At 38.3% G+C, this 144,179-nt stretch overlaps 2 protein-coding genes and 1 pseudogene across 17 annotated transcripts; 2 read left to right on the forward strand and 1 right to left on the reverse strand.

Moving 5' to 3' along the window:
- Positions 1–1,363: 1,363 nt before the first annotated feature.
- Positions 1,364–51,477, reverse strand: BRD9 (bromodomain containing 9). 16 transcript variants are annotated; one of them, XM_072605332.1, is made up of 18 exons: positions 51,201–51,477; positions 47,211–47,431; positions 46,124–46,256; positions 41,874–41,934; positions 40,297–40,441; positions 38,399–38,509; positions 37,500–37,612; positions 35,059–35,196; positions 34,244–34,376; positions 33,479–33,554; positions 32,014–32,109; positions 29,089–29,221; positions 28,103–28,214; positions 19,783–19,821; positions 19,323–19,391; positions 10,860–10,962; positions 3,842–4,009; positions 1,364–2,308 (listed from the first exon to the last, which is right to left on the reverse strand). In XM_072605332.1, the coding sequence occupies exons 1-18, from the start codon at positions 51,250–51,252 to the stop codon at positions 2,208–2,210; spliced, it is 2,004 nt and encodes a 667-aa protein (XP_072461433.1). In that variant the 5' UTR covers positions 51,253–51,477; the 3' UTR covers positions 1,364–2,207. The 16 variants fall into 16 exon arrangements, 15 of the variants coding, with proteins under 15 accessions (XP_072461433.1, XP_072461432.1, XP_072461431.1 ...); XM_072605331.1 differs by having other exon boundaries at positions 37,500–37,615; XM_072605330.1 differs by having other exon boundaries at positions 37,500–37,675.
- An 84-nt stretch (positions 51,478–51,561) lies between these two features.
- On the forward strand, positions 51,562–84,630 carry TRIP13 (thyroid hormone receptor interactor 13). Its single transcript, XM_072605346.1, has 14 exons — positions 51,562–51,610; positions 51,762–51,861; positions 57,766–57,931; positions 58,594–58,723; positions 61,325–61,380; positions 62,141–62,231; positions 64,391–64,463; positions 67,038–67,101; positions 68,116–68,202; positions 68,398–68,504; positions 73,232–73,385; positions 75,860–75,972; positions 79,594–79,663; positions 83,603–84,630. Exons 2-14 carry the CDS (start codon positions 51,770–51,772, stop codon positions 83,699–83,701), a joined length of 1,302 nt encoding a protein of 433 aa, XP_072461447.1. The 5' UTR covers positions 51,562–51,610; positions 51,762–51,769; the 3' UTR covers positions 83,702–84,630.
- LOC140501556 (ribonuclease H1 pseudogene) lies at positions 77,695–78,594 on the forward strand (annotated as a pseudogene).
- Positions 84,631–144,179: the final 59,549 nt, after the last annotated feature.

Genomic DNA, 144,179 nt, shown 5'->3' on the forward strand with positions numbered 1-144,179 from the left:
TTGGTATATGTGATTAAAGTAGATTGTTGATCCCCTTTTAAGTTGCTTTCCTTAGAAAAGCAGATCTAAGAACCTATTCCAGCAGATCATCCTGGATGTATATCAGGGTGCTTCCTGTTACAGATACTGAGAACATGTGTGCCAACAGAAGCTAAAAAGCATTCTTTTGCCTAGCAATCCAAAATCCCCAGCCAAGTCCAAAATGCTGAAAAATCTGAGGAGAATGAGATGATTTTCATATGGTAGAGAGGCTGGTGATATCTTCATGGTGGCTCCTAAACTTCATTAGATACCATAAATTTTTTAAAAAATTATTTTAAACACTCATTTTTAAACATTTTGAGTTTCAAATTTTCTCCCTCCCACTCCACCCATTGAGATGTCAAACACTGTATCACTTGTACATGAGAAATCATGAAAACTGTGAGATTTTAACAAGCAGTGATTGAGTTGAGTAAAAGAATGAGTTCATTCAGGCTAATGGAGATAGCACTAACAAAAGCACAAAAATGGGACAGGGTGGGCTAAATGTTTTGCAAACCTTAGAGTATTAAATAAATGTTGAATATGACCATAGGGTAGTCAGAATGCACCAACAGACATTTTATAAATTTTCTGAAGGATAAATAACTAGAATAGGATAAAGAAGGGACAAAGGGAGATGAGTGGCTATACTACCTACTTTGTACCTGGCCCAAAACCATTGCTGGGGAAGGAAAGGGCAAAAAAACCAGAATGTGTGCAGAAGGGTAAGATTTCCTTTGACACTGCTACTCTTTCTGTTTACTTTCCCCCAAATACATCCTTCATCCTTCACTCTAGGGAAAGGGTGTTCCCTCCTCATGTCCAACCGTTAACAAAGGGCTTAGCTTATCTGGCCAAAACATTTCTTTTCAAAATCCAGGTAAAGACTCAAATAGACAAAAGCTGCTCCCCTACCCCTGCTCACCTTCATCTCCAGCCCCGGCACATGAGGCTCCTTAAGACTCTGCTCCTGTGCCACGAGATCTCTACTGATTCTCAGAATCACTCTTCCCTTCTGAAATTACACTGTATTTAGCTGTCTGTGTATGTGGTGTTTCTCCTCAGCAGAACGTAAGCTCCCTGAGGCAAAGGACAAGTACATAATTTCTGTCTGTGTGATACTTAATGAACATTCATTGAAATGAACCAAGTTACCTGAAACTGAGGAGTTGTACCAGACGATTTTTAAGGCTTCTTCCACTTGTTAAATTGTATGATTTGATGTCCAGGAAGAAATTCTTATATTGTTTAGGACAAAGATGTCAACAACAAAAAGCAAATGTCAAAAATACATGCTCGATATTCCTAAGACAAAACATCTGCTTCCAAACTCCAAGTATAATTTTTGGCATATCTTTTATTAATTGCTGTATTTACAATATTCTGTAAATATTAACAGTCATCCAGTAAACATATCAAGAATAAAAAAGTCTTGTCACATAAATGCTGAAACTTAACACTTCATTAAAAAATGCAGGAAAATGTACGCTCTTCCAGCATAGTGTCTGTCACTCCTTTCCTATGCATACAGGTTAATAAGACAATAGGATGTGAGTTCCCTTAACTTCAAGTATATCAGCATTTATTAGTAGAGGGGAAGCAACAATGCCACCCACCCACAAAACAGGTTTCAAGTTATTCCCTTTAGGTTTCCAAATCAAATGCCTTGTGAGGACAGGGGAAGGCGTGCATAGAAGGCTTAGAAACTTCATTTTTCAGATTCAAAATAACATATGCTGTTTTAAAATAGAGAATGTGGGAATAAAAATTCTGAAATTGTGTCATCCGTACCACTTCTTGAAGACCTTTGCTTCTCTTGAGGAAAGGAACAGAATGGTACAACACTACTGACTAGAGACAGCTTTTAGGACAGAAATCATGATGCTCAGAAACTGATCAAACATACCTTTATAAACCTGGCTGTAGAACACACCATTTAAATCTTCACTATCCAAGATTCATCTATTACACTATATACAAAAACTGCTGTATGTGGTGTGTTGACATGATATCATGGAGACAATTTCCCCATCCCCCATGGCAGTATAATACAGCTGCTTTCCTCATTCCAAAGAGGATAAAGTGGAAGTCTTTGTCCCTTGACAAAAACTTTATAAAAGCAGTACATGCAATTATTTAAAAAAAGCAAAACACGCACCCCTCAAAAATCCATATCCATCAGATTAATTATTAGTAGAGGTTGCAGGTTCTGGAGACTGAAGGAATTCATAAGGGTCGTGAACCATGTCTTGTTGTTCTCCAACACTAAGATGAGAAGGGCTTCCTGTAAACATGAGGAAAAAATGTGACTGAAGAGATCACAAATTTTCAAGGTTTGTCAACAATATTTTGGTGGCTATGTAGTAATCATGGAATTCCACTTGTAGATCTCCTACATAATATTATTATATTATTCTAAATTAATGACTGCAAAATTCACTGAAAATTAACTTGAGAAAACTATCATCACTCAGTTTGTAAAAGTCATTATTCCCAGCTTTTAAGTAGCAGACAAATATTAAAATAAATCACTCTCTCTAGTGGTAGACTATTCTAGAGTACCCTGAGAGTGTATGAACCAGGTGGAAGAAAAGTGATGAACCTCAGGTACAACAAAGCCTTAAAAAAATAATGCAAGAGAGAAAATGCAGATAGCCAAGCATATGTGAAGCCCTTTGGTCGTGCTCAGAGAGAGCCCAATCCTCAAACCTTTCTGTAGGCCTTGTTTGATAGGAGGCACAAAAGACATTTGTATCTATGACATTGAAGGACAAGAGTGTAGTGACAAATGCCATTACTGTGTATGGGATGCCACTGCATGCCACAAAGGCTGGAAAACAAAAATCCTGAAGCTGTGAATAGGGAAGACTTTGTTTTCTGCAGATTCCCCCTTATTGCAGACTTCAGCCATAGGTAAAATTAAAGATAATTCTCCAGGCAGGCAACAAGAAAGGCAACGTTTGTACATCAGAAGCATTGAGAGTGACAATATCCCTTCATTCACCCAACAAACACTCATCAGACCATACAATACATGATGCACTATGTTAGGCACTTAGGGAGACAGCAAAAACAATGTAAAAGATAAAAAAACACAAAAGCCTTTGATAATTGGACCCCAAACTGGCCAAGTTGTTCATTGACCTCATAAGGTTCTTCTCTGACCACTAGATGGAAATGAAATAAAAATAATAATAGCTGCAGATGCTTATAAGCCACTCATGCACCTATCTCTCTTGATTTTCTCAAGAAGTTTGTAAGGAAAGTATTAAAAATGTTATGACCCTCATCTTATACAAGAGGAATTCAAAATCTCTGAGAAGCCAGATTACTTGTCCATGGACACTTAGTAGTGAAAGGGGCAGAATTTAAATCCAGATCTGATCTGATGCCAAATCTACCACTTTCCACTATTTTCCTGATGTTTAAAAATGGCAATATACAAGTAATTATCACCCAATAAAACCTCTTGAATGTAGACTGCAAATGATTAAGAGACACACATATTGAACTGAGAGGCTCTGGAAGGGCACTTTACCATGGTATAACTCTCTAAGAGTAATCCTCCATAAAGTCTATTGTGTCCTACTCAAATTTTTTGTTGTCATTAACAGCTTTAAGCTGTTGGGTCAGTCAACAGAAAGTTTCTGGCTCTAATTAAATGGCACTACGGATAAGGCTGTCTTAATTCTGTTTCAGCAACAAAAGAATGACATGACTACTCAACCAAACCCAAAATAAGGATCTCCAGGTCCCTGACAGTGAAGGCTTCAGCTGATCAAAGGGTAGAGCAAAATGTTCTTTTGGACCAACTTACCTAGATGATGCTGATCTCTTTCTGAAGTGTTAGAAAGAGAGCTGAGGTTGGAAGATGGCCTGGAGCCCACCCGATCTGTCTGGGCTTCATGAAGATCTTGCAAGAGTTTAGTTGTTTCATCTAAGTTTAAATGGTTATCATCATGGTCAAGCTCCTTCTTCACTTTCCCTGAAAACCAAGCACCACATTGTTACAGCTCTCACAGTCTGGGACCCTATGGTGTTACTGGTACTTTCACCCATTCATTTAAAATGGCACCGTGATGAAGAACCAGGTAACAATGGTAGTGGAACAAAGGTGGGCAATGAGGTAACATATAAAGTAAAAGTTAAATACTTAACAGGAAGGAATAACTGCAAGTTGTCAGAAGTGTGTTTGCGGGGGAGAGACAGGGAGAAAGAAGGACTTTTAATCATTCCAAACATGCTTCAAGTCAAGCAAAATGCCTGAGAACAGAGATTACAATCATTTACTGAAAATATAGCCAAATGCTCTTAGAAGCGAAGAAAAATGTTACACATCTGCAAACTGTCTTGTTTTATGTATCATCATAATTACTAGGCATTATCACTGTCACTCAAAAGGAAGAGAAAAATCATAGCTATTTCCTGAAAGTTCATAAAAAGACCAGTCTTTCCTAGCCTTTTCAGTTTTGCCTTACCACATGGAAATTTGATGAAAGTTTGATATTTTATTTATTTTGTACCAACATCCTGCACTACTGGCCCATTTCAGTGAAAGTTTTTCAAGTCTTCTGACTTTGTAGTACAAATGTAATTACTTTGTTTTTATCTTCTTTCTCACCCTAATGCTTCTTCCTTCCACCAAAGTGGCAAGGGGAAAAGAATGTTGAAGATCTAAAATCCTGAGTAGTCTCTCCTTGCATGCTAGAAAAATTTTGGGCAGTAAAAATCTAGTCAGTATTAATCAAGTTCTTTCAACTCTTTCTCACTGTAATTTTCTTTTGCTGAAATAACTGGAGACACACTGAACATCAGAGGAGTGAGGAAGGGGGTGCCCTAATACAAAGAAAACTCAATCTCCATGTCCTTCAAGATTTCATTAACTCCTATGAGGAAACACCCACAAATTAATTAAAAACACTTAGGTCACCAATGGCTCAGTCTTAGCCTGGCTATAAAACACAAAGAAATCTTCCACTTTCTTCCTTCCAGTGGTAGAAATGTCCTTTAATTACCTCAATAATGAGGCATAATCAAGTGTGCCAACACTTTGTGTATCCCCCTTAATCAAAAGACTCAAAAAACAAGTTAAGTCTTCCTGATCAGTTTTACTAATAACTACTAGGTCTGGGTCAGGATAATAAAAGGAGATACGGATTTCTAAAAACAGGAGATTGAGGAGAGGGGGCAGAGTCAGGAAGGCAGAGTAAAGGCTGGGGCTTGCCTGAGATTTGCTAAATTCTCCTCCAAATGACATTAATATAACAAAAACAACAAGAGGATGGGGAGAAACAATTTTCAAGCCCAAGACAACTCAGAAGGCCCAAAAAAAGTATTCCTAGGAGAGCTCAAAACGAATTTTAATTAAATAAAAGGGGTAGAGGAAAAATTGGGAAAAGAAATGAGAGTGATGCAGGAAAATCATGAAAAAGAGTCAACTGCTTGCTAAAGGAGGCACAAAAAAAGGAGATGAATAGAATTTTAGAAAAGTTTAAAATAAATGTAGACAATATAAAATACTCAAGAGCATACCTGTCAAGACAGAACCAGGAACTATACTGAACTCAATTACAAAACACTTTTCACACAAATAAGGTCAGCTCTAAACAAACGGAAAAATATCAATTGTTCATGGGTAGGCTGAACCAATGTAATAAAAATGACAATTCTACCTATATTAATTTACTTATTTAGTACCATATCAAGCGAACTACAAAAAAATCATTTTGCAGAACTAGAAAAAAGTGCACCTGGAAGAACAAAATAGGGAATCAGTGAAAAAAAATGTGAAGAAAGAAAGATGGCCTTGAAGTATCAAATATCAGACTATTAACAAAGTGGTAAAACAATTTATTAACTGCCTAAGAAATAGTGTGGTGGATCAGTGGAACAGATTAGATTCAGAATATGCTGTAGTAAATGACCCTGGCAATCTTGTGTTTGATAAATCCAAAGACCCCAGCTTTTGGGACAAGAACTCACTATCTGGCAAAAACTTCTGGGAAAACTTGGTATAGACCAACATCTCACTCTTTATACCAAGAAAGGTCAAAATAGGCACATGATTTAGACATAAAAGATGATACCATAAGCAAATTGGTGGAGAATGGAGTAATTTGCCTGTCATATCTATGGATAAGGAAAGAATTTATGACCCAACAAGAGACAGAAAGCACTATGAGATATAAAATAAATAATTTTGATTACATTAAATTAAACCAAACAAAATCAATGCAGCCAAGATTAGAAGGAAACCAGGAAAAAAACCTTTATAGCAATTGTCTCTGATAAAGGCCTCATTCTCAAATATATAAAACTGCTTGCCTTCTCAATGAGGGATAAGAGAAGGAAAAAATATGGAACTAAAAATTAAAAAAGAAATGTCAAAAATTGTTCTTACATGTAATTGGGGAAAAAAAGTACTTAAAGATTCATCTACAGTTAGACTAGATTGCTGTTCTCTGTTTAAAATTAGTCAGCTGTGTTAATTTTATTATCAGCACTGCCCCACCGTATTCCATCTCTCTCCATGTCAAAAAGGTGACTAAGCCTAATGACTTTTTTTCTCATTCCCCTTTTAGAGAACTAATATGTTAAGTAGAATCTGCCTTACAATAAGCCCAAACTTGCCACTTCATAACTCCCGCCAATTTTTTTCTGATTCTTGAAGCCTCAGGTTCAAGTAGAGCAATGAATCAGATCTCTCTTCCACATGATAACCCTTCAAATACCCAGACATATCTTAAGCCTTTTTTTAGGCTAAATATGTTCAGTTTCTTCACTATGGCATAATCTCAAGGCCCTTCACACTCCTAGTCACTTTGGTGTGAACACCCAGAACCGAACCTAATATTCCAGCTGTAGTCCAGCTTATCTGCTGTTACCACTCACCAGGCAGTGAGGTATAGGGGGCAGAACATTATAGTTAAGATCAGGAAGATCAGGATTTGAAATCCACTTCTGACATTTAGCAGTTATCTTTCCCTGGGCAAGTCACATCTTTTAAAACCTTCGTCTCTATAAAGTTTCATCTTTAAAATGGACATAATATTAACACTTCACTCACAAGCTCAAAGGAGATAATGTACATGAAGTACTTTATAAAACTAAAGTACTTATATAGACAAACTATTATTATCATTACTCTTTCCAATAATATTATCAAAATCTCCAAAATCTTCGAGTCTTTCTCAGTGTTCCCACTCTCTGACCTCTCAGGAGCTTCAGACATGCTGATCTCTCCCCATGGAGCCTTTCTCTTTCTTTGACTTCCTGTCCAGCACCCTTTCTGGGGCTCTGTCTCGTCTCCTTTGACTCCTCCTCTTAGCCCTGCTCCCATGCATTGGCTGCAGGCATTTCCCAAGGATGTCTTCTCTCTATGCCAATGTGATCTTGCCAACTGCAGCACTAATATCTCCCCTGAACTCGTTTCCCATAAAAAACTGCCTCCTACACAGCATTGCTGGGATGTCTAAAGGTAGCTCAAGCTCAACATGACCAAGCCAACACTCATATTTTTTCCTAAACTTCCTCTCACCGAGTATGATAGGATCATTCTCTACCAGGGTCCCTACTACCAGAGGTTACATTCACACCTCCTCACCCCCTCCCTTTTTCCCTAGTAGACTGAATGGAAATTATCACCAAAACTTGATTGGCAACTTTCTGGTGGACCCAGATGAATGACTTCTTGGTTGCTTAAAAGCCTGACCTTGTGGAATCTGACTCTTCAGACTTAGGAAATTTTAAGGGTCAGTAAGTATTGCCCTGATGAGCAAACTAGTTTCCTCATGGAAATAAAGGAATCATTTACCTCAGTTAAGAGCTATATCCTTATTGAGTATCCTTTCTATGTTTTGGCTAAGAAATTCTCCTTTAACTACAGAATAATTGAGTATCTCATTTCGTTCCTTATCAGATATCAACTATCAGTCTGATATATGATATAGTCCAGAGACAGCAACATGGCTTACACTGGTTGAAATGTGATACCAAAGTGGAGGGCTGCTGGGATCTTCACTAACCCTCCCAAACTCAATCCAAGTCTTTTCTGTCTCACCCTTCCCTCTATGAACACAACCTCTACCTTGAGGCACTTAGGAGCACTTGACTAGACTATTGCAGCAGCCTCCTACCTAGACTCCATAAGGCCAGCTTCTCTTCTTTCCAATTCATTAATCACACAGCTACCCAACTGCTATTGCTAAAACAGATATGCATACTACTTCTGTACTCAAAAATATTTAATGATTTCTTATTGTCTCTGGGATAAAACTAAAAATGTTCTGCTTGGTATTTAAGATCCTTCATAATCTAGTTCTCACCTACATTTCCTGACATTTCATACATTCTCTATTGTGCTCTTTCCATTCCAATAAACTGGACCTACTAGCTGCTTCTTGAAAATGACATTCTAGTTCCCATTTCAATGTCTTTGTCTAAGCTGGGTCCTCCATATCTGGGATGCACTCCCTCCTTTTTTCTTCTTATCTTGTTTTTTTTCCAAAGGAGTTGAATTTCATTTCTACAAAGGCCTTTCTTGATCCCTTCAAGTATTAATGCTTTCAAGTTCTTAAAAAGTTCTTTATTCCACATTTACCTATCTCTTTTCATGTCTCAGCGGAATACAAGTTCCATGTAAAGGTTTTAGTTTTTTGTCTTGTATTCCTGGTACTCTGTACATTAGGTCCTAATATCTGTCGAATTTAATTGAATCAAGGTAAGAGAGAGACAGTTCTCTCTTCAATGTAATTAATAGCCACTTAATTGCTAAATCTACTGAAATTTTCTCAGTCTTCATCCTTTGAACTCTCCTTACCCATGCAGGGGAAGGTGTTGACCATCCTGCTGGATACTCACTCTTTTTCTTTGATAAAAAAAGCTCTCCAGGTTTTCCCCCCACTTCTATGACTATTCCTTCTTAATCTCTTTTGCTGGTTCCCCATTCACATCTTGCCTATAATTATGCTCTCTTGAGTTTCTGTCTCTTCCCTCTTCTTTTTCTACAATGTGCATCTAATCAACTCCCACGGATCTAACTATCACCTCTATTCAAATGACAGAAACCTACATACTAAGCTCCAGGGTTTTCCCTGAGCTATAGTCTTACACCACCAATTACCTATCGGATATTTCAAACCCACTATCCCAGAGACATCTCAAACTCAAAATGTCTACAACAAAATTTATTATTCTTTCCCACAAACCCATCCCACTTTCATTCTCCCAATTTTGTAACTTCACTGTTATCTTCAGCTCCTCAACTTTCCTCACCTCCTATTTCCAAACTAGTTATAAGATCATGCCATTTCTACATCCACATTTCTTGCACACAACTCCTCGTCTTTACACATACAATCACCACCTTAGACCAGACCCTCATCACCTCTCACCTAGACTACAGCAGCAGCCCTGTACCTGTCCTGTCCCTGCCCTGTCCCTGCCCTGTACCTCTTTTTCTTCTAGTCTATCTTCCACATGCTGTCAAAGTGATTTTTCTCAAGTACAGATTTTACTATATTATACTTCAGTAGCTCCCTATTGCTTCTAGGTGTAAAACAAAAACTCTTCTGTTTGGTCTTCAAAGCCCTTCACTACCTGGCTCCAACCTACCCCTCCCCTATCATTTAAACTTATTCTTTGTGTACCCTGTGATATAGCCAAAATGATACATTACACCCCAGCACCAATCCCATGCCTTTGTACTGGCTTTGCATTGTACTCTCATTACCTCTATCTCAAAGATTCTTTTATTTCCTTTAAGATAAATCTCAACTACCACTTTGGATAAGCGTTCCTTGATCGCCCATGGCCAACGTCCTCCCTCCTTATCTTGAATTGAATGGCTTTAAATTTATTTTGTAATTTTCTATTTATTCTGTATATACCGGTGAAAAAAAGCACAAGACATAATATATATCATGAGTTAAGCTGGCTCTAGAATATTCTCAATGACGTGATTTATGCAGGAGAAACAGTAGATGTCAAGACATTATGAGGTAAAATGTAAAAGACAAAACGAGATAAAAGACTGCCCAATAACTAAATACAAAGAACATGAAGAAGAACTTCATTTTGCTGGGTGGATTTTCTACAGAGCTTCAGAGAAAGGTATGGAGGAGCTGTGGTCTGTATCAATGAAAGGATCATAAAATCAGGATTTTTAGAGCTGGGAGGGAACTCAGAGATCATGTACTTTATCCCCCTCACTTTACAGATGCAGAAGCTGAGGCCCAGGAAAATAAAGTGGCTTGTTCAACATCAATACCTACACAAGATAAATCATAGGTATGTGGAAAATCTACATTCTAACCACCTCTAAAAAAACCTCTGAAAAAATGTAAAAGTTCCTTCATATTCTTACAGATTTTCTATTTTTCCAATTAATGAATTCAACGATCATTTCTACACTAATGATTCTCTGATCTATTTATCTAGCCCTAACCTCCAGACTCGTCTCTCCAGCTGCCTATTTGACATCTCAAATTGGTTATTCTATAGACTAGACATTTTAAACTCAATACTCCCCAAACTGAACTGATTATTTTTTCCCCCTATGCTCTCCTCTCTTCCTAACTCTTATTACTGCCACAATTCTGTCAATCACTCAGGCTTGCAATGTAGATGGGGTTAGAATGATGAGTAAATGTTATGAAGGCAACTTATTACTCTGCGGGGAGAAGGCCCATGGTCTAGCTAGCACCAATGGATTTTGGGGGTCCATGGAATGGAGCACAGAGCAGCACCAGCTCCACATACACTAGCCCCTGGATAAACTCTTGTAGACATGCAATACAGAAAATTTAAAAAGAATTCAGCTATTTTAAAAAACTTACCCAATGAACTGAGCATGGAAATATCAAGTGAAACATCAGAATATGACTTCATTGACATAAAGTCCAAAACAGAGCTGTTATTTTCTCCAACTGAATCACCAATCTGTTTGAAAACACAATAAGAAGAGTCATGAAGAACCATATGACACAAACATAAGAACAAAAAAATCGCACAGTATGCTATCCAATGGAGAAAAATGAAATGATGATATATGCTGCTCCAAAGAACTTCAGCCTGATAAATGACTGCTGATATTCAGATGCATGTCCTTGGAGGGCAAGATCTCATGGAATATATTTCAGAAGCAATCTTAGTACCAATGTTTATCTATTTTTGTTTACCACAATCCATTTCAAAGCAGCAACCAAAATTTAGAATTTCCTTATGAATATTTCCAAATTTTCATTGTCTAAGGGTTTTTAATAGGCACATATCAAAGATATCATTTTATGTTTATGCCAAGTTATACCATTTCTAAGCTAATAAATTAAATTTGTGCAGATTGCTTTTCTTATCCCTATGCCACACATTCTCCGCCCCAAGACTGAACATCAGCATAGGGCAATATGCAAGAGACTATGGAAATTTGGAGGAGCCTATAGCCTATGAAATTGATCTTCCTGTTTCAATTCTCTCTCAATCCATCCTTCACAAAGTTGCCAAAATACTTTTAAGGAACAATCCTGATGACCATTCCTTTACTCAAACACCTTTAATGGCTACCTATAGGATAAACTCTTCAGTCTGGCATTTAAGATCCTTCCACAAATTTGGTTCAACCTACCTTTCTAGCTTTCTTTGAACTAACTTCACCTCATATACTCTTAAGTTCTAATCAACTAAATCATCTCCCAAATTCAACATACCAACTCCAACATAAATCACAGCCCTCATGAATGGAATCTACTTCCTCTTCATCTGGGCTCTTAGAAAATGGATCTCCTTAAATTCTCAGCTCAGGAGCCTTCTTGTCTGTAAAGGCTTCCCTAATCTTTTTTTTTTAATTAAATTTATTTATTTTTAGTTTTTGACATTCACTGTTATACAAGATTTTGAGTTCTGAAATTTTCTCCTTTCCCTCCTGTCTCTGCTCCCTAAAATGGTATGTAATCTGATATAGGCTATACGTGTATAATCATATTAAACATATTTCCACATTAGTCATGTTGTGAAAGAAGAATGCAAACAAAAGGGGAAAACCAGGAGAAAGAAATAACAAAAAAGAGAGAACAGTATGCTTTGGTCTGCATTCGTCAGACTTCATAGTTCTTTCTCTGAATGTGGATAGCATTTTCCACCATGAATCTTCTGAGAAGAGTTAAGTCTATCAAAGTTGGTCATTACACAATGCTGCTGTTACCATGTACAATGTTTTCCTGGCTCTGCTCACTTCACTCAGCATCAGTTCATGTAAGTCTTCCCAGGTTTTTCTGAAATTAGCTTGCTCATCACTTCTTATGGAATATTCCATTACATTCAAATATCATAACTTGTTTAGCCATTCCCCAATTGATGGGCATTCATTCAATTTCCAATTCTTGGCCAACACAAAAAGAGCTGCTATAAATATTTTTGTACATGCAGGTCCTTTTCCCTTTGTTATGATCTCTTTGGGATACAGACCTAGTAGGGGTATTGCTGGAAGCAAAGTGTATGCACAATTTTATAGCCCTTTGGGCATAGTTCCAAACTGCTCTCCAGAATGGCTGGGCTGGATCAGTTTACAACTCCACCAACAATGCATTAGTGTTCCAATTTTACCACATCTCTAATATTTATCGTCTTTCTTTTTTGTCATATCAGCCAATCTGATAGGTGTCAGATGATACCACAAAGTTGTTTTAATTTGCATTTCTCTAACCAAGAGTAATTTAGAGCATTTTTTTCATATAACTATAGAAAGCTTTAATTTCTTCATTTTAAAACGGCCTGTTCATATCCTTTGATCATTTATCAATTGGAGATGACTTGTATTCTTTTTTTTTTTTTAACTGGAAATAACTTTTATCATAAATTACATTTTTAAGCACAACAGGCCTTCTTTACATTAAATTGCTCTCTAAGCTATAATTATGTACAAAACCAACATGAATGGGTTTCCTTGGCAGCATTACCAGTCCTTAAAGCTTCTGTCCTTGTTGCCATCCGCTGGAATTTGTTTGGTTGAAGGTTCCTTCCCCTTATAGTCTTAAAGCTCATTATTCCACAGTTTCGTCCTGGAGAAAAACGATGTCAAAGATCTCATTGTAATGCTTCATAAAGTGTACTTCCAGTCCTTCAGTGATGAAGCTTGCAAGGTGGTCAGAATAGTCCTTCTTGTTCTCTGCAGGGAGGATGACAGAGGTGACTTCTGCTGTTTTGGCTGCAGTCATTTTCTCCTTAATGCTTCCTACAGGAAGGATCTTGCCAGTGAGGGACACCTCCCCAGTCATGGCCACGTTCTGCCGAATGGGCTGGTTCATGACCAAGGAGAGTAGTGCAGTGACAATGGTGCAGTCTACACTGGGGCATGACTTGTATTCTTATAAATTTGACTCAGTTCTACCTATATTTTAGAAATATACCTTTATCAGAAACACTGTGTGGCTGTAAAAACTGTTTCCCAACTTTCTGCTTCCCTTTTAATCTTGGTTGCATTGGCTTTGTTTGTGCACAAACCTTTTATTTATTCATTATGCATTTCATAATGTTCTCTACCTCTTGTTTGGTCATAAAATTTTCCGTTCTCTATAGATCTGACAGGTAAACTAATCCTTGCTCTCCTAATCTGCTTATACTATCACCCTTTATGTCTAAATCATGTACAAAGTCTTCCCTAATCTTGTTAGTACTTGCCTTTCATAAATGAACCTATAGTATTTACTTAGCTGTAGACATGTTATAGAATATATGCTCTGAGGCCATTTTCCTATTGGATCCTCAGTACTCAAAACTGCACATAGTAGGCCCTTAATAAATGTTTGTGTAATTGAGCTGATTGCAGAAAGGACTCCATGGAATTTTATACTCTACATTTTTTTTTTTTACATTTATTTACACTACATCATTCAGGCTTACAATCTCAGATTTATCCTTGACAACTCATATTTCCTCCCCTCAGGTGCAAAGCCAGCCAACTGTAGCTCCACAAAATCTCTTGGTTATCTCCCCTTCTCTTCACTAACATGGCCTCAAATTCTAATTGAGGCCCTTATCACCGCTGGCCTTGGTTGTTACAATGAATTCCTAATTGTTCTTCCTATCTCCAGCTGCTCCCCAATGCTGTACCTAGATGCCAAAATGATATTCCTAAACTCCAGGTAAGAAACTCCATACTCATTATACTCTAGCAGCTACCTATTACCTTTCGGACATTTAAAGCCTTCACAGCCTAGCTTCAGCCTCCTCTTTCAGCCTTATTTTCCATTTATTCCTGTCACATAATTGAGTCAGGACAAACTGGCCTTTTTGTTGCCCTTCACAGCTGACAACCTATCTTGTGCCTCCCTGTAATCACACAGGCCTGAGCATGGAATGCTCTCTCTCCTTGCAGAAGCTTCTAAGAATGCTTAGTTTCCTTCCAAACTTAGCTCAAACACTACTGTCTATGCAAATCATTTCCATCAGGCATTAATTCCTCCTCCAAAATTCCTTGTATTTTCTATATAAATTTTTGTGGATCATTTTGTCCCCCCATTAGAACATAAGCTCTTTAATAAGAGGCACTTTTGTATTTCTGCTGTATCCCAGTGACTAGTATGATATCTAGTACAGAGTGAGTGTTTAATAAATGCTTGATGATGAAATGATTTTTAAAATAATGCTCTTAAAACCTTAAAAAACTATACCTGTCCGTATCAGCTAGCTTCATGACTACAAAGAAGTTACACATAGTTAAACAATTTGGGATCCAAGATATACTTATATTCCTAAGCAACACCTGCTTGCATCATCGTAGGGGAAACACCAGCTGGAGAATTAAGAAAGGTTTCACACAGAAGGTGGCACTTAAGTTGAGTCCTCAAGGAATTTAGGGATTCTCTGAGGAAGTGGTGAAAAAGAAGTACATTTTGGATATGAGGGATGGACAGTTGGTATAAAGGTCCCAAGTAAAGAAAAAACAAGAAAACCAGAATTGCTTCACCAAAGAGAACAGGAAGGGTACTTATGTGCAATAAGGCTAAGAAGGTTGTGGAGGGTTTTATAAACAAAGCTTATCTTTGGTCCGAGACATAACAGGGAGCCACCGGATTTTACTGAGTAGGGGAATAATACAGTCAGATTTTAGGAAAATCACTGTAACCAGTATTACATAGGATGGATTGGAATGAGTGAGGAGTAACTAGAAGCAGACAGAATTATTAGGAGGATACAACAATGGTCCAGTCAAGAGATAACAAGGGCCTGAGGTAAGATAGAGACTATGTGAACGGAGAGAAAGCACAGATGGGAAAGATGTTATGGGTGTAGAAACAACTGGATTTGGCAACTCACTAGTGAAAAGATAAGTCAAGATAAGGAGTGACACCAACATTACAAACATGAGTGAATGAAAGGATGGTGGCATCCTTGACAGAAATAGAAAATTAGTAAGAGGGAGATGTAGTGTTGCATTTGAGACGTAGTTTGAAATTTCCAACAGTTAACTACTGATGCTAAAGAGATAGATGAGGACCAGATATATAGATCTGGAAGTCATCAAAGAGATAATTAGACTGACAGGAGTGGATAAGGTAAACAAATGAAAGAAGGTTAAAAGAGAAGAGAGCAGGATCTAAGACAAAATCCTGGAATAACACTCCCAATGAGACAGTTATAATCAGCAAAGAAGACTGAGGAATGGTTGGCTAGTCCAGAAAAGAACCAAAAAAGAGAGGGCCATGAATAAACAGAATGTAGAGGACAATCAGCAATGTCAAAAACTACAGAGAAGTAAAAAAAAAAAATGAAAAGACCACTTGATTTGGCAATCAAGAAATCTTGATAACTCTGAAGAAAACAGTTTTAGCTAAGTAGTCATGCCAGAAGCCAAACTGCAAAAAAGATGAAAAGTAAAAGAAATGAGTATATACTGCTTTTTCTAGGAGTTTGGCTGAGAAAGGGAGGTGAGACATAGACTGAGAGATGTTAGCTCAAGATGATGGTAGAATATTGTGAAAGTTTTTCAGAATGAGGAAGTCAAAACAAGTTTTTAGTTAGGAAGAAAGGAACCAGTACACAGAGAAATACTGAAGATGGGGTGGGGGATGATGGTAAGGGCAATCTGCTGAGGAAGCTAAAAGGGCTGGAAATCAGGGGGTATGAGAATACAAAGAGGCTGGCCTAGATGAAAACCACTTCATCAGACTGTAGTATAGAAGAAGAGAATATGGAATGACATTAAGGGTTTTGAGACATACAGAAAGGAAGAAAAGATAGCTCATGGTAAATGATAATGACGTTCTTTGTAAAGTATAAGCTGAGGTCCTCAGTTGAGCTAATATGAGAAGCATGCACATTATGAGGCTTATTGGTGAATGGACTATGTATGCATTCTAGAGCTTTCAAAAATATCATCTAAATGAACTTACAGAAAGGAAGGCAATTTGTGGACAGACAAAGGTACTTTTGGGGTTTGGTTTCATAATTTTTCTAATTGCAACAATATAAGATTTTAGAAAACCAGGTTTACTTGAGTACAGAAAAAGCAATCAATCCTATTGCTAGACAAATCTAGAGATACACAAAAAAACATCAATATAAAAGTTGTTCTATAATGCACAATATAAATACTCCACGTCCACTTAGTAAAAGCAGCAACTAAGTGTAAGTTAACATTGACAAGGAAGTGGTAGTAACATGCTATGGTGTAGAAATAACAAGCAAATATTTTGACGACTGAAAAGTCAAAGAGCACAAGGGATATGAGTGAAGATCAAGCAATTTTAGTGAAACGGAATAAGTGATTTAAAAAATGGCTGTTTAAGTTTCTGATGCATAAATTAAGTTTGCAGAGTGACAGCCAAGTTACATAACATAGAAGCTAATATATCTGCTGCACTTTTACAAAAAAGAGACAAATGATAAACAAGATTGTTATGAGGACTTTATACAATTTATAGGGTATGTAATGAGCCAATAAGTCTTCAGTCAAACCCTGTATGTCTACAATTCTACATAATAACTGATATTATACACTTATAACAGAACTTAAAAAATTATAGTATTGCTGAATACCTTCTGAAAAATTGAATGTTGCTCAGAATAGTTTTGTGTAAAACAACTAATGGCTCTTAGGATTGTAGTTGTTGTCAGGCTCAAATTTATATATGTATATGGGGTATGTGTGTGTGTGTATGTGTGTCTGTATATTTTGTAAGCATTAAAGCAGTCTAAAAATATGAGCTTTTACTATTATTAACCAAAATGTAATACTGCTGCATACTTGGAAATGATGAAACAGAATGTTAACAGTCATCATGGAGTCAAAAAAAAATGGAGTTTTGAAGAATAAAAAGGTCAGTGTTAACACTGCCCGAGGTGTCTGGCAGCAAAATCATGGAAGTATCCAGTCACCTTGGGAAGGTGTGTGCCATTACTACAGAAGAGCATTTCCCCAGGCAATTCATTAGAAATTATTTCAAGTGATAAATATGCAATCTCTTTCTCAAATAGAAAAATGTAGAAAATGAAAGCACTATCAGTTCAGGGCACAAACTCATTTGTAAAACATTACAGAGAAGGATGTAAAATGAAACACAACAAAAGTAATGCTGGGAAATATGAAAATGGTGTGAAACACAGCTAAGTCAGATCATCCTGACAGTATTTATCAAAGAAAGTGGAAGGACAACAGATAGATAGGAAAAGGGACAAGTTCTGCCCAGTGTCTCCATGGAAATCTATTCTCATCAGCAAAGAGTGTAACTACCACATTTTAATCTTATCACTTCTGTGTTTGATGTAATGTGTGAAGTAATGATGTGACCCTAAGCAAATAATTTAACCTCTAAGCCTCAGTTTCCTCAACTGTAAAATGGGGATAATAACCACCTTCCAGAGTTTGGTAGAGAACTAAATGAGATGATATTTGTCAAAGGTGCTTAGCACAGTGCCTGGCACATATTCCCTTCCCCACTCCCCTCTCCTCCTAGAGAAGCTAGAGTTAGGAATCAAAGAACACGATTATCTTGTAAAGTTAAAGACTAAAGGTGCTCCAAGGACCATGGAAAGATACAAGATATGTCTAAGTATGACCAATGATTTTCACAAAAGTACTGTTATATAAATGGGGAAAAAAGGAGGGTAGATCATGTAATAAGGGTGAGGAATAAAAGATAGCTAGCTTGAATGCTTTACAGGACTCTGTATAATACTAACTTCCCCTTACAATGTGTAGCTCTTCTGTGAGAGATTTACCAGAGGGCTTTTAGAAAGAAAGTAATAAGAATTCTGCAGGACGAGGTGGGTTACAATCTGTGCAGTGATTAGATTCATCAATCCACTGAAGTTTTGTAATTTGATAAGATTACTTTAAAGTGAAATATTCCTTAAAGATTTCTAATATCTTTTGGAAGGCAGTATGACATATTGGAAAGAGTACTAAGCTTGCAGTTAAAAGACTCCAAAAGACCTCGTATTAACTTCTGGTTCTAGCAATTACTAGCGTGGTGACCATTAGCAATTCACTAAACTCAAGTTTCTGTTTCCTCATCTGTAACAAGAAAATAATACTAAAGTATAATCCTGGTCCTGTACTGGCCTTAGCATGTTAGTTAGAGCATCCTATGACAGTTCACCTATACAATGCACTTAGCCACCTATTCTTTTTAGTACAAATGAATTTTATTAAACGCTTATTCTTAAAAATTTATAATGGATAGAATAATCCAGTATCCAATCACAGTTTTCTGGTTGAACTGACTGTGAAGTTTTCAAGTTAGACTACATTTACAGTGTAAAGGATAGGAAACCAGGGTCTAGAAAATATGATCATTTTCAATTAACCATAATATTCAATTAAATCAGAACATGCCATTCCCCAAGCATTCTGGACAAAAAGAACTTCATTTTAATAGCAGAAAGAGGGAGAAAAATGATGGATTTTACTTGAAGAAATGCAATAAAACCAGGTACAGAGATGCCTTAGCTACATTTAAAGTCCAAAGCAGAAATTTTAAAAATTCAAACTCTAGTATAACTTGGAGAGTATAATATCTTCACTCAAAGATACGTATATGTATATGCATCAATATATGTGTTGCGTGCATGCATGTGTGTGTAAACAGAGACGCATCAACACCAGGGAAGTGACTAATAAAAACACTGTATGATACATGCATGGATGATCGAAGTGGTTTAAAAGCTACAGTGACCAAATGGCATTAGGAAATGAAGATGGTCATGAAATAATATTTTGTCTGTAGTGGATGGAGTATGCAACCACCAGACACTCTCTTGCTGGCTTTAAAAAACCACAAGAACGAAAGAACACGCGTTCTTACCATCATTTGTTTGGAGGAATCTGGACAGGTAGGGCGCAATTTGTGCTCATCCTTTATAACAGGTAGGACCTATAGTATCAAAGTCGATACTAGCTGTTAGCATTCTATCCCAAGCCCTCTACCCCCATCTTGTACCGATTATTGGACTCTCCTTGTATCACTCTTCTCTAAGCATGTAGCAACATATCTGGCTTCTGCTACAGTTAATCAAGGACTTTGTTAATGGAAATTCTGGATTTCAAAAGCTAGCATTTGCATTTTACATGCTTCTCCACTGAGGGATAGGGCAAAACAACATTTTGGCAGATCATCTAATTTGACCTGTCAAAATTTTAATTCATTTCTAGGCAAAATAATCCATATTAAGATGTTTAAAAATAGATCTGATCCCAAAGTTGATGTTAACTCTTCCAACTACAACCTGATGGAGGAGCCATTCATTTCCTTCATTATATCATACCTTAATTTCATCTGGTGGCTTCATTGGAATATTCCTCCTCTGGAAGACAAAAACAGCAATAAATTTAGCAACATAGTTGTTCCATGAAAATGACTGAACATTTTGCTCAAGAAAGAGAGTTTACCACTTTTTTTTTTTAAAGCTTTCCAAAAAAAAGGATAGCTTTAGGGGGTACTGAATTGACTGGTGGATGATCACTTCTCTGAGATGTTCTAAGTCAGGACTTCTTAAAATTTTTCCACTTGTGACCCCTTCAGTGCTTCTTAAATTGTGGGGCTATAAGTCTAAATCAGGTGCTTTCCAAAGTTTAAGTATTATGATTCTTCAACCTGACTTTGTTTATATCCTATCATTATTTGTTAATTACCTATTAACATATAGCACTTTAAATTTTGCAAAGTTCTTTACATACATTATCTCATTTGATCCACAATCAGTACTAGAATTTCACTCACATTTTATAGATGTGGGAACTGAGGCTAAGAGGTTAAGTGATTTGACTGTGCTCACTCAATTAAGAGTCAGAGGCTTGACAGAAACAACAGTGTCCTGACTCCAAATCCAGATTCCAATTCATGTCCAGTCCTCATTCTACTGTACTGCAAAACTGTTGCATTAAATCTTAAAATGAATTTCTTTCTATTATTTCTACTAGCAATTACACAAAGGTCAAAGTAGAGAAAAAAGGATACAATTATTATGCCTCTGTCCTCAAGTCATGATGCATGACCCTTAAATCCCATTTACAAGGGTGAAGATGGATATAGTACAAGAAAAAGGAAGGGGAGTACCTAATGTCATTTTTGTAACTTGAAGTGGTAAAAATTAATTAGGATATGGGCCTGACATTGTGGTTCCCAAGCCATGTTCTTAGTGGAGTCTGGAACTCCAGATCAGGAATCCAAAAGAATCTTAAACCATTACAAGATCAGAAATAGTTGAAAGAGGCTCCAAGAATATGACTGTAGGAAAAACTCCCATCAAGTTGTTACTACTAATAATTGTTTATGAAGGTCATGAAAATTTAAGCACTACTTACATGAAAGAGTTAGGTACTGAACAGAGGTTATCTAGCATTGTCAGCTATACATTTGCATCCTCTTAGAAACACATTTTATCTGTCATTTTCTTTAAGATATATTATGAATTTCTTATGATGTTTAACACTGCTGCACATGATTTAAAGCTGTCTACTTAAGGAATGCATTTTAATTTTCTAATTTCTTTAATATGTTTTCTATCCAAGGATTAACCTCACTAAGTGCAGAATAGGCTTGTTCATTAAAAGCCTGACAAATAGATGATTTTTTTTAGCCTTCAAGTACAGCCTAGTGCTGTACTTTCATAATTCCAAGACCTTTTACAAAATTAATATAAATATTCATATTCAACATGTGATCTTTGTCCAGTGACTAAATGACACAATGTTGGAGAAACTGACCACATTGGCATTCGGTGGGGAGAGGTTATAAATGAACCAGAAAACGTGGCTCTTAAAGAGCAATTAAGGGATCTGAACAAGGTATCATTCAATGTCAAAAGGCATTAACAACCACCATTTCATAGTATACTTAATCATCTTACTTTGCAGTGATTATGAGAGCAAGTTGCTTGACTACCACAAAGATAACTGCAACTTATGAATTATTATCTGCTGCAGACGAGATAAAGCAGAAATTATATGAGGCCTTGACAAGATCCTTAAAATTAAGTTATTCTGTACCTTGATGTAAACAAGAAAAGATGACGAAAATGGCTACCAAGTACAATTTAGGATTAACGAATAGGAGACCAAAAGGAGCCTAAAAGGCTCTTGGACAACTCAGAAACCTACAGATAGGCCTTCAACAATTGAACCTTCTACTTTCTCTCCTCTTATTCTTATCTCCTTACAATTCAGCTTCTCACATTGTCATTCTACTAAACGGCTCTCTAATGACCTCTCAGTTGCCAAATCCAACAGTCTTTTCTTAATCCTCATTTTCCGTGACCTCTCTGCTGTCTTTCACACTTTGACACTCTCTCCTCCTTGATCCTCTCTCTCTAGGTTTTCAGGACACTACTCTCTCCTGGCTTTCCTCCTTCCTATCTGATGGCTTCTTCTCTCTCTCCTTTGCTGGATCACGCCCTGTAACTGTCGGTGCCCCTCAGGGTTCTGTCCTCGGTCCACTTCTCCCTCTTGTTATTACTTCATTGGTAATCTCATTAGCTCTCATGGATTTAATTACCACCTCTATGTTGACAATTTTCAATTATTTATCCTGCCCAAAATTCTCTGCTGACTTCCAATTTCTCATCTCCAACTGCCTTTCAGACATTTCAAACTGGATGTCCATCAGACCCCTTAAATTAAACAGGACCACAACAGAATTCACTGTCTTGCTCCCTATTACTCAAACTCACAACCTAGGAATAATCCTAGATTTCTTACTCTCTCTCTCACACTGCCCCCTCCCACCAATATCCAATACGTTGCAAAGGCCTGTCAATTTTACCTTTTCAAAATCTCCCAAATACATGTGTATAGTCATGCAGAACAAACTGCAACTTTACCCCTAGCCCTCCACCTCCCAAAGCAGAAAAAATGTTTCAAATTGCACTCTATGTTCCTCAATTCTCCATTTTCTCCTCTCCATTTTCCATCAGCAGCGCTGCTTGGTTTCAACTCCATGAAACATAACACCCCACCCCACTTTTCAGTTTTTTTTGTGACTTGTTGTCTCTCATTAGATTGTAAGCTCTTTGAAGGAGGGTGTCTCCCTTTTTCCTATTTATATCATTTAGCTATGTCCCCAGCACATAGTAAGTAGTTAATAAATGTTTAGTGATTGGGGGAGCTGTGAACTCATCCAACATTTGGAAAGCAACCTGGAAATTTTGCAATTCAATATGGCTCCAAAAGGCCATAAAACTGTGCACACCCTTTGATCCAGCAATATCCTTTCCTTCCGACTTCCCTGCTGGGTAAGACAGATTTCTACACCCAAGTGTGCATGAGTGTGAGTGTGTGTATGTATTCTTCCCTCTTTGAACCCATTCAGATAAGAGTGAGTTTCAAATATCACCTGCCACTCCCATTTCCTTTTTCACTGTAAAAGCTCTTCTATGTCTCTTTTATGTGAATTTTCCTTATTCTTTCTCTACTTTCCTTTTCTTCCAGGGCATCCTTGTTTTTGAGACCATGCCAACATAAACAACTCACACCCCATATCCTTTTCTATGTAGAATCCTAACTCTAATGATGACTAATAAAGTTCTTAGGGAGTTACATGTATTCTTTCCCATGCAAAAATGTAAACAGTTTAACTTTATTGATCTCTCTTTTTTTAATGCTTCTCTTGAGTCTTATGTTTGAATGCCAAATTTTCTATACAACTCTGGTCTCGTCATTAGGAATTCATTAGGAATGCTTGAAAATTATTCTATTTCATTATCCATTCTTTCTCCTTGAAGGATTATACTCCATTCTGCTAGCTCCTTTGCCTTCTACAGTATTATATTCCAAGTCCTCTGCTCCCTTAACGTGGAAGCTGCTAAATCTTGTGTGATCCTAATTGTGACTTCAAGATATCTGAATTATTTCTTTATGGCTGTTTGTAATATTTTCTCTTTAACCTGGGAGCTCTGGACTTCGGTTATAAAATTCCACGTTGGAACTGCTCAGAAATGCATAAGGGCAACAGAGTTTACAAACAATGCCCAAGTCCTACATCCAGAGCCAGAAAAGGGTCCCTTATAATCTCTTTCTATCCAGCTGACCAACTCCCTTGCCAACCCTGGGATGAGAACTTCCAATGCTGCTGTCACAGCCATAGTCTCCAAGACCCACAGCTAGTGTGGTCATTGCATGTGTTCCCAAGTGTCACAGACCTTTCTCACTGACTTCCTAAGTTGTCTTGGACTGGAGAAATGTCTCATCCTGACATTTTGCTGCCTCTGCTGCTCTAGCACTCAAATGAAGGCATTATTTTAAAGTTATTTGGAGGGGAACGTTAGAAATGTTTGGCTGGGTTGCTGCCTGTCCACCACCTTGGCTCCACAGTTTAAAACCATTTTTGTTCTTTTTAAAAAAAATTCTTTCTTCAAATCTTCTGAGATTTCTTATTGGACTTATGTCCACTCTGCATCTGTCTTTGATGCTTGGTTTGTAGATATTTTAAAATCAATGTCTTCTATGTGTATGGTCTTGTGCTACCTTGTCACTACAACAGCTTCCATGGTTGTTCTATTTAAGTTTTGCCCATTCTTTTAGTCTACTTCTTGGCTTTGGACTTTATATCAGAGTTTGGCTCTGCACACTTCTGGGGAGCATGTATGCCTGAGCTTCTATCTTTTTATGTCCTGCTGCTTTCACAGTTTAGTCTGGGGGATTGCAAGTTTCTGGCAAGGTGGTGTGATCTGGGGAGTTTGCTTACCACTTTTCTGGTATAATCTCTGTTAAGTTCCTGACCCAAGTTTGGGCCTGTTGAATTGTGTACAATTCAGTTTCGGTAGACTGCTGCTGAATTCAGTCACTGTTCACCTCCTGAGAAGTTCTGTAGGTTCAGGGTGACTGATGTTCCTCTGCAAGCTAATTTGCAGGGCTAATGGTTAGAACTGAGTACCCCCTCCGCTCTTAGGTTTAGAACCACACAGCTAAGTTTCTGGAACTTGTTACTTGCTTTAGACACAGCTGGGACCTCTGTTGCTTGTAACCATTCATCTCTGCCCTAGAACTGGGACCTACAACTTGGTTATGAGTGACAAGAGCTGCCAGCTGGCCCTCATTCCTGTTCTCAGTACTTTGTCAGGAGTTCCCAGAGATGATCTGCCTTGGTGCTTACAGCCTTGATGTTCAATTCTGGCTTCCTTACCCATCCCTAGATATTAGAATGATTACCCATTACTGCTGTTGTGTTCCTGGCCAGCCCTGCTCCAGTGCCCTTAGACTTCTCTATCTTCCTAAGCTGCCCTGGGCTAGAAAAATGACTCATTTTGACTTCTTAGTTTTTATGATCAGAGGTTAGTCTGACATGTTATCTAATTTTTTACGGAGGATGTGTATTAGCTGAGCTGGGTAAAAATCCTGACTCTCATTCTACTGTCTTGATTCCACTCTTGTAAGTGACCTTCTACAGCAGACCACATCTACTATATGGTGGTACATCATGCAACAACAACAAAAAAGAATTACAAAAGAATAAAAACTACAGGCAACCTAAAGAGTACAGAAAGATGGTATGTATAAATACACTGCAGTATACTGGCAATGACAAAGTGAATTTGAGAATGCAAGTAAGAGATATCAACAAGACATGTGACTAGAAAAAGAGAGGTGGGGGTGGAATAGGGAGTAAATAAACATGTATACTGCACCTATACTGTGCCAGATACTATGCTAAAATCCTTTTATAAATATCACTCACTTGACCTTCACAACACTTCAAAGGAGGTGCTATTATTATCCCCATTTTATAGGTAAAGAAATTGAGACAAATACAGATTAAGTGATTTGCCCAGGGTGACACAGCTAACAGTGTCTGAGGCCAGATCTAAACTCAGGTCTTCCTAACTCCTAGCCCAGCACACTATTCACTATGCTACCAGCTGCATCCAGTTATGGTGGGAGGCTACAGAATAAAAGCCAGTTCAGGCTGGCACAACACTTGGCCCACAGGCTACTACTCACGGCCACATGCTGCTTGAAGCCCTCAAAAGGATTTCAGGTGGCCTGTGAAAAATGTAGATGTAAAACAGGCCAGCACAACATACCAGCCATGGGTCGCTGTGGCAACCGCAAGTGTTGTGCAGGCCTGTTCTACATAAATATCCCTGAGGTATTAAAAGAATCAGAAAGAGGTTTTCAGTGGTGGGCTCTTTGTGGAGAATATATAGAAAGATGAGAATGGTAGTGATTTGTATTGGTGATGGGGGTACCCACAATGATGAATAAGACCATGGAGCCATTAAAGTTTTATGAATAACATTACAAATATCAGACAACACAAAAGTACAAATTTAAAAAGGATAAAAGTTCCATTTCCTATGAAGATGACAGGCATAGGCCCGGTAACTTAATTGTGACTAAAAATGTTTCAATAGTTAAAAAATGAATTGTGTAATCATTTCATTGTCTATACAGAATTATAAAGTATTAGAACTGGAAGAGACACATGATGTAGTGCATAAAGTGCTCCACTTAAGATGCAGGAAGTCACTTAACATTCCTAGCCTGTTTCCTCATCTATACAATGAAGATGTTGGGCTAGACTTTAACAGGCATCTCCTCTATAACTTCTCTAATCAAACTCAGTTTCCACTTAAAACCTCCAGTAAGGAGAGCTCATCTTTTCCTTAAAAGTTAAACCATTTTTGTGCAGCTCTCATCATTAACCATTTTTCCTTCCATCAAACCAAAACTACCTCTCTGAAATTTTTGTCTTGCTGCTGGTAGTTCTTCAAATCCTTAACAATACAATTATTATATTCTTCCCCAGTCTTTTATTCTCCAAGGAAACATGCCTAATTCCTTCAATGAATCTTCACACAGTGTACAGTCTTTTTACGACCCTAGTTATCCTACTCTAGCCACATTTCATTTTGTCAATGTACTTCTTAATTTGTGGCATCTAGAACTAATGTTCTAAACATGGTCTGAGCAGGGCAGAGGATAGCAGAATAATCATTTCTTACATTTTATATACTAAACTTCTATAAAGTTCCCAAGATTAAATTAGATTTTGAGCAGGGGTTCTTGCCTTAGGATCTGTGAACCTGGCTTAGAGTCTTCTGGCATTGAAAGTCATGATCCTATGACTTTCTCTGATGGATCTATATGGTAACTTCATTTCAGTATGACTTTGTAATCCATTATATTTTATTTTATGCATTTAAAAACAAAACTGCCAAAGGGGCCCATGACAAAAAAGGTTATGAATCACTGGTTTTAAGGTTTTTATCTCATACTGTTAACTGGTTATGAACTTGTAATTCACTAAAACCCCCTGGATCATTTTCATATAAGCTGTCATCTAGCCATTCCTATCCCGACCTATACTTGTACTGTTGAGTTTTTAAATTTAAGTGTAGAACTCAACATTTATCCCAGTTGAATTCCATTTTGGTAAATTTCACTCATCCTTTTTACCTGTCTATTTTTTTTCTATTTACACTGTTGTCCAATGTTCTCAATATCACTTGTTTCTGTTTCATCTGCAATATGATGATTATATAATCTATGGCTTCATCTAAAGTCTCTGATAAAATCTCTTAAATACCTATTCTCTTTAGGTTATAAGCATACAAAGCTATAAAAGACTCAATGTCTCTATTTACTTTACTTCACAGCAAAAAATTAAAATCCCCCAAGAGATCATAAAAATGGGAAAGGGTCCCACATGTACAAAAATATTTATAGCAGCTCTCTTTGTGGTGGCCAAAAACTGGAAATCAAGGGGATGCCCACCAATTGTGGAATGGCTAATAAATTATAGTATACGAATGTAATGGAGTACTATTGCACCATAGGAAATGATGAACAAGAAGACTTCACGGAGGCCTGGAAGGACTTATATGATCTGATGCTGAGCAAAAGGAGCAGAACCAGGAGAACTTTGTGCACAGCAACGACTACAGTGTGCGAGAGTTTTTTCTGGTAGACTTGGAACTTCAAAATAATGCAAGAATTTAAAAAAAAAAAATTCCCAATGGTTTTCTAAGGCAAAATGCCTTCCGCACTCAGAGAACTATGGAATTCATTCACAGAATATAGCAGATCATGTGTGTGTGTGTGTGTGTGTGTGTGTGTGTGTGTGTGTGTGATTATGTTTTGATTTGTTATATGATTTCTTCCATTTATTTTAGTTTGTCTACATAGCATGACTACAGTGAAAATGTATTCAATAGGAAAGTATATGTAGATCCTATAGAATTGTATACTGTCTTGGGGAGGGAGGGGGGTGATGGGAGGTAGGTGTGTGTGGGGGGTAAAAATCTAAGTTTTATGGTAGTGATTGTAGAACATTAAAAAAAAATAAATAAAAAAATTAAAAAAGTAATTAAAATCATCTCCAAATAATTTCCATCACTCAATTATAATTTTCTAGAAAGAGATCAAATTGGAACTGATGATATGAAACCAAAGTTGTAATCAGTCAACTATATAAATGCTAATTCAAAAATCTTAGAAAAATAATAGCCAGCACAAACCCTGGTTAATATGCTCCTCTTTTAAAAACTAGTTCTACACTTGAAAAAATAGCAACCCTAAAGAAGAGAGAAATCAGTATCTGGGGTCAAAGAACAAGAACACCCATATGTCCATAAGAAAACTTAGACTTACCTGCTTTAGTTGGTAAATGATTTTGGAATGATCACCACCTGTGATCTGATCTAGTAGGTCATCCACTATTTTCTTACTGTAACTCCCAGAGTCTTTCACAAACTCCTGCAGGCTACAAAGAAAAGAAATTGAGAATGATTGGACAGCAACTGTATATAACCTTTTGTTTTCAAGTCTCTTTCTAATTATATTTCTTCACTCTTGGGTATAAATTAGTGTTTGGGTGATGTCTTTTCCAAGGTCGTGATTCTTTTTCATTAAGCTTTAAATGTACTTCTAAGTGGTAGAGGAGAAACAAGTTACTTCTTCCACGTACTAGCTGTCCTGACCTCCAATTTCACATCACCAACTTCCTGGACATTTTAAACTGGATGTCTCCCATAGATACCTCCAAACTCAACACATCCAAAACAGAACTCATTGTCTTTCTCCTCCCAAACCTTTTCCAACCCTCCTATCCCCTTCAAAATGTCCTTCTCTCTGCTAAGGGCACCATAACTTCATTGTTCTTTGAAGCCTCCCTCTCAGTCACCCCACAGAGCCAAATCTTGTCATTTTGTCACAGGCTAAATCTTGTAATTTTTTACCTAACTTTTGCAAACAATCCCTTCTCTCTAATCACATAACCACTACCTGGGTTCAGGATCTCATTATGTTCTCCCTGGATCACTGCACTACCTTCCAAATTAGCTTGCTGGCCTCATGTGTCTCACTTTTCCAATCCATATTCTATACTGTCAGAACAATGATGCCTGAGTAGAGGTCTAAGTTACCCTGTCCCTCTCTTTCACTGACTCCTCCCCAGGATCAAATATAAATTCTTCTGTGTGATAGAGCATCAAGTTATAGAAATTACTGTTAGTTACCATAGCTGTGTCTATCCAACAAGCCAACTGGCAGCAAAGTGCTTCTCCTTCATGAAAGGAAAGTAAACCAGCCCATTCTCTAGATATTTAGTGACCCTACAGCACCAGCCAAATGCTCACCTTAAGGCACACTGTATACCAGTTTCATCTCCGTAGGCTGAATATAACAGTTCCATTTCATCTGATTTCAGGTCACTGAATACTGAATTATTTTGCATTGAAAGTGCAGTACCTGAACTTGTAAGAAATGTGACTAAAACGGGGTCAGGAAAAACAAAAGATGCAATATTAGTTTTTTTCCCCTTCTTTCTGATTAATCAAATATTTTTACACCATTTCTTACTCTTTTCTATTTCTTGGGTTCAAAGTTACATTAAAATTACTAGGTGTAACCTCAAAGTAATAAGACTGATTGGCCCTAAAATGTACAGCTTTATTATGTTTTTATGATCACACTTAGCGGGGCAGGAGACGAAAAATATGGGGCTTCCGTCCCTCCACCAGAGAACATAATTTCTTTCCATGGCGAGGTGTAGAATTGTTTTTACAATTTATTTTTATTTTACCAAATTGAAGAGCTTTTGACTTGGGCAGTTACCTTCAGATAGGCTATATATTGTGAATTCTTACTATAAATAATTCCCAAAATTTTTCTGCAAAAACTCATACATTTACAAAGAACCAATATTTAAAGTCATTTGGACTAACTGGAATTTCAAAGAAAACTGTAAAACTACAACTGTCCTTTCATTCAAATAGAATTTACTGACCATTTATTTGTCCAGGGATTAAAGACAAAAAAAATGAGTAAGAAATATTTCCCAAATCCTCAAAGAGCTCACAATCTAATACAGAGAGATAAGACAAATGCTAAATCTTAAAAAAGATTGACTCAGAATAGATGATCTACTGGTCCAAATAAAGAGGAAGAGGCTATGGAGTCAGAGGACCTGTTTCTGAATCCTGGCCTAGCTACTGTGTAACCTTGGGTAAATTACTTTACCACTGTGAGCTTCAGTTTTATCTGAAAAATGGAGATAACATTACCTGTGTGACCTATCTCAGATGACCACTGTGAGGGTTAAACATACGGCTTTGAAATGTTAAAGCACCATAGAAAACACTGGGACAACTACATGATGTCTAAGATTCCTTCTGATTTTTGGTCCCATAAGTACAAGAACAGTTCTGGAGTACTTAGTAAGGCAGATGGGGAAGACTCCCATTTACATAACATTTACATAGTGCTTTCCCCACAATTTATCATTTTACAGATGAGGAAACTGAGAAGTTAAACAAGCTGATTAAAAGATACAAGTTAAAAATTCTGGAACCAGAAATGGAACTCAATTCTGACTCCAAGACCAGTGCCCTTTCCATTATAATATATAGTTAAGTTGAGCCTTGAAGGATAGGTGAATTTCAATAGGCAGAAATAGGGGAGGGAATCTGGAACAAAAAGAACTTGAATCTAAATGTAAACATGAGTGTGCACACAAGACATATTTTGGGAATGAAAACAGTCCAGTTAAGCAGAGGCATGCAAAACATGCAAGGTAAGAGGAAGAGATAAAGCTGGGATATTCAGAACTGGAGAGCCAGGTCTACAGTACCAGATTAGGGAAGGTGGACTTAAATCTGATAGGACTTAATATCTGAGTTTGGGTATCTGATAAATAAGAAGTTATTGATGGGTTCTACATGGGTGAATAATATGATTAGAGCTGTGTTTTAAGGTAATCTTGTGGAGTTGTGCAGTACAAGAGGATAGCTGTAGGAAGAAATTAGATATGGGGAGACTATTTAAGAAACTACTGTAATAGCCCAGATGCTGAAATAATAAAGACCCGTAAAAGGATGATAACAATGAGAATGGAGTGGAAAAAGAAAGAAGTGATGTGAGAAACAATAGGATTGTACTTACTGTGCCCTAAGACATTGATACTGTCACTTTAAAATGTTATAGATGAAACTGAACCTCCTACTAATAAGCAAACAATCTTAGGTCGGGTCTCTTCTATTTATTACCTATGTGACGTTGGGCAAATTATTTCTCTCTGAGCTTCAGTTTGCTCACCTTTAAAATGAGGAGACTGGATTAAATGTCTTCTAACGTCCCTTCTAATTCTAAATCTGCCATGTGTTTTTATATCTGAGAGAGCCTGGATTTATTTTTCATTCCTATGGAAGGCTGTAGAATAGCTGCTGATCTGCACTAGTGGAGTGAGTTTCCTCCCCAGGAGTTCTCTACACTAATGCAATTGTAGCAGGCTGGACCAAAACCAAAGAAAAATAAAAAATACTGAAAAGGGAGACACCCCCATCAATATTTTCCTTCTAGTAGCAAAACCACCAAAGAACATCATGCCTTCTAGATACCTGTGCCTGCTTCAATCCAATCTCAAAAATTAAAAATGTAAAACCCTCCCCTCCAAAACACACAGAAAAACAGTTTAATGATGCTATTGCCATGACTCAACTTGAAAAAAGCAGGCAAAAAGATGCTCTTAAAATAAATTTTGAAACTTGAACAGCAGTTTGTTTTAACCACACGACAAAAAATCTATCTTCTACTCTAAAACACCCTGGCGCAGTGAACATTCCTCAACGAATAAACACTACCATAAACTTGTTATACTGAAAGTGCTACAAAATCATTACACACAACCAAGATTTCCAGGGATCAGGACTATTGGTACAGAGAGCAGCTGTCAGCCACAGGGCAATTATGATGCAGATAAAAAAATAAACAAAGTCCTTTGGAAGAAGGCACATGAGGGAGAAAAACAGGTAAATACATAATGACAGTAAACTGCAAATGATCAACTTACCCTAAAAATAGGTAACCCTGACTTGGCATCATGTTATAAAAACGATTAACTTATGTCTAATGAAATAAGTGTCACTTTTACCTCATTTCTCATTTTACCTCATTAATTTTAAGATCCACACTCAGATGAACTACTTGAGAAGGAAAAAAGCAAAGTCTTGGGGGAAAATTCATAAATTGCTTAAATTTACCTTCATGTTTAATTATATATTTACCTTTGTTTCTTCTTTCATCTTTGAATCCTAACGTAGTAAAACCAGGGAGCAATTTGCTTGAGAGGGAACTCAAGTCCACTGAATGAGTCTCTTCATCTACAATGTTTTGACAAAAAATGGTTTTATATTGCTAAAGATAAACTGGGATCATGCATATTCAGGATAAGCTGCATATCCAAACTTTTTTTTTCATTTACTGCAGCATTCGATGGCTGAAAGACCTTATAATAACTAAAAATAATAACCATAAAAAAAGAAATATACTTAGGAATACTTTCATGCTAATTAAGTATGTATTACTGAATATGTTCAACATTCAACATGCAAGCAGTTTGAGATAAGAATACTGATGTCTGCCATTCACTTTAAAAACACTTCCTTTCACTTGATCCATGTGAAGCTCTCTGAAGTTCTCCAGGAGTCTAATGTCTAGTATCCAGGATTTGATGAGCAAGCCCATGTTAACATATGTGTACACATCACAGTCCCTTCTTAACAGTCTAAACTGAAAGATCCTAACTTTGTTCTATCTTCTAACTTGCTTAATGCTTCCCTACATACCAACAACCTTTTTAAATCTTTAGTCTTTTGCACAATGCATATTCTTTTCTTTTTTAGTTTAATTTTTAACCTCACTAGATGTGCTAAGATCTGTAAGCTTTTCTGAGTTTCCAATTTTAAAACAGCTAACTCCTTTCCCTAAAGATGGCTTCTTTTACTTGGCTAAGCAATCACACAGAATTATATACAGTGCAAAAGGACCCAGCAATGGCTAGAGCAAGCATTGTGATGAAGGTTTCCTTCCTCCTGTTTCTGTCTGTAAGCTTTTCTTCCTCAAGCTTCTCTTTGGCAGGCAAGTTTCTCCGGCTGCCCCAGCAGAGTCCAATTTCTCCTCAGCTTTTACAGCCTGTGAGAGCTCAGGCAAGTCATTTAACCACTCTGACCCTATTTCCTTTTGTGAAAACGATGGGGGTTAGAGATTGATGACTTTTTTGGTCTATTCCACAATTCAATCTATGATCTTCTGACTATTATTTTATTACTTCTACATAAGCTAAGCAGAATACTACTCAATTTGCTACAAATCTGCCTATGTGTTGATAACAGTTAGTGTAGCATTCTGGAGGGAAGAGTCGGCCAAATTCAGGAAGCCCAGGAATCACGTCTTGCCTCTGATACACTCTGGCTGTATGACCCTGAGCAAATCAGGGAACCTCTCAGTGCCCCCAGCAACTCTGACACTAAGAAGTTGTGACATTCACTGGCAGAGAGAGAAACTGCATGTTACTGCAGTTACTGCTATTAATGAAATAAAAGAAATGGTCTAAAAACTATAAACAAAAATGCATGACAAATCAAGACTGAATGCTCACTATTCAGTTAAACTGCTAACTATACACGGATGGAGACAAAAGCCTGCCCACATATTTGATGGAATTTAGTCCTGAAGAAGTAAAACATTTACCTTCTGCCTCAGGATCTGATAGGTTGACCACACTGTACAGTAAAGCCCCATCTCCATTCTTTTTTAGGTAGCCCATCTGTAAAATGGTGTAGATTGAACAATCAATGAATTGACCAATAAACATTATTATGTGCCAAGCACTGTGCTATTTGCAGAGGATATTAAGAAAGATAATAAAGGTGGATGAGAGAAAACACCAACTGATTACGTGGGAAGTGTAAGAGTCAGATAATATCATTTATAAATTGAAATTTTCTATTAAGACATAAAAACAAAGACAAGTATTTCCTGATCTGAAAAATGACTATCTTTCTACTCACATAACCAGGGGGCCTAAGAATAAAAGCTCCAAATTTCATGTATATACAAACAGTGTATCTCATGATTCCCTGGTGCCAAAGAGAACAAGGTTGAACATGGAGAGCTACAAGACCAAAATGAAATCAACTCTTCACAGGCTAATATGAATTTCTTGTCTTTTCTAAAAGCAAATACCCTCTTGGGCAGGAATCAGAGAAGGCAAAATTTCAAACCAGCTCTCAAAGATGAACAGATGTCAGAATATTTGAGACTCATTAGCTACCTAGATAATACAAACAATCAAAAGTCTCCATTTCTGAGGAAGCTAGTACCTCCTTTTCAATGAATCCTGAATTAATTCATCCATACCATACTGCTTCTAAATGTAGAATTAATCCAGATACACTTAAGACAGTAAAAATTCCTAACTACCCCTTCTATATCCAAAATGACAGGGTGTGCCACCTTGCTATTTGGGAGGTATCTGTTAATCCTGTCCCGGGCTTCGTCGGCAGCATGCTCCACCAAGGCTAACACGTGTTCTTCGGCTGTGCTGTCTGTCAGGCTGCAGGCATTTCCTTCTGGCTCAAATATGCAGCTAAAATATAGAGAAAACCCTATGAAGTAACCTTTAGAACAAGACACAACCATCACACCTTATACCATGGCAGCCTGCTGATAAGCACTATGATACTAAACTGATTTGCCCTCCCCACCCCCAACCTCCACCCCTACTAGGCTCTGGCTAAAAATAGGTTCTGATATAGACTTTAAGTTGGAAACATGAATTACACTTACTAGGAATGTTCCAAATTATATTTTCAAAACTTAAGTACTTTGCATCCATTCTTTGAAGTTATCATAACAAAACCAAAGCAAAATGCTGGTATAAAAGTGAGAAATAACTGAGGTTTCCTAAATACAACACCTCAATCAATACACACGAGAGCATAACGAACACACACTGGGTGATAAAAAGCCACAAACGTTTCAGAGCCATTGAAAGCACTAACACAGAGAAGTGACAAACACAAATTAACAATTTAAGCAAAAGCCCCTCAGAAGAAAGGCTAGTCTTGAAGGCTCACAGGGGACTGTCTAGCAGTCTTCAAGTAGAGGATGGGTCACTATTTGAGTGGAGGTGAGCAGCTCATCTCTGCTTCCACTGAGGGGAAAAAAAACCAAGTGGAATGGACTTAAATTGCAGCAGGAGGAACTTAGGTTACATAGTAGGAAGAATTTCTTGACTATAAGAGTTGTGAGACATTGGAATGCATTACCAAGGGAGGCTGTGGAGTCTCCTTCTCTGGAGATTTTTAAGAAAATGGTGGGCAGGTATCTTTCTGGGATGGTTTGAATACAGTCCTGCCTGGAGGAATGGGGCTGGGCTAGATGGTCTCTCAAGGTCCCTTTCAGCTCTATGATTATATGAGAGAAGTATGACAAAAAGATTATTATGGAGGCAGAAAAACATGAGATTGAGTGTATAAGGACAATTGCATTTTATATGGGTGCATATATGTACAAACATATCTAAATGCATTTATCAATAAGAACACCTATATACCCAACCATTAATAACTAAAATGGCAGCCCTCAAATGTCTTCTCCCCTAATCTAGCACTGCAAGCTCACATAAAATAAAGCAACAAGATATTTAAAAATAAAAGCTATTCCCTGCACTGCTCCCCTTATGCCTGTTTCAATCCATCATTAGGCAGAAAGAGAAGAGCATTGAAAACACTGGCAGCTGATATTTTCAGAGGATATACAACATATTTAATGAGTTTAACAAATGGTTTAATGCACAAGTGACCTAGATAAATAAGATGACATTTTCAGGCAGAGACAGCTATAGAGAAATGGCTATGATACATGGTATTTTACCTAAAATACTCCTAACTGGACTAAGGAATAATTAAAAATGCTAATGGAAGTGTACTGAAGTCAGGAGTCTGAAATCATCATTTAAATTGTTATTCTTTGAGAATTAAAGAATCCAATTTGATAAACTTTGCTACAATAAGCCTTCCTCTTGCCTTCTGGAACACACTCAGAACCACACAATGGACATTTTATAGGCAGTACTGTTACCAAGAGACAGTCAACTCTTAATTATCCCCACTGCTGTAAGGAATATTAGTGTAAACTATAAATACAAACTGGGGAGGTGAGGGGATGGCAGTGTGTTAACCCACCCAGGTACTGCGGACTATCACCCAATTTTTTTGCCTCTCTTGTTCCCATGAGATACTAGATATGAAGGAAGGGAGGTAGAGAGCCAGGAGGCTGTCAAAGAGAAGAGACCTAAGAGTTTAGAAACTTTCCTGCTCTTTGATAAATTACTTTATTCTAAATGTCTTTCAATTTCTTATCCTGCACAGCTGAACTCAAGCAATTTTTATGCATAAAAAGAGAAGGGAAAGAGTTGACTAAATTGCTACCATTATCAGTGCTGACATCTGTGAAGGCCAGGTTGCTTCATAGCTAAAAGAAAACATCATGGGGGTGGGAGGGAAGTCACTGCTCTCCCTGACCCTTTCTCTTCCATTAAATGCCCATGTAGGCTTAGGCAGTGAAAAGACAGAGAAAGCAAACAAAAAGGGCTGACAAGGCTGGAGAAGGCAAGCAGGCAAAGGGGCCAGGAAAAGTTGGAGAATCAGAAAGCCACTGGGCCTGCTGGAAAAAAGGTCAAAATAGTAAGCTCCCCAGAGTGTGCAACTGTTCATTTAATGTGTGCTGATAAAGTTAAGAACTGATGAAGGGGCTGCCATGGGCACACATACTATGCTTTCTGCACATGAAGGTGGAGCAGGGGCAGGAGGATCAGCAGTGGCTTAGCTTTCAGAATTCTGCCCATTGACCACACCCTGTGCCCCAGCCAGGAGACCTGGGGGAACCCCAGAGTGACAGTGATAGCAGGTAAACAGCACTAGCTCTGACCAACATGCCAGATGAAGAGCCCTGTGTGGCACCACCTGGCATGTATGTTGGGGACTGACAATATCTAGCCAAGCATTTGCAAAAATGTTTATTCCAGATCAGACTTTATGCATTATGTTAATCAATGATTTAGATCTGTTGTCTTTCCAAGAAGAGTTCCTGAGGAAGAATACAGAACAGTGAAGCATCAGACTTATTAGTACTAGGGGTTACAAAGCAATAACACCATTTCTAATATAGATCAAATTTAGGCAAACTTGAAGAGAATTTTCACCCTCTTTTGTTGTGCCAGTATTTGGTATGTTAAATGCACCTGAAATAGATAACCAGTAAGTAGTTGAAAATTTTTTGTTATCTAGAGATCTTGCTTATAATGGAATTTTTACCTGTATAACAAATAATAATGTCATATGTTGATAGGCACTTCTTCAGAGGACCTCAAAGAACATGGCAAATAACATTCACATCATTTACCTGAGGTGGCCAAGAAGTCAACATGAACATCTCACTTAAAAGATGAAGGTGTAATGACTTAGCCAAAGACACCCTGTGAACTGAAAGTCAAGTCAAGCCTAGAAGTAAGGTCTTAGAATGCTCAGCGCAGTGCTCCTCTCCATAAAACCTTAAGCGAATCCTGCACATACACTTCTTTGGAAAATGTCACTGTAGCAAAACCCTGCTTCCACGACCTTATCCGCATCATTAACACTGGCCTGTTATCTTACTTGTGAGTACAAACTTCTGCAAGAAGCTGCAACATTTTCATTAAAACCTTTACCTAATCACTTCTTTACTTGGCTTTTTGGATTTCTTGGTTGTTTCTACTTGGACAGGAACAACTTCAGGGACAGGCTCCTCAACAGCTGTGTCTTCATTGCCCAAAAGAGCTGCCTGCTGAGAAAAATCCATGTCCTGCATAAACGACATGCTGCGCTTCAAAGCTAACAGCCGTTCCTAGAATCAGAAAGGACAGAGCGGCAGGGACTTTACCTTTCCCGCATAGCCAAGGCGCTATGATAATGGGATGGGATGGGAATGGCCATGGCCCTTACTTCATTCCTAATGGCTAATGCTCCATGGCGATGCAGCATGATTTGGTCATGGTAGCATGGGACCAAACTGTTTAGCAGACTGGCTAGTTAAACTGCTTCCGGAGAAACAAAATCAGAACACACAAAAGAACACACACAGATACCTCATCTTACCTGACACGTTAATCAGTCGCAAGTAAATGATGTCGTATGCATGCAACGTGGTCTACACTGCAGGCTGGTACAGTGGATTTAGAGCTCCAAGAATGTCAAAGGAGCCTGAGGCCTGCTGGGTATTTGGCAGGCTCATTAAGTTAAAGGCCCAGAGGAGGTGACTGAAATCCAACAAGATTTACTTCCACGCTTGAAATCATCAACTGTAATTTCCAACCCCCAATAAAATATCCCAGCTTGGTCATAAGCTGGTGTGGAAAGAGAAAAAGACAAGTGTTTGGAGGAAAGGGGCCTGATAGTGACACCCATGGGGCTAATTCTACACTGCAGATGCCATCACTGGCACTATAAGAAGAGGTGACAGATGGATGGAATAATGTTAATCACTATGATTGAGGAATTTTCCTTTTATGTATAAACTTTAAAAGAGTTTGTGCTTTTTCTGGCTCTTTGTTTTTAGTAGATTCCTTACTTTGCTCATCATCTTAAAGCCTGTGTGGAGTATCTTCTTGGCTAATTTGTAGTACACAGTGTCTGGCCTGTTGTAAGTCATTGCATTATCACACATCAGTTTGAAATCTGCCTGAAAAATACAAAACACAGAAAGATTTCAAGTTTAAAAGGCAACAAAATAGCAACTAACCACAGTTCTAGATACCTCCCTGTGTAAGGAGGGAGGCAAAAATAAAAAGGGGCTGAAATGGACTGCAAGGATAATGGTTGGCTCCCAGACAATATTTTAACTATATGCTAAAGAAGCTGTTTTCAGAAGTACTTTCCTAAAAGGTTTATAAGAAAAATTCAACAGCAAAAGTAGCTAACTTTCCCCAGTGCCTAATTTTTCTGGATAGAACAAATAAATTCTGAATTGAAAAGTGGCAATTCCCTTTTTAAATAATCTTTAATTTTCAGCATAGGAAAGTCAGACAAGTAGCTGCTAAGAATAAAAACTGGAAATGCTAAAATTACTTTCTTATTAAGAATCTTAAAAGAGAAAAAAATAAAACATTTAGAGGTTCTGCCCAATGAGGTGATGGGTTTTTTATGACTGGTAATTGAGCAGATGACCACTTTTTAACAAGTTAAAACTAGAGGAAGGTCACTTCTGACTCTTTAAGATTCCATGATTCTAATGGATTCACACACACTATCTTTCTAGGTGTACTCTAAGTAATAATCAGCAAACTGTCTAATATTACTATAATGTTTTTTGAGAGCTGGGGAATTCCTGATGTGGAAATTTCCCACACTGATATAGAGCAACAACTCACCAGTTCTTAAGAGTGTTGCCTGAGACACTAAATGTTAAGAGATTTGCCTATGGTCACATAGCAAAAATCACATAAAAATGAAATAGTCAATCAATAATAAGAAGGAAAAAGGCAGATTAGAAGCTCCAAGTTTAGTAACTAAATGGGACATAAGCTAACTGTAATCTCCAATATGGATTAGAGGCTTTCAAAATACTGCCACCACAGTATGCTTTGTGATTCTTTCTAAAAGAAAGGAAAATTACAGGTTTTTGGTTCCTCAAATAAAAAAGCAATTTGCAACTGTCAACCTATATTAAAAACTTAACAGAAAAGATACATCTAGTTATGTTGCACAAGCTCAACTAAGAAAAACTTTATTCCTACAATGTTAATTCTTATGATGGCCCAGACAATAACAGCTCACATTTACCTGCACTTTTTTAATGTGAGCCTCCACAAACATGGATGGTAGGTAGTGTAAGTATGACTATACTAACTTACAGGTAGGGAAACTGAAGAGGGAGATGAGTGACTTGGCCAAGGTCACCAAGTCAGGATTCTAAACTGGGATTCATGCTTCCAAGTATGGTGTTCTACGCTGTTATCACAGACTGCCTTTGCACAACCATCACCTTGAACCAGTCTTGCTACTTATCTGAAAACATTTCTTTCAGCACACAACACTCACGACAGTGTTGGTCAGCATTTCAGCTGACCAATTACAAAGATTCATTTCCCCCTCATCGGCACTTGGCACCAGAATTTCAACAAGTGAGAAATCTAGAGATGAAAATTCACCAAGCTACTTAACACCACACATAAAATGGACATGTTAATAGTTATATCACCTACCTATTTGGGCTGCTGGCCAATCAAAGTGGTTACAAATGTAAAAAGCTTGGTAAACTATAAGACACATTATAAAGATCAACCTCCAGCCTGAATAGAGACTGGAAAGCACAGCAGTAGTCAGGAAACAGTCTGCTTCAACGTAAAGTGAAATAATGAATTCTCTCAACTGATAAATTTGATAGAATGGTTCAAGGTTTCTTAACCAGAAAAAGGTTAAAGAGGGCATTGCTTTAGAATAACACATTCAGTTGCCAAAACAATTTACCTTAAACTCTGTGACTGATTTGTACTCGTTAGCTACAATTTTGTCTTTCATTGTACCAAAGTCCATGGGATGCTTTATTATCATGGAGTATCCAGGAGCAATTGCATCCGTGACAGGAAAAGCAAAAAACCCATGAGGATCTTTCCTAAAAACGAAGAACACATCTGTAATTTTACCAGGGAATCCCAAATCCCTGTTTGTAAATTATGCAAAATACTACAAAATATAGAAAGGTATTAGGCATAACTGGCCAAAATTAAAGTCTCATGTACAGTACTTAGATTTTAAGAGAGAGAGAGAACCAAAACCTGTATCTTCTATGGTAAGGATAGTGTGAATGTTCCAATCAGTATAAAAGTTTTATTACTTCTTATTCTTGAAATGTCAGACTCCTTGAGGGCACGAGACACTTTACTTCTATTTTTGTATCCCCAGGACTTAGTAAAGTGTCTAGAATATTTCCTTTCTCATTTCCCACCAGCCACATTGCTTTTGGATGCCTTCAAAATGCTCCATCATACCTGGGGGTGGGAAGTCCTTCCCCCATTTACATCTTCTTTTCTCGTGTTGTTTTCCCCATTATAGTGCACAAACTGTCTGTTTTCATTCGTTATTTGTAGCCCCAGAACTTAGCACAATGCCTGGCACATAGGAGGCATTTAACAAATATTTTCTGAGTGACTGACTAGAACACAGCAGGCACTTAATGAAAGCATGTTGGTTGAAAATAATTTTCCAACTAATCCCCATGGCAGCCTCTAAAAAACAATGCTTAAGTGTTCACTCATTCTAGGTATATGTAAGGTAACCAGGAAGTCTCGAAGGATTGAACATAAATGAAAGGATGTCCAAGTGCAAGTCACACACTCTTGAAACTCAATTTCACTAAGGTCTCTTCCTTATCCATGTCTGTGTGTGACTTAAGGTGAAGAAGAGAGGTAAAAGATACTTGGTTCTGATGGAGCATTCCTTCCTTAGAATTTTCCCTTACTTTCTCATGTGAGGGAGGACTAAGGGCTTAGTTTCCAAGTAAGTAAGTAAATAACATAGCCTTGGGCATGCAGGTATTTCCTTAGGATCTCAATTCAAAGCTAGAAACCATTTATTTTTGTCTTTTCACATTTATTTACATGCTCAGTTGTACTCAAAAGTCCAATAATACATATATACACACAAAGAAATATCACACAAGCACGCACGTGTACGCATGCGTGTGCTATACTTAGGGACAGCTCTCACTAAAATGGAAAAAATCTGAACTGAAGTAACATATGTGGAAAAATTCTGGTTTAAATTAGAAAATAAAAGTGAATTTAAGATTATCCTTTCACTTCAGAATAAGGTAGAATAGGCTCTCACTAGAGCAAAATTCAGTAAAAGCAGACTTTACCTGGGTCCCTAGCCAAGGAGATTAGTTAGCAAAAGTGACCCCCCCCCCCCCCCCGCCAAAAATCAGTAGAAAGTTGGTTTGAAATGATTGTTGTATCAAAATTTAAAAGTGGCAGAATCAACATTGGAAGATTATAAGATCTTCTAAGCCTCTGAATACTGACTATTTCTACAAACACAGGATTTACCTCTGTAGTTGTCGAAGAAAATGCTCCAGCAATTGCTGGATAGGGGTGCTCTCATTTTCAGCTGCCAATGTAAAAAAAAAGTAGAGTTAACAAATGAAGTCAGTTCAGACAACTCTGGTGTCATTTCCTAATAGACTCCCAATTTATAAACATAAATTCACTTACTTTTAAATGAAATCTAAGCTCTAATGAATTTTAAAGGCTGAATAAATGAGCATTAACAGGATTTATAATGTACAGTAGCTTCCTTTGCAATATATGTTTCCATGAATCCCCTGGTAAATTACAACAAAAATCTATAAAATCCAAATATTTTTTCCCCATTTTCATGTTAAAAAGCAACAACCAAAAACCATTGAAGGTAGTAGCATTCGAAAAGTTTAATCACTCTGTAAACTTTCAATATAGCAGCATCTTCATCATAACAAATAGTTATATGAGAGTTTGGCTATGTTATTGTGTATGTGTGTGTGTGTGTGTGTGTTTGTGTGTGTGTGTGTTAAAGCAAGTAGTAAGAAATATTAAGCCGCAAAGGTTGATTAGTGTTTGTGGAAGATTTGGAAAGGTACTCAAAGGAGTTAGTATTCCATCTTGTAGGAAATGCTTATAAGCAACAGAAATCAACGAAGGTTTTCCAACAGGGAAATGACGGGATTAGATAAAGGAAAATGACTTTCTTAAACTTGAAGGATGGAATGAAGAGAGAAGAGCCTGAAAGTAATGCTCCTTACCCTCACATTACCTTTACTTATCTTATTTATCCATGTATATGTTATATCCACCCCCACCCCCACCCCAATAGAATGTAAACTCCTTGACCATTTACAGACTTGTTTCATCACATTATTTCCTTTCATAAATTCTCCACCTGGCATTCCCTAAGTGTGACATTCCAAGGTGTTGCATGAATGGTCTCTCATTTCTAGATGGCATTCCTAGACCCTCTTCCAACTCTTAGAATCTCTAGCTTCTTTTAAAGCATGGATCAGGTGTCACATCCTACACAAAGTTTTTCCTGAAAGTACTGTGTATTTACTTACTTGTGCCCATATTGTATTCTCCTAGTAAAACACTAAGGAAAGAACAATTCATTTTTGGTTTTGTATTTTTAAGCATCTCTAACACAGTATGTGCTTAACAAATGTTTAATGAATTAAATCTTTGACTTTTTCCTTTTTCACACTCGCATCCAATTAGTTACCAAGTCCTCTTCAATATTTCCCACCTATCCTTTCAATTCGTACTGGCAGGAACCTGGACTATGATTATGTCTTCCCAAGTCTCTACTCCTATTGTTGCTATCCTAAACTCAGGCCAAACACTTATTTCAAACTATCTGAAATTCTGAAAAAGCCCTCAACAGGTTTTTTCCTACTTGTACCTCTAGTCTCATCATTCGCACTCCTGCTAGAATAATGTTTCATATGGATGTGGCCATGTCAATAATCTTTCAACACTCTTCAGTGGCCTTTCTTTCTTTCTTTAGTAAAATCTGAACATCTATTCTTGTCATTCAAGTTCTTATACAACCTCTCAATGATCAAAATTTCCAACTTGATGCCAGATTACATCCTTCCACACACTCAAAACAATAGCCAAATTAAACACTCCTCCCCACACCACCAGCATGCTTTGCAGCTTCAAGGCTCTGTGCCTTTCTGCAGTTGCTTTCTGCATGTGGGACACACTTCCTTTTAAATTTTTCAACAATGATTAAATGCCTATTATGTGCAAGACACTTTGTAAGGTATAGAGCATACAAAGACAAAATAAAAAAATGGTCCCTAGCTTCAAAGACCTTATGGAGTATGAGTGCTATGAGGAATAATATGACACAGATAAATCTAAGATAATCTGAGGAGGAAATTGCTCACTTATTAAAGTGCATCTCAAATGTTAGCTCCTCCAAAAAAATCTCACCACCTCCGGTAGCTTTCCTTTCAGACCTCATGTGACACTTCTGGATAACTCTTAAGACATTAAGTAGACAAGTGTGTGTGTGTGTGTGTGTGTGTGTGTGTGTGTGTGTGTGTGTGTGTACAAAAATATTACCATTATTTATGGTAATATAGGTGATAAGCTCTTTGACTATATGGATCTATATAAATCAAATCTCAATCTCTCTTTCCAAGTCCAGGCCAGCATCACCAACTGCCTATTGGTATATTTATAAATGGATATATTGAAGGCTTTCCAAAACTTAATATATCTAAAACCAGAACTCATTATTTTGGGCACAAACATTTCAACTCTTGACTCTTAATTTTCCTTGGCTATCCCCTAAGCCTGGAATTCTCTCCCTCTTTATCTCAATTTCAGGTTTCCCTGACTTGACTTCAGTTAAAACCCTACTTTCTGCAAAAAGCTTGTTCCATCCCCTCTAATGCTTGGGCTTCTCCTCCTCCCCTACTTCTCCTGTATATATGTTATTTGTGCATAGTTGCCTGCATGCTGTCTTTCCATTAGACTGTGAGGTTCTTAAGAACTGGGCCCATTTGTATCCCTAGCATTTAGTATAATGCCAGTCCGTGAGTCAATAAGCATTTATTTATTAAGCACTTACTATGTGTCAGGCACTCTGTCAAGTACTGGAGATACAAAGAAAGACAAAAGATAGTACCTGCTTTCAAAGGAGCAGGCAAACTGATGGAGGAGACAACATGCAAATGACTGTGAAAACAAAATGTATACAAGATAAACTGGAGATCAACAATAGAGGGAAGGTACTGGCACTAAATGGAATCAAGAAAGGCTTCTCATAGAAGAGGGCATTTTAGCTGGGACTAAAAGCACACCAGGAATAGCCAGTGAAAAGGCCTAGAGTCTAGAGATGGAGTGTTCTATGTTTGGAACAGCAAGAAGGTGTCATTGGGTTGGGGGCAGTGGGAAGGAGTAAGGTGTAAGAAGATTGTAAAGGTAGAGAATTAAGCTGTGAAGGGTTTTGAATGCTAAACACAAGATTTTATATTAGATCCTGGAGCTAATGGGGAGCCACTGGAGTTTATCAAATGTGAGGCTGGGGTGGGAGGGAAGGTGACATGGTCAGATCAGCACTTCAGAAAGATTAATTTCAGAGATGCGTAGAGGCAGGAAGACCACAAATAAGCACACTATTGCAGAGGTCTAGGTGTGAGATGCTGAGGGCCTCCACTGGGGGGCAGTAGTGTCAATGAAGAGAAGGGGGCATATATGAGAGATATCATGAAGGTATATTCGACAGGACTTGGCAACATATTGGATATGGGTGTGGGAGAGGGAGGAGTTGAGCGTGACACTTAGGTTACAAGCCTGGGTGATTGGGAGGATGGTGGTTCCCCAAATAGCAATATAGACAGCAATAGGGAAGTTAGAAAGGGGAGTAGATATGAGGTGAAAGAAAATTGTTTCAGTTCTGAACATGTTAAGTTTAAGACATCTATAGAATATTAAGTCTGAGATGTCTAATAAGCAGTTGGAAATGTGAAATCTAGAGGTTAGGAGAGATGCTAGGTCTGATTAAGTATACCTGAGAATACCAACACAGAAATGCTCACTGAGACCATGGGAGCCAAAATTACCAAGTGAAATAGTATACCGGGAGAAGAAGACCCAGGATACAGCCTGGCATTCAATATACTTAAATAGTTATTGACATGACTTATTAATATTTATTACTTTATTATTTATTTTATCATTTTGTTAACAAATGCCAAATAAAATAAGCATTTTCATAAATGAAGTACAGCAGAAAAAGATGACTGTGCATCAAACTTCAAACCTCTATTTTTTGTGTACAGCTTGCTTTTCCCTTCAAATATATAATAAATTCCACAGGTAACTTTCAAAACAATCCTGCCTATTTCATTCTGAACTTCTTTCTGCTCTTTTCTGTTCACTTTAAGAAGATTTCTGCATTGTCTCCCTAGTTTGAAGGACTTATATATTTAAGGGTTATTAGTAGCCTTTTTATGAAAAAATGTTTTAATCTGGACAGGAAAGGCTGGTGATGTGTCTTGTTTTTTAAACCAACCATAAATGTTTTCTCTTTTGAAAAGAGGGCCAGGATTACAAGAATTCTATTTTCAGTTTTAGGTAAAATCTCCCACTGAAAAGAAAATCAAAAGAAAAGGGAATATGGTGACTTTCTTCCCCCTCCCTTCTTTTTGGGTCACTGTCAAAAACTAATTTGAAAATAAGTTCCAGTGTTCTAGAAAAGCACCTATTGGGAAATATTTCTGATACTAGAGGGAAATATAATCTTTCCTTCTTACCTGGTTGAGTTCTGCATGCTCTAATTGGTCGATCTGGAGGCGGTTCAACTTCCACCTTCTTTCCTGGATCAAAGTCATCAGTCTCTCCCTCAGTGTCACAATGCTCCTTTTCTCGCTTCCTCTTCTTCTCCTCCTAAAAAGTGAAGACAAGGAAGGACTATTTGTAGTAGTGAGACTTAAGAATAATTAGTTCTGAGCTAGGATTGATATAATTTGAGGAGCAGGATTTCATCACTTTGGGGGAAGAAAAAATGTTCTGGTAAGAGAAATCCATCTCTCTTAGTAGTCTCAATGTCCTTCCCTGTTCTCAATACCAGCAATTGTTCTAAGTGTGGCAATAAATCAAGAAAGCCTCAAATTTTCATTACATCCTGGGATCCTAAAACTCAGGAAATTTTTCCTTTTTTGGTAGCTAAGGAGTACTTTGAAGATTTCTTTTCAGTGTCAGTTTTCTAAATTAAACAATGAAGCATCTCATTGGGCATTTACTATGGAAAATCAATAAAGAACATAAAATAAATTTTTCATGTATACTGAGTGAACTTGAAGTAGATCCCAACCTACTTAACTCAATCCAGAAACTCAATAGTGTATATTACTCTTTCTAAGGACACTTAATTTTAGTACCCCAAATGATAAAATTAAGGCACACTTATCTTTTTTTCCCCACTTTCTTTATAAATAATCTTGTGTTTTTAAATATGAAGAAAGGGAAATTCCTTTGGAAAAAACTGACTATAGGGAGATAATTTAATAATACATTTTGATTTGGGATCAGAGGACCTGGATGTGACTATCAGCTCTGACAGTTATGTACCTCTGTGATCTTGGACAAGTCCCCTAATCTCCCTGAGACTAAAGTTTTCTCACCTATAAAATGAGGCGTTAAGCTAGATTAACTCTATGATCACTTCTAGTTCTAAATCTATGATCCCAAGATCATCTTATGAAATCAGCTGTTTTAAGAAAAAAAAAAGTTTCTATGAAAACATTTTTTGGGAAGAAAAAAACATAAAAATGTACAGAGACAGATGACATTTCCAGTTGTCAAAACACTAGCACCATGGGTTGCACAGGTATTACTTACCTTTCTTTTTCTCCTTTCCTCATCATCAAGGTGCTTTTCTTTTTCCTTTTCAGACTTCTTTTTCTTTTTCTTTTTCTTTTCTTTATGACGTTCTCGTTCATGATCTGATCTGTCATCATAATAACTAGAATCGTGGCCTGATCCCGAGAGCTCAGTAACCTCACTTCCTCCAACTTTAAGGACTAGTTTCAATGGCTTCTCCAAGGGCTTGTCTACATAATCTAAATCAAAACAAATGTTCTTTATAGAAATCATTTTTAAGTTTTATAACAATGATTATATTTAGAGAAACACTATCTAACTGACAAATTCCACTGTCTTTCTAGGATGGCAGCAGTCTCCCCTTCCTTCCAGGTCTTGATAGCTCTCTACTCCACATTGCCCACAAGCTACAGATGGGGGGAAGGGGAAAGAGGGGATGTTGTGACTAGGCCCAGCCTGAAAGGCACTGGCATTCAGCAGTCTTGCCTCCCTCTCCTCACACCATCTCCCCACCATTTCCTCCCTGTGCCATCAAAGAGGCCACCAGTCTGGTATGGATAGCATAGAAGGAGCAGGGCTGTGGCCATAGAGACAGGCCAAAAGCAGCAACCTAACAATCATTTTCATCAGTACTGGGGTTAGGAGAGGTGAAGGCAAGAAGTGATAGTTAAAACATAGGGAAAAATCTAAGATGATTTAGGGAAAATCTGCTATCAACATAACATCTAGTTTAGGAGACAAAAAAAATGGGTTTCTAAGATGAAAACCAAAGACAATTAATTGGTCAACAGTAACATGGAGGAAGATTGCTAATGAAGTTTCACAGAATTGTCATCTGACTTGATTTATTTAACAATGTGCCAAAGACTAGGACAAAGAAAAAAAAAAAAGGAAAGCTTATCAAATCTGCAAATGACACAAAGCTGGAGAAATATCTCTTAATTCCCTTGATTATAAAGTCATGTTCCAAAAAGACATTGACAGGCTAAACAATGAACTAAAAGCTAATATAATGAAAATGAATTTGCTTAAGTATCAAGCCCTGCACTTGGGTTAAAAAAATATTACAAAAAAGACAGAAATGAGGAGGGCTTGACTAGCAAACAGTATGTAACAAAAAGCCTCTGGAGATTAAGTAGTTTACAACCTTAAAAACTCAGGAGTATGATGCAGCAGCCCAAAGAGCTATCACAACTTAGGTCAAATTAATATACTGTATGATGTCCAGACCAAGTGAATCTTGTCATATTCTGACCTAGTTAGACCATATCTGGAGTACTGTGCTCCATCTGGGCACCATACATCAAAGGGGCCAATGACAGTGTAGGGAAAGAGTGGCAAGGAGAGGTAAGAGGACTCAGAACTAAGAATGAATAAGATCAACTGAAGTAATACAGATCATAAAATTTAAAGGTGGAAGAAACCTTAGTGATCAACTGACAAATGAGCTTAGATGTCATTTTATAGAAATGACTAAGATCAGAGAGCTTAAATGCCTTGTTCAAGGTCACACAGGGAGTAAGAGTCAAGACTTTCAACCTGGAGAAGACTATGGGGCACAAAGACTGTCATATGCAAGACATGAAATTTGTTGTGTATAGTTAGCTTCCAAAGGCAGAATCAGACATAATGCAGCAAAGTTAAGGGAGAAAGATTTTGAGAGAATATAATAAAATTCAATTCAACAAAAATTTATTAAGTGTCTACTAAGTAAAAGGTAGTGCTAGGCAATGGTGATACAAAGATAAAAACTAAACTAGGTCCCTCAAAAACTTATATACCACTGGGGAGAAAACAACATCTACATAAGCAAATTAATTCAAAATCAATATAAAATAAGGACAAAGTTGTGGGGAGGTAGAAGAACTCAGTTAATTGGAGGGACTCAGTAAAGTCCTCTTGCAGGAATAGCACTTGAAATGAACCTTGAAAGAAGGTGGGGGTCCAAAAAGCAGAGATAAGCAGGAAAAGCATTTCAGGCAGAGAAATACTCTGCAAAAAAATCATGGAGGGAGATAGAATGCCATGTATGAGGGAAGAACAAGTAGGTTAGTTTCTCTAGAACATTATTAAGATCTAGGTGTACTAATCGAGGGAGACACAACCAGTTTCCACTAGCTGTTGTCTTCAGCACCCAAATCTGCTAGATCCAGGATTTCTGGGATCTTTTCTCCTTCCTCCTGGCCTTCCAGCACAGTTGAACCTTAGAAAATAACTAGTTTTGCTCTAGAGAGGGACATAATAGGGACCATCAGTATATTAAGTACAAGTGAATTATTACAATATATAAATCAATAATGACTTCTAGATGATGATACAATAAGCCTATAAAGATAAGGTATACAATTATTTCCTATGTAAAACGAGGAGACTGGATAAAATGACCTCTAAGATACATTCTAATTCTAAGCCTACAATGCCTATCTTAAAACCACTGGGGCCTCCCTTGATGCAAAAGAATATGGTTCTCTACCCCATTTGAAAAGGAGAAATAAAACAAAGATATTCAGGAAATCTGCAAAACCAGGTCTCTCTACCCGGCTCAGTGCCAAGACAGAGCAAACCCAGGAAAGTAACTAAGATAAGAGATAAGGCCTCAGAGATCTCCATGGCCACTTGAACAGAAAGTAAGCAGAAGAGAGAGAAACCACTGCAAGTCCTTTAACCTCTGCTTGGTTTTTGTTTGTTTTAGCAAAAGAACTGTACTTGAATCATTTCTTGATTATAGTGAACAAAAAGGGGGTGGGGCTTGTGCAATTATGCTAAACTGATAAGAGGAGTCAGGTAGCAGGTCCAGGAAGCTGGCATAATGTGGTAAGATGATGAGACACAGTGAGAAACATTTTAACATGATCTAGAAAATACACAGTGGGATCTATTCCTCAATCCCTTAGAAATCAAGGAATTCTCCCCTCTCCAGTATGGCTTGAGATCTCTGATGACAGTTTAATTTTCAGTGCCACTAGCAACAAGCAGTCTAGAAAAAGGACCTTTCCTGAAAGACCCCCTCAGCAGATGGAAGATAAGAGAAAGATTCTAGATCAAAGACTCCCCCTGAGCCCAGTTCTCCAAATGCAGCAGTAGTAAGCTCCAGGGGTTGGGAGTACCCCACATTTGTCCACCCCTAGGAAAAGTTATCCTCTGCTCTAAAGCAGCTGTGGCCAGGTGCAACGAATGTCATCTAGCACAGTATGAGCAATGCCACCCAGAAGAGCAGGGCAGAGTACCAGCAGGCAGAGCATGGATAACGGAGCAGGGGTGATGCCAACCTAGCAGAGTACAGGCAACGCCCCCAATAGTTTTCTTGCCACAGACACCCTATTTTAAGAAGACAAGGATGCTTAGGGGACACTACAACCACTGGCACAATGTACTAGAATTCAGTTTACTTCAATAAATATTTATTAAATGTCTACTTCGTGCCAGACAGCAAAAACGAAAAAAAGGTTCCTTCCTTCAAGGACCTTACAGTCTAACCCATCAATCAATCAATAACCAATAACCACTGATTAAGCGCTCAGAGAACCAGAGTGACCTTGGACAAGTCACTTGCCCCTCTCTGGGCCTCAGCTTCAGCATCTGGACAGTGAGGGGGCAGACTCGGACAGAGGCTAAAGGTACATTCCGGCTGTCGGTAGGCACGACCCCCAAGACCCCCTGGAGGCCTTGCTGGGGCTCACCCGCTCCCCTCCCCTCAGGGGGCCGCCCCAGAGACCAGCCCCGAGACGAGAACCTCCTCCAAACAAGGTCACGTGCCCGGGGAGGGCGGGGGAGCCCCCCCAGGGAGGCGCGCGACCAGGGGAAAGCCGGGGGGAGCTCGCCGGGCTCGGGGCCGCCCCTCCCCCGGGGGTTCTGGAATCCCGGGCCCCTGTGTCGTCACAAAGCCGGCATTGTGGCGAGCGCGCCGAAAGAACGCCGGCCGCCCCATCCCGAGACGACCCCCCCCTCCGGGTCCATCTCTCCCCCACTCTCCGGCCCCTCCCGCACCGCGGCCCCGGCCGCTCTCACCGTTGTACGACGATCGCCACTCGGCCTTGTGCTTCTTGTGCTTCTTCCCCATGGCGGGGAGGCCGCCGCGGGCGGGGGGCTCAGGCGCCCCCCGCGGCCCCCCGCAGCACCCGGGAGAGGCAAGGAAAAGGTGGCGGCGCCGATTCCCCCCCCAAGAAGGCCTTCCTCCCCGCCCGCCTGCCCCCCACCTCCTCCTCGGGCTCTTGGGCTCTTTTCTCCGCCCCTCGGGCTCCTTCCGCGCCGCGGGGATTGGGAGAGAGGCAGGGAGGGGGAAAGCCCAAGCTCCGCCGGGCGAGGACCGGAAGTGACCCCTCCTACCGCGGGGTTGGGAGGCGGGCGCGACCCTAGTAGTTCCGGGTCACGGGGTCAAGCTGCGCTGGCGGCAGATTCGAGTCGCTCACTGGCCGACGGTGAGAGTGGGCTCGCTTCGCTCTCGGGGCTCGGGGCTCGGGACTGGGTGAGCGGCGCGAGGCGGGGCCGGGCCGGCCGGGCGGGGCTGCCTTGCGCCGGGGTCCTGACTAGAGCCCACCGGCTCCTCTCTCTCCGGTTCCTTCCTCGAAGGTGGCGGCATGGACGAGGCCGTCGGGGATCTGAAGCAGGCGCTTCCTTGCGTGTCCGACTCCCCCGTGATCAACGTGGAGGTGCATCTGCGCTGCAGCAGGTCAGCCGGCTCCTCCCTGCGCTGGCCAGCCCGGCGTCGGGCCGCGTAGACTTTCCAGTAGCCCTCTCCCTCTCTCCGTCACCCTTGCTTCCTAGCATTTCCGTATTAATTAGTAGCGTTTTCCGCCGGGAACCCGTGCCGTCCACTTTCTAGAGCAGCTTTACCTTCTTTATCCTTCTCTTCAGAGAGCGTCGGTACGTCAGCTGACAGCTTTTCTGCCCGCGTCAGCTTTGTTCCCTAACGTGCCGTTAGCGCTAATCAACCCTGCGTTTTCCCGGTATATGTTTTCAGAACACAGTAATACATCAGCTAAAGCCCTTCCCTGCGACGTCGACGTGACTTCCCAGCGTAAGCGTTTTCTGCAGAGAAGCGTAACCCCTCAGCTGAAATCTTTCCTGTGAATTGTAATACCGTCCCCGTATATTCTCTGCAGAGCGCAGAAGCGCAGCGCCCAATCGTGTGTTCCTCCTCAGCTTTATTTGCTGAAGTACCCTCTTTCTGCGGAGAGCGGTAGCGCATCCGTAGGGTCTGACGGTGTGGGCGGCGCGGGGAGGAGGCTGCGTTCTCCTGTCTTCAGGTTCCGTGGTTGGTCCTCGTGTGGGCGCTCCGTATTTATGCAGTGTTCAGTCTCACTTCGTTAGGCGGTAACCTCCTGCAGGACAGGCTGGTCTTTTGCCTCGTTCTGCCTTAACCCGGCGCTTGCTCCTCGTGTGTGCTTAATGAATGTGTATTGGTGGGTTGTGAATGTGATTGTTATTGACGCTGCAGTAATTGTGGCGGGAGGCAGTAGTGCAAAGAGCGCTGACCTTGGAATCAGAGAACTTCTGTCCAGATGCCATCTCTGACAGGGCATTTTGGCCTTGGGTAAACCACTCGATCTTCCTGTGCCGCAGTTCCTTTCTATGTAAAGAGAGGGTTTTGAATTCGATCCTCTCTGAGATCCCCTCTACCTCCAGATCCATCATCTTTTGTGGAATGTTTTCTTGATTCTGCTTGCTTCTCTTTGCATGTCGTCCCATGCTTCCCTAGTTCTTATGGGGGCAGCAATATGCCATCATATTCTTTTAGCCATTCCCCAATTAATGAACACCAACTAGGTCTTCACTCCTCTAAAAAGTGCTGCTATAGGTAGTTCTGGTGTAAATGATACCTTTCTTTCTATCTTTGACCATCTTGGAGTACATGCCTAGCAGTAGCATCTCTACATTTTAATCACTTTGCAAATAGGGTACACTGTAACTCTTTTTTCCTTAGGCTTTTCTCTCCTTTGTAAAGTAATGCCCTGGAGGAAAGCTTCTCCAAATCATATTTTTCACCTTTAATGTAAAGCAAAGGATAGGAGGTAGATGACTGGTCTTAGAGTAAGAAGAGCTGCCATTTTGCCTTCTGCCTCAGCTGCTCTTTTACTCCATTTTCCACTTCTTACTATAGGCATAGTATTCAGATGAAAGTACCATTACTTTTAGAGAGGGTTGTCATTTGATTACTGACAACTCTTTAGATTTCCCAGATGAAAACTCCTTTCTCTAGCCACCATTCTCCTGCATGCCCTGTCTTCCCTGGTTAGATTTTGGTGGGGGAGCATGGTGGGTATGGGGGAAGAGATGGGGAAAAGGTACTGTGCTAAGCACTTTTTGTAAATGTTATCTCATTTGAAATAATAGGGCAGGGACACCCTTCATTTAGAGTTCTGCATAGTATGAGTACTTTCACAGTAAACACTTAGCAAATGCTTTTTCCTTCCTTTCAGATGGAGAGATATGGATTAAATGGCAATAAAATTTTGAGCTGGTTAATGGCCAGACTCACAGAGGTCAGTCAGTAATGCTTTTTTGTCATCTCACCCATGAGGTCTCTGTTGGAGTACCCTAGGGATCTGGCCTCAGATTTATCAGTGACTTGGATAAAAGCATAGAGAGCATGCATCTCAGATTTTCAGATAACTCAAAGCTAGGAGGGATAGCTAGCTGAAGGCAGTCATGACTAAAAAGAGTTCTTGATAAGCTAGAGTATAGGGCTTAATCTAGTAAAATGAAATTCAGTAGGAATAAATGTGAAGGCTGACACTTGAGCTCAAGAGATCAACTTCCTAAGTATAAGATCAAGGAATGCTTAGAACAGTTAGCCTGAAAATCATCTGGAGGTTTTAATGAATTTCAAGCTCCATGTTAGTTAACAGTGTGATGGGGTAGCCAAAAAGCCAATGCTACACTGGGCTGCGTTAAAAGGAAGATACCTTCTAAGAATAAATAGGTGCAAGTCCCTGTTTGCCCTGCTTAAACAATATGTGGATTATTATGTTCATTCTGATCACCCCACTTTAATATATAATAGGTGGAACACTTCCAAAGGATGACAGCCAGGATGGTGAAAGGCCTTAGGTACATGTCATGAGGATAAGTTGAAGGAACTGGGAATATTCAGCCTGGACAAGAGAAGACTTTAAAAGGGTTATCATGTAGAAAAGGGATTAGGCTTGTTCCATTTGACCCCAGAAGGCAGAAACAGAGGGACTAATTCATAAAAGCTACAGGGATAAATTTAGGTTTGATGTTAGGAAAAACTTTACAACTACTTCTGTTGGAGGATGAGATTGGGAGGATTGGACTTGAATAGTATGAAGAATTCAGTCAGTTCAACCAGCAGCTAAGTAACGCAAAGTATATACACAAAACAAATTCTTTGTTTGTTTAGTCATATTTCAGTCGTGTCCAACTCTTTCTTGGCAAAGATACTGGAGTAGTTTGCCATTTCCTTCTCCAGCTTATTTTACAGATGAGGAGCTGAGGCAAACAAGGTTAAGTGACTTACAAAATGAATAGTTGGGGAAGTATTTCAGTAGTCATCCTATAGGTTTCCAAGCCCAACAGTGATATTTAAAATAGTGAGGGAGTCAATATTAAACAGATGAAACTATTAATTGACAAAAGTAACAGCTCTTTTGAGGTGAGAGAGTTAGAAGTTAGATCATTTTTTGTTATCAAGGTGTTTACCATTTGACTTTTTCTCCATCTATGCTTTGTGGCCTAAGATACGGGCTGAGCATTGGCACTGCAGGTACTGCATCAAGTCAAGGATTCCTGGAAACATAGTACAGTGGTAATGAGTCCAGCATTGAGCTACTACCCATGTGAGCATCCATTAGACTTTAATCTATTCTCACCCTCAACTCTGACCTGAATCAGAGCTCAGTAAATACTGCAGAATAATAGAATTTTGAAACTCAGTGAGACCTTAGAGATATCTACTCTGACTTCTACATTTTAGTGGTGATGATGCTAAAGTGAAGTGACTGAAGTCCATGACTAGTTAGTGGTAGGATCAGGATTAGAAGCCGTGCCTTCTGGCTTGCAGTTCAGTGCTCTTTCTTCTGTGTTACACTCCTTTATTTATGGAATGTTAAACTAAGCACCCTAGATTTTAGTACTAGTTTATACTCTTGAATTTCTTGCCCCTTTTGCATCATGGTTCCTCATACCTTAACAAATCACAACCCTGAGTTACTCTTCCCACCCTGCTTCTGAACTTCTACTCACTCTTGCTAAAGAAGGTGGCAAAGTGAGGGTGCCACACATTTGTTAACTTATTTTGACACTGAGGAGTAGTGAATAAAGAGTTGGTTTTGAAGTCAGGAATACCTGGCTTCATGTCCTACCTTCAGCACACATTGGCTGTGTGACTCTGGCCAAGTCTCTTAAACTCTTATATTTTAGGCAGCTTTCTAAGACTTTAAGTGGAAGAGAAGATGAAGGCCTGCATTGGGAGAGAGAATGTCCTCAACTGAGAGTTTCCTGTACCAATGAAATCACAGGCCCAATCCTTGTCCCTCTCCTAATCTTAACTCTCTACTATATTATGAACCTTTTATTCTTTTGTGACCATATTTCCCATAGCCCATGGGGCAAAACTTTTTTTTCTCCTCCGATTTCCATACCACTCTGTCCCTACTCCTTCCCACAAAGGGTCTTGGCTTTGACCTTGTGCTGTGAGCTCCTTTGTCTTTGTTTCATAATTCAGATCAACTACATCATCTCCCATTTTCTTTTTCTTCCAATAGCCAGTCCCTTTTTTGCATCCTTGATCCCATTCCCTCCTTTCTATTCTAGGAGCATGCTCCTCTTGATCATGTTCTCTTTCCCTCCTGTCTCTATCCACTCGATCTTTCTCAGATGCACATGAACATATTCAGGTCTCCTTCATCCTTTAAAAACCTTCACTTGGCGTGCATTCCCTCATGCTAGTATTCTATCTGTCACCTTCCTTATACTTATCTCCATTTCTTCATCTCACTTCAGAGCTCTTGCTGTATATCTTCCAAACCCTTTACTCAACTGGAAATGCTCTCTCAGAGGTTACCAGTATCCTTTTCTCTGTCATCATTTTGATTTCTCTAGTTTTAACACTGTTGACCACACCTTCCTCCTGGATATTCTTACCTTCTTGGCCTCTGTGACAATATTCTCTTTGCCTCTCCTTGTTTCAGCATTCATTCTCAGCCCTTTTTACTGGTCTGTCATTCTTCTCTTGCATACTAAGGATGAATGTCCCTCAGCCTCTGTCCTTGACCTTGTTTTCTCTCAACTTTTTTTTATTGTGCTCTTCTAAGTATTGATGGGTTCTATAACCATCTCTCTGTCTTTTGACTCCCACATCTACATATCCAGCCAGAACTTCATCCTATATTACCAGATGTCTGTTGGATGGAATGCACTTTCTTCAAGGTTTAGCTCAGGTGCTGTTTCCTGCAAGAAGCCTTTCCTAATTCCTTCGGATTATTAGTCTCCTTCCTAAAATGATCTTGTATTTACTTATCTATATGTATTGTACCCCATGGTAAAATTTAAGTTCTTTAAGGGCAAAAGAAGGTTTGTTTTTTGTTTGTGTATCCTGGGCATTTAACATAGTGCCTTTTGCAGAGTAGGGACTTCATCATCATATTTGTGAAGTGAATTTCTCAAGTAGGCCAAATAGGATGGTGAAAGGTAGGCCCTAAATTTGTGATATATGAGAAGTGGTTGAAGGAACCTGAGATGCTTAGCCAAGGGAAGAGAAAATGGGTGGAGAGGGACAGGAGGGAGAGGAGACCAAGATATCTGTCTTTGAGTAGTTGAAGGGATGTAGTTAATAAGAAAGTTTTGACTTCTGTTCTTTGGCTCCAAAGGACAAAACTAGAAGCAAAAGGTGGCAGTTGAAGAGACATGTTTGAGCTTTGTGTCAGGAAAAATTTGCTCACCCTGTAGACTCCTCCAAATTGGAACTGCTTTCCTCAGTAGAGAGTGACTTCTCTCTCATTGTCGGTCTTAAAACAAAAATTAGATGACCATTTATTGGGTAGGTTATAGGGGAAACTCTTTTTTAGATATGTATTAGACTAAATAACTTCTGAGGTTCTTTCCATCTCTGACATTCTATGAATTATGTCTCCTTTCTGTGTTTCAGGTAAGCTATTCTCAGAACAAAACGGAGACATTATTAACTGAAGTGTTCACAAGTCTTGATTGAGAATAAATAATATTACGTTCCTTATTCAGGATGACAGAATTCTATGGCTGACTTTGAAAATAGGAAGAATATTGTTCATTGCCATTAATGGATATTTATTGATCATTCATTCATACCATGTCAAGTACTTGTAAAACTTGCTGAAGGTGATTCTTGACCCCTCGGAATGTAAAGCAATTAATTCTTCTAAGAATACATTCTATGAATCAGTTTATTTTATTTCATTTAATCTTATGGAAAGTTAGTTAACCATAAACTTTATTTCCTTAGTGACTTGTTATTTCAGCAAGATGTAGCACTCAGAATGTCAGCATTACATTTTAATGGGTAGATTCTTAACCATTTGCTAGTAGAAAATTATAAATTTGAACTCAACAGCATTTTTGTTTTTGTGTTTAATAGCACTGCAAAAAAAGAAGAAATAAAGCTGAGTGTCGTAAAACTACTGAATAGACATAACATCGTGTTTGGAGATTACACATGGACTGAATTTGATGATGCTTTTCTGTCCAGAAATGTGCAGTCTGTGTCTATTGTTGATACTGAGTTAAAAGTGAAAGAACGACAGGTACCTAAATAATTTATGATATTTAACCCTTTGCACACTTAAGCTATTAGAATAAATCCTAATTCTTATGTATGAGATGATTTTGATTTTGTCTTGTTTGGGACTGGTTCAGTCAGTTGATTAGCATTATACAGTGTTCTACTGAGGCCTGTGCCATGAGCTTGATATGAGGACATTTGCTGGTTAATTTCTCTCTGTCTCATACATAGATTACACTGCTGTTGCTGGCCATCTTGTGAATGGTTACAAGCAGCAGCAATGAGGGTGGTTATTGGATCCTACCATTCAGTAGATGAGAGGGTTGTTGTAGCAACATAAATCCATTACCACTCTTAGAAGAAAGGAATTGAACCACATACTTTAGAATTTCATTAGTATTTTAATATATAAAATACATCACACATTGTATGAATGTTAAAAAGAATTAATTTTGATTGTTTTTGGATCATAAAACTTGGCATGGTATTGAAGTCCACTTCCCTTTTAGCATATTGCAGCATTAATGTTTTATGGTGTTGCCTAGAATGCAGCCCACTTTGAGCTTTAATCATATTTTATCCTTTATATTTCCATTTTTACTTCGTATTTTGGTACAGTAATGTCATTGAAATATCTGAATATTTGTAGACTTAGTTTTAGTATCGTTTTCTTTTTCTTCATAGCCAATTGACTTGAGCAAATGTACTCTTGCCCTTCATGTGTTCCAACTGAATGAAGAAGGACCCAGCAGTGAAAATTTGGAAGAAGAGTCAGAAAATATAATTGCAGCAAATCATTGGGTGCTGCCTGCAGGTATCATGTGTTATATAGCTAGCTGAAGTAGACTTTGATGAAGTGAGGTCAAAGTGGCAGAAATTAATTGTCTTAATTGAGGTAAATATACTGTGGAGAAGCACTTCTCCCTCTCCCCTCCACCTGCTTCATGTCACAGGGATTATGCTCCTCCCTCTCCCAGGGATAAATGCATGATTATGGGAATGATTACCAGGTTCCTGTCTTTTTCTTAAAGCTCATGATGGTTGTCATATACCTGACTTATGCAAATTTCTCTGAATACCTTTCTGGAGTATTGTTGAAATTTTGGAGGGGGAACCACCATCATGTCATTTAATTCATCTAGCTAACATTTATTGATTCCACCTACCCTTCTAGCATGGACTCCTCTGATGTTCCCTAGCTATCCTAATCATTTGAAGTATGATTTGACTTAAAGAAAATTTACTGCATGCATAGTTTTCATGAGCACCTACATGAAATGAGATATACGTGTACCTAAAAATAAGAAGTAATTTATATTTTAGAAGTATTGTATTAAATTTCTAATTGTAATTGTTGATGTTACTCCTAACAAAAGTTGAACATTTTTGGACAAAGATGTATATTTTAAAATATAGTTGTCCTGTACAAATTGAGAAGAGAAAAATTATAAATCAAGGAATCTTAGACTTGTATAGGATCCCAAAGATTATCTAGGAGATAATACCCACGTGGGGGCGCAGTGGGAATGGGGATGGTGAATTTGGACTTAGGAAACCTGAGTTAGAATCCTTTCTTCAGCACACTGTTAGTTTGGGCACATCTCCTGACCCCTCTGAGATAACATGTGATATATGTTTGGTTTTTATCTCTATCTTGAAGAGTAAACTGAAATTTAAGACTTATGGAAGTGATTGTTGAAAACTGAAAAAGAAGATCAAAAAAATAAAGCGTAAACAGGTTGTGACTTGTTTAAAGTCACATAGCTATTAATTGGAAAAACAGGAATTTGAATCCAGTAATAAAACTAGGAACCCAAAGTATGTGTAAAAAGCAAAGTAAACTGGAGAAGCTAACAAAAGAAGGAAATCGTTGCCATATAGGTATCATTGTGACTTGATAGAATAAGACCCATGATTGGTTCTGGCATTTCATACCTTTCTCAGAAGAAATAAATAGGTAAAAGTCTGGGGTGGGGGTAGGTTAGCATTATGTATCAGGGAAATATGAGGAGATCCAAGAACCAAGGGAAACTAAGCTTGATAGAAAGCATCTGGGTGATAATGAATTGGGGCAGAAAAAGAAGCCATAATATTATTGGTGTGTGGACAGGTGGACAAATTACCTGGGCAGCAAGGAAATAGATGTGGTATTTGGAAAATAGCTCACAGACCTGGCACTGGGGCATGATGTAGAAGTGATAGGAGATTTTGTTATTTCTCCATTCATCAAAGCCCTCTTTCTTTGCCAAAAGCAGAGTGGCTGATAATTTTGTGACTTGTTTAATGAGAATTTCTTCCTTCAAAAGATAAAGGTTCTAATCTGATTCTTGTTATCAGAGAGGAAATGTTTACTAGGGTAGGAATGATTGGAACATTATGGGGAAGTGACGGTTCCATCTTGTAGGTTATGATACCAGAGAGGAAGATTGAACAAAGTGTGGCATGCATCCCAGATTTTGAAAGAGCAGATTTCAGACACTTCAGAGGAAAGATAGGAAGGATTTCAATGACCTAATATTTGACAGAAGAAGTCAATCCACAAGGTATAGGAAACTAAAGAATGAGTTTCTGAAGACACAAAGAGAAGCCATTCTGATAAAGAAAAGGTGAAGCTGTCCAAACATACTAAGGTAGATGCATGGGGAAGATGCACAAGAAACTAGCTAGATGACTTAATTTTTAAAAAGATAACTGCAGGTGTTTTAGGTAAGGTAGGTAATGTAGAATGAATACAGCATCATGACGTGGGCCTGCATGGATTTTACCAAGAGTGCTGAAAATCAAAATGGCATGGGACTGGTGAAGAAAGCTAAGGTTCACAAAGTTTGAAAAAAAAAAAATTAAAGCTATTTTGGAAAAAGGGGAGGATCACAGAAGTGATAGGATCATGCAGGATCAGGTCAGTGGGATCAGGCTTGTTCTTAGATCCAGAGAACAGAACTAGGAGCAGTGAGTAGAAAGAGCAAACAGACTTGATGTTTAAAAAATTAATAAAATTTCCCAATAATTAGAGCCATCCAAAAGTGGAATAGGTTGCCTTGGGACTTGATGTGTTTTCCTTCTCTTGAGGTTTTCAAACAAAGGCTGAATGAATCCATATCAGGAATGGGTTGGACTGAGTGTTCTCTGAGGTCCTTTCCAACTCTTAAGATATTTAATTCTTCGATCTTTTGATTTCATCATGGTTCTCTTTCTAATAGTGAGCCAAGTGTTTTGACCTAGTTTTGAGTATAAGCTCTGCCATTACTAGCTATACAACCTTGGCAACTCAGTGTATCTATGCCTTAGTTTTCTTAACAGTAAAATTGTATGGTCAGACTATATGATGTTTGAAGTTCCTTCCAGCTTTAAAATCCTATGAATCTAGATATAAATTATCTTTCTAGAATTTCATATCAAAATTGTTATCTTCCAGTTGAATTTCATGGTCTTTGGGAGAGCCTTGTGTATGATGTTGAAGTTAAGTCACACGTAAGTGAAAAATGCTTTTTTATATGAAAGTGTCATTTATTTTTTAATCATCCTTTGGGTCCCAGACCTAGTAGGTGCCACTTCAGGCTGTTTTATGGAACTTGGAGCTACTCTATCTTTGACATGCATTTCCAGGATTGACTCCTAAGGTTGGCCTCCAAAGGTTGCAAGAGGGCAGAAGTGAGGATAGGATGTGAAGCCAACTACTATTCATATATATTCTCACTGTCATTCAATATTGGTAATGTTGGTGGGTATGCCAAAGTAAACCAATAGGGAGCAAACTAGTAGGGTTTGTGTCTTCCCTTAACACTTCTGAGTTAGAAAATCCATGCTTAGAGTTAAGTTAGTAAGATTTGTTGAGTTAAGCATAGCATATATTTACTGCATCTCACAATTTGATTGCACAATTTGATAAATAGCTTGGTAAAGTAGTTTTTCTAGTATGCTGTTATTTTTTATAAAAGTTATTATTTTTTACTTTTAAAAATAGTAAGATTTTGTTTTCTTACATTTAAAGTTAGATTTTGTAAATAAAATGTCATGAGTGTAGTCTTGTGGAAAGAGATGCATTTCAGTGCGTAAGGACAGTGTCTAACGTATTTAGCAAACATTTGTTAGAAGACAATGATTTTAGAGGCCTCATTTGGTCCTATTTGATTCTAATATTTTTCATTTTCATTTGGAAGGTAATAGTTACGCTAAATTCTTACCAGTAACTCTTATGTTTATATGTGCCTTTTTTTTCTCCTTGAACCAGTTGCTTGACTATGTGACAACAACCTTATTGTTTTCCGACAAGAATGTTGATAGCAACCTAATAGCCTGGAACAGAGTTGTTTTGCTGCATGGTAAAGAGTGTTTTATTTTATATTTCATGAAAAGTAAAATAAGTTAGGTCATTGTTTATGCCATTGTACTTATGTGAGAGATTTTAATTTTTTTTTAATTACAGAAAGAGACAAAGTTATGATATATACCTCCATTCACTTTACCTTTCCACAATCACACTTCTCTTTACTATCCCCATGAAGATGTCTTGTGGGGAGGGTTAGGAATCCAGAGATTCCTATCAGGGCATTGGAAATGTGGGACTAAAGTTCAAAAGAACAGTCAGGGTTTGGGGTAAAGATTTGAGAGTCATCACCATAGAGTTGGTTGAGGTTAAAGAGACATCTGAGCAAGAAGAGTCAGGAAGGAAAGAGTCAAGGACTATGCCTATATTTAGGACAGAAGTAGGAAGAAGAGATAGATGTGAAGCTGTCAGAGAAATCAGGATTATGCTGTGCCATAGACAGTCACAGAGAGATTCTAAGAGAATGGTAGTCAGTAGATATAGATTCATTGTGCTCAATGAAGATGAGGATTGAGATAAGGACAGTGAGGAAGTCATTGACTTTCAGAATGCTTCAGGGTTTACGAAGCATTTTATATGCTTATCTCAGTATTGTATGATACTCATACAAATCCCGTGAAGTAAGTATTATCCCCATTTTAGAGAAGAAGAAACTGAGGCTTAGGGAGGTCATAATTTACCTACCCCCATTTAACTGTACATCTAAAACCTTCCAGAACACTGTACTCCTATCAATAATGTTTATTGGTGGGAGCCTAATGACAAGGGATTAAAGAATGAGTACTTGTGAGAAAGTGAATACAATCTGAGTAAACTACTCTTTTCTGAGGTGAAAAGGAGAAGGGTTGGTAGTTCTAGGAGTGAAATGGTCACCATAAGAACTTTTAAAAATAAATTATAACTCGTTTTTGCCACTTTCAATTTACAGTATTGTCTATATATGCTTGCTTAAGTGTGTACCCATGCATGTACTGGTGCATACACACACACACACACACACACACACACACACACACACACACTTTTTAGCAAATAACAGGTATAAATGAAACATCTTGCATGGCAATTACATATAACAATGTATGCAGCATTACACACTGGTAGTCCATGTTGTTTCAGAGAAGAAGAAAGTATGTTTCATCATTAGTTCTCTGGGACTATAATTGATCACTACATTCAATCTGAATTTTTATGTGTTTTATTGTTAGCATATAATATTGAGGGTTTTTGTATTCTTTTGGTTCTACTTCACTTTATACAGATCTTCCCATGTTTTTTCAATTTCCTCGTACTCATCATTTCTAATAGCACAGTGGTAGTCTATTATATTTATATATACATCACAGTTTGTTCTCCCATTCCCTAGATAGTGGGAACCTCCATTCTTTCTAGTTTTGTTTTTTATTTTTGCTACCACAAAATGTACAGCTATGAAAATTGAGGTAAATATGTGACCTATTTTTGACCTATACAGAATGTGTGTGTGTGTGTGTGTGTGTGTGTGCGCGTGCGCATACATACCTAGTGATGTAATTGCTGTGACAGAGGGCATTAACACTGAGTTACTTACCTTGCACAATTCCAGACTCTTCCAGAACAACTGGATCAATTCACTGCTCCACCATGATGTATTAATGTGCCTGATTTCCCATGATCCCACTAAGATTTATTTAAAATAAGGGAAGTTTAAATTAAATTCTGATGCTGTTTGTATCAGAGTTGACTCTCGCTAAGTTCTTGAAGGGATTATGGCCAGTGAAGGACAAACTTTTCTAGGTCCCAGCAAGATGGAAGGGCTTCCTATATGGGATAGACATGCAGTGTGTCTGTCTTATAGACCAACCTGGCTAAGTTTGGCAAGGTTAATCACTACAAGGCAGGCCAGTAAGTGTTACATTTTTATGCCCATACTAACTCATGGAACCATCAACCAAGGAATGAAAGGGTTGCAAACTGCCCTAGTGGAATTACACCTACACTGTTGAAATCAGATGAATGCCTTCTCTGAGGCTTGAGCTCTGAGACTTCAGGTTGTGAACGTTAAACACTATCAACTGCTTTAATACAATTCTGAAAAGTTGCCTTTGCATTTAGTTTTTTACACCATTGTTGGACTTAATATCAAACTTACTTTGATTAATATGTTTTTTACAGGTCCTCCAGGAACTGGAAAAACATCTTTATGTAAAGCATTGGCACAGAAATTGACGATTAGACTTTCATGCAGGTAAATTTTGGGCAGAAGAAGAGAGTAATGTGATTATTTGGCTTATATAATTGTTTCCATTTTTAAGATTGTAATTTAATGTTTTATATGATTCAGCTAATCCCTTTATTAGCTATAACTTGACCTGGATTAATAAAATTTAGTTTTGTAATGATATTTAAAATGCTTTCAATTAAGTTAAAAAATTGCTTTGTTTAATCATGTTTATGGATTCCAAATATTGGAGTGGAAAATGATCTTAGAAATTATCTATTTCAACTCTCTCATTTAACAGGTGAGAAAACTGAGATCCGACAAGATTACATGACTTGCCCAGGGTCATGTAGCAAGTCAGAGCGGAGGGAGAACTCTGAATCTTACAGTCCTTGCCCTGGTGCCACACTACGTTAGTTATTGGGAACTTGGAATGAGTCATTCTATAGGAAGGATAAGCATATGCCATTAAGCTTTACCATAACTGTGAAGGAGGAAATTGAACTTGATAATCTTTAAGGTCCTTTCCATCTTTAAAATATGATGCTATAATTTTCTGTGGATACAAAAAAAAAGCCCTCATACTTCACATAGCATAATATTTTTGTTTTGTTTACCCTTGTATTTAATTTGAAAAGATTGTAGTTTTTTCAGAGAAGAGCATTACAAGTAAATTGTACTATTAGCCTTCATATTGATGTTGTGATCTTGCATCATTAGGCAAATGCCTAATTGTTCTTTCCTTGTGCTTAAAAGTATTTTTGGAAAGGGATGAGTAGTGGGTGTGTTTACCTGTCCCAGGGGACCTTTGACACGAATGAAATTCTACCAACAGGCTTATAGGCAAGCTTTATTGTCTCACCTTGCCTTAATCTAATTTCATAGAATGCTTTTTAGCAGTTGATTGCATTAAAAGGGGGTGAATTGAATAAATACTCACTCCATGTTTATAACTATGCATAACAGTGCAGTAAATTTTTCAGAAGGTATTTCTAGAAAGATATTTGTTTTTGTTTGTTTTTCAGTTTGGTCCCAGTGGCATTACAAATACCAAATATACATGAAATATACACCAAACATCTCTATATCTATACACATATACGTATATATGTGTATACACACACACACATATACGTATATATGTGTATACACACATGTGTGTATATACACACATATACATACACATATATGTGTATGTATGTATAATTACATATGTATGTATAAAAATACATTCACAGAAAGAATAAATGGGTCTAATATTACCATATTCTGATTCTTACACATAGTATTTTGGCATTTTATCAGAGATAACATTTTAGCTGTTTTTTTAAAAGCTCAGGTGAGACGATGTAATTTGCAAGTTAGTATAACTGAACATAATTCAAAACCAAGAAGCATTTATTCATTACCTGCTGTGTGCTAGCATTAGAGCAGGGCTTGGCAAACTGTGATCTGCACCTGTTTTTGTATAGCAAAGCTAAAGATAGCTTTTACATTTTTAAAAATAATTTTATTTTATTTAAAAATAAAAAAAACATTCTGAACTTGTGAGACAGTACAAGAACAGGCTATCTGCCCACCCCAGCACCAAAAACATAAGGAAAGAAATGAAAGAGTGCCCACCCTCAAGAGCTTACATTCTGGTAGATATACTCAGAGAAATAAATACAAAATTTAAAAAAAAAAAAAGTAATCACAGGTACCAGAGTGCTAAAGAGGCACTTTGATTCAAGGTCTTCCTGATTCTGTCCACTGCCCCTTACTTTCTCAATTCAGGACTTAATTCAACATTAACGATGCCATATTAGACAGAAGTTTTATAAATACAGTGAATAGAGAAGGCTTTTCTCAATATGTGAACTCTTAGGAATATAATAACTTATTTTCCTTTTAAAAATCCATTGAAATTAAAGTTACATGTCATTAGACAACAGCTTTGGATACTGAGGTGGATAAAATTGACTGAGCAGCCAGCCCTAGGAGGTCTCCTGAGGTGGGCAGAGCTATGGGGCCATTGTGAGGTAGGGCTTCAATACTCACACCTTTAGGAATGAGTTCAGTCATTTAGGGAAGCAAGCGCCTGCTTCCTCTTGCTGCTTTGTTTGCTCAGTTTTAAAAATAAAGGCATTTCACATATATGCATATACATGTATATATAATAGAACATACATATGTATGTATATGCATGTGTGTGTTTACATTTTTTGTAACTTAAAGAACACAAAGGTTTAGGGTTATTTCATGTTTTGTTTTTACATTTAGACAGTACCCAATGAAACAAATGGTATGTTGTAAAGAACCCTTGACTGAGTGTCAAGATGTAGTTTGTCACTGACCTTGAGTCTGCTGCTTAGATGCTGTGTGGTCTTAGGTAATTTACTTAATTTTTCTGAGCTTCAGTTTCCTTGTCTGCAAAATTAGAGTTTTACAACTTGACCTTCTAAGACTCTTACAGCTCTAAAATTCCTTCATCATTTGCCATTAAGTTTATATGATATTTGGGAAATTGAAAGTCTTTTTAAAAGTTGACCACCATTAAAGAAGTACTTTAGGACTGATAACATTATAAGCTAATTTGATTGATTCTTTTTCTAATTCTAGGTATCAATATGGCCAATTAATTGAGATAAATAGTCATAGTCTTTTCTCTAAATGGTTTTCAGAGGTAAGCATTAAATACTACGCTTGATTCTCTAATTTGGAAGGAAGATACTTGTGTGTACGTACACATTAAGTTCATTTTTTAGAAAACCTGGGACAGTGACTTGGAAGAATTAATTGCTTTTTTATAATTGTCTTTTGGATAAGTGGATTAATTACAGGGATTGAATTTTTTCACACTTGAAATATGAATCCTTGTGCAATTTCTCCAAATTTATTTTAACAGTTAAATTGTTAACTTGGACATGCTATACATAGCAGAAGTTCAAATAAGACTCGGGAATAAATATAGAACAGTTATTAGATAACTTTACAGACTTATCTGAATTTATGCAACAATTATAGTGTCACTCAGCTTTTTTCCTTCAAATATAGATAGCATGATACAGTGGAATAAGCTCTGAACTGAGAGTTGGGAAACCAGAGCAGTAGATCCAGCTCTAACAGTTTTTAGGGTATGCAACTTTGGACAAATCACTTAACCTTTCTTAGTTTCCGCACGTGAAAAATGAAAGTATCTGACTCACTTGATTTATCCTGCTTCTTCTAGCTAAGAGTTTGTGAGTGTAGGAGGTCATGAGCTGGATACTTAAAGTTCCAATTTAAGTAGAAGAAGAACAAGCCTGAGAGATAGTAAACCAGAAAAAGAGGAACAGGTGTGGTATTGAAAGGTGTGTGAATTTACAGTTAGAAGCCCTGAATTTAAGTTCTGGCATCCATTAGTTCTGTGACTTCAGACTTTTTGAGAATCAATTACCTCATCTGTAAAATGAAGAAATTATATATAAGCCACTGGTGAACCTTTGAGATGGAGAATGTTGAGGAAAGACTGAATTATAATTACAAAGTGCTAAGCATACTACTCAGCTGGAATTTGACCCCTAGGGTATAATAGGAAAGAAAGCACTAGTTTAGTAACCATAGAAATTTAGACAAATGTGTATTATTCCAATACTTTTAAAATTTTGTAAGATGCTAAAAGCCAGCATTTAAATAACATCACGTGTTTTGGTTCTAGAGTGGTAAACTAGTAACAAAGATGTTCCAGAAGATTCAAGAGTTAATTGATGATAAAGAAGCCCTGGTGTTTGTGCTGATTGATGAGGTATGGGTTTAGCTATTGAGTCATTATGAAAGGGGGAATTCTAATTCTAATTCTAATTCTTCATCTTACTGGCATCAAGAATAGATTGTTGTAAGCACTGATGATGCCTTTTGGGATTAAGTTAATTACAGGAACCCATTGAAAAGTTATGAAATAATAACCTGACCATAATGACATTTCTTCTTCTGCCCATAGGTGGAAAGTCTCACAGCAGCCCGTAATGCCTGTAGGGCAGGCACTGAACCATCTGATGCAATCCGGGTTGTCAATGCTGTGTTGACACAAATTGATCAGATTAAAAGGTAACATGGGCATGTAGAATGTCAGAGCTGAAAAGTTCATCTTATCCAACAACTTCACTTTACAGATAGGGAAATTGAGGCCTGGAAAGGAGAAAACTTGGTGAAAGTCACATAGCAAGTTAGTGGTGAAGGCAGGACAAAATTTTAGGAGTTAATTACAGAAGGGACTTCAAAGATCCTATAGTCCAACTCCTTTACAGATGAGGAAATCAAGGGCCAGGGAAGCTAAGTGAAATGAAATAAATAAATATTTTTTCCAGAAGAATTCCTTACACACGCATAAATTGGACTCTAAATCTTGCTTTTGAGATATTCTAACTAAAAATGAAGTTAAATGTTTGGCACTGAATGTTCACTATGTTTTTGTAGCAGTGCAATAAAAACTGAAAGAAAACTTTTCAGGAACTTTCTGACAAATTTTCTGAAGAATTTATTTTCCTGCAATATAGCAACCTTTTATTTATTCTTCATGGTTCTGTAGCATGGTCCCCAGTTCTAAAAATCATTATAATGTGTAAAATGTCAAATACTGCTCTCAGAGTTTGGGAAAACTTTTGAAACACTAAGGTCAGAGGACAGAAATAATCTTTATCTTTATTGTAGTTTGACTGTAGGTTAGATCTGAAAGTGTAATGTAGTAGAAAGAGCATTGACCTTGAAGTCAGAAAATCATGGGCCCCCTAGATTTTGGGAAAGCAGTTTTGAAAAGATTCTTTGGAAACATGGGAAGCAACCTATGAACTAAAATACTTCAGGGGAAGTCCGTTCCAGAAGGATGGGAGATGCTTCATGAATGATTCTAAAACTATCAAAGGAAATAATGTCAGTAAGGAACAAAAATAGAATTTGCCTCAAGACAGATACACACACCTACCAGCTTAGATTTTTAAAAAGAAACATAGAGAAGAATTCCAAGTAACAAGTTTAAGTAAAAGAGTATGGCACTGTTTTCTTCATTTTCCAAATGGAAGAAAATAATCTTGTAGTAAACTATAAGCCAGTGAGCCTGCCTTAATTCTTCGGAAGTTTCCGGAACTGATCATTAAAGAGATGATTGACAAACATCTAGAAAGGGGAAACAGTTATTACAAAGACCCAGCATGGCTTTGTACAGAGGTAGGCTATACCTGACTTACCTTGTTGCCTCTTGATAGGATTGCAGTGTTAGTAGATGAGAAGAATGTTAGGATATCATTTACTTAGATTTTATCTAGATACATGCATACATATATACATACATACATAACATACATACATATTAGCTCATCAGAGAAGGCTAGTTCATGACTGCCATCTTCATGTTTGTGAAGGGCTGTCATGTGGAGGTAGAATTAGCCTTCTCTATTTGGTCCCAGAAGGCAGAACCAGAGGCAAGGAGTAGAAGTTGAAAGAAAGAAAAAAAAGCAAATTTAGGTTTGATTTTAGGAAAACCTACCAAACATTTAGAGCTGCCTAGAGAAGAATGGGCTGCTTAGAGAGATGGCAGGATCCTTTTCATTGATGGTCTTCTAGCTGAGACTGGAGAGCCACTTGTCAGGACTGTTACAGTGTAGATTCCTTTCGTGTGTGAGTTGAACTAGATGACTTCTGTGGTCCCTTTTCCCTCTTAAATTCCATGATTCTGGGAATTGGGTCTCAAATACTTCCTAGCAAAGTGATTATCATCAAGTCTCTTAACCTCTAAGCACATTAGTTCACTCATCTGTAAATTAGGACAGTACTACTTGGACTATCTATCTCAGAAGGTTGCTGTTGTTAGGAAAATGTTTTATAAACGTTTCTTCATGTGCTTATAAAGTGAATTATACTGCAATAATTAATTTTTTAGAGTTTTTTTAAAAAAATTAAATCTATATTTTTTGCTCCAGCTTACCCCTCCCCTAGTGAAAAAAAAAAAAAACAATTTCCTTATAACAAATGTGCATAGTTAAGGAAAATAAATGCTCTCATTGGCTTTATAAAAAATACTTATGTCTCATTTCTGCACCCTAAATCTATCACTTCTGTCATGGATAGCATGTTTCGTCATCAAATCATCAACGGTTATTGTATTAATCATCGTTCTTACAGCTTTCAAAGTTATTTGTTTTTGCTGCACTGTTATAGTATAGATTGTTCCCTTGTTCCTGTTCATTTCATTCTTCATCAGTTTATAAAATTTTTCAAAATTGTTCATTTTTATAATGTTGATGTTTAGTAGGAATTGTTCCAGTGGTTCTATTTATTCTTCATCAGTTCATATGTCTGTCTCTTTGAAATTATCTGTTTCCTTATTTCTTATAGAACAATAGCATTTCATCAGATTCAGATTATTTAGTTCAACCTCCTAATTTTACCGATGAGGAAACTAAAATTAAGTGACTTCACTTAACCAAGGTTACGCAACTATTATATAACAAAATTGGGATTCAAGCCCCAGTGTTGTTAAGCTTAATCCAGTGCCCTTTCCATTCAACATGAAAACCTTGTTTTAGGAAATATAATTTGACCCAAGCAAGGAGAAAAAAAGTCATAGTAAAAAAAAGTCATGGTTTTATTATGTGTAATATACAAATAAAGTGATGTGATGGACATCCAAGTGTTTTTTTCTCTTGGGGTCTATTGTAGATGTTCCGTAAGACTGCCTTGTGATACAGACTGCTAACAGAAATATCTTATTGTACTTACAATTTAATTTTATGCTTATAAATCTTCTGAATTGACAGCTTTGGGAGCAGAATTGAGGTCATAAGATCAAAAATCTGATCTTGAAGGGACCTCAGATTTATTGCCTTATTTTTATAGATCAGGAAACTGAGGCACATGGAAGTTAGCTGACTTTTTCTAAACCGCATAGCTAGAGGGCATAAGAACTAAGATTTGAATTCAGGTCTTCTGACTTCAAAGCCAGTGTTGCTTATCATTCTTGTGCCTCTACAAGCACAACTTATAGTAGAGTTGTTTAGAGTGTCTTAAGAGTAGTATCATACAAGGCTTCCAATTTCATGCTCATGTAGGTCATTTCAATTTATATAGAAAAATTTGTTCCATGGCTACAAATTCTATGCCTAATCCTACTTTGTCATCTTACATATATGCTCATGTTGTTTGTGATTGGAAACGTGTAGGTGAATGTGGGTGATTCAAAAGAAACATCTGCCTAGTACTAGAGATACAACAAACAAGTTACCCCATACCAAGTGGACTGTCATGACCATTTGGGGACGGAAGCTTCTTTATTTTCTCTCTCTCTCTTTCTCTCTCTCTCTCTCTCTCTCTCTCTTTCTCTCTTTCTCTCTCTCTCTCTCTCCCTCCTTCTCTCTCTCTCTCTCTTTCTCTCTCTCTCTCTCTCTCTCTCTCTCTCTCTCTCTCCTCCCTCCCTATGTAAACACACACACATTTATATACATATATATGTATATATAAGGTCCCATATTCTTAAGGTACTAAATTCTAGCACTACCATGCCCTGTGAATCTCTGTAGTTTAACTAATGTCAGAAAGCAAAGCTCCTGTTTTATAACTATTGTGGGGACTTCCTTTTTGTCATTGTTATTGGTAATTTAGTCCATGGAAACGTCTGTTAACAAAGATGATAGTTTCATTTATTTATCCTGTGTTGCTACAAACATTTAAAAACAAATATTAAACACTCAATGACAAATAACCAACTTCTTCATTTTGTGGTTAGAATATTTGCAAAGCAAGGTTTAGAGTTCAGTTTTTGTATTATTCTGGGTATAACTAATAGAGGAGACAGGGAAGTGGTCCAGGAGGTTAGATAAAAGAAATTCTTCTACAAAAATATAATTGAATATTAATTAATGTCATATTTTCCAGGAAACCTAAAATGTGTAGGAACCTAGAGACATAAGGAGAGCAGAATGAGTTAAGGAGAGGACAAAGGGGACCCAAGTACAGAGAGAGGAGTCTGCTGGACCTATGAAATTAGCCTTGAACAGCTATATTTGGCCTCCCTAGGAAAACTGGGGTACTTTTGGCAAGGACTGATAATAGATTTTCTCTTCTGAACCCACTTGGACTCTAAAACAATTAAATCAGCTTTACTTTCAGGGCTTGTCTTTGAGTAATATGAATAATTTCATGGGCCAATTTATAATACTCCTCCCTTCCCCTCAAATCCTCCCCTCTTCAAGTGCTTCTCCATTTGCCAGTGCTTCAGATTCTTTTGATGGGGGGCTGAATCTTCATAATTAGAGATAAAAGCATTAAAGTTGGCTAAGATGAAGTTCTACTTCTTGTGATATGTAAAGTTGTTGTTGATTTGTTTTATTGTTAAAATGTTAACTATTTCTATATGAAGGAATGTCCTCCCTAGCACTTCCTAGTTCCTAGCAGTTTCCTAGTGAAATATCACTGTATTTTGATAATGGCAGCAAAGGACCTCTAAATTTGACTGTGGGAGATGACATGAGGTTGTATTGTTGGGGACACCTGGCAACACTAGATTGCTCTCAGCCTAAAAGATCTAGTACCTTTTGGGCACTAGAACTTGTAGTAGTTAGTTACAACTACATTGACATGGATAATACTCTCACCCTGCCTTTGTGTTTTCTAATTATTAAAATTAGGTTATTTGAATTAAACACTAAATTATCCCATGGTGAGATATCCATAATATCTGTTTTTTTAAAGAATGCTAAATTCTCTGAAAACGTGAAATGTTAAGCAAATAGTGTTGCCATGTTAGAATGGGTATGACATCAGATGTTTCTTTGTCTTAACAGGCATTCAAATGTTGTTATATTAACAACTTCAAATATTACTGAGAAAATTGACATGGCCTTTGTAGACAGAGCTGACATAAAACAATACATAGGGCCTCCATCTACTGCAGCTATTTTCAAAATTTATCTTTCTTGTTTAGAGGAACTAATGAAGGTAAGCTTTTATTTGTTTATTTATTTTGGGGAAATGCCTTGTTTGAATTGGTTTAAAAACAATCTGTTCCTGTAAGACAGATAAACACAGCACCCAGGAGGACTCCTAGAACAGGTTCACTCTTGATCAGGTCAGATAGGAAAGATGCTAAGAAGGGGTTAATAATATTACTTTATTCTAGTCTAGTCTTCTCAAAGAGGTTGCTGATAATGAGAGCACAAACTCCTACAGCATTTCCTAATCACCCTTCTTGCAGGAGCCAGCGATGGGGGTGGGGGTCTTGTTGGGGTCAATCAAGACAGGCACAGCTTGTGCTTCCCCATTGAGAATGCACAAATGCTATGTATGCCTTTCAGCCTTTAAGGTTCCCAGCCCCTTGACCACCACCCACCTGTTTTATAGGGCAACAGACAAAGAAGGTATATTGCTAGCAATAACCTCACAAGTTTATATCACATCTATCTCACTGTGCAGTCACAGTGGATCTTTATAATTTAAGCACACATGCAGTATATTATTTATCATTACATAATACTGCATAAATGTGGTAGAGACGTTTTGAACCATAATCATGTGAACTCACATCTAATACCTGGGAACAGGAGATTGTTATTATGGCTGTGGATCCTGGAAAACTGAACTCTAAGAAATAATAACAAAAATCCACTTCATACACACTGAAATCCACCTCACTTATAGTTCCCATACAGTTTTTTAGTAGTAGAATTAGTAATTCCCTATTCCTCTAGGATAGGAACTGCAATCTTAATGTTTCTTGCAGTTTGATCTAGTAGTCAAAATTATATTTTTAACTTGATTTTGATCTTCTGGGAACCATATTAAATGAATATATTTCAGTACTTGTCACTTGAGTTTCTGCTTTTTCCATCTTCCTTTCTCATTCAACTTGTTTTTATGAACCTGTCTGTCTTCCGAATTGAAGTTTGTGCCATTTGGTCGTTGAAACATTTGAGTAACTGAAGATACAAACAGATTACTCCTTTTTTTGTTTATTTTTGTGCCTTGAAGGCAACACTTGCCTTCTTAGCTTATACTCACTTGATTTCACTTCCTAGTGTAGCCTGAGTATAAGCTTCTTAGCTTATACTCACTTGATTTCACTTCCTAGTGTAGCCTGAGTGTCCATTCTAACCTAAACCGTTCTTTTCCTATTTATTCCCTTATTGCTGAGGTACTTCCAATATTTGTAGAATGTCAAAGTGACCACTTAGTCATCTTTTTAGTTGGACTGTTTGTCTGGTTTTTTAATACTTTTTTACCACTTTCTCCAAGCTCTAAATAGCTGCCACTTAGTAAATTGATATGGTATCTAGGTTCAAAAATCTTATTCATTACCCAAAATTTAGAATCACTAACAAAGGAAAATATAATTAAGACTGAGATAAGGGCAAAAGCAATGGTTAGGCAGTTTTTAATATAGAACGTTATATTAAGTACATTAAAGGAATAGATAATCCCTTCTTTAAATACTTATTATAAAGATGCACAAAAAAACCCCGCAAATACATGGAAAGGACATAAACATGTTTGCAAAGAAATAGCCTGTTGTCAATTAATTATTATAGGCTACTTGTGTAAGTGTTAAGAGAATGTGAAGTCTCTGGAGCACTTGCAGCTGAGCTGGATTGAATTAATTAATGAAGCCTCCATGGGGTAAAGGAAGAGAAAAGTAGACTGTAGGGAATAGTTGGCAGAGGAAAACTGCAAGATATGGAATTTTGAGTGATGCAGGGAATGGTAGATCACCATTTTTATTTTTCAGAATAAACTATTGTTGATTTTTGAATTTTGTTGAGTTTTGAATTTAGGAAAGTAACTACCCTCTATTTTTTAACATTAAATCATTATGCCTCCTACCACTTTTATATAAAGGTAAATCCTAATTCACTTCTTTAGCTTTAATAATTTGTATACAGCTCAAAAGAATGATGGTAACCTAGTAAGGGACATGGGTTTGAAGCTTTGGCTTGCACATCTTAGTATTTTTCTATCCATTTAGCAAATTAATTTCCCCAGTCATCCCCATACTTACAGATACGCAACTAGCACAAAAAAATCTATCCAGTGAAAGAAATCACTCTTGCCCCATCCATTTCATTCCCAGGGCCTGAAACAAAAACATAAACTTTAACACTGTTTGTGCCATAGAATTATAGATCTAGAGTTTGAAGGTACTTTAGTTCAGCCAGGTTATAGGTTAAATAGTGAGATGATTTAGTTGCCTAGCTACCATTTCCAACATTGTTTATGTGAGAATATATTTTCATTCCACATGACCACCTTACACAGGAGTTTGGAGAACAGGACTCAGTTACAAGTTGGGGGAATTAACATGCTTTTTATTAAAAATAGCATATTTTAAGAATAATTGTTACTCATACTTTCTGTAGGTCTCACATGATTAATGTTTGGAATTTTTTGATAATGCTAATTTACTATTTCCTTTTCCTTAGTGTCAAATAATATACCCACGGCAACAACTATTGACTCTTCGAGAACTAGAAATGATTGGTTATGTTGAAAATAATGTATCAAAGCTGAGTCTACTATTAAGTGAAATTTCAAGGTGAGACTCTTCTTTATTTTGAAACAAAAAATTCTAGTCTAGATAAACATAAAATTTAGGTGTTCTCAAAAATATTTTTTAAAAGTATTCATTATAAAGTTTTCATATGACCAAATAGAAGCTAAGACAAAATAAAAATTATTGCCTCTGTTATTATCACTTATTCTTTTCAAGGTAGTGGGTGAAATTCTGGTGGAATAGAGGAAAATATAGAGACATAACCCCATCCCTCAAGAAATTTAATGTAATTGGGAAAATGAAATCATATTCTCCTCCCCAAATACTTCTGCCTTCCTCTGCAAAAAAATTAATTTGTATTTAGATATGTATGTGTATGTATGCACATATATGTATGTAAGAAAAATATGTATACATATACATGCATATTATATTAATTATAATTTATATTTGTGCATTATATAAATAATGATAGTGTAGCACCTTTGTTATACGACTGACATTAATGGTTTGTAATAATTTATATAAACATATATGTGTGGATGTATATCTTGTAGTTATGTTCATATGTATGTGTGCATACATGTATGTATGTGTACATATACATAACATATATACATAGAGAGTGAGTGAGCACTTTCCTGGTAAATAGTAAGCTTCTTGAGTCAAGGGACTTCCATTTTTATCTTAGGTTCTCTATCACTAACACCTAGTACAGTGCCAGGCATATAGTGGCGCTAAGTAAATGCTTGTTGATTGAAATTAAAAAGAATATGCTGCTGGATAATAAGCAATAAATGCCGAATTAGTAATAGAAAAAATAAATCTCTTGAGATTTGAAATGGACCTTGAACAATGGAGAGGTTTAGCCAAATAGCAAAGGCACTGGATAATGCAGGCAACGACATGAAAGGTGTACTTGGAAGCCCTTGAATATAGCACTTTGGTTGTGGCAGATAATCTGAATATGAAAGTAATGGTGGATAAGATTCTTGAATGTTAGGCTATGGTGTTTAGAATGTTCTCTAGGTAATAGGGAACTATTGAAGATCTGAGGCAGAGTAGTCATAAGGAAAGCAACATAACTAGTCCACAGGTGAGCAAATGAGGGCTTAAACTTGGGTTAGTTATACTGGCCACTAGGTGGCGCCATAGTGCACAGAGCTCTGGGCCTGGTGTCAGGAAGACTCCCCTTCAAATTTGGCCACAGACATTTACTAAACTGTGTAACCATGGGCAAGTCACTTAACTCTGTTTACTTTGGTTTCCTTATCTGTAAAATGAGCTGGAGAAGCAAATGGCAAACCACTTCTGTATTTTTGCCAAGGAAGACTCCAGATGGGGGCCCCAAAGAGTTGGACACAAACAACAAAAACTGGAAAGGGAAAGGGAAAGAAAAGCCTCAAGTACTTCCTGTGCTTCAGACGTTGTGTTAGTTACTGGGGATACAAATACAAAGAATGAAACAGTCCTTACTTGTAAGGAGCTTATATTCTGATAAAAGGTACAGCAAATGCATATTTAAGTATATTCAGAATAAATGTAAAGAGAGTAAATGCAGAAAGGTTAAGGAAAATGAGAACTGAATATAGGCTATTTAATTTGCTGATTTTGAGGTCATTGGTGACTTTGGAGGGTGCATTTTCAGTAGAAGTGGGGGATCCTCCAGAATGCAGGAGGATTAAAGAGAAGTGTGCTAGTAAATAAGTGAGGGAAGAGTGTGGACCCCTGGTTCAAGAAGTTAACAGTAAAATTTGAAGGAAAGACCCTAAAGCAGGCCATGCAGAGGCTCTGGGCTTCTGTCCCCAGAGTTGTCATGGTGCTTTCTGCCACTGTAGTCCATAGTGCCTGAGCGCTGGCATGTTCTGTGCTGTGAGAAGGGGCTGAAAGACTGGAATGTTCCCTGGAATGTCAAGTCCTAGTGAACCAATTTCCTGTCACCCGGTTCAAGAAGTTTGCTGCTGAGAATGAGGCTTGGGCCCTTGTCTGAAGTACTGCAAGCCCTGCTCATTTAACAGTAGAAATGTGATACACAAGATCCCAAAGTGAAGCCAAACGAGACCCTGTGAGTTATCAGATGAAGAGGAAAAGCCTTTCTCACAGCTTACAAAACAAAATACAGTCTCATTTTCTTATGTGGGGGATGCAACTGTGATTTACACAGATGACTGCTGCTCCAGTAATAGGAGGAGGAAAGTGGGAGCAAGCCTTAGTGTTTATTGGGGACCAGGCCATCCCCTAAATGTGGGTGATAGACTTCCTGGGTAACAGATGAACCAAAGAGCAGAAATACATGCTGCTTGTAGAACAATTGAACAAGCCAAGAATCAAAACATCAGTAAGCTGGTTTTCTATACATATGGTATGTTTATTATGAATGGCATAACAAATCTGGTTGAAGACTGGTAGGAAAATGACTGGAAAGCAAGCATAGGAAAAGATGTCATTAACAAAGAAGGCTGCCTTGTGTTAAGCTTGATACACTTATTCAAGGCATAGATATTAAATGGTTGCATGTTTCTGGTCATTCACATGCCTGCAAACGCAGGCAATTAAGAAGCTGATAGATTAGAAAGAGAAGGAGCTAAAAAAGTCTCAAAAATCAACATAGCATAATTTTTATGACCTAATTAAAGGGCAAACTGAGTGCTCTTTAGTTCATTGTTTGTGTGAAAATTTGCCTTAAAGACATGAACTATTGCAGGTGGACTTGGGAACATTCTAATTTGATCAGAAAGACTGTCTAGTTTTCTGCTGAAGTATGATTCAGTATATTAAACTACCCTTCACTTAAAAAAAATTTAAGGAGAGACAGTTAGGTCAGCAGGGTCAAGTAAAAATTCACATCTAGATTTTAGATGTAACATTTTACTTCATGAGACATATTCTGATGGCTTTGTTTATATTATACAGAACGAAGAGAAGATTTTACGTTTAATTTGATGACTATACATTTAGATTCTAGTTGGTATGAATAATGAATTCCATGAAGTAGTTGCATTACTTGAACGTGCACTCTATATTTCTATTGGTCTGGAACCAATTACCATATTTACATGCAGTTATACTTTGGATAATGTGTATTCAAATAGTGCAACCACATCACAGAATTCTTTGTTCACATTAATTGGGACCCAGCTATATATAAATCAGTGTGGATAATTCAAGACCAAAAATAGATTAACTTTGGCCTAAATCATCTCAATTGGCTGTTTATATAATTAACAATGCTTAGAACTTCCTTGTACTTATGCTCATGGTTCCTTCCATAGTATTCACTGAAGTTATTACTTATATGACTAAAGAAAGAAATACACAGGAATGTGTTGACCTATTAAACTTATCCTTAGGGCCAATAAATTTATTGGGTGCTTATTAGGAAGTAAATCTGCAAAGTTGGTTGACTCAGGATTCTTGGAAATAAATAAATGGAATTATTTTCAAGCTCTCACTTACCTCCTTACTTTTCCTTCCCTGGGGTGTTTTTAGTCTTTGGCTTTAGAAAGCAATCATGATTCATCTTAGAATGTATTTATGGTCAATATTGTTGCTTTAATTTTTCTCTACAATTAGTGTTGAATAATATTCATAGAAAAGAACCATCAGTTTAATCTGTGGAAGAACCATATATAGAATTATTTTGTTATGTTTATTTTTCAACAGGAAAAGTGAAGGACTTAGTGGCCGAGTCTTGAGGAAACTTCCTTTTCTTGCCCATGCGTTATATATACAAGTGAGTTTTTGTTCTCACTGTTTTTTTCAATTGATGTTTCCATTCTTGACCATCATTAGCCACTCATAGAGCCTTACCTTAAATTGCTTCTCACTTAAAGCCTTAGCTTAGACCAACTGTACTACAGGATATATGCCAAATATATTAAACAGTCAGGCCATTTGAAGACATGTTAATGGCAAAGGCAATAATTCTGCCAAATGTTAAAACTTTACTAGTCATGCCTGGCAGCAAGGTTGGGCCCAGGAAGAATGTGAAGTGAGTTAAGTTTATTTACAATAAACTTTTCTTACTCTAACAGGGTCTGCCCTCTCCATAGTGTCTCATGTCAAGACTTAGAATCCTTCAATGGTCATCTGACCTAATCCCTGCCTTCATCATGAACGGCTTTATAATGTCCCTGATGAGTCATTCATTATTCAGCCTGTGCTTGAAGATGGAAAATTCAGATCTCTCTCAGACAGCCCATTTTGATTTTGGACAGTTCTAACTTAGAAATTTAAGTCTTACGTTTAACCACAGTTTGCCTCTCTACTGCTTCCTTCCATGATACCTATGATGGTCTCTTTCTAATCAGCACAAGGGCTACTAGCATCCTCTGTGGCTTGCCTTCCACTTCTTTATCAGATTCTAATTGGAATTTAAAGCCCTGCTCTCATAATTTGGCTCCTGGCTATGTTTCCTGACTTATTACATAGCCTTTCTCTGCAATCATTTCAATAGCCCTTCCCTACATTTATTCTGAATTCTAACCAGTTGTCATGTGAACTGCTCCCTGACTTTGACACTCTATCTCCTCTCCCTGCACTTTCCCACAGTTGTCCTCTGTAACCAGGATGCAGTCTCTCTGTAGCATCCTTTAAGGCTTAGCACAGATATGACCTCCTATCAGAACCTCTTCCTCGAGTCAGCAAGTATTTATTAAGTACAGTTAACAGTAAAATGAATTTTCTTACATGTCTGTTGGTACTCTCAAAGAACCTGGTACAGTACTAGAAAATGGTTGGTTGTTGTCTTTCATTCTCGAAGAGGACCAAAATAACGTCACCATGATAAAGTGAAGTTTCAGTGTGTCCAACTATAACTGATCAGACCAATACGAGCTTAGAATGCTCTACCACAGACTGGGCACAGATAGTCCATGTGAATATTTGGGGTGTTTACTCCAAATTTGTGCCTCCTACGTTTCCTTTGTGCTGTCTCAGTTCTGCTTTGCTCAGAGAGCACAGCACCTTTTCTGATGTGGGCACACCGTGCTGAGTGCACTGTCCTGTGCCAGTGCTGGATTTTCAGCCACTTGGCCAGACCAGTGTGGGATTTGTATTTGCACAGTTACCTGCTAGTTTGCCCTAATTAACTGTAGCTTAAGTCTGAAAGAATAAATTTAATAGTTAAATATTGCTTACAAAGTATTTTCTTTGCCTTGTACTGTAAGTTTAGTTGTTACTTTGATCCTGCATAAATTAATTTCAGCCTTTTACCACTGTTGAATCCCTTGCTGCATTGCCCTATTGCCACTCATCTCTTTCCAGACCCCACCAGTAGATTATTTCCACCGTCCTTCATTCCTGCTCACCTACTTCAGGATACCATTAGAGGAGGTCACATTACATGCTACTGAGCTGGGTCCAGCGTAAACCTAATTCATCCAACCTTGTTGGGGTTGTCACTGCTTCTTTCCAGTCATTTTATCATTCCATTCCCCTTTCTTCTGCTCCTGCTGCATTCCTTCTTTCCACTTTTAGCAGAGGACTTTCACTGCAAAAATTGAGTCCATTCATCATGAATGCTCTCTCCTCCCCAGTTCCACACTTGAAATCACCTCAATATCATCTCTCATTCTCTTTCTTTTGTTCCAGCCTCAGAAAATGAGATGAATCTTCACCTTATTGGTGTTCCTCTCTTTTCCTTCATGTTTAGCCTTCACAAACTTGATTTTTCAGTTTATGCCTACGAACATTTCTACCGATCCTTAAAAACCAAAAGGACACTTGAGTTATTGCCCTGTCTTTCCTTTCATAGCCAAACTCCTGGAAGAAGCCATGTCTTTGTTGCCTCCACTTTCCCACTTCCCAATCACTTCTAAATCCCTTGCAGTCTGGCTTTCATGCCTACTAGGGTCACCAGGAAGTTCTTTGACTAACTCAATTGATCTTTCCTCAGGTTTCATCTCTATACTTTTAGAAACTATTGACCACCTCCTCACTCTGGATCCCCTCCGCCCTAGGTTTTTGTGACAGTACTCTGTCGTAGTTCTCTTCATACTGGTCGTCAGTCTCCTTTGTAGGATCATCATCCATGTGTCATTCCCTAATTTTATGAGTAACTCAGAGCTCTTTCTCAGTTTCTCTCCTCGAGTCATTTGGGGGTGCAGTGGAGAGAGCATTGGGCCTGGAGTCAGGAAGATCTGAGTTAAAATCTGTCATCAGACACTTAACTATGTGACCATGGGCAAGTCTCTTCACCTGTTCTCTCTCAGTTTTCCCAGTTGTAAAATGAGGATAGTAATAGCTCCTATCTTGCAAGGTTGTTGTGAGTATCAAATGAAATAATGTTTGTAAAGCTGGCACACAATAGATGTTTTATAAATACTTGTTCCCTTCCATGCCTTTGATGATTTCAGCAGCTCCCACAGATTCAACTGTCATCTCTGTGCACCTAACTCCTATATTTTACATATCCAGAGCTCATTTCTTTTCTAATCTACAAGCATATATCATCAGCCACTTCTTGAACAGATCCATAAGTATCTCACCCTCAGCATGTCCAAAACCTAAATTCATTATCTCCCCTCCCCACTCCCAACTCACTTTTCTTCCACACTTATGGTTTTTTTGTTAAGGGAGCCATTCTTCCAGTAATCCAAGTTTGCAACCAGGTACCAACTTTGGCTCTTCACTGTCATGTGCTCTCATATTCAATCACTTACCAAGTTTTGTCAGTTGCACGTCTTCAACATCTTTACCATCTGTCCTCTTCTCTACTCACATCACAGTGACCCTGATGGGTAATGTCCTCATCACCTGTTTTCTTGTCTGTAAAATCAGCCTCCTATTTAATCTCCCAGCATCTGACTTCTGCCCTTTCAGTCTGTTCTCCAGATAGAGTAGCCGCCAAATTATCATTCGTAAAGCACAGCTCTGACCATGGTCAAGAAGCTCCAAGGTCTTCCCATTGTTCCAAGAATGAAATATAAACCCCTTATCTGGATCCATCCTATCTCTCTAGGCTGATCATATGTTATTCCTCATTACTCACTGCACACTGCAGCTATAATTGTGTGCTAGACATTCCCTATGGACAGTGTTCCATCTCCTACTGTCATACTTATGCAAAGGCTCATCTCAGAATGTACTCCCTCTTCCACTTGGAACTTCTCCCTCTCTTTAAGGCCCAGTTCAAGTCATGTCTTCTTTATAGATTTAGTCCAGTTGTTGTATGTGTGGGCATATATGTGTGTATACATGCATCTATGAGTATGCACGTGTATAGCCTATATTTACTTATATGTAATTATGTTGAGGGTGGGGTCACATTTATATTTGTATCTCCAGTGTCTAAGACATGTCAAAAAATAGTTATTTAACTAAAATATGAGGTATGACATACATTTTGACTATTTAAAAGTCTATTGCTTTTCCTCACTTATATTCCAGAGCAAGGGTGGGGAACTTGCTGCTTCAGATCTTCAAGTGTGGTCCTTTGACTGAAGCTAAACATCACAGAGCAAATCCCTTTAATAAAAGGATTTGTTCTGTAAAACTTGGACTCCATCAAAGGGCCAACCTGAGGACCTAGAACGCAGCAGGTGACCTTGAGGCCTCATGCTCCCCTGTTCCATTGTGTTAAGGCTGCCAGATGAGTGACTTCTAGAAAAAACAAAGGGTTTTTATATTTTGATCTATTTTGAGCTAATGATACGTGTTTGTTTGCTTCTAGACACCAACCGTCTCAGTAGAAGGCTTCCTCCAGGCCCTTTCACTTGTAGTGGACAAACAATTTGAAGAGAGAAAGAAGCTCTCAACTTGTATTGGATAATCGATTATATCTGACTCAATTGTACATACAGTAACTGATTTAATATTCTTAAGCATAGCTGTTGCCCCTCTAATTCCATCTTTAAAGAAGAGTTAAGCTGGGGGTCAGAATTAGTCATGTTCCCTTAATTTTTATTAAAAGCATTAGTCAGTGTGTGCTGCACACATCATTGTCAAACTCCTTTAGAGAGACAAATGTCCTATTGTGCTCACTGTTTTGAGGGGAAATTTAGAATGTATATACTGACAGTTTTGTTCATATCTACCTAAAGAATTTCTGTTGAATCTTCTTTTTACTTTTGTAAATTTAAAATAAAATTGGTTAACAATATAGCCTCTAGTCACATTTATATAATAACTAATTGTTAAGTCTTTGATTTATAATTAGATCATTTAAAAATACACATGATACAAGATATAGCATGACATTGACTTATCTAATTTTCTTTCTTATTTAATGCACAGGTGCTATGTATAGTGTTTGAACAGCAGAAGTTTCACACTTGTTATAGGAAATGGGAGAAATCTTTCACTCTTTGTAACATTCAGACGTAGCATATTAAGGCATTGTAAAGTTTAAAGGTAAAAATGTTTAACATTTAAAAAGTGTATAATTACTCCTCATATACCTCATAACCTTATAGTAACTACACCATAATTTTGACTAACAATTTTATTTTTATGTTTATTTGTTGAATAAAATGCTCTTCAATTCTTGAAGATTACATTACAAATTATGTGCCATATAAAATGAACTGTTCAATAATGAATGTAAAGTGAACTTCATGGTTTCTGCAAATTATATTTTGTATTCACCTCTGGATACGATAAATTCATGTTAGTGTGTTCTATATAATATCTCCTCTTAAGGATGATGCTGACTTCATTTATACGTATTTTGTTTATTAAAAACATTGTGGGGATTTAAAATATATCTTGTCTTGCCATTTGTATTAGCACCAAAGGTGACTATGAATATGCTGGCATAGTTCTGAATCACAAAGTATAACAGATTTTCCATATAGAAGCAGAAGAAAAATATTTATTCAGACACCAGAAAGCCAAATCCATCATAGTAACCAAGAAGTCAGTACACTTGTGCACTGCAGGGAACAAAGTCATTCCCAAGCCTTTCCTCCCCCTGCCAGGGCCTTCCCACAAGCAAACACAAGAATAGCTCTGCCTGACTGCCTCCCTGTGTCCTCACTCTTCCATCCTAACTGCTCTCACCAACTTCTTCCCAATTCTGCTCCATCTTTCCTGTTCCACCTGTTCAGCAAGCTCCTCCTACCACATGTGACTTAGGTTTCCATGTGATTTAAGCAGGTCACGTGGGCCTATTAATGAATGGGAAAGATCTTCCCATTTAAATTACCTTTGGCTCCAATATCTTTCATTCATTACATGGGTTGGTGGGCCAACTGGTATCAACAGAACTATAACAAAATAAGCATATAAAACAATACCTAGGCAACTGGTGTCAACAGAATAATACAATATTATAATAGGAATCACACAAAATAAGCACATAAAATGATATCTTAGGGTAGGGCTTGAGCACAAGTACCCCATCATTCCCCCCTCAAATGAATGGGGTCTAAAATCTTGGGATAAGGAGCAAAGGTCTCATCTATAGCTGCTTCTTGTTGAAATTGGACATAGAGCTGTCCCTGCTCCAATAGGTCCCATTCAAGGGGTCAGTTCTTTAGCTGGCGTCCGGAACTTGGTCAGTGCCAGGTCCAGGGGTGACACATCACAGTTGTGGATAGGGGGTGACATCCTTCTTAAGCAATCACGCATCTGCAGGTGAAGGGTACTAAGCCTGCAGAAAACAAACCTAGCAAACAAGTTTAACAAAAAAACCCCAAACAATTAACTGAGACAACAACCAGAAGCAGAGTAGATATAGGGTCAGCTGTGCTTCTGGATTCCATGAACCCACTATCATATATCCTCATTCACAGTAGAGTCATTGATATGGGTTCTGTAATCCTATCTGTGCATTTCTTTAATCTGAATTGGGGCTCAGCCGATTACTATTCTCCCTGAAGGTGTGACACACTTGGATATAAGGGTTCAGGAGAATCTGTACGGGGCAGTTCTTACTTCTCTGTTCCATCTGATATCGAGCTCCTTTTCTTGGTACATTTTGTATAGTTCATAAGTTGGAATACCATCTATTTTTCCAAAATCTACCCCGTCTCAGTAGAGCAGTAAACAATTCTTTTCTTGTCAATCTATTCTGACTTTGAATCTGCTGACTATATACTCTTCTGTCTTGAGGACATTTATCTTTTCCCTAGTCCATAAGGTCACTTAACTGTGAAGTCTTGTCCAGAACTTCCAAAAGAGGGTGCCCTATTTTCCTAATTATTAGAGTCAGAACTAGGTGCTTGTAAAGCAGGAAGAGCCATCTTTGCTATTATATTCCTATGGGAAACTGCTAAGGGGGCATCATAGTATGCATCTGCGTTTCCAATCATTGTGGCAGTCTTTATGACCTCCTCTTTTAATTTTCTCAGATGGTGAATGCCAGGGTCTATCTCTGCTAGGCCACATAGAGTCAGTAGGATCCTGCTTACTGTGTCCTTCTTCAACCCAAGCTAACAGATTAGTCATATTGTTAACTCCTTGCATATGTTAATCTGTAAAAGCTTGCTGTATGAAAGAATTCTAATTCATATAGATTTCAACCAGTCCATGCCATCTATCAATACTCCCCTGATTCTCACCATCCAAGGTATTATCCCATCCTTTGGGCAAACTGACTCAAAATATCTGTGACCTCCTGCTGAGTAAAATCCTCAATTATCTCCCTAAACACTGTGTTGCCCCCTTGATTCTCCTGTTTCCACCTTAGTATTGGATGTGATTCTGTCTGACAAGCTTCTCTCTCTAACATATTTTCATTTTCCAACTCTGACTCCATTATATTTTCCTCCCACACACTCTCATGGCAGTAATCTCTGTGGCAACTAGACTGGGTCTGTACAAAGGTTGTGTGCACACTTCTTTTGCAAGCCTTTTACTTCTTCTGAGCTAAATGAACAGCCTTTTCTTCCACCTGAGACACCCCCAGCTTGCTCTTTTAAAAGAGAGCCTGAACTCTGAGAATTCCCACGCAAGCTAGCTAACTTTTTTTCCCTCTGAATTTTTTCCTTTAGCGACTTGTCTCTGCTTTTACACGTAATATGAGAGGTGACCTGTTAATAACATCAGACCTCTCCTACACATCCCTGCCAGCTCTTTCTTTGGTTTTATTGGTTTTCCTTGCAAACACCTTTTTAAATCTCTAAGATTCCCCTCCTGTTACCTTGGTTCTGAGTTTTCACAGGGTCCAGTGCTTTTAGCCCATTCCCTTGCTAGGGAGAAATAAGGTAAATCCTCCCATCCTGGAATATCCCCTCCAAATAGAGATTTTTACACCCCGTGATCCTGTTCGTGATGCCAAATGTATTGCCAAGACAGTATTCATACCCCTGAGGGCAACTATGAATATGCAGGTGTAGTTCTGAATAACAAAGTATAATGGACTCTCCATATAGAAAGTAGAAGAAAACCATTTATTCAGACACCAGAAAGCCAAATCCTAACACCAGAAAGCCAAATCTGTCATAATAACCAAGAAGTCAGTACACAAGAGTACTGCAGGGGACAAAAGTCATTCCCAAGCCTTTCCCCCTGTCAGGGCCTTCCCATAAACAAACACTCACATGACTAGCTGTGCCTGCCTGTGTCCTCTTTCCTCCTCTCTAACCATTCTCATCAACTTTCTCCCAGCTCTGCTCCACCCTTGCTGTTCCACCCATTCAGCAAGCTCCTTCCACCACATGTGATTTAGGCTTCCATGTGATTTAAGCAAGTCACATGGACCTGTTAATGAATGGAAAAGATATTCCTATTTAAATTATCATTATGCTGTTTTTTGATCTTTTCATATAAATAGAATAACTTGCTTCTGTAGAGTTGGAAGGGGTCTTAGAGGCCATCTCATTCAGTCCCTTCATTTGACAGATGAGAAAACTGAGGACAAGATTAGTTAAGTGACTTGCTTCTTGTCACAGAGGTAGTAAGCGTCATATGAAGAATTTGAACCTAGTCATCCTTCTTGTCTTTGTAGCTTTTGATAATCATCTTCTTCTTAATACTCTCAGGTTTTCAGGACACTCTTGGGTTCTCCTGTTTATCTGAGCCTTTCTCAGTCTCCTTTGTTGGATCTTCATCCATGTTCCACCCACTAACTGGGCATCCCCTAAGCTTCTGTCCTATGTCCTTTTCTCCCTCTGTATTGTTTTGCTTGGTGATCTCATCAGCTCCTATGGATTCAGTTATGGCTATGCTGATGATTCACAAATCTACATATCCAAACCTAACCTCCCTGCCAACCTCACATCTCCAAGTAGATACCATCAGACATCTTTAACTGGATGTCCTATAGAAACTCCATATTGAATAGGATGTCCTATAGAGGATGTAGTCCCTAGCTCTCTAAGGCTCCCAACCTAGGTGTTGTGTTTATCCTTGACTTCTTTTTTTTTTACTTTTACTTCCCAGTCCAATATGTTGCCAAATATTCTTGATGTTGCCTTTGTAATATCTCTCAAAAATACATCCTTCTCTGCTCTGATACTACCACTTCCCCGGTGCAGGCTCTTATCTCCTCATGCCTCGACTATGGCAATTGCCTACTCCCAGAACCTGAAATTAAGACAACTTATTATCTTATTTGGTATAACTAGATGTGGTGGGATCTGTAATTAAAGAAACTTAGAACCCAAAGGCAACTTAGAGATCGAGTCCAACCTTGTCATTGTATTGGTAAGACAACTAACAGTTTAAAGGATTTGCTTATGGTTCCACAGTTATTCAGCGTTAGAATGAAATATAGTTATTTGGTTATCTGTCTCTCAGAACAATAATTCTCTAGATAGCCCCCTAAGTATGTTCCATGTTAAAGGTTAGTCTACAACTAAAAGATTAAACGTTTTTAAAATGCAATTTGGTTAGTGAGTTTACTGTTGATCTCTTCAGTCAAATCCCATCTCCTCCTTCATGGGAAATGTTTCCTTTTTTTGTCTTCAGAATTCTATGAGCATCTCATTTCTGCCTTTAAAATTTTTGTCCATGGCATTCCACCTAAACTTTATGTGTACCTTTTGAAATTGGTTTTCCCAAAGTCTCAAGTACATATCAGGCTATGCCCAGATCTTTTTCTCTTCTATCACAAACTCTAGAAAGCAATGGACATTTACTCTCAAGATTCCCAGTATTTCCACCTCAATAAGTAGTTCCTCTCTGTCAGTGAGATTAAGCTCCAGAAGAGCATTTTCCCTTGTTTGTTTCTCTACCTTTTGATGGATAAAACTATCACTAAGATAAGAGAAGAAGTTATTAGCCATTCTGAGAGAGAAAACTCCAACAAATGTACAGATAATGAAAATGGTCACTACTACACCATGTGTCTGCTAGGCTTGTGATCTGTTTCCCACACTCATCTATTTTCTCTGTCTGTCTAGCACAGGAAATAGAAGTGATCAAGTAAGAGAAGAACCTGGAGAAAGCAAAGTAGAATCCAAAAGGAAGGGACAGTTAATAGTGTCAGGTGCTGTGGAGAGATCAAGAAGAGTCAGAACTGAGAAAACACCATTAGATTTAGCAGTTTTAAAAATCATTGATAACCTTGGAGAAAATAGTTTCAGTTAGGTGAAGCCAGAGTGAAGGGAATTGAGACATAAGTAGAAAGGTGTGGCAACTATGTGGTGGAATGGATAGAACACTGGCTCTGGAGTTTTGAGGGGCCTGAGTTCAAGTCCACTCTTAGACGTGTATTAGCCATGTGACTGAGCAAGTCACTTAATTCTGATTACCTCCAAAAAAAAAAATTACAGAAGTGGGAAATGAGTAGAGAGACTTTTTTTCTGAGAATTTTTCTGTGAAAGAGGCAAAGTGAAAGTCTCCTATGAGGTCAAGGACTCTTTTATTGCTGTTTTTCTATTCTGAGCACTTATCGTTTGTCTACTGAGCCTGGTGTATAGCTTAATGAGTGCTTGTTGATTTTTTGATTTGTTGAATATGAGGGGAAATATGCTGTTTTCTTAGCAAAGTAGGAGATATGGCTGTCTGAGGGTGGAATTAGGGAGAGAAAAGGTTTGGAATAGCTTTTGTGAAGTGAGCAAATCAATCATATGAGAATATAAAGAATGCCGTGTAGCCATTAGGTCAGATCATAATAAATTTATTGTGGATCTAGTCATCAGAACTGGTTGAAAGGGTCCAAAAGACCATTATCTTTTTGGTGCTGAACATAAATGGTAAAGAGTAGTTAATTAGAGTTAAGTCTAACATAGAATAGCAAAGAGCAGCCTGGCTGACGGAAAGTTGTCTTCTGTTTTGGATGCCATGTTTTCAGAGATTTGTTGACAAGTGGGAGCTCATCCAGAAAAGATCAGTTAAGTTGAGATCTGGGGACCATGTGCTGTGTAGAATAGTGGATGAAAATAGGGATATTTAACATGGAGAAGAAAGAATTTTGGAAAAGGGGTACATGATTACTGCCTTTAAATGTTTGAAGGGTTAATAGTTGGAAGTGAGATTGAACCTATTTTGTATTATTCCAGAGGGTAGAACTGAGTCCTGTTGGTGGAAGTTAAAGGGAAGGAGGTATTGGTTTAATATAAGGAAGCACTTCTTACCAATAAGAGTTAGCTAACAACAGACTATCTTGCTCTGTGTGACACAGTTTCCATTGCTAGGAGGGTTGCCTTGTTGTTGACCATTTGCCAGGGATATTGTGGGTGAAATTCTGCATTCAGGAGGAAGTTGGAGTAGACATCCTCTAAGGCCCTATACAACTCTAGGATCCTGTAAGTCTATCATTTCTATCCTAGTGTGAAAGCAGATTTTAACAGAATAGATCGGAAATGCTAAAGACATTATGTTCCTAAAGAAACTTTCACCAAGAAAGAAATAAGGAAGAATGGGGTGATTAATACAAAGTTCATTTACTTCCTAATTTTTTCTAGGGCTGGTTTGGATGGTGAGAGATCTAAGGAGAAGAGATGGAGCCTAGACCCAAACAGAAAAAAGTAAGAGAGACTGAAGGCCAATGGAAGGGCTATAGAAAATGGTCAAGGTTTGAGAGCTCTGTATCCCCAAATGATAGCAAGTTGATTTTGGACTTTAGACCACTAGAGGACAGTGTATCACCAGCAATGTCTGACGATTGCTGCCCAATAAAACAACTGTGGCTTCTAAATGAACGCAAAAGCAAATATTCTGGGAACCTTAGAACCATACTGGGGGAAAATTACCAGAAGACCCCCCAAATGCATAGTAGATATAAGCATAAACTAGGGTATTTTAATTCCAGAAGTCGGGGTTGGAGAGAGATATCATTCCTATTAGAAGAGGAGCATTTGAATATTTTACTTCTTGACTTAAATATCTCTCAGGGTCTTAATATTAGAGGAAACAGTACAGCATATTGTGTTTCACCATTTACCTACCACCAGTGAGAGTTCCTAATGGTCCAGAAATTGTGTGTGTGTATTTAGAAGTATGAAAGGTTGACGATGATAAAACAGGGTTTCTTAAATTCTGTCGGGAGAAAGAGGAATTAGGAATGAGTAAGATGAACAAAAAATAGGAGAAAAGGCAGAACTAGTCAACTCCTATGTGAATTCCATGTAATCTACCAAAAAGCACGAATGGCTCTTCAGACCGAGGGAAAAAAAAACCAGCCAACAGAGAACTGAAACCAAAGATGATGGAGGAGCAGGAATTCAGGTATTCAGGCCATGGCCCAGATAAATTACAATTTAGGAGCTAAAAGCGCCTTCTACTGTTGACTACTTAGTTGCCATCAGAGGTTTTGGGAGGAAACTATGAATTGGCAAAGCACTTAAGGAAACATTCCTTAAATGAGCAGAAGTCCTGATTTCCAAAGAGGGAGAAGAAAATGGGTACTTCAAACTATAGGGCAATGGGCTTGACTAGAAAAATTATTAAAGGCATAGTCTGGGAGTGCCTGATAAGGAAAGAGATAATTACTAAGAACCAACATGGGGACATTAAAGACATATCATACTGTACTAACCTCATCGCCATTTTTTGAGAGAGTTTCTAGAATAGTAGATGAGGGAAATTCTATGAACAGGACATAAGGATTTCAGCAAGGCACTTGCCATATTTTATTTTTAATACCTTTTTATTATCATGAGATTGAACAAAAATCTCAGAAACCAAGGAAAATATATGAATATTAAAAACCAATAAGTGTCCTGAGAAAGGAAAGAGATAGGTTTTTGTGGGATTGAGTTAAACATCAACTAAGATGACCATTTACATATACAAATTATAGAAAAAAGAGGACTGCATATATATGTATATATACATATATATGTACACATGTACATGCACATATATATATATAAATCTATACACAAACCATCCTTCAAAAAAAATTGGTTATTCTGAATTTGTCAAACACCAATGAACATTTTCATATATAAAGAACAGAAAAAGAGACTTGTATATAATCATGAATCTCTATTAAAACTTATATTTTTAATATGTGAGGTGTGAAAATATAGCACTTTTGTTTCCTCTTTCTCTTTTGTTTATGCCTCTCTGATCCTGGGTTAATGAGTATCAAAGATGGGACAATCTTGTAAACTTCAGAAGGTTGGAAGCACCCCAAGAGGTCAGACTACTGAAATCAATAGCATAGTCTTGCCCTAGTTAAAATAGTAACAACAACAGAGTCTGGAGAGGAGCCAGTTCTGGGTTGACCCAGACCAGCAGTGAATTGATTCAGGGGCACTGCCTCTAGATCAGAGCACCTGGATTAAATTCCCATTTCTGACACCATGTATGCCACCTTAGGGAAGTCGGGTAACGTCTCTAGGCATTGGTTTCTTCATCAGTAAAATGAAGACGTTGGATTAAATAGTTTCCGAGGTCCCTTCCAACTCTAAAGCTGGGATTCTCTTCTATCACAGTGGTTGACTAAGAACTATGAAGCTGTAGGAGCTGGTGACTTTCACCAATCCCTGATCTTTACCAGCCTTCCTGGGTGCATTGCTCAGGAGTAGCTTGTCCTCTCAATAGGGGAATTAGATTCCCTGCTTTTCCAGTTCTACTCCCACATCTGATTCCTGACAAATAACTCTAGTCTAAGGGTCTCTCCAGAAGTGGGGAGAAATGCAAAGATATCTATAGTGCAAAAATGAATCAGGTACAGAACAGGCAATTTTTATTCCTACACAGAAAGAGAATGCTAAGCATTTTTTAAAAATCATAAAATAATCACAATCAGTTGAAAAAATAATATACAAGCCAAGTTGGGACATTCATTCACAACAGATCTGTTTTTTGGATGTGTTATAATTCAGCTCCACTGATGATAGCCTGATTATGCCAAGTGACCTCTTTCCTTTTGGTGGTTTCTCTTTCTGTGGGCAATTCTTCTGTCTCTGCCACTGTTGCTCTTTCTGCTATAACTGCTCAGATTCTTGATGTCCTAAGATTTGGGTGCATAGAAAAAGATAAAGATACCAGCTACTTTTTGAGCTCTTACCAGGTCTTGTATTGAAAAAAAGACACAGTTTTGCCTAACATAACATTTGCTCACAGGTCATCCCCGTGGGACCAACCAACCAACAAACCAACCAGCCCTCTCTAAGAGTACAACTATGACTAGAAAGCATTTCATGTGAAAAAGACCCTGGGGATTTACTGTCCTGAAAGCTCATTACAGAGGCCGATATAATCTTGAGACTCATTAAGATAAATAAAGCTTTCAGAATGAGATGATAGTCCCACTGTACTTGGCCCTAGCCACAGATTCCCAAAGTGGGCGATACCAACCCCTGAGGGGTGTTGGAACCATCCAAGGGGGTATTCGTAGCCTCACATGCAACTGGGGGGCATTGAATAAAAATAAGGGGGTGAAGGAAGCACAAAGAAGAAAATTTTGAAAAACTGTACATTTCATCTGTTGTGTAACTAAGTTAAAGTCATAGTGATTACATTATTTTCCAAATATACACCCAAAATACAAATTATAATCAATCAGTAGTCAAATCCACTGACAGGTCTTAACAAACAAGTTTTGGCAGGTGAGCATTGTTGGGAAGTTCAGCATGCATTGGCAGGGATATTTGTATATAATGACTTATTTACAATATGATACAATACAGTTATATGATGCAATATTGCATTATCAAAATTTCAGTGCAGGAAAAAACCCACAAATTTACAATAAATAGTTTAAATTTAAGATATCATTTAAAAATATATATACATATGTTTTTGAAATGTTGCAAATTAAAAAAAAATTAAAGAAAGTGGATTTCTAGGGGGCTGGTGAGCAATTTTTAAAAGCGGGGGGCAGAAAGCCAAATAAATTTGGGAACCTGTACCTATACAGACCATATATGAAATATTGTGTCCAAATAGGGTGATCAGGATGGTAACCAGGGACCACTGATTCTATGATTCTGTAAACCAGGGATCTCTGGGCTAGAGAAGAGAAGATTTAGGAGAAGGCTGGATAGCAGGCTTAATCTAGGGTCCCTAAACCCCATGTGACCTGTGAACTTTAACTGGAAAAAATACATTTTTATTTTCATAAATCTTTGGTTTTCCTTGTAATCCTTTGTGTTCTATATTATGCATTTAAAAGCATTATTCCAAGAAGAGGCCATAGGCTTCATCAGACTGCCAAATGGGTGCAGGACAGGTATCAAAACAGTTTTAAAAAAAGAATTGCAAAGTCTTCACAACCGCATGGAAGAATGCTCCAAATAATTAATGATGATAGAAACACAAATCAAAGCAAGCTTGAAGTTTTATCTCACTTTGCAAATTGGCAAAGATGACAAAAACTGACAACAGTCAAGGTTAGAGGAGTTGTGAGATGAAAGGTACTCTAATACATTGTTGGTAGAGCTGAGGAATGACATAACCATTTTGGAAAGCAAATTGGAACTATGCAAACAGAGTGATTAAAATATCCATTGTCTTGGAACCAGACACTCCATTCTTGACTTTATACCCCAAGAAATCTATTAATGAGAAGAAAACCTCCATATACATCAAAATATTTTTTGAAGCACTTTTTGTGATGGCAAAGAATTAGAAATAAAATAGATACTCATTGAAGGGGAATGACTAAATAAATTTTGGTACAGGAATGAAATGGAATGTGTGTTGTGTTCGTCCTTTGTTGCTGAAAAAGACCATGACATCAGAGAAATAATGGCATAGCTTGTACTTAACAATGTTCTGAGTGAAGGAGGGCTATGCAGGTCACCAGCATCACTTCTCCTCCAGAGCCATCTGAATCCAGTGACCAGATATTCATCAGGATGACTGGAGATGACCCAGGATGAGGCAATTGGGATTAAGTGACTTGCCCAAGGTCACACAGCTAGTGAGTGTCAAGTGTCTGAGGTGAGATTTGAACTCAGGGCCTCCTGACTCCTGCACTGGTACTCTATCCACTGCACCACCTAGCTGCCCCAATGTAATTGAATATTCCTGTGTTGTAAGAAATGATGAATCAGATGAATATAGAAAAGCATGGAAAGATTGACATGAACTGATGCAGAGTGAAGTAAGCAGAGATAAGAAAGCAAAGTACACAATGACTACAATGATGTAAATGGAAAGAACAACCACACCCAAAAAGGTAAAAGTAACTAATAAAATTAGGAAGATCAAATGTGACTCAAATGAAGAACTGTAGGAGGAGGTGGGAGGTCCACAGATATTGTACACTGCACATGTTTTCAGACTTTTTCAGTGCACTGATTAGCTGTGCTGATGTTTTCCTCTTCAGTTTCTTTTTCCTTTAAAAAAAGTACTATTTGGAGAGGAGCAGATCCAAGCAGTCTTCAGGGACAGAATCTCCAGTGGCCACACGGGTCCTTCCACCCACGGGCCCCAAAGGTTGGTGAGAGGGTCTTCTGGGCTTGCTGAGAGGGGAGTGGGGTGCCCCCATAACTCAGGCCCCCTTGGGAGGCAGAAGCAGAGGTGGGAGCAGACCTGGGCTCCCAGAGCAGGCAAGAGCCCAGATCCATTGTTGAAGGTCTCTGCATAAACCCCCTGAGGGAACTGAGCCCTGTGAGGCGGCCCTGCCCCCATTTGAGTAGCTGAACTTAATCTCACACTGAATAGCAGCCCTGCCCCCGCCAAAAGCCCTGAGGCTGGGAAGCAGCATTTGAATCTCAGACCCCAAGCACTGGCTGGGAGGATCTGGAGGGGAAGTGGGTGTGAAAAGAATACTGAGAAGTCAAGTCACTAGCTGGGAAAATGCCCAGAAAAGGGAAAAGAAATAAGACTATAGAAGGTTACTTTCTTGGTGAACAGGCATTTCCTCCCTTCCTTTCTGATGAGGAAGAACAATGCTTACCATCAGGGAAAGACACAGAAGTCAAGGCTTCTGTATCCCAGCTCACCCATTGGGCTCAGGCCATGGAAGAGCTCAAAAAGGATTTTGAAAATCAGGTTAGAGAGGTGGAGGAAAAACTGGGAAGAGTAATGAAAGAGATGCAAGAAGAGCATGAAAAACAGGTAAACACTCTGCTAAAGGAGACCCAAAAAAATGCTGAAGAAAATAACACCTTGAAAAATAGGCTAACTCAATTGGCAAAAGAGGTTCAAAAAGCCAATGAGGAGAAGAATGCTTTCAAAAGCAGAATTAGCCAAATGGAAAAGGAGGTTCAAAAACTCACTGAAGAAAATAGTTCTTTCAAAATTAGAATGGAACAGATGGAGGCCAATGACTTTATGAGAAACCAAGAAATCACAAAACAAAACCAAAAGAATGAAAAAATGGAAGATTATGTGAAATATCTCATTGGAAAAACAACTGACCTGGAAAATAGATCCAGGAGACACAATTTAAAAATTATGGGCCTACCTGAAAGCCATGATCAAAAAAAGAGCCTAGACATCATCTTTCTTGAAATTATCAAGGAAAACTGCCCTGAGATTCTAGAACCAGAGGGCAAAATAAGTATTCAAGGAGTCCACCAATCACCTCCCGAAAGGGATCCAAAAAGAGAAACTCCTAGGAACATTGTGGCCAAATTCCAGAGTTCCCAGGTCAAGGAGAAAATATTGCAAGCAGCTAGAAAGAAACAATTCAAGTATTGTGGAAATACAATCAGGATAACACAAGATCTAGCAGCTTCTACATTAAGGGATTGAAGGGCATGGAATAGGATATTCCAGAAGTCAAAGGAACTAGGACTAAAACCAAAGAATCACCTACCCAGCAAAACTGAGTATAATACCTCAGGGGAAAAATTGGTCTTTCAATGAAATAGAGGACTTTCAAGCATTCTTGATGAAAAGACCAGAGCTGAAAAGAAAATTTGACTTTCAAACACAAGAATGAAGAGAAGCATGAAAAGGTGAACAGCAAAGAGAAGTCATAAGGGACTTACTAAAGTTGAACTGTTTACATTCCTACATGGAAAGACAATATTTGTAACTCTTGAAACTTTTCAGTATCTGGGTACTGGGTGGGATTACACACACACAGACATGCACACACACATGCACACACACATAGAGACAGAGTGCACAGAGTGAATTGAAGAGGATGGATCATATCTTAAAAAAATGAAATCAAGCAGTGAGAGAGAAATATATTGGGAAGAAAAAGGGAGAAATGGAATGGGGCAAATTATCTCTCATAAAAGAGGCAAGCAAAAGACTTTTTAGTGGAGGGAAAAAGAGGGGAGGTGAGAGAAAAACATGAAGTTTACCCTCATCACATTCCACTAAAGGAAGAAATAAAATGCACACTCATTTGGGTATGAAAACCTATCTTACAATACAGGAAAGTGGGGGACAACGGGATAAACAGGGTGGGGGGGATGATGGAAGGGAGGGCATGGGGAGGAGGGAGCAATTTGAGGTCAACACTCACGGGGAGGGACAGGATCAAAAGAGAGAATAGAAGTAATGGGGGACAGGATAGGATGGAGGGAAATATAGTTAGTCTTATAGAACACGACTATTATGGAAGTCATTTGCAAAACTACACAGATATGGCCTATATTGAATTGCTTGCCTTCCAAAGGGAAGGGGTGGGGAGGGAGGGAGGAAGAGAAGTTGGAACTCAAAGTTTTAGGAACAACTGTCGAGTACTGTTCTTGCCACTAGGAAATAAGAAATACAGGTAAAGGGGTATAGAAAGTTATTTGGCCCTACAGGACAGAGGAGAGGATGGAGACAAGGGCAAGGAGGGATGATAGAAGAGAGAGCAGATTGGTGATAGGGGCAATTAGAATGCTTGGTGTTTCGGGGTGGAGGAAGGGGACAAAAGGGGAGAAAATTTGGAACCCAAAATTTTGTGAAAATAAATGTTAAAAGTTAAATAAATAAATATTTTTAAAAAAAGAAAAGAAAATAAATGTTGCAGAATCACAGGAAATAAACGAGAAATGAGAAAAAAAAGTACTATTTGTCATATGGGATAGGTCTCTGGTAGGAGGGATGGAAAGGCTACTAGGGAAAACTATGACAATGTAAAAATGAAGACATCAATAAAAAGGTATAAAACTTTTCAAAATATATTGGAAAAGAAATATTGTTACTTTTTTTAGCAGCAACTTATTTTACAAGTGGGAATATGCCCAACTCATAAGGCAGGTTTCTAGAAGAGGACAGCCAATTTAGTACACTGTGGATCTGTATTCATTCAAAACTATAACTAATTGACCCCAACTGATATGCTTACATAACTGAAATAGCATTTAGGTGGTACAGTGGATAGAGAGCTGGGCCTGGAGTCACCTCAGACATTTACTAACTATATGACCCTGGGCAAGTCAATTAGCCTCTGTCCCAGTTTCCTCAACTATAAAAGCATCTATGTTACAGGGCTGTTGTGAGAATCAAATAAGATGAGATTTGTAAAGTGCTTAGCATAGAACCTGGCACCTGGTAGGCATTTTATAAATGCTCATTCCTTTCCCTGATCCCATTCCCCTTACCCTTCCTCATTCAACAGACACAATTAGTTTAAAACAAAGGCATATCATGAAATAGAATATTAAGAAAGGAAGTAAGAAAACATTTTCTCCATAAGTCTGAGGTACATGCTTCCTATGGAACACATATGTCCAGAGCACAAGCTAGAGGTACACATTCATATGGACCATAGGTGACCTGGTTTCTATTGCAGAAGAATAGTCAGTCCCCAAATGCTGACATCCTACAGGAATGTCATCACTCTGTTCCTGGCTTCCTACTGGTCTCTGCCAGTTACTGTTCACTGCCTTGGATTCATGCTGCTCCATCCAACATTTAGTTTCTTTACAGGTATAGCGTTTGCAGGACTCTGCTTAGCTAGATGCACAATTTTGGCAGGACACTACTCCCAGTGCTGTATGTGCAGTCTCTGCTTGGAGTGGCTCTAGTAAAGGCTGCCCTGCTTCAAGTTATAGGAGTATTTCCATGTTCTTTTGGTTCAAAACCAGAGCCTTTTGTTCATAGCTATTTTAGAAAAACAGTGTCCCTAGTCATAGACCAGCAAAAGTAAAATAAAATAAAAATTATGCATATCAACATATATGTGTGTGCATGTGCATGCACACATGTATATATACACACAAACACATGTATGTTGCATGCATGCATGTGCATATACATATGTGTGCATATATTTAGATATAAAGCCCACATGTTTATTATATGTAAATATATAGATATGAAATTTACATAGCACATATACTACATACATAAATTATGCTATATAAATTCTATAAATACATAATAAAAATCACTACCATTTATATTGCACTTAACGTGCTGTGTATATAAATACCACAGCACTTTACACGTGTTATCTCATTTGATCTTTACCCTGTGAAGTAGTTGCTATTAACAACTTCATTTTCCAGATGAGAAAAATGACACAGAGAGAGATTAAATGACTGGCCCAGAGTCATGTGACTATTAAGTATCTGAGGCAAGATTTGGACTAAGGTCTTCTTGATTCTAAGATCAACACCCTAACCATGGATCCACCTGTGTTATAGAGGACAAAACAAAACAAACAAACAAAAAACCCAAAACAAATCTCTCTGGTTTCATTTTTTTCCCTTTTATTGAGTGAACTGCCTTGTATCCTAAGTCTTAGCTAAGAAGCCTCTCTCTCACTCCCTCAGCTGGAGAGTCTTATTACCTTGCTCTGTGTTAGAACCATCAACCCAGATGCTCCTACCTTAGTATCAAGTTCCATTAGACTTATGTCTTTTCTTTAGAGTATACCTCATGATTACTAGACTTGGATTCTTTGTGGGTGAATATGTTTTAGGGCATGGTAGATATCCTACTATACACACGTATGTACACAATATGTGTACATAATACATAGTATGGATGTATACACATTATATGTGTATAGCATGTAATATGTATTTATCATATGATAAATATTACATACAATTCTTTAAATAACATGTCAATAAATAGTATTTATATCATATTGTTTTATTACATATTATATGATATGTATTATAGGATATTATATATTACATATTACAAACAATGCACGTAACATACAAAAATTACACGATATATAGTAGATTGTCTAATTTGATAAGAATTCACTGTTTAACAAAAACTTCTGGGAAAACTGGAAAATAGTATGGCAGAAACTAGGCATAGACCATAATCGTATGTCATATACCAAAATAAAGTCAAAATGGGTACACAATTTAGATAAAAGGCTGATACTATAAGCAAACTGGGAGAGCAAGGAATCAATTTACCTGTCAGATATATGGAGAATAGAAGAAATTATGATCAAATAAGAGATAATGAACATTATGAAGTGCAAAATGGATAATTTTGATTATGTTAAATTAAAAAAGTTTTTGCATAAACAAAGTCAATGCAACCAAGACAGGGAAGCAGAAAGCTGGGAAACAATTTTGATAGCCAATGTCCCTGATAAAGACCTCATTTCTAAAAAATATAGAGAATTGAGTCAAATTCTTGCGAATACAGCTCATTTCCCAATTGATAAATCGTCAAAGGATATAAACAGACAGTTTTCAGAGGAAGAAATTAAAGCTATCTATAGTCATATGAAAAAATGCCTTAAATCACTATTGATCAGACAAACAATTCTGAGGTACCACATCACATTTATCAGATTGGCTAACATGACAAAACAGGAAAACAATAAATTGGAGAAGATGTGGAAAAATTGGAACACTGATGCATTATTGGTAGTGTTGAGAACTGATCCAACCATTCTGGAGAGTAATTTCTAACTATGCCCAAAGAGCTACAAAAATGTGCATACTTTGACCCAGCAATACCACTTCTAGCTCTATATCCAAAAAGATCACAAAATTGGCAAAAGGATTTATATTAACAAAAATATTTATAGGAACTTTTCCTGTGGTGGCCAAGAATTGGACTTTGAAGGCATGCCCATCAATTGGGGAATAACTTAGCAAGTTGTGGTATATGAATGTAATGGAAAACTGTTGTGCTATAAGAAATGCTGAACAGGCAGACTTCAGAAAAATCTTAAAAGACTTGAATGAACTGATGCTGAGTGAAGTGGGCAGAACCAAGAGAACATTATGCATAGTAAAAGCCACAATGTGCGATGACTAACTTTGACATACTTATCTCTTCTTAGCAATGCAAGTATCCAAGACAACTCCAAAGGACTCATGATGGAAAATGCTGTGCACATCCAGAAAAAGAACTATGGAGTCTGAATGCAGATCGAAGCATGCTATTTGCACTCTCTCTTTTTTTATTTCTTCATTCTCATGGTTCCTCCCATTGGTTCTAATTCTTCTTTACAACATGACAAGTGTGAAAATAGGTTCAATATGAATGCATATACAGAACCTATATAAACTTACATGCTGTCTTGGGATGAGCAAAGGGAAGAGAATCTGGGACTCAAAATCTTACAAAAGTGAATGTTGAAAACTAAAAATAAATAAGTATTTTTTATAAAAAAGAATGTCTAACATTCCCTAAAATATATTCGCACACAAGTCCAAGATAAGCATGTAATGTGTAATATATATATATATATATAATATATACAATATGATATATACTATGTTGCCCGGGGCGACTCCCGGGCCTTCGCCTTCTACTTACCTATCCCGGTCTTCGGACGTCTCCGGTCCCTCTCCCGGTTGGGGGAGGGCAATAAACAGGCAGAGCACCCGAAAGGAGTTGCAGCCAGCAAGCTTTATTCCGTTTCTTCTCCTTCTCCTTCTCCCCCAGCTCTCGTGGTCATCCCCTTTTATTATCCCCTGTCTCCTCCCCCGTACCTCCTATGGGCGGGCGAGCTCCTCCCAAGTGCCTCCCCGTGGGTGGAGCCAGCCTGTTACCAGGGCCATCCCAGTACCCCACAAGGTGGCAGGTTCGGACCCTCAGGCGTCTCACGGTCCTCATGGGGGACCCCGGTCCAGAGCTGTCCCCCAACACTATGTGATATAGTATTTGTATTGCATAAATATTATATTACATGTTATACATAATATGTATTATATTACATGTTATATAGCATACTTATATACCTTATATCTATATTATATCTAGTATATATATTTATGTATAGAAGTGTACATACATCTATACATGCACACACATATATATATATAATATATGGAGGCAGCTAGGTGACCCAATGGATAGAGAGCTGAGCCTGGAATCAGGAAGACTTGAGTTCAACTCTAGCCTCAGGCATTTACTAGCTATGTGACTGGGCAAGTCACTTAACTTCTTTTCCTTAATCCACCGGAGGAGGAAATGACAGTCACTTCAGTATCTTTGCCAAGAACACCCCATGGACGGTGCTGGAGTGCTAAATCCATAGGCTCATGAAGAGCTGGACATGACCGAATGACACCACACCCTTCTAAGGGAGGCTATAGGCCGTATAGCAGATTTTGCCTGATAACTGCTTCTCTTTGCTTGACTCCTTCACCAAAGGCATTTGGTGAGAAATGATACCGTAAGAGGAGAGGCCTCTAACCTTCTTGCCCCCAAGGCCAGCGTGTGACTTTGTAGAGACCAGCCTTGGTTTTTTGCCTTTCTTGGCATCTGTTCTTTCGTTTCAGGTAAAAGGGTTGGAGGCTGTGACTTTAGGAGTTCTGAGAGGTCAGCTGAATGGGTTAAAAGGAGTTGAGGAGTTACATCCATTCTGTGTTTTGCCATTGGTCCAGCCCCGTGGTCCCTGAGAGGACTGACATAGCACCACATCTGGTGATGAACTTGATGGAACCAATGCTATGTGGAAAGTATGTTACGTCTGAACCTACTCTCCTCAGGTCCCGAGGTAGGATAAGGGGGAATGTGGTCCCTAAGGCACTGGTGGGAATGTTTGTACTTAGTTATCATTGTGTTTTCAAAGTAAATGTCCTTTTTTGTGAGGGGCAGTCAATGATAACGTTGGACTGACTAGAACTGGGGGCTGTGATAAGTGGGGCAATAAAAGAGGGAGGCATAAAAAACTGCTCTGCCTCCAGAGGGGTCCAGTGGGGAATTGGTGCTCTACTAGAAAGAAAGGGTTGGAGACAGGGAGAATAACTTAGAAGCTGCTGCAGTTGTTTAGGAAGTAATAAGGGCCTGAATTAGTGTTGAGAAAATGAAAGGAAGGGATAACTGTAAAAGACATTAAAAAAGAATTTACAGGACTTTCAAGGCCTTACGGGAAGTGTGGAGGAAGAGGTAGAGGTGACTTGGAAGAAGTATTATGAGTTTTTGGCATCATTATGATATATAATGACACAAAAACAGGAATGTAAAGAAGTGGCTTGGGGGGGCAGGAAATTATTAATTCACTTGTAGTCTGAGGTTTGGGGAGGGCATTCAGATAGAAATATCCAGCAGGCAATTAAAAATATCAGACTTGAGTTTGAAAGAGAACTAAATAAGGGCTGGAGTTATATGGTTGGAAAGAATTTGGATAGAGATCTCCAAGAAAGAAGGTATCTATCTACAAGGAAGAGAAAACTGACAACAGAACTTTAGGGAAAGGAATACCAGATTTAGGAAGTAAGAGGAAGGAGTCACTAAATGAAAAAGAAGTAGGAGCACACTGGGAGGGTTAGGGATTGTGTGGCATAAGGTTGGTTAACATAATTGATTTAAGTTCACTTCACATATGTGTGTATACCTACACACACACACGAATTTGTACACACATGGATGCATATATGTGTATGTGTGTATACACACATGTGTATGTGTGTACACACATATGTAAAAATATATATGTACACATATATATGTAATTTATTTGGAAGTAGAGCTGGTATTCCTGCTACCTGCTTTTATATCTCCTGAATTATTATTTGCCTCAGGCCTTATGGGAGATGCTAGTTTATGTGTGAGCACATGCTCACAATAGGAAGGAGCTGCACAGAAAGGCAAAAGTGACAAAATTTTTATGTCAATATACTGAATTGGATACTTTCTTTTTCTATCATTTGTCCTTGGAATTTGAACCTTTCTTCAATTACCATATATAAGCTAAGAACATTTGGTGACTGCCTGGTGAAGCCGGCAGGGCTGAGCATCATTCACATTCAAGGTCACTGATGCTGAGAGTCAGGATTGTTGGGACCTAATGGCAGCAGCCCAAGAGAGATTGCCTTTTAGCAAGCCTTTGCTTTGGGCACAGAGAGAAAAAGGGATGGGAGAGAACTACTGAGGAACCTTAAACTCTCTTTATAGGAAGACTTCTCCAACCCCTCTTAATTCCAATGTCTTCCCTCAATTATTATTTATTAATTGTAACTACTTCCTATTTATCCCCTCTTAATTCCAGCATCTTCCCTTAATTATTATTTATTATTAATATTTATTTATTCATTATTATTACTTCCTTTTTATCCCATATATAGTTTGTTTTGTATATGTTTGTTTGCATGTTTTCTCCTCCATTAGATTACAAGCTCCTTGAAGGGCAGGGACTGTCTTTTGCTTCTTTTGGTATCCCCAGCACTTAGCACAATGGCTGGCATTTATTAGGCACTTATTAAATGTTTATTGATTGATTGATTGATGGGCTGCTACTGCTGCTGACATCTGCTAAATACTACTTGCTGTTGATGGCAGCTACTCTAAAGCTATTGATGTAACACAGGTACCAGACTAATACCAAGACCAGAGATTTGAGTGACTGATGGGACCTGAGTGGGATGAGACTGACTCTTGCTAAGAAACCAAACCACCTTTAAGAAAGCAAAGAGGATGATGTATTGTGGACCTGCGGGTGAGTGAGTTAACCCTTACAGTCCCAATGGCACCCAGGGCTGTTGGAAGCCAAGAAGCTATGCAGTAGACCTGGGCCATTCTGAGCTAACTTTGCCCAAATGGATTCATTGGGACCCAGTTCTTAGTCCTTAGGTTGAGGAGAATATAAAAAATTCTTGGGATTTTGGTGAAGGGGCCTCTGAGACCCCACAGAGTTGTCTCAAAAATTGCTTTTAATTTCCTTCCAGGCAGCTTTCCCATTTTTAGACTGCTTTTTTTCTTTTGCTACAGTTTTGTGGGTTTCCTCTTGCCTGAGGGTTGTTGGATGTTTTTGTTGAAGGAATTCTTTCTCCAAACCTTCAGGCTCTGAGTGATCATTGACCTGAGCAGAGCAATACACCTTTTTATTCTTTCTCTATTTCTTCCTTTCTTGCCTAGCTGCCTCCCAGTGGGTTCCATACCTATACAACCTCTTCCTTTGCACTTTTCCATGAGCCAGTGGGGAGGAAGAGTAACAAGTACTTTGGAATTGTCCCCCAGCATCTTGGAAACCAGTGCCAGGGCCAGCCTGCAGGAAGAGAGGCAGGGAAGCTTTCCATGAGGAGGGCACCTTCTTGGCAGTTTGGCTAAGCTGAATGAACCTTGTGGCTACAGAAAGCTGATGTCATATTAAATATAAATAAAGGAAGATCAGACTGAGCTAGATTTCTCAGATCAGTAGGGATGGAGGCTCTAGTGCTGTAGATAATCAGTCAACCAATAAGCATTTATTAAGTGCTTACTCTGTATCAGGTATTGTACTAAACCATGGAGATACAAAGAAAAGTAAAAGACAGTCATTGTCCTTGAGGAGCTCACAGTCACATGGGGTGGGGGGGAGCAGACGTGCAAATAACTATATACAAACAAGCTATATGCGGGATAAATTGAAATAACAGAGAGAAGGTACTAGACTTAAGAGGGATTGGGAAAGGTTTCCTGTGGAAGGTAGGATTTTAGCTGGGACTTGAAGCTTAGATGCCGAGATGAGGGGTGAGCACATTCCAGACATAGGCGACAGCCAAAGAAAATGCCAAGAGTCAGGAGATGGAGTGTCTTGTTGGAGGCTCTTCAAAGAAGCCAATGTCTCTAGAGAAATAATTTTGCATTACCCTCACACTAGAATTCAGAACTTGGCCAGAGAAAGTTTCTACCTTGTCCAGTCCTTTTGAAAGCACGGAGCTCAATAGGGTGGGTGCTTCATGAACTCATACAGAAAGAATTACTTCTCACAAATGTGAGACCTTTATGGGACCACTGGACTGGTGACTTAAATATAGTGCTATCTACTGAGAAAATTACATAATATACTCGCTTGCTGGAAAAATAAAGTTGACACCCTCATGTTGGTCAGTGGCGTCCAATTCTTTATGACCCCATTTGGCATTTTCTTGGTAAAGATGCCTGTGTGACTGGCCATTTCCTTCTCCAGCTCATTTCACAGATGAGGAAACTGAGGCAAACAGGATGAAGTAACTTGCCCAGAGTCACACACAACAGGTAAGCATCTGAGGCCAGATTTGAACTCGGTAAGATCAGTCTTCCTGACTCCTGGCCCAGCACTCTATCCACTGAGCCTTCTTGCTGCCCTGTCTTCTTGTGGGTTTAAGGAAAGCAGGACATGAATCTCTGTGCGTGTCTCCTGATGCTATCATACCTTAAATTGTCATTTGGAATATTTCCAAGTGTTTAAATAGCCACCATCACTGTCCTGTAATTGATTTCATTTGATTATTTTTCCTTCTTGAGTATGAAAATTGACAGAAAAACTTAAAACAGGATTTTATAACAACTTATAATTACTCTTATACTCTCCTAGAAAGCTGATGCTTAACCTCAACAGAACCTAGAGTCATTTGCAAGACTGCTGAGTAAGCATGGTGACACTTCCCTTGGTCTCAGTGCTGGTTCCTTAAAGTCTATGTCTTCTGGACAACCACAGTGAATCAATCTGTAATCCTATGAAATACAGCATGTCAAGTGTGGATGAGAAATAGCACGCAGAGAAAGAAGTGAAATTTTTGAAAAGTAAAAAAGTCTCAACTGGAAGAAAAACAATTCCTGTTAAAAATTAAAAAATACTTCAAAATTGAAATCTGGGAGGAAAGAGAGAGAATATTCTTGGAAGGGACTTCAGTTTCGAGTTTAAATGGACCATAGAGTGAATCTAGGCCAACTCCATTTTACGGATGAGGAAACTGAGGTCATAGAGTTTGTGACTTGTCCAAAGTCACAGAGGTAATATTTGAATCCAGGACCTCTAACTCTAGAGTCAGTGATAACCACTGTATTACACTGCTTTTACCAAACACTTTTGCCCCAAAGATACATAGGAGTTACAGTTGTGGGTGTTTACCCTGTATGTATGTATGTATATACATACATATAATCATGTCTGTATATGTGTATATATATATATGTACATATATATATACGTATACACATGCACACACACACACACACACACACACACATATATATGATTCTGAATTTTGAATTGATTTTTTTTCTTGGTTTTATTCTTTTCCCATTGGGAAACTGAGTGTCAGAGAGGTTAAGTGATTTGTCTGCAGGTACATAGTGTCTGTGGCAGGATGTGAACTCAGATCTTCTAAGCTACAAGTCTAGTCATTGTCCCTCTTCACTGCCTCTATATTTTACTATTATCTGACAAAATGTGGGCCAGAAATTTTTTTTTTTTTTGTGGCATAGTGAATAGAATACCAGCCTGGACTGAGTTCAAATCTGGTGTCAGACACTTACTAGCTGTGTGACCCTGGGCAAGTCAATTTACCCTGTTTGCCTCAGTTGCCTCATCTATAACATAAGCTAGAGAAGGAAATGGCAAGTCAACCCAGTATCTCTGCCAAGAAAACCCCAAGTGAGGTCACGAAGAGCCAAATGTGACTAAAATGCCTGAACAACAACAGCTGGGAAAATTCAATTCAGGTTTATTTCCAGAGTCCCTTCTATAGGCTAGATACTGAAAGCTAACACTTTTCTTAAGGCAATCATTTTGGTGTTTGACTCTCCTAAGTCTCTAATTGTAAAATCACATGTGAATAGTACTGATGGGAGGAAAGAGGAGTAATTGGTTCTTAAAGAATTCAAAACCAGCCAGACCTTTTACTTACCACATGTGTAAGGAGGCATTCCTGGATCAAGTTGCTATTATTGTTTGAGTAGAGCTGAAGTGCCTTTCCATTGTAGTGTCATAATATTTGGAAAGCTGCTGAGCTTTGGTGGTTGACACTGACCAAAGGAAAGTGTTACAGAGAGTTATGGAATGCCAGCAGTTACTTTAGACGTTGGTTCCAAGAGAAATCTCACTCTGTGAGCACCATATATTAGGAAATAGTTTTATAATGGAGACATAAATCAAGATCTGGACAAAGTTGCCTATCACATTTGGGAAAATAAAGATGATGCTACCAGTGCACCTCCGCTCATCCTCCTCCCTCCTTCCAAATGTCCACATCAGCCTCTTTGATCGAATTTCAGGGAGTCTGAGTTTGATGTGCTCGCTCCTTATACGGGAACAAAGCAAAGGAGGGCAGGCTGACACAGCCCACCTGAGAAAGATTCCTGGAGGAAACAGAGGAGGAGGCACACTTGTTCCTAGCCTTCTGGCAGATGGAAAGAAAGAAGAAAAAGGGGTGTCTCTCAGGCCCAGAGGGTGGAGATCGTTCATGTGGGTGGTGGGAGTGGAGCCTTTAGAGTATCTAGTGTAAAACAACTGGGCTTGCACAGGCCCAAACAGCTTCCTCCATACATGGAATTCTTTTTCTTTTTTATTGAGCTGTTTGCGGAGTGTTGATATACCCATTCTTTTTAGGGAGAGGAGGAAATTATTAATAGTTTGTTAAATGACTCAAAAGGTTCAAAATAACTGTTACCTTTTTTAAATTACCAGAGCAAAATTTTTATAAAGGCTCCTTCAAATGGATATGCTCTAGTTGTAAGGCAAAAACTGGATTTGATGGTTCAAGTAAAGGTAAAAGGTTGATATATTTTACCAGCCCTTTACCTTTAACTGAACTAGGATATTTTATAAGACCTTACCATCTGGCAAAATATACCAGCTCCTTCTTAACCCTCTCAGGATTTGTAATAGAATCTTCCTGACCTAAAGGGCCAGTTATTGGACTTAGTCTGGTTTATAGTAGCCACTAACCTTTCTAACCTTGGCTAGCAGTGGGCCTGTATTGAGTTTTGCCTTCCTTAGAGAAAGTTGTGGTGGTCTCTTTAATTCTTATCGACTCAGTGGACTAGAAGGGGTGGGGATAAGAGGGAAGGGTCAAAATGAAGCTTTTGCATCTTGGGGTGGAAAGGGGTAGAAGGATGCCATTATCTTTATTGTCTAGGCCCACTAATTTCTGCCTATTCAAATCCTATCCATCCTTTAAGCTGCATGTCAAATTCTTTCTCCTCCATCAGTCTCCTCTGATTATTCAAACCAGAAATAAGTTTTTCCATCCTCTAGGCTTCTATGACATTTAATGCTTCTGTCACTACTCTGGCTCTTGCCTTATAGCCCTTTGCATTATAGTTACTTCTGAGCATGTCATCCCTCCTGCTGAGATATAGGGTCTCAAAGAAAACAGACTATGTATCTTGCTTGTCTTAGTAAGGTACCTTGTACAACCCTGAATAGGGTTGGGCAGGGCTGGGCTGATGAGTCTGAGTAGGATTCATAGTATTGAATGAATCCTCCTCCTGCTTAGAGAACAAGGTTAAGAGTTAAGAGAGAAGACAGATGGAGATCAGAACTATAGTACACTGAGCAGGTATTAAGAACTAAGCATACAGGGTCAACAGGCATGACAGAGCCAGAAGCAGAAAGTGATACCAAAGAGTCAAAACCAGAGATTCATAATAAGATCCAAAGAGGAGTTTAGCAAGAAGTAATATCCAAGTTTCAGGTTGCAAGGTTTCAGTGCCAAATTCATTCTGCTACAGTCACAAATCCCCATTGGCACATGTGAGTTTTAAGCCTGACAATGCCCTGCCCTACAGCCTTACTCAAACTCTTTTAACTGGAGAATTTTAATAGCCATAGTATGCGCAGGTTAGCTGCCCCAAAACACCAATGAGGGGTCAAGATCATCCACTGACTAGTTTACCTACCAGCATAGATCAGGGTGATGATGCCAATTTCTACCCACCCATCCCAAAGCCAACCTATCCCCATAGTCCACCTCATGACCCAATTGTTCCTATCCCTAAAATTGCATTTTAACACTGCCAGGGTTTATAGGTAATAATTATAATACCTTGTTAACAATAATTTGTTAGTTGTAAAACAAGGATGCAATATAATAAATGACTCCTCAAGTATACTTGGCTCCCTCCTCTTCAGTTTTAGGAGTTTATCCCAGAGGAAAAGTTCTCAGTTCAGTCATAATTACTTTGAGCCCCCGGATGGGAAAATTCTGACATACCACGTCAATCTATTTGTCAATCAATCAATTAATCAACAAATATTTATTAAGGGACTACTGTGTAAAAAGGCATTATGGAGGCATTAGGTATGTGAAACCAGAGAGATAGACAGACAGACAGACAGACAGACAGACAGACAGACAGATAGATAGATAGATAGATAGTTAGATGGATGGATTGATGGATGGAAACATAGGAGTATCTGAAAAAGGACCAGCAGAAAGGTTTCATATAACTTTCCTCTCCAAGAGAGGAGAGTTATGACTCAGCTATGTTGAAGGAACCCTGAACACTGTCACCATAACCAAGGATAGGTAACTCTTGCTACTGAGTCTTGATATGTTGGAACAGCTGGTGGAAAAAGTAATATTCACCAAATTGGACTTTCCAGGGAACATACAGTCTGATTTGAATAGGGGGAAGAAGCATACACACACACACACACATACACACACACACACACACACACACACACACACACACAGACGATAGCTTTCCAAGACCTGGCATTATATGTAATAATGTTGGATTTTGCCTGGTGACTCATACAACACCTCAACGTTTCTCCAAAGGTTTATGATTTTGGTATTTGAAGAACTGTTGGAGCTAAGCAGTATGGGGCAGTAGAAAGATTCTGAGTTTGGAGCCCCAGGATAGGCAGGGAGGGGGGGGATTGGGAAGAGAAAAGGAGGCAGCAATTAAATTCTAACCTATGTGACCTCGTGTAAGTCACTTAACATTTCTGAGCCTCAGTTTCCTCATCTGTAAAAAAATGACTTCTGAGATCCCTTCCAGTTTAAATCTATGATCCTATGAGCATGACCTATGACATCCTCATGTCAGTGTCTACACCAGAACACAGTATTTGCTAGATTGGAGAAATAGAAATTTGAAAAGGTATTCTTCATATCCAGTCACTTAAAACGTATTTCCTTAAAATGTCTCTCATATCCATCCTCCCCTTTTTATCAATGTAAGGTCCCTAAGTCCAGGTCAATATCACCTCTCCTGTATTATTGCGATAATCTGATTAGGTTGCTTCCTGCTTTCTCTATTGCTCTCTATTAAGATAGTCAACATTACTACAACTAAAACACAGTTTTATGTATGTCTTTTCATCTTTAGGAAAATCCATCCTAACTAATTTCTGCCTATTCAAATCCTATCCATCCTTCAAGCTGCATGTCAAATTCTTTCTCCTCCATCAGTCTCCCCTGATTACTCAAACCAGAAATAAGTTTTTCTATCCTCCAGGCTTCTATGACATTTAATGTTTCTGCCACTACTCTGGCTCTTGCCTATAGCCCTTTGCATTATAGTTACTTCTGAGCATGTCATCCCTCCTGCTGAGACATAGGGTCTCAAAGAACCCAAACTATGTATCTTGCTTATCTTAATAATCCCTTGGAACCTAACACAGTGCTTTGCACAAGGTAAATTCAACAACTATGCTGCATGGATCAAGAAAAAACCTTGATTTAGCTGTGTAAAAAGAATATGAATTACAGTAATTTATGTCAACTACTCACATTTCTACCTAATTCCTACCTATCACTGTTAAAACTGGAGCATATAATCTGTTTCAGATTAACTTTATTGTAAGTTTTATTTGATTACAACACTCAACTTTCTACTGAATGCTGATTCTAGAATCTGATGTTCATAATAATAACTCACATTTCTTAATAAGGCTTATTTAACACTTTCCTCAAAGTAACTCTCTAAGGCAGTATAAAATTACCAATTATAACACCAGCCATAGCTAGCCTTTACATAGCACTTGAATGTTTGTAAAGCACTTCACATATGTTATCTCATTTTAAGTATTATCTCCACTTAACAGATGATAGAGCTTGGACGGAGAGCTAAATTGGCTTGTCAATCAACAAACCAACACACGTTGAGAGACTACTGTGTGAAAAGCATTATGGAGGCCTTGGGTATGTGAAAACAGATAGAGAGAGAGAGAGAAATAGATGTGTAGGTAGGTAGATAGAGCAAAAATAAAGATCTATCAAATGTATAGCGAGAGATATAGGCTATGTATCCATATGTCACACACATGTATACACACATATCTTTGAGGGATGTCTGTGTGTGTATGTGTGTGGGGGTGTATGCTTACATACTTACACACAAATATACACAGTGACACATATATACATATATCTGTGTTTTATGTGTATGTATCTATTTATATATAAATATATTAATATACAGGGAGTGGCTATATGTGTTCATCAAAGCTATATATGCATGCATATATATCTCACATATATACATATGTAATTTATCACCTCCCTAATATATGTATATACACATGTGGGTATGTATATATATGAATGTATGTGTGCAAATGCATGTGTACATGTATACATACATATATACATGTGAATTACATACATATACATAGATGAATAGGGGCTGGATCTATGATTTCATCAATCTAGGGAACTTCTAAGGAGGAACTTTCTCTACTAAAGCAGTTCAACACCTTCTCTGCCATTTATAGTATTAAAAAACTGCCTAGAACACTGAAAGATTAAATAACTTGCTCAGGGCTCACAGCCGGCATGTGTCATAGGCAGGATGTGAGCCAAGGTCTTGCTGATGGAGGCTAGCTTTCCATGCTCTGCTGCTTCTATACAAAATAAATCTGTACAAGGTCATTTTTTTTGAGAGTGGGTGTGGGTGGGAGGGCAGTGGTAGCTGAGAGGATCAGGGAAGGCTTCATGTAGAAGATCTTGCATGAGCTGAGTTTTCAATGAAATAAGAGAGTTGAAGAGGTAAAGATGAGGCAGGTTTGAATTCCAGGCATGGGTGAGGGCTAGTGCAAAACCACAGAACCAGGTGTTGGAGTGACAAGGAGTGTCAGACCTGGAACATGAAAGCATACTTCTCCTAACTTAAAGTGAATATTCTTTACCCTATGCTATACTGCCTTCTAGTACCATTTATAGAGTATAGTATATGACTTCCTTACAGAAAAACAATTTGCTTTAAACCTTAAAATCTGAGGAACATTGCCTATTGCTGCATTTTGTTTTAAGTCTGCCCCTTGGCTTAATGAAGCTCTGATTACTTGTTTTAAAGGCTGATTTTTAAAGTCAAATATTACCTAATCCAACAAATTATTTGCTCCCAAAGAAAACTCCCACCAAAAAACAAAACAAAACAAAACAAAAAACAAAGAAACAATAACAACAAAAAACCCCAACCATTATACTTCGTGCTGGTCTTGTAGAACTTATACCTTCATTTGAAGATTTTGCCTTACCAATTATGATCACTCTTTTCTGGACAAAGACATCTTTTCCCTGCTTCCCCCATTCCCCTCTGCCCACCTAGCTCTATTAACTGGATTCCTGTACCCTGCACTATACCTTGACTTTTATCACTATAATGGGGGATTAGTGAATGAGGGCCAGTCATTAGAGAAGGTTCAGATGTGTCCTTCTCAGTGGATTATGAAAATCATACACAGTATTCCCTGCCTGCTGCCAATCTAATACATGAAACATTGGGGTCAGTTTTGACCAGGAAACCTTGGAGTTGGTACTCTGTGATGAAGGCTTCTGGTTAGCCAAGAAACCAAAAAGACAGATGACTCAGAAGAAGCTGAGACAGAACTGAGTATTCATACAAAAGGTGGAGCAGTGGCGAGAATGCCAAACCTGGAGTTAGGAAGACTCATCTTCCTAAGTTCAAATCTGGCCTCAGAAACTTATCTGGGCAAGTCACTTAATCTTGTTTGCTTTAGTTTCCTCATCTATAAAATGAGCTATAAAAAAGGAAATGGCAAACCACTCCAATATCTTTGCCAAGAAAACACCAAATAGGGAAGAGCCAAGATGGTGGAGTAGAAAGAAGGACCTGTAGAAGCTCCCACACATAGTCCATAAAATACCTGTAAAAAATGACTCTAAACAAATTCTAGAGCAGCAGAAACCACAAAACGACAGAGTGAAAAAGATTCCCAGCCCAAGACAGCCTGGAAGGGCAACAGGAAAGGTCTATCAAACCAGACATGGAGTGGAGCGCAGCCCAGCATGGGCCTTGTGGCACAGCAGGGACAGGACCTAGAAGAGGCTTCAGGGAGCCACCAGCAGTAGCAGCTCCCACATTGTTCAAGCCACAAACACCACAGACAACTTCAAAGGTCAGTGGAAGAATTCCTTCACCCAGAAGAGGGGAGCATGGTCTGGACAGCCCAGCTGCAGCATCCATTTTTGGAGCCTTCTGCCTAAAGCCCCTGGGGGATTTGAGCAGCTGATCCAAATCTCAGGCCTGATCCTGGCCCTGGGGTGAGGAGGAGGGCTGGTGGTGGAGTTGGAGATAGTTGTGGAGAGGGAATTCTACTCGCAGATTCTGTGCAGAAAAGTTTTTTACTGCTCCCAAACCAGTGCACAGGCCAGGAGAGGAGTAAACTCCTCTTCCTTTATTGTGCCACCCTGGAGGAACTGAGAACTTACAGGTCCCTAGAGTATACCCTCTTCTTCACAAAGGAATCAAAAGTCAAGTAACTGGCTGGAAAAATGCCCCAAAAAGGGAAAAAAATAAGACAATAGAAGGTTACTTTCTTGGTGAACAGATATTTTCTTCCATCCTTTCAGATGAGGAAGAACAAAGCATAACACCAGAGGAAGGCAAAGCTTCTGCATACAAAACCTCCAAAATAAATATCCAATGATCTCAGGCTATAGAAGAGCTCAAAAAGGATTTTGAAAATCAAGTAAGAGAGGTGGAGGAAAAATTGGGAAGAGAAATGAGAGTGATGCAAGAAAATCATGAAAAGCAAGTCAACAGCTTGCTAAAGGAGACCCCCCCCCCAAAAAAAAACTGAAGAAAATAACAACTTTAAAAGTAGGCTAACTCAACTGGCAAAAGAGGTCCAAAAAGCCAACAAGGAGAAGAATGCTTTAAAAAGTAGAACTAGCCAAATGGAAAAGGAAGTTCAAAATCTCGCTGAAGAAAATAGTTCTTTAAAAATTAGAATGGAGTAGATGAAAGCTAATGACTTTATGAGAAACCAAGAAATTACAACACAAAACCAAAAGAATGAAAAACTAGAAGATAATGTGAAATATCTCATTGGAAAAACAATTGATCTGGAAAATAGATCCAGGAGGCACAATTTAAAAATTTGGTGACTACCTGAAAACCATGATCAAAAAAAGAGCCTGGACATCATCTTTCATGAAATTATCAAAGAAAACAGACCTGATATTTGAGAACCAGAGGGCAAAATAAATATTGAAAGAATCCTCTGATCACCTCCTGAAAGAGATCCAAAAAGAGAAACTTCCAAGAATATTGTAGCCAAATTTCAGAGTTCCCAGGTCCAGGAGAAAATATTGCAAGCAGCCTGAAAGAAACAATTTGAGTATTGTGGAAATACAGTCAGGATAACACAAGATCTGGCAGCTTCTACATTAAGGGGTTGAAGGATTTGGAATATGATATTCCAGAAGTCAAAGGAACTAGGATTAAAACCAAGAATCACCTCCCCTGCAAAACTGAGTATAATACTCAGGGAGAAAATGGTCATTCAATGAAATAGAGGACTTTCAAGCACTCTTGATGAAAAGACCAGAGCTGAATAGAAAATTTGACTTTCAAACACAAGAATCAAGAGAAGCATGAAAAGGTAAACAGGAAAAAAAAATCATAAGGGACTTTCTAAAATTGAACTGCTTACATTCCTACATGGAAAGATAATATTTGTAACTCTTGAAACTTTTCTCAGTATTTGGGTAGTTGGAGGGATTATGCACACACACATATAGACAGAAAGCACAGAGTAAGTTGAATAAGAAGGGATGGTATTGAAAAAAATAAAATTAAAGGGTGAGAGAGGAATGTAATGGGAGGAGAAAGGGAGAAATGGAATGGGGGAAATCACCTCCCATAAAGGAGGCAAGAAAAAGCTTTTTCAATGGGGCAGAAAAGGGAGAAGGTGAGTGGAAAAACGTGAAGCTTACCCTCTTCACATTTGGCTTAAGGAGGGAATAACATGCTCACTCAATTTGATATGAAAATCTATCTTACACTACAGGAAAGGGGACAAGTGAGGTAGGGGCATGATGGAAGGGAGGGCAAATGGGAGGAAGGAATAATTAGAAGCAAACACTTTTGGGGAGAGACAAGGTCAAAAGAGAGAGTAGAATAAATGGGGGGCAGGAGAGATAGTCATACACAACATGACTATTATGGAAGTCTTTTGCAAAACTACGTATATATAACCTATATTGAATTGTTTGCCTTCTCAGTGGGGATGGGTGGGGAGGGAAGAAGGGAGAGAAGTTGGAACTCAAAGTTTTAGGAACAAATGTTGAGAATTGTTTTTGCATTCAACTGGGAAATTGTGTGTGTGTGTGTGTGTGTGTGTGTGTGTGTGTGTGTATGTATGTTTGTCCTTCATTGCTGAAGAAGACCATGCCATCAGAGAAATGATGACATGATTTGCACTTGTCTTTGTTTTGAGTGAGGGAAGACTGTGCAGGTCACCAGCCTCACTTCTCCTCCAGAGCCATCTGAATCTAGTGACTAGATAGTCATTAAGATGACTGGAGATGACCCAGGATGAGGCAATTAAAGTTACGTGATTTGCCCAAGGTCACACAGCTAGTGAGTGTCAAGTGTCTGAGGTGAGATTTGAACTCAGGTCCTCCTGACTCCTGCACTGGTACTCTATCCACTGCTCCACCTAGCTGCCCCTAACTGGGAAATAAGAAATACACATAATGGGGCATAGAAATCTATCTTACCCTACAAGAAAAGAGAGAAGATGGAGATAGGGGAAGGGAGGGGTGTGATACAAGGGAGGGCATATTGAGGGAAGGGGTAATCAGAATGCAGGGCATTATGGGGTAGGAGGAGGGGAGATATGGGGAGAAAATTTAGAACTCAAAATTTTGTGGAAATGAACGTTGAAAGATAAAAAATAAATAAACATTAAAAAAAAGAAAAAGAAAAACACCAAATAGGGTCAGAAAGAATTTGACATGATAGAACAACACTAACAAAGCATTTCTCAAACTTTTTCATTTCAGGACACCTTTTATACTCTTAAAATTTATTGAGGACTCCCCTCCCCTTCCCACCTTAGCACTTTTGTTTATGTGGAATACACACACACATACACACACATGTATGCATATATATGTATGTATCAATTAGAAATGAAAATGTATTAGCATTATTGTGAAAAGTTTTCAATTCAATTTAGTAAACATTTATTAAGTGCCTTCTATGTGCCAAGCACTCTTAAATGCAAATTTTTAAAAAAGAGTCCTTGACCTCAAGAAGCTTGCAACGTAATAGAATAAAACAACATGCAGAAGAGAAATGAAAAGCAGGGGTGGACACCGGATTAGAGGCATTACATTCCACAGATTCAAAGCCAAGCAGAATTGCTAATGGAAAATGGAGATACCTAGGAAGTTCTGAAAATTCAGAGCCCTCTGAATAAGGAAAGCTTTGGAAGGAATTTACTGCTGCCATCTCCAGTTCTCTGATCAGAAAAGAGTGGCAATTGAAAAAGTTTTGAGCATCAAAAGTTGAGTCAGTCGGCATGGTGATGAGATTTCAGGTGATTAGCTCATCCAGTGGGAGATATTATGGTCCCTTGAGACAACCAAGCAGAGATGCTGATGGAACATGAAAGGTCTTTGGAGTATTGATCCCATAGATCCCCTAAAGGGGTGTCAGGGACTCCTAGAAGTCCCTGAACCATACTTTGAGAAACATTAGCCTAGAGGACCTGGCAGCTTTCTAGGGAGAAGGGTTGGACTGAGCTGCTAGTCTGGGTGAGGGAATGTGTGGGAGAAGCAAAGAAATACTAGGAGAGTCAACCCAAAGATTCCAGGAAACTGGAATCCATCCCTCTGAGACAGCCCCTGAAACTGTACCACTACAACCTGATGGTAGATCTGTCTGACACTGACGACCTTCCTGTTTGAACCTCTGCCTGTGATCCTTCACTAAGTTCCCTGCTCTTATCTTCTTTCCCCTTCCCCTCACCGACCTCTCATTGATACTAACCATCTGCCTACCAATTTCTTCCCCCCCAAACACATTTATTTATTTTATTTTAATTTATAGAATAAAACAAGCATTTCCATAATACAGTATAATATAAAAGAGGATTGCACATGCAACTGCAAATCTATGGTGTTTTAAATACATAATAAAGTTATCATGTACATTTCTTTATTCTCTTTTTCCTCCCCCATCAGAGATGGTTATAATTAGACATAAATAGGTGTATGCGTGTATATGTATGTGTGTGCATACACATATATACATGTATACATATAAAATTATACATACCTCTTTATCAATTCTTTCTCTGGATGCATCTAGCATCTCTCTTCTTAAGTCACTTATAGTTATTTGGATATTTATAATAGTCAAAATGACTTATTTGTTCAAAGTTGTTTTTGAAACTATATTGCTGTTAATGTATACAACGTTCTCTTGGTTCTGCTTGTGTTTCAGTCTTCATTATTTCATGCAGGTCTATTTTTCTAGGATCATTGAGCTCATCATTTTTTGTAGCACAGTAGTATTCCATAACAATCATATATTGAAACTTGTTCAGTCATTCCCCCATTGATGGGTATTCTTTCAATTTCCAGTTCTTTGCCACCACAAAGAGAGCTGCTATAAACATTTTAGAACATACAAGTTCTTTTCCTTTTTCCCTAATCATCTTTGGAAATAGACCTAGTAGTGGTATTGCTGGGTCAAAGGGTATAGGTAGTTTAATAACTCTTTGGGCATAATTGCCTACCAGTTTCTATATGTTCTGACTGCTCCGGCCTATCCATTTCCCTGAATACTTCAACTATCACCCACTGGCCTAAAGCACCTCCCAGCACCTACCACTGTAATCTTCTTACATCACCTGCCCCACATTGATGGATCTATTAAAATGCCCAAGTTCCTGCTATCCTCAATTTGGCTCATCTCAGTATGACAAGGAGGAATCAACTATGTGACACAAGACCACCTTCATTCCCCATGCCTTCTTTTTGACTGTGGCAAAGCAAACTGCCCTTAATTTACAGGATTAAAATGTCACCAGCATCTGAAAGAGGAGCTTACCTCTTGAAAATAATCGGATTGAACAGAGTAGATGGCTATCATATAGGTCCTGACTGACATCAAGGATCCCTGCTCCTCCCTCCCAGAAAAAGAACAAGAGATGTGTAAGAACAGACCAGTTGCAATAAACAGCTACCATCCAGTTTAAAAAAGCAGAGGTGTTGGCTGATTGTAATGGAAGTGACCCATCTCACTTGGATATCCTTAAAGTGATTCTTTTCTTCAGTCTTTACTTTTAAAAATTTTAATTGTTATCTCTGGGTTACAATCTCCAGCAAGTTTGTACGTATAACTTTTCTAAAGATGTATAGGATTTGCCCTGAGGGACATGACTTTCTTGGAAAAATCTGGGGCAAGTAATCCTTCTAAGAAAAAAGCATGGGCAGGATTAAGGGGGAAAGTGTTAAAACTTTGAAACTGATACTTTCTAGGAGTTAACTATTACAGCTACAGGATGGGCTAAGAGACTTCAAAAAGTTTCTTGGGCCCTCAGAACTTTCAATGAAGAGAACTGAAGGAGATGCCCCAGAGATGTTAAGTGGGAAGAGGTGGGGAGTGGTCCTAACATGATCTCAGTATCTCTGCTTAGGGATCGTATCGGTTGTAGGACCTGAGTTAGGCCTGGGTCCAAGCGACCCCACCCAGGGAACTGTAACTAGCTGAAATTATACTTATAAAAACAAAAAATTAGGGGAGGGAGGATAGAGAGATCAGTTCTCCAATAGGTAAAGTTATGCAGGGAGGGAGCAGCCCACTCTTTTCCCAGAACTTATCTTCCCCTACTCCCTACTCCATAGAGGCAAGGGCTTAAGACATTTTTTTTTGCGAGGGGGGAGAATAGTGAAAGAAGCATCATGGAACCTGGAGGGAGTATAGTGGTTGGAGGTGATTATGCCTGCACCTATGAAGATCAGAAGACTATAAGATAGAGGGATGAAGGTTGACATGGGGAGGAAGTAGTTGAAAGTCTTCTTTGCTTTAGTAATGACTGTAAAAATTGGTTTATGTATGGTCAGCTGGCCAAAGGTGCTCACTTATTGTGGATCTATATCAGCTATGATATGTTCTTACAAGATCTTAACAAATGTGGCACCAGAATCAGGAGAATTATAAAATAAGAACATTGCAAAGGCAATTTCCAGGGGACCTATGATGAAATATGCTATCTATGATGGAGAGGCAATTGAAAGATATAGGATGCTGAGTTTTATCCATCAATAACAGATAAACAGATGTCAGGCTGAAGTAAATCAATTCTTTCTTCAAATTTGGTTTTAGAATAAGTTCTAAGAGAGGTGTAGTTTTCCTAATAGTGACTTAGAAGGTTGCATTTCTGCCTACTCTGGGGCTAGATTGGGGAAATCTAGGTTTGCATTTAATAATACATTACAGGAAGCTGACTTTTGTTGATATAAAAGATATTTGTCCAATGAAAACCAGTGTTTCTAGTTTTGCTCTGAGTTTTACTACACTCATCCTATGATTGTATAATTAAAGAAAGCAGCAATATAAATAATCTAACAATGAAATAACCTCCATATAATTTACATATGCTTTATATTGTACAATTTTTATAAGCAGATTAATCTTTCCAATTATGTTTAGATTGTCAAAATTGGTTTGCATTGCTTGAGTGCAAAGCTGTTACTGGTGGCAAAGAAATATAGCCTGAAAGTATGCAAGGCTAGAATCCAATGGTAAATTTATCCCAACAGCCATTTGTTAAGTTTTTAGTATGTATTTAACACTATCTCTTTCATCTCCAACACACACACACACACACACACACACACACACACACACACACAACCCAAAAACTTCCCCAAGCTGGAGTTTACATTTTATGTAAGTAACCACTGAAATTTATAGCTAATGAACCCCCATCAGCGTATCTTTCAGTAGTCAACCAGACAACCTCTTAGTTCCAGGTAAAAGATAAATTAATTGAACACTAAAGTAAAATAAATATCAAGAGAATTTTCACCTATATATACAGGAATATTATTCCACAGATTACCATACAGGCGTAGACAAGGTAGGGGCACCTACATTCCCATAACAACTCTAATTCTTAAGGAGGCATCCCTACCAGAAAACTGCATCCAACCTTGCTGCTTGTTCCCTCTCAGAATTCAATAGCTCTTCTTCTGAGTTGAGTACTCTGTCCTTTCTGCCATGATGCTGTCTGCTGCGGGTTACAAGTCTTTAACTGCAGTAGAATCTTTTTTCCTCTATCAGCTCCTTTAGATCATAGACCCAGGGGTTATTTCAGTTCTTTTGTGATTTTCAACAATCTCACTATGCTAACCAGCTAAAGAAGTCAATAGATATCTAGACTGCTTTTGCATTCAACTTTTCTAGTGCTGTTTAGAAACTCTTCATGTAAACTCCTATTTGAATTTGGGCCAGGAAATTCCAAATCCTTTTATACTCTTAGGTTACCAGTATCCCTATAAAACAACATGAAAACCAGATAGAGGCTATTTGGGGTTGTGAGTAGGACCTGAATGGTAACTAAGGCCATGGTAAGATGAACCTTGGTAGAATTTGTCCTACATAATTGGAGTTCATTAAGGTCATTAAGTTCATTAAGACAGGTCTGGATGACCTGTCTTCTGGGATTCATGTTTTGGGTAGTGTTTGAATTTAACCACCTTTCAGGTATTATCTTGATCTGGGCAGAGGGATGGTCTTTTTTGGCAATGGGCAGCAGGATGCCTGGCAGACTGAACCATACAAAATCAACAGTTTTTCTCAAAAGAGAGAGGTTTAATAAGGATTAAGAAGCTCATGGATATTACAGGAAATTTCTAGTTCAGTACAAACATACAAACAACTACTACAAATTGAAATTATAATTCTTAATGGTATCCTTAGAATAATAGGTAAGACATGCAAGCTTTCCTGAAAAGAGGATAGGAATGGATGACTAATAACTGTCCTGAGTCCACCAGGGATTCCCATTCAGCCTCTCAATACTAGCTGAGAGAATGTAGGAGAGACACTACTGTCCCCTGATGTTCTGCATTTCAGAAAAGAGAGAATAGAAATAGTTCAGAAGACTAAAGAAGTCCTAAAGCCCTGCCTTTTAATTCTGGTCTACTCAGTTAATTGTTAGAATTTAAATTACTGTTGTCTTCCTCCACTTCCACCCACATTATCTCACCTTGAGGATAAGGGTACACAGAAACATTTTCCTCATTCCAAACTCTAGACCAGATCAGAGGGTTGTTGGGAATGCCACTGCCCTTCTTCCCTACCCCTTTTAAGGGAAAAATCAATTTTGAATGGAAAAAGTTTATCCCACTTAGTAATAGAACACCAAAGGCCTTAATCCAGTCACATGGCTCATTGGGTCCAGTTTTCTGCAACATTTTAGAAGCTGGAGATGAGTGGAGGAAGGACAAATTATCATTCCCTCCCTACCCACTGCTTCACCTCCTTCTGATATCAATTGAACCCCATGACCACTCTTTGGGTATTATTACCCCCATTTTACAGATGAGGAAATGGAGATTCAGAGAGGTTGTCAGTGAGTCAACTAGCATAAAGCACCTATTAATATACTATGATACATGGTAGGGGTACAAAGAAAGGCAAAAGTCAATGCCTGCTCTCAAAGAAATTATGGCCTAATGAAGAGGTTTGTCCATGACCACATAGCTAAAATTCAGAGACAGGATTTGGACCCAGTTCTTCCCAACTTTAGGTCTAGCATTCTATAGGGGTAGAGATTGGACCTGAGATGTCGTTGATACAGAGAACTACAGAAAGAGAATATTCCATTTACAAATAACATCAGCACTTTCTCCACAACTTACTGTCTTAGAGAAGTACATAGCGCTATGAGAAGTTAAATGATTTTCTCAGATTATAGTTAGTATGTGTCAGAGATAAGACTTGGACCCAGGTCTTCTGGGTTTCAAGGTCAGTTTTCTAGTTCACCCTTTCATCAGCCATCAAATTGCTCTTCCTAAAGCATAGGGTTGACCATATCACCGACTCCTTCCTTTCCCCCTTCCCACTTTACATTCAATACGCTCCAGAGTTCCCTATTACATCTAGGATCAAATATAGAGCCTCTTATTGGATGTTTAAAGCCCTTTATGACTGGGCTCCTCCACATCTCTCTTATCTTCTTATATTTTACTCTCTTCCACTTACTCTACAATGCAGTGACATGGACTTTCCTGATGTTCCTTGAATATTACATTCCATCTCTATACTTTGGGCATTTTTTCTGGTTGTCCCTCATCCCTGGAATTTTCTCCCTCCTCATCTCTTCTTCCTAGACTTCCTTCAAGTCTCATTTAAAATCCTACCTATAAGAAGCCTTTCTCAGTCCACTTTAAAGCTAATGACTTCCCTCTAAGACTACTCCCATTTTATCCTGTATATATCTTGTTGTACATAGTCGTTTGAAGGTCATCTCTCCCTTGAGACTGTGAGCCTCTTGAGAGCAGGCACAATTTTTGCCTTTCTTTGCATCCCCCCAAATTAGCATAGCTTGGGGCACATAATAGCCACTTATTAAATGCCTCTTCTAGAACTCTATACAGAATGTAAAATAATGGGGTTGGAACACATGACCCCTAATATATTTTCTAAAATTCAATGATTATGACTCAACTTTATCCTTAATGGTACTTTTATGATTCTTTACCTTGATAATTTGTTACCTAATTCAAACTTATTAAAAAGTCATATTTTTGTAGAAAAAGAAACCTATGCAATTGTGGAAGTATCTCCTAATTTCTTTGATTCTCAACTGAGTGTTTGAAGGAATTATCTGGGAGTTAGGCCCTAATCAGTACCAGCATCAATATGGTAAAAGGGATCTGAATTGTAGACTTCATACTTGGGAAGATCTAACCAGCTTCTAGAGGGTGTGCCTTGAACATTCAGCCTTTTTTAGTGACCACAAATATCATGCATGCTAATTTAGCTTTCAGTTTTCTTCCTTTCCTCACATGGCATGGTTTGCCTAGGAAAAGTCAATAAACAGAAATCTGAAGAAAAATGGCATATCCCCCCCTCATGAATGGTGTTCTTACCTTCTCTCATCAGTCAACTTGGGGATTGAGTTTTCTCTTTTAAATTTTTATTTTTCTTTGCTGTTGGTTGGAAAAGGCCACTAGTCTATCCAAATATTTTTTTTCAGTAATATGTGCTCACTAGATGTGTAAAATGCCATGAAAGTAGTCAAATGATTCAAGGTAACTAAATATTGAATCAAGTTCTTCTAAGAATTATTTGATGGTTCTTTCTCTCTCTGTTTAGTTTTCACATACCTCCAAAGGAAAAGAAATGGCTTTTAACCTTCTCTGCCTTAGAGTATCTCTTTAATGTGTGCTTACTTTTGTGAGTTCTATATGGAATCAATTTCATTTATATATTAAGATTGAATCCTAGATCTCAATGAATCCTAGATCTCAATGAATCCTAGATCTCAAAGTTCACAAATGATCTAGTTGACAAACCCGGTGACCTCTTCTCAGTCTTCATTCTCCTTGTCTCCAATGGAGACTACTAGTGGAGACATTAGGTTGTCAAGGGGTTACTGGTTTCACATACAAATTGTCTCTTGGGAAAACTAGCAACACCCCTTTATTGGGCATTTGACATTGTTGAAAACCCTCCTTTCTGGAAACTCTAGTCCCCTCTTATCCTCCATAGTATGCCAATATCCTGGTTTTGTTCCCATCTCTCTCATCAGTCTATTGGGCCCCTCTTCTTCCTTCTACTCCTTAAATGTGAGCATCTTCAAGGATTAGTCCTCATCTTTTCTTTTTTTTTATCTCATCTGTTTCCTCATGACTTTTGTGCATATGACTCCTAAATCTGTTTCCTTGTCTGTCTCTGAAGAGGTTAGCCTACTTTCCAAATGCCTGATGAACAATCCTACCTGAGGTCCCCACTATTTACCTCAAAATGGCTAAAACAGAGCTCATTCTCTTCCCTTTGCTGCTGTCCACCCTGAACAGCGCTTCCTTCCGTGTTTCTCTGTGTGTATGAATGCTACTGATGAGGTTTGAGGAGGGGTTCAGGGACCCCCCCCCCAAATACCAGAGTACAAGAGAGGGTTGTCTGGAATGAATTCATGGACTCGAGCATTCTTTAAGTCAAGGTTGCAAAGGTTTATTGTAACACCAATATAGAGTAGGGAATTTGCATTCCCTGAGGAACTTGCAACTTAACAGGAGTGACACTAAAGCTTTTATAGGAAAAGTCGTGGATTATCTGGAAGATATGCTAATTAGGTGATAACATACAACCCTGGTCACTGGCATCATTCATTACTAGAAACCAGGGGAAGGAGTTTCTCAGGGGTGTACTTTTTGTCTGTTACATCTGTTACATTTGAAAGTTGATGACTACAGCTTGACCTCTGGATGAAATATGATAATTTTAGGAAACAATACATGATAATTCCATGATTACAAGAGTCTTGTTTTTGCAAGAGAATTTCTTCAGCAGTCAACTTGTTCTTGTGATGGGTAAAGATAATTTGTTTTACTGGGGCTCACTCATGAATTATTGCTAAGCATAGTATCTTTGGGTTGGGGAGAAAACTGTGAGATAGTGTTTCGAAGCTAGGGAGAAATGTGATCTTGGAATTGTGGTACAAGCACAAGCACCCCAACACCCCATCACTACCATCATCTTAGAGTAATATTTGAATTGTCATACTCATTTGTCCTCCTTACCCATTTCAAATCAGGAACAAAGTTTTGTTGATTTTTCCTTTGCAATACCTCCTTTATCTACCCACCACTTCCTTCCTTTTCCCATTGCTACCACCTTGGTCAAGTTCATTGCACCCTCTGACTCAAAATTCATACCTTTCTATTGTATTGCTCTGTCTCTTAGGACAGAATCTCATCATTCAAATACTGGTATTGGGCTAAACCTGAAGTCAGGCATACTCATAGAGCTAGGTAGTATCTCAAAGAAAAGCCAATAGATTAGATTGTAGATACATAGATAGATATGAAGTCAATAGAAAAAGTAAGGTAGGCTTACTTTGAAGATATAACAAGAACATCAATATATTTTCCTCCATTACTTTTGGGGTACACTCTCACATCAGTCCCTGGGAAGAGTAGACTCAGGCTTTTTTTCCCCCCAAAATCTGGGACAACTTACTTTTTGTACTATGTAGTTTTCATTGATAATTTCTAGAACTATAGCTCTGAACAATCACTTTGAGCTGCTTGAGTTGACAAGAACCAGTAAATGGAACTGAACCTCAATGATCCCTAGGTTAGGGATATCATAGTTAAAACAAATCTATAGATAATCCAATACTACCTAGCTAGCTTCCAGAAGTCACCTCTTCCTATAGACTTGTCCTGCCCCTTTCCTGACCTTGTTAGTTTACAGATCAAAAGATGACTAGCTGGAATGGAATCCAGACATCACTGGATCAAAGGATAATAGTTGATATCTGGAAGGTATCTTAGAAGTAATTTATTCCAACTCTTTCATTTTACAGATGAGGAAACTAAAACCCAGGGAGTTCAAATTATTTCCTTTAAAAACATTATTTTAATTTTAATTTATGGGGAAAAAAACCCCAAGTATTTTTACAATAGAATACAATAAAAAAAGATGATTGCGCATGAAATGGCAAATCCACTATGCACAACTCACTATTCCTTTCAAATAGACAACACAATTATCATATACATTTCTTTTTTTCCTCCTTTTTTTCTTCCCTACCCACCACTCCCACCTTGGAAATGGCTACCATTAGACAGAAATAGTTTTATATGTATATGTATATATATACATATACGTATATATATGTAAAATTGTTCTATATATACTTATATTTATCAGTTCTTTCTCTGGATGTAGATAACCTCTCCCTTCATATGTCTGTAGTTAGTTTGGGTATTTATAATAGTCAAAATAACTTAGTCATTCAAAGTCATTCTTAAAACAACATTGCTGTTACTGGATATAATGTTCTCTTGGTTCTCCTCATTTTGCTCTTCATTATTTCAGGCAAGACTTTTCATGTTTTTCTAAGCTCATTAAATTCATCATTTCATATAGCACAGTATTATTCCATCATGACAATATACCATAACTTGTTCAGCCATTTCCCAATTGATGGTCATACCTGCAATTTCCAGTTCTTTGCCACCACAAAGAGAGAAGCTATAAACATTTTAGAACATATATATTCTTTTCCTTTTCCCCTAATCATCTTTGGAAATAGACCTAGTAGTGGTATTTTGCTGGGTCAAAAGGTGTAGGTAGTTTAATAACTTTGGGCACAATTCCTGGTTGCTCTCGCAAATGGTTAGATCAGTTCACAGTTCCACAAACAATGAATTAGTGTCCCAATTTTTTTCACATTTGTTGTTTTCCCTGTCAATCATTTTAGCCAATCTGGGAGGCATAAAATGATATCTCAAGGTTGCTTTAATTTGCATTTCTCTCATCAATAATGTTAGAGAATTTCTCCATATAACTATAAATCATTTTGACTTCTTCTTTGGAAAACTGCCTGTTCATATCCTTTGACCATTTGTCAATTGGGGAATAACTTATATTCTTGTAAATTAGACAAAGGTTTTTATATTTTTTATATGAGACCTTTATCTGATAAAATTCTATATTCGGATAAAAATCTATAAAATTCTCCACCCCTTCCACTTTACTTCTGATCTTGACCACATTTGTTTTATTTGTACAAACCCTTTTAAATTTAATGTAATCAAAAGTATCCATTTTACACCTAACCTTGTTTTCTGTCTCTTGTTTACTTATAAATTGTTCATAAGTCTGTTCATAAGTCTGTTCGTAAGTCTGATAAGTAATATATTCTATGTTTTTCTGATCTTCTTGTAATCTCTCTCTTTATATTTAGATCATGTATTCATCTTGTCTTGGTAAAAGTCACATGAATAGTAAGATGCAAGGCTGGAATTTTGACTCATTTCTAACATCAAATCCAGTACTCTTTCCACTATATCCAGAACTCTTGGCCTCACTCTCCTAATGAGGTTGGCTACATTTCCCCCTCACTGTCCTAGGGGTAATCCCTGGGAATTTAGAGTATCTCTTCTCTAATACCATCAATTTGGATCTCTCATTCTGGTTGTCCTACCTGCCTTTACCTTCTACACCTCAACATTAACCATCAGTGATTAATGTCCCAGTTCTATTTAACCAAATAACAGCATTGACAAGGCAATATATACTTTGAAGATATACCCAGAACAGTAATACATTTTCCCTCCTTGCCTTTGGGGTACACTGTCACATCAGTCCCTGGAAAAAGTAGACTCAGATTTTTTTTTCAAAAATCTGGGACTATTTACTTTTTATCCTATGCAGTTTTCGTTTATAATTTCTTGAAATGACTCTGGACAAACAGACCTTTAAAAAGCCCATTGTTTCAAATCAAGCCACTTGACTAGTCTTTAAACCCCAATCACTCTGACATTCATTGAATGGTCAATCATAGCCCTCTGTACAAACTTCTTTGGCTCATTGTTTAGTTTTGATGGCTTGGAATGAAAATAAAGAGCAATTGTTTTCTTTTCCTACCAGAAACTTTTAGGGTCTTCTCCCAGACTGATATTTTTGTGATGGCAAATTAGGCCTTCTTTTGTTTGCATTCTTACCTAGCCTTTAGTCGTTAAATGGGCATTTCCCTCTGACAAACTGAGATTTGGGAAAGACCTTAATTTAGAAAGGCCAAAGTCATTTTCTGCATCCTGGGCTTAGCTCTGGACTTCAATGACTCTGGAGGAAAGAGAGAGGTTGATGACTTTGGGAAGTTCGACCTCATTTAAATCTAATTCATCTGTAAGTCAAGACATCACCCTAGTGATGTCATTGGTCTGCTCTGAGAAAGAAGGGAAGAAAAACAAACGTGGAATAAATATCTATATTACCAATTTATATAGGGTTATGGGGAAAATTCAATGAAATAATGACTTTGAATGCACTATATAAAAATAAGCATAAGGTGTTATTAGTAATAATCCCTCAGATTAGCAGTTGACAGCGTTAGTCACATAGGAACTCTGGGGGCTTAGCCAATGGAAACAATTTGCTATTCTTTCAATATTTCTTCTCCTTTCTCCTCTTGAATTTCTAGCTGTACCTTATATTTCTATAGCATATTACATTTATAAAATACTTTAATAACAGCAATCATGTGAGATATGGAGCATAAATATGTTTTTTTCTGTTTTACAGATATAGACACTAAGAGTTGGTATCAAAGGATCATAGGAAGTTAGTGAGTACAGCAGCCAGGTTATGAATTTGAATTTATTTTGACTCCACATACCATGCTGCTTGCCTTGAAGATATCAGTTGTATTATTTGAGCTCTCTCCTCCCCTTCTCAAGAAATTACTTTGTGTATATATGTCAGTCAGTTAATTAATATTTATTAAACACATCTCCTATGGTGGACAGTTCAAAAGTATGATTCTAAGTTCATTTCTTCCCTACACTCCATACTTGTTTTAATGATTGTGATAAAAGATAACTCTTGTGATATCATTAGTCCTATTCAAAAACAAAGGAGAAACAAGGACAGCTGAAAAAGATACCTCATAAAGATATGTAGAACTGGGGCGGAGTAGAAGGACACACCTCTAGAAGCTCTCCTTCCACAGTCCATAAAATATCTATAAAAAATGACTCTAAACAAATTCTAGAGCAGCAGAAGCCACAAAACGACAGAGTGAAAGAGATTTGCAGCCCAAGGCATCCTGGAAGGCTGACAGGAAAGATCTATCACACCAGACGTGGAGCAGAGTGCAACCCAGTCTTGGCCACACCACAGCAAGGATAGGATTGGAGTGGACTTTAAGATGCCACCAGCAGCAGCTGCTGGTCCCAGATTCTTCAAGTGACAAATGCCAAGGACAGCTTCAAAGGTCACTGAAAAAGCTCTTTCATCTGTGTGAGAAGGGAACACAGTGGTCTAGCCCTGGCACCAGGTAGTGGCAGCTTCCATTGTTGTAGCCCTGACCTAAGACCCTGGGGAAATTGTGCAGTTGAACTGGCTTGCAGCCCTGAGTGGCACCCTGAGGTGAGGAGGAGTGCTGGCTGGCTTAGTGGAGCTAGTGGAGGCTCTGGAGAGAGAATCCTGCTCACAGACCAGACCACAGGCCGGGAGAGGAGTAAACTCTTCTCCCTTGATTGTGCCACCTTGGAGGAACTGAGAGCTTGGAGATCCCCAGAGTATACCCTCCTGTTGCCAAAGAACTCAAAAGTCAAGTAACTGGCTGGGAAAATGCCCCCAAAAGGGAAAAAAATAAGACATTAGAAGGTTACTTTCTTGGTAAACAAGTATTTTCTTCCATCCTTTTGGATGAGGAGGAACAATGCATACCATCAGAGGAAGACCTAAAAATCAAGGCTTGTGCATCCAAAACCTCTAAAATAAATATACTATGGTCTCAGGCTATGCAAGAGTTCAAAAAGGATTCTGAAAATCAAGTAAGAGAGGTGGAGGAAAAATTGGGAAAAGAAATGAGAGTGATGCAAGAAAATCATAAAAAGCAAGTCGACAGCTTGCTAAAGGAGACCCCAAAAAATGTTAAAGAAATTAACACCTTTAAAATAGACTAACTCAAATAGCAAAAGAGGTCCAAAAAGCCAATGAGGAGAAAAATAGTTTAAATAGCAGAATTAGCCAAATGGAAAAGAAGGTTCAAAAGCTCACTGAAGAAAATAATTCTTTAAAAATTAGAATGGAACAGATGGAGGCTAATGACTTTATGAGAAACCAAGAAATTACAAAACAAAATCAAAAGAATGAAAAAATAGAAGATAATGTGAAATGTCTCATTGGAAAAACAATTGACCTGGGAAATAGATCCAGGAGAGAAAATTTAAAATTGTGGGACTGACTGAAAACCATGATCAAAAAGAGAGCCTAGACATCATCTTTCATGAAATTATCAATGAAACCTGTCCTGATATTCTAGAACCAGAGGGTAAAATAAATATTGAAAGAATCCCTTGATCACCTCCTGAAAGACATCCCAAAAGAGAAACTTCTAGGAATATTGTAGCCAAATTTCAGAGTTCCCAGGTCCAATAGAAATTATTGCAAGCAGCCAGAAAGAAGCAATTTGAGTATTGTGGAAATACAGTCAGGATAACACAAGATCTGGCAGCTTCTACATTAAGGGGCTGAAGGACTTGGAATATGATATTCCAGAAGTCAAAGGAACTAGGATTAAAACCAAGAATTGCCTACCCAGCAAGACTGAGTATAATACTTCAGGGACAAAATGGTCATTCAATGAAATAGAGGACTTTCAAGCACTCTTGATGGAAAGACCAGAGCTGAATAGAAATTTGACTTTCAAACACAAGAATCCAGAGAAATATGAAAAGGTAAACAAGAAAGAGAAATATTAAGGGACTTTCTAAAGCAGAACTGTTTACATTCCTTCATGGAAAGATAATATTTGTAACTCTTGAAATTTTTCTCAGTATTAGGGTAGTTGGAGGGATTGTATACATACATACATACATACATACATACATACATATATATATATATATTTATATATATATATGGACAGAGGGCACAGGGTGAGTTTAATAGGAAGGAATGATATGTAAAAAAATAAAATTAAGGGGTGAGAGAGGAATATATTGGGAGAAGAAAAAGAGAAATGGAATGCGGCAAATTATCTCTCTTAAAAAAGGCAAGAAAAAGTTTTTTCAATGGAGGGGAAAATGGGGAGATGAGAGGGAAGAAGTGAAGCTTACTCTTATCAGATTTGGCTTAAGAAGGGAATAACATGCATGCTCAATTTGGTATGAAAATCTATCTTACACTACAGGAAAGTAGGGGAGAAAGAGACAAGTGGGGTATGGGGGGGATGATAGAAGGGAGGGTAAATGAGAGGAGGGGGTAATTAGAAGAAAACTCTTTGGGGAAAGGACAAGGTCAAAAGAGAGTATAGAGTTAATGGGGGGGGGGCAAGATAGGATGAAGAGAAATATAGTTAATCTTTCATACCATGACTATTATGGAAGTCTTTAGCAAAACTACACATATATAGCCTATACTGAATTGCTTGCCTTTGGGGATGGATGGGGGGGAGGGAGAGAAGTTAGAACTCAAAGTTTTAGGAACGTATGTTGAGAATTGTTTTTGCATGTAACTGGGAAATAAGAAATACAGGTAATGGGGTATAGAAATCTATTTTGCCCCACAAGAAAAGAGAGAAGATGGGAATAAAGGAAGGGAGGGGTGTGATAGAAGGGAGGGTAGATTAGGGGAAGGGATAATCGGAATGCATGGTATTTTGGGGTGGGGGAGGGGAGAGATGGAGAGAAAATTTGAAACTCAAAATCTTGTGGAAATGAATGTTGAAAACTAAAAGTAAATAAATAAATTGGAAAAAAAAGATATAAATCACTGGGGAAAAAATAAAATGGCATTTCTCCAAAAAAAAAAAAAAAAAAAGAATGTATGTATGAAAACCATATCAGATTGCATGCTGTCTTGGGATCGGAGGGGGGAGGGAGGGGGAGGAAATCTAAGACTTGTGGAAATGATTGTAGAAAACTGTACTGAAGGGGGCGGAGCCAAGATGGCTAAGTAGAAAGACGCACATACACATAGCTCCGAACCCACAAACCACAGAATGGCAGAGGGGACTAACCCAGGGCGAATTCTGCACCCAGAGACCACGGAATATTGGAGCGAGGGAGATTTCTGTTCTGGAGAGACCTGCAAACCTCTCGCGGGGGGTCCTTCGCGCCAGGGACTGGGCGCCGGGGCGGGAAGAGGAGAGCAGCCCTGCCGCGGCAGCGACACCGTAGGAAAGAGATCCGAGAGGGCTGTGGGATGGAGTCTCCAGCGGCCACGTGGGTCCCTCCACCCACAGAGGGACCTGCAAACCTCTCGCAAAAGGTCCGTCGCGCTGCAGACACGGTGCCCAGCCTGGACCTGCGGCGGCGACTGAGGCCGCGGCTCCGAGAGACACAGTTCTGAGAGGGATCCGGAGGCGGGATCTTCAGTAGCTGCACGGGCCCCCCACCAACAGGTGACTGACGGGGGTAGGTGAGAGAGTCTCTTTGGCACGTTGAGAGGGGAGTGAGGTGCCCCCATGGTTCGGGCCCCCCCCGGGAGGTGGGGGCTAAAAGGCGGCTGCGGACGGGGGCTCCCCAAACGGGCGGGAGCCTGGATCCATTGTGGAAGGTCTGTGCATAAACCTCCTGAGGGAACTGAGCCAGAGAGGCGGCCCTGCCCCTGACCTCAGCACCTGAACTTAATTCTCACACTGAATAGCAGCCCTGCCCCTGCCAAAAATCCTAAGGCGGGAAGCAGCATTTGAACCTCAGTCCCCAAACGCTGGCTGGGAGGACCAGGAGGCGAGGTGGGTGTGAGGAGAACATTCAGAGGTCAGGCCACTAGGTGGAGACAATACCAAGAAAAGGGAAAAGAAATAAAACTATTGAAGGGTACTTTATCGGAGAAAAAAAACTTCCTCCCTTCCTTTCTGATGGGGAGGAACAATGCTTGCCATCAGGCAAAGACACAGAAATCGAGGATTCTGTGTCCCAGCTCACCCAATGGGCTCGGGCCATGGAAGAGCTCAAGAGGAATTTTGAAAATCAAGTTAGAGAGATGGAGGAAAGACTGGGAAGGGAAATGAGAGAGATAAGGGAGAAGCATGAAAAACAGATCAGCTCCCTGCTAAAGGAGAACCAAAAAATCTTGAAGAAATTGGCACCTTGAGAACTAGCCTAACTCAGCTGGCAAGGGAGGTGCAAGGGGCCAGTGAGGAGAAGAATGCTTTCAAAAGCAGAATTAACCAAATGGAAAAGGACATTCAAAAGCTTACTGAAGAAAATAGATCTCTCAAATGTGGAATGGTACAGATGGAAGCTTTGGACTTTTCGAGAAAGACAGATATCTCAGAACATACCGCGCAGATTTGAAAAATGGAAGATAATGTGAAATATCTTATTGGAAAAACAACTGACCTGGAAAATAGAATCAGGAGAGACAATGTAAAAATTCTGGGACTACCTGAAAACCATGATCAAAAGAAGAGCCTAGACATCATCCTCCACGAAATTATCAAAGAAAACTGCCCTGAGATTCTAGAACCAGAAGGCAAAATAAATATTCAAGGAATCCGCAGAACACCGCATGAAAGAGATCCAAAAAGAGAAACTCCTAGGAGCATTGTGGCCAAATTCCAGAATTCCCAGGTGAAGGAGAAAATATTGCAAGCAGCTAGAAAGAAACAATTCAAGTATTGTGGAAATACAATCAGGATAGTACAAGATCTGGCACCTTCTACATTGAGGGATAGAAGGGAATGGAATAGGATATTCCAGAAGTCAAAGGAACTAGGATTGAAGCCAAGAATCACCTACCCAGCAAAACTGAGTATAATACTTCAGGAGAAAAAATGGTCTTTCAATGAAATAGAAGACTTTCAAATTTTCCTGATGAAAAGACCAGAGCTGGAAAGAAAATTTGACTTTCTAACACAAGAATGAAGAGAACCATGAAAAGGCGAACAGCAAAGAGAAATCATAAGAGACTTACTAAAGTTGAACTGTTTACGTTCCTACATGGAAAGACAATATTTATAACTCTTGAAACATTTCAGTATCTGAGCACTGGGTGGGAGTACACACACACACACACACATGCACACACGCACACATACATAGAGACAGAGTCCACAGAGTGAATTGAAGAGGATGGGATCATATACTAAAAAAAAAAAATGAAATCAAGCAGTGAGAGAGAAATATTGGGAGGAGAAAGGGAGAAGTTATATGGGGCAAATTATCTCTCATAAAAGAGGCAAGCAAAAGACTTATTAGTGGTGGGATAAAGAGGGGAGGCAAGAGAAAAACATGAGATCTACTCTCATCACATTCCACTAAAGGAAAGAATATAGTGCACACTCATTCTGATAGGAAAACCTATCTCGTAATACAGGAGAGTGGGGGACAGGGGCACAAGCAGGATGGGGGGGAGGATAGAGGGGAGGGCATGGGGAGGAGAATGCAATACGAGGTCGACACTCATAGGGAGGGAAAGGACCATAAGAAAATAGAAGTAATGGGGGACAGGACAGGATGGAGGGAAATATAGTTAGTCTTATACAACACAACTAGTATGGAAATCATTTGCAAAACTAAACAGATATGGCCTATATTGAACTGCCTGTCTTCCAAGGGGAAGGGGTAGAGAGGGAGGGAGCTAAAGAAGTTGGAACTCAAAGTGTTAGGACCAAATGTAATGTTCTTACCACTGGGTAACAAGAAATACAGGTTAAGGGGTCAAGAAAGCTATCCGGCCCTACAGGACAAAAGAGAAGACGGAGACAAGGGCAGGGAGGGAGGATAGAGGAGAGAGCAGATAGGTCACAGGGGCAATTAGAAAACTTGGGTCTGGGGGGGGGAGGGGGAAAAAAGGGGAGAAAATTTGTAACCCAAAATTGTGTGAAAATAAATGTTAAAAGTTTAGTAAAAAAAAAAAGAAAACTGTACTGAAAACAAAGAAATTAATAATAATAAAAAATAAAGAAAAAAGATAGGTAGAACTGATCAGGATGTTATAAAAGATAAAAATATGAAAAACAAAGACAATTCCTGTTCTCAAGGGGTTTATGAACTAATCAGAGGAAAACAACACACCAAAGGAAGCTGAAAAATGCAGGTGGGGGAGGCAGGGAGAGAGAGAAGGAAGAGGGTAGGTAGGAACATGATGGCAACATTCCAAAAGTGTGTATGTGTTCATCCTTCATTGCCAAAGAAGACCACACCATCAGAAATAATGACATGACTTACACTTGACTTTGTTTTGAGTGAGGGAGGACTGTATAGGTCACCAGTCTCACTTCTCCTCCACAGCCATCTGAATCCAGTGACTAGATATTCATCAGGATGACTGGAGATGACCCAGGATGAAGCAACTGGGGTTAAGCAACTTGCCCAAGGTCACACGGCTAGTGAGTGTCAAGTATCTGAGGTGAGATTTGAACTCAGGTCCTCCTGACTCCTGCACTGGTGCTCTATCCACTGTACCACCTAGCTGCCCTTCCTATTAGTGTAGAGGGCAACACAACACTCCCAGTCCCCCAGGCTCACAACCTAAGTATCATCCTCAACTCTTCACTATCTCTCATCCTCCATATCCAATCTGTTGCCAGTGTGCCAATTTTATTTTTGTAACATTTCTCAAATACAGACCCTAACTCTAAGTGTAGGACTTAAAGAGTCAAGAAGACTTGCATTTGAATCTTGCCTCAAACTCTTGCTATCTGTGAGACCCTACGCAAATCACTTAACCTCTGCCTCAATTTCCTCATCTATAAAATGTAGATAATAATGGTAACAACTTTACAGTGTTTTTGTGGGGACCAAATGAGTTAATTTATACAATGTGCTTCACAAAACTGAAAAGGTTGTTTAAGTGCTAGCTATTATTATCATAAGTCAAGTCCATTTCCAATTCAATTCAGTTAAATAAGCATCTATTAATAATCTGTTATGTGAAAGGCACTGTGTTACTATAGGTCTTGGGGCACCAAGAATGAAATCTGAATTAAAAGTCTGATAATTAGATTTACTTTGTCTGGATTGAATTGTCAGTAATAGATGTTATAAACTATGCATTTCCTGATCAGAAAAGCTCCTGAGAATTGCGTAGTACTTAGTAATTAAAGTGGTTTAATATCTTAACTGTAACATTTGCCACCATACAGTGAAACGTATTTGGAGAAAGTCAATGACTTTTACCTTATCCACTTAAATGCACACACACACACACACACACACACACACACACACACACACACACACACACACACCCTGCACACTGATGTGTTTTAGAACCTTACAAGAGGAGAGGGATGGCTTGCATGCCCACCTTAAATGAAGGCTTTGAAGCTTATGGCTCTGCCCTCCAATGAGTATAAGGTCCTGATGAGGTATGAGTACCAAGGTTGATTCAATACTACAGAATGGCAACACATGTGTATAGGTGTACATATGTGTGCATGTATATACATATACACATGTGTTCATATATTACAATGTGTACATAGCTACACATATGCACAGCTGTCTATATATATGTATATATACATGCACATTTATCTATGTACATATTTTCCTCGAATAGAATGTAAGTTCCTTGAGGGTAGGGCTTCTATAGTTTTTTTTTTTATCTCTGTAACCCCAGGACTGAGCTGGCATAAAGAAAGCAGTTTAATAAATATTTCTTGACTAAAATAATGAATCAAAAATAATTATTTGTCAAATTAATTCCAGTTGAAAACTTCCTATAACTCACCTGGAGTCTAGGCTATGGAATTCTTCACCCTGCACCCTTGATTCAGCCTTTTTAGATGGGCTCAAGACATAGTATCTTTGTTCCAAATTAACAGTCCAGGAGGGAGGATCTAGTAGAATAAGACATCAGTTTTGATTCATTCTAAATGCACCTGCCTTCCTAGGATTTACTGTTCCCAATGGTGACTCTTTTATGAGGTCAATGAGCTTTCTTGCTTTGGAAACCACAGAAATGAGATTGTGTTTTTGTTAAAACTGCTGTTTTCAGTGATCCCATTGGTCCTTCAGCTTAGCTAGCTTTCTCCCACATTTCTTGCCAAAACAAATACTCATTTATCAGAGAATCAAGGAAATATCATGCTTTTTCTTGGAGTAGGAGCTGTCCATGGTTGGTTTAGTGATTGGTAAGTACTTCTAGCATAATATTATTTTAGCTGATTTATTGGAATTTTAAAAACTGCAGTAAAGTCAGTCACCTCTTTGAGGATATCTTACTTTATCCTTTAGTTTAATAGTCACCTATGACCAATATAACTTATAACTCTACCAACTGGGGTCAGTTTTATATAGGTTGTGCCTAAATACTGGGTACTAGCTAGTATCCAGAAGCATCATGAATTGAACTCTGTTTATACTTTAAAAAAATCAAACCTCAACAACATAGAAACTTGGTGTGTTTAACTAATAGATTATTCTTTGATTACAGGCCATTAGTGGCCATTGGTGTTTGTATTTCCCTACTATGTTTAAATTTCACAAGTCTTTACTACACTCCAGGGAGCTAAACTCTGTCAACACTTTCATATATAAACACCTTAAATTCTAAAAGTTAAATATTAGTAAAACCAGAAGCATCATTTGTTAATTTTCTAATTGTTCTTCTCTCTTCTAACTTTATTGTAGGATGCATTTGGGATTGAGTATGGCACCTATGAGCAGTTTTTTTGAGCATTAAGTACAAATAGTACATCAACTGAAAGGTTTTGAGGAGGGTTGGATTTAGTAATTTGGGGGTGGGGCTGTGAATGTCCCCACCATTATACGTATACTTATGGATATGTCAGTAAGGATACTCTGTCTCTCAAGGATAAACCACTAAGAAAACTTTCTAAATCAAGCAAAATGAGTAATCGTAGCACACTAAATGCTTTGTAACCCAGTTTCACTACCTAAATTGCTCTTACACTTGACAGAGTTACATGACACAGGGGACTGAAGAGAACTATAAACTGGCTCAAGGACAGCCTTATTACTGTTCACCTGTTTCTTGTGTTATGACAGTTTCCCTCCCCCCGCTCCCTTCAGTGTTTTATTTTCAAAATCTGAAGGTTAGATGGCATCTGGTGAATCTATCTTGGTGGTAGAGAGGAGGTCTTGAGTCAAAGGGCCATTAATGGAGAGCATTTTTGAACCCCCTATTTTGGCTTAGTGCTAAAGATGTGATGATTTAGAAAGGAAATAGAAAGCATCAATTATATTCTCCAAGAGTTTATGATTTTATGAGGTAGCCAGGACAAAGACAATTTGGTCCTGTACGTACAATAGTATTCTTTTATTAGAGAACAAAGTAAATATCCTGACTTTTCCTTAGTTTTGGAGCAGAAGAGTAAAGAAAGCATTGTCATGTTTTCTGGAGTGATTATGAGGTGATCGTGCCATGGTAGATTCATCCAGAGAAGGCATCTTGAATTTCTATTCAAAGAAGATTCAAGGAAAAGTTGGAAATCAAGGACAATTGAAGAGACTCATTTTGCATAATAGAAAGAAGTTGTTTCTCAAATGATAAATTGCATTTACTTTTTATATAGGTGGTATTTACTTAACTGTGAACAAGATTTTCTTCCTGGTTGAATGTACTTTTCTTGAAGGCAAGACTTTTTTTTGTTCTCATATTCCTGGCATGGAGAGGGAGAGGGAGAGAGAGAAAAAGAGGGAGAAGGAGAGGGAGAGAGAGAAGGAGAGGGAGAGGGAAAGGGAGAGAGAGACAAAGACAGAGACAGAGAGAGACAGAGAGAGAGAGAGAGAGAGAGAGAGAGAGAGAGAGAGAGAGAGAGAGACAGAGAGACAGAGAGAGAGAAACAGAGATCAGGGGTGGGGAAACTGTGACCTTGAGGCCACATGTGACTTTCTAGGTTCTCAAGTGTGTTCCTTTGACTGAATTCAAGTTTTATAGAACTAATTCTTTTATTAAAGGGATTTGTTCTGTGAAGATTGGTTTAAGTCAAAGGGCTGTACTTAAGGACTTAAAGGGCCACATATGTCCTCAAGGTTGTAGGTTCTTCACCCCTGAGGTAGATAGGTATACACATACATAGATAGATATAGTGATATAGATTTATGTACACAGATGTATATGTATATACATACATACACACACATACACACATATTAAATACTTAATAAATGCTTGTCTAATTAAACTGAATCAAAATTAGAAGTAGAGTTTGTTTTAAACTGTGCAAAGGTAATTTTCTCAAGAAAGTTTAGGCTCTTGGAGGGGAGCTAGGGAAGTTGGCTTTGGGAAAATAGATAAAAGAATAAAGGATTTGTTTTTTCCCTTTTCATTGGATTAGAAAACCTAAAACTCGGTACAGTTTCAAATCTTCCATACACAATACCCCAGCGGCTCACTGTGCTGTGGAACCCTGAAGATTAAGCAAAAGGGGAAAGTTTCTAACACATAGCTTCTGTTAAAATATACTGCCCCCAAATGTATTTCAAGTAGTCCCTAATCTCACTCTTTTCTTTGTTTTCAATAAAAATTGAATCTATATCCTAGTAATGTATGTAATCTTGCATCCACTAGTATATCCATTCATCTACCTTTTCCTTACTCCCCTGCTTTCTGCTGATTACAGATTAATTATTCAGCTGAGGGAATGTGCTATATATTATTTGGCCACTAACTGATGCTATATAACTCCCTGTGTATTCCCTACCACCACTCAAGCTTTTTTCTTGGCCTATATGTGATTGAACTGGTCCTCAACTTAGAGAGATCTAGAAATAAGGTCATAAATTACCAAAAATAAGAGATCCCTCTCATCCTTGCTCTTTAAGGCTCCATCCTGTGCTTAGATTCTTCCCCCTTATTCATGACATCCCTCTCCCCTTAGGATTTGATAAGTAACTCAATGATCATGTGATTTATTGAAATGATCAGCATATAAAAACCAAATAAATAGTGAAAAGACTTTCAAAGAACAGGCTGCAGGATTTGTTGCAGCTTGGATTCATTTCTTTTTCCCTTTAAATTTCCTCCCAATGGGCAATATGGTAGGATTAAAAGGGAAGGATTTGGCAAGTTTTTTAGAACTCATGGAAAATTTCTCAGCAAACATTCAGAGGAAATAGTGAGAGGAAAGGATGGGAGTTTCTATCTGTTTGAACCCATCATAGCTATTGTTTCATAGCACGGAACATCCAACGGTCCCAGATAAAGCTCCCGTGTACTTCATCTCACTTACTTTAGGTCAGCAACTTCCTAGGTCTCATCATGGAAGCTACAAAGCATCAGTTCTCAGGCTTCACTTTCCTTTAGTTTGGAAGAAAAATCAAAATGGAGTCTGGATGAACATCAATCTGTTTTCTCTTCTAAATTGAAAAATCATAGCAGGAAATTTTCCCAAGGGTAATGCAGGCTTGAAGAATCTTAGAAATATATGGCTGTACAGTGCATATTTGCTATTGTAAAGGAAGAGTTAAAAGAGTTTTCTTATAACCCCACAATAAGGTGTGAAGTTCCTTAATCAGTTTGAGAGGATTATAGGGCCTTGGCCATTAGATGAAAGAGATTTATATCATATAGAAAATATCTAGTTATTGGTTGAGAGATTCAGTCACTCCCATTAGAAGGAGGAGGAGGAGATAGAGGAGAAGAAGAAGAAGAGGAGGAGAAGAAAATGACAGTTTTTTCAGAAAGTGCCAGGAGGAAGGGATTTCTCTTTCTTCCCTTTCCCACAGTCAGCCATGGTATCTAGGGGCAGAACTATTTACCCAGAAAAAGACACTCTATATAGCAGCTGGAAGAGTCATTTTGAGATGGTTCAAGGCACACAAGGATATGAAGGAATAGATATTTGAAGATAGAAGCAGCTTTAAAGAACATGACTTCTGGCCCCAGAGAAGAGAGTTGACTACGGACTCAAAGAAAAGCTAACCATGGAAATCAAGAACTGAGCTACAGAAAGGATTCCTTGATGATGGAAGGTCTTCCAGGGGCTGTAGTACCAGAGTCTGAGTTGCCTATGCACCCTACTACTATGTATGTGTCTATTTATGCACACATGATACATATATACACATACATGCATATGTGTGTATATTTATATACACACATGCATGCATACATTCATACACACACATATATACATTTGGCTATTCTTCTGCCTGATGCTACATGTGTTTGTGGGAGAGTGACCCTTAAGTCTGTGGGAAGAATATTTTGTGGCTACTGTTCTTACTATGCCATTTTAGTAAATGCCTTTGCTAAAAGTTAATTGTTTCCATTAGCAGATCATTTATGAGAAATAGACTAGTAGGGACTCATAAGTTATGTAGTATCAGTACCCACGTTGGTATACCCACAAATACCCTCCTTGAAACTCAAGATCTGAGGATCCAAAATAAAAGTATGAATGAAAATTAAGAGAATAGCCCAGAGGAGATCTTACTTACTCATCAGCATACTCAGATCTTACTGATCCTTTACGATGGTCACTTCCAGGAGGCCTAGGCAAATAAAGGAGACAAATCAACTTCTTGTGGATCCAAAGTGTCATACGGTACTGAGGGAGTTGTAGTCAGACTGAATTGTGCAAATTCCATTAGAAAAATGACAAACGATGAATTCCTGGGATGCCGGCATTTATCCACTGTTTTGGAAGGAATAAAAAAGAAAGGAACTTTATTTCCTTTGTCTTTGCCTCTGATCTCAAGAGGTTTACACCTAAACATCTATTTTCTGCTACAAGGTGCGATACAAGCAGTTTAGGCAACCCTGGTCAAGCTAGAGAAGAAACAATTTCATTTCATTTTTTTTTTTACCTATTTCAATAGAATAGGTTAGATAGTATAGCTTACATTCATATCCACCCTTAAGGCTTATGAAGTGATCCTCACAAAAGTACTATGAAATAGGTCATAGGTAATGTTATTACTCCCATTTTACAAATGGAGAAACTGAGGCTCAGAGAAGCTAAAGTGGCTTGCTCAAGGTCACACAGATACTAAGTGCTCAATCTGGGATTCAAATCTAGGTCTTCTGACTCTCAGTCTAGTACTCTTTCCACTACCCCTCCATTCCCCCCTCAAGTTGATCCACTTGACCCACATGTGAAGTTAGACGGACTGGCTATGTTTATTCCACAAAAGTAGCATAATGAGACATCAGATAATAAACAATGCTGCTGCTGATGATGGCTGAACTCTGCATGTCTTGTCTAGGCCAAGTTTCTATTGCAATCTAACTCCTTAAAGAGTAGTCTATATCCAGTCTATTAGAAACTGCTTTCAGCTTCAAAGGCACAAGAAAATGTTCCACATAGACCAATATATTCATAGCTTCATTTTTTTGTGGCAACAAAAAGCTGGAAAGAAAGTGGGTACCCACTGAGTAGGGGAAAGTCAAATAAATCATGATTTATAAATGTAATGATGTACTATAAGAAATAACAGATACAAGAAATCCAGAGATATGAAAGAAATTTAAAATGATACAGAAAGAAGAAACAGAGCAATATAAGCAGTGACTATAACAGTCTAAATGAAAATAAGACTAAAAGGCAATAAAAGTAAATGAACAGTATTACTTTCAGAGGACCCCAAAATATCTCCTTCCTCTCAGTAATAATAATTATAATGAAGGTCACAACAATAATAAAATATTTATATTACATGTTATGGCTTGTGAAACATTTTAGATTGATACAATAAGCATTTGTTAAGAGCCAATTATGTGCCAAGCACCTACTATGTACTACTTACAAATATTATCTCATTTGCTCCTCACAACAACCCAGTGAGGTAGGGGCTATTATTATCATCGTGTTACAGTTGAGGAAATTGGGACAAACAGAGGTTGAGTGGCTTGCCCAGGGTCACATAGTAAGTAGTTGAGGCAGGATTTGATCTCAGGTCTTCCTGACTACAGGTTCAGTCCTCTATGCCCTGTATCATCTAGTTGTCAAGTAAAATTCCCTGAGTGCCAAACATACCTCAGATGCATTTTCTGAGTTCATTTGTTTAAGTTCAGTAAAGAGGAGAAACAAAAAAAAGGGTGTGTGTGTGTGTGTGTGT

The sequence above is a fragment of the Notamacropus eugenii genome, chromosome 4, assembly GCF_028372415.1.
Source record: "Notamacropus eugenii isolate mMacEug1 chromosome 4, mMacEug1.pri_v2, whole genome shotgun sequence".
Classification (NCBI taxonomy): domain Eukaryota; kingdom Metazoa; phylum Chordata; class Mammalia; order Diprotodontia; family Macropodidae; genus Notamacropus; species Notamacropus eugenii.

Coding starts and splice junctions, on each gene's coding strand:
- BRD9 (XM_072605330.1), bottom strand. CDS start 51,252: ATGGGGAAGAAGCACAAGAAGCACAAGGCCGAGTGGCGATCGTCGTAC. Junction 40,442..41,873: donor TTTCTTCGACAACTACAGAG/GTAAATCCTGTG, acceptor CTTCGTTTTTAG/GAAAGATCCTCATGGGTTTT. Junction 29,222..32,013: donor AGATGAAAGAAGAAACAAAG/GTAAATATATAA, acceptor ACCCCGTTTTAG/TCACATTTCTTACAAGTTCA.
- TRIP13 (XM_072605346.1), top strand. CDS start 51,770: ATGGACGAGGCCGTCGGGGATCTGAAGCAGGCGCTTCCTTGCGTGTCC. Junction 68,203..68,397: donor TGTTTGTGCTGATTGATGAG/GTATGGGTTTAG, acceptor TTCTGCCCATAG/GTGGAAAGTCTCACAGCAGC. Junction 73,386..75,859: donor GTTTAGAGGAACTAATGAAG/GTAAGCTTTTAT, acceptor CCTTTTCCTTAG/TGTCAAATAATATACCCACG.